Source organism: Miniopterus natalensis, chromosome X (genome assembly GCF_054644295.1).
Source record: "Miniopterus natalensis isolate mMinNat1 chromosome X, mMinNat1.hap1, whole genome shotgun sequence".
Lineage (NCBI taxonomy): Eukaryota > Metazoa > Chordata > Mammalia > Chiroptera > Miniopteridae > Miniopterus > Miniopterus natalensis.
The window spans coordinates 16506125-16625738 of NC_142103.1; the positions used below are offsets into that span (position 1 = coordinate 16506125).

At 42.6% G+C, this 119614-nt stretch overlaps 7 protein-coding genes, 1 long non-coding RNA gene, 1 other non-coding gene and 1 pseudogene across 12 annotated transcripts; 5 read left to right on the forward strand and 5 right to left on the reverse strand.

Annotated features, from left to right (window-relative positions):
• The first annotated feature begins 1352 nt into the window (after positions 1 to 1352).
• Positions 1353 to 17156, forward strand: NKAP (NFKB activating protein). The gene is made up of 9 exons (XM_087813541.1): positions 1353 to 1860; positions 4472 to 4552; positions 9445 to 9515; positions 9701 to 9841; positions 11767 to 11830; positions 12774 to 12883; positions 12982 to 13057; positions 14016 to 14165; positions 16828 to 17156. The coding sequence occupies exons 1-9, from the start codon at positions 1469 to 1471 to the stop codon at positions 17000 to 17002; spliced, it is 1260 nt and encodes a 419-aa protein (XP_087669667.1). The 5' UTR covers positions 1353 to 1468; the 3' UTR covers positions 17003 to 17156.
• A 3033-nt stretch (positions 17157 to 20189) lies between these two features.
• AKAP14 (A-kinase anchoring protein 14) lies at positions 20190 to 30822 on the reverse strand. Its single transcript, XM_087829453.1, has 5 exons — positions 30066 to 30822; positions 29881 to 29972; positions 24010 to 24189; positions 21060 to 21112; positions 20190 to 20303 (listed from the first exon to the last, which is right to left on the reverse strand). The coding sequence occupies exons 1-5, from the start codon at positions 30820 to 30822 to the stop codon at positions 20219 to 20221; spliced, it is 1167 nt and encodes a 388-aa protein (XP_087685579.1). The 3' UTR covers positions 20190 to 20218.
• Positions 30823 to 43943: 13121 nt separating this feature from the next.
• On the reverse strand, positions 43944 to 47287 carry NDUFA1 (NADH:ubiquinone oxidoreductase subunit A1). The gene is made up of 3 exons (XM_016222359.2): positions 47124 to 47287; positions 45958 to 46047; positions 43944 to 44078 (listed from the first exon to the last, which is right to left on the reverse strand). The coding sequence occupies exons 1-3, from the start codon at positions 47223 to 47225 to the stop codon at positions 44058 to 44060; spliced, it is 213 nt and encodes a 70-aa protein (XP_016077845.1). The 5' UTR covers positions 47226 to 47287; the 3' UTR covers positions 43944 to 44057.
• An 88-nt stretch (positions 47288 to 47375) lies between these two features.
• On the forward strand, positions 47376 to 57086 carry RNF113A (ring finger protein 113A). 2 transcript variants are annotated; one of them, XM_016222358.2, is made up of 3 exons: positions 47376 to 48507; positions 48629 to 48697; positions 56755 to 57086. In XM_016222358.2, the coding sequence occupies exons 1-2, from the start codon at positions 47508 to 47510 to the stop codon at positions 48685 to 48687; spliced, it is 1059 nt and encodes a 352-aa protein (XP_016077844.1). In that variant the 5' UTR covers positions 47376 to 47507; the 3' UTR covers positions 48688 to 48697; positions 56755 to 57086. The 2 variants fall into 2 exon arrangements, with proteins under 2 accessions (XP_016077844.1, XP_016077843.1); XM_016222357.2 differs by having other exon boundaries at positions 56766 to 57086.
• Positions 57087 to 62421: 5335 nt separating this feature from the next.
• Positions 62422 to 79269, forward strand: UPF3B (UPF3B regulator of nonsense mediated mRNA decay). Of its 2 annotated transcripts, XM_016222355.2 has the most exons (11): positions 62422 to 62577; positions 63482 to 63588; positions 63760 to 63866; positions 68479 to 68577; positions 69885 to 69995; positions 71013 to 71056; positions 71574 to 71756; positions 72160 to 72198; positions 73982 to 74142; positions 74737 to 75031; positions 78260 to 79269. In XM_016222355.2, the coding sequence occupies exons 1-11, from the start codon at positions 62422 to 62424 to the stop codon at positions 78407 to 78409; spliced, it is 1452 nt and encodes a 483-aa protein (XP_016077841.1). In that variant the 3' UTR covers positions 78410 to 79269. The 2 variants fall into 2 exon arrangements, with proteins under 2 accessions (XP_016077841.1, XP_016077842.1); XM_016222356.2 differs by lacking the exon at positions 72160 to 72198.
• On the reverse strand, positions 70793 to 90162 carry LOC107544461 (uncharacterized). Of its 2 annotated transcripts, none has more exons than XR_001603915.2 (4): positions 89998 to 90162; positions 87284 to 87324; positions 73105 to 73258; positions 70793 to 72181 (listed from the first exon to the last, which is right to left on the reverse strand). It is a non-coding gene; the product is annotated as an uncharacterized LOC107544461 (long non-coding RNA). The 2 variants fall into 2 exon arrangements; XR_001603916.2 differs by lacking the exon at positions 89998 to 90162 and adding an exon at positions 89665 to 89815.
• RPL39 (ribosomal protein L39) lies at positions 90160 to 93279 on the forward strand. The gene is made up of 3 exons (XM_087829399.1): positions 90160 to 90268; positions 91263 to 91366; positions 93041 to 93279. Exons 1-3 carry the CDS (start codon positions 90266 to 90268, stop codon positions 93087 to 93089), a joined length of 156 nt encoding a protein of 51 aa, XP_087685525.1. The 5' UTR covers positions 90160 to 90265; the 3' UTR covers positions 93090 to 93279.
• On the forward strand, positions 92411 to 92544 carry LOC148090419 (small nucleolar RNA SNORA69). The gene has a single exon (XR_015713736.1). It is a non-coding gene; the product is annotated as a small nucleolar RNA SNORA69 (small nucleolar RNA).
• Positions 93280 to 102739: 9460 nt separating the features above from the next.
• On the reverse strand, positions 102740 to 102834 carry LOC148090420 (U6 spliceosomal RNA; annotated as a pseudogene).
• Positions 102835 to 113048: 10214 nt separating this feature from the next.
• On the reverse strand, positions 113049 to 114085 carry SOWAHD (sosondowah ankyrin repeat domain family member D). The gene has a single exon (XM_016222352.2). The coding sequence runs from the start codon at positions 114083 to 114085 to the stop codon at positions 113138 to 113140; it is 948 nt and encodes a 315-aa protein (XP_016077838.2). The 3' UTR covers positions 113049 to 113137.
• Between the last annotated feature and the right edge of the window lie 5529 nt (positions 114086 to 119614).

Genomic DNA, 119614 nt, shown 5'->3' on the forward strand with positions numbered 1-119614 from the left:
AATCAAATGCTTCATTAATTAAAGCACTTCATTAATTAGTGGCATAACCATACAGAGAGAAACAGTTTCATGTCTGTTTAAGATAGTAATTTCATCAAGCATCCCTAGTAGGGGTATGCCCTAGGGATAAAAAATCTTCAACTCTTTTCAGTAATTCTTTCGTTGGTGGTAATGTTGGCATTTTTACACTGACACTGCTATATGTGTATTGTGGGATAAAATAAATCAGTAATTATACTGGGGACATTGAGAGATGGAATTTTTATTCAGGAAAAAAAAGGAAATACAGATATAAGATTATTGAGGTTAAATAAAATCTCTGTGGTCCTGAATGGAAGTACAAATGTGAATAATTCATGGTGTATTTTATCTTCAAATAAGATATTACCTCTATTCACCGATTGGGGGGAAAAAGATATCCAATAGCATGGTCAACTTTTCCATTTAGCATTATGTCATAGACCTTTAAATTCCAAAAAAGGAGGTTTCCAATAATTAATGGCGTTAGTTTTCAAGGTCTGATAAGTTACTTCTTAGAAGCAAAGGCCCAGAGGCCATCTAGCTACTAATAGAATGGATCCAGAATTTCCACAGAAAACTCACTGTGTATTCAAAAATTAAAGTCTGTAGAATTAGTGTTTCAATGCTCTTTCATTTTAAAAACAGTGTAAAATGAATAAAAATAATGATCATTAACCATGTGTTGCTAAGCTAGTATATGATGGGACTATTTTAAGGGCCCAGACAAGGAGAGGGGTTACAAATTCCTTTTGCTGGAGTACATTGGTGGAGATGGATGGGCGGGGGGGGGGGGAGGGGGAAGAATGTGCAAATTTTCTGTAGGCTGCAAATTTAATTGGAGTGTATGAGGCTCAAGTCATTAATATAGAATGTGTGCCCTCTAAGCTAATTGGGAAATATGGGGCTTAGGAATCATTGCTGACCGCCAATTAAGATAAACGTTACTTATTTTGCTTGGAATTGGAAAGAAAATTTTGCGTGTGTGTGTGTGTGTGTGTATTCGTGTATGTGCACGCGCATGTGTACACACATGTACACAAACATGTATGTTAAATTACATGCGCTTGTTGTTCATACGGCCGCTCAGTAAAAAGTGGCCTGTGGCCTGTCGTCCCGTCCTTCCCTTCAGCTATTTCAATTCGAGGATGAAGAAAGGACAAGGTCCCCAGTCCAGTTTAGACTTGAGCAACCTCGCTCGGAACCGGAAAGATGCACCGGCCCGGTTGCCCCACCGGCTTCGTTATGCGGATACACACATCGCCTCCCGTCGGCAGGACTAGCTAAGTCCGGGGAAGGTATTTGCCAACGTACCCGGAACTGTTTCCAAGGTTTTCTCAGGTTCAGGTTGTCGCGCGGTGACAGTTTCTGGGTGCCAAGGCTGCCGATATCTTCCCAGGTTAACTAGATCGCCCCCTTCCCCTCCGGCTTCGGGGACCCAGCGGCAGCGATGGCTCCGGTGTCTGGTTCGCGCAGTCCGGAGAGGGAGGCCTCGGGCTCCAGGGCGAAGTACCGCAGTTCGTCGAAGAGCCCTAAACCCAGCAAATCCGCCCGCTCCCCGCGGCGCCGCCGCTCGCGCTCGCGCTCGCGCTCTTGCTCTCGGTCTGGGGATCGGAATGGCCTCAGCCATCAGTCGAGTGGCCTCAGCCAAGGCTCCCGAAATCAGCCCTACCGCTCCCGCTCGCGGTCACGCTCTCGAGAGCGGCCCTCTGCGACGCGGGGCACCCCCTTCGCTTCTGCCTCCGCGTCCGCCTATTATGGCGGCTACTCACGCCCCTACGGGAGCGACAAGCCATGGCCTAGCCTCCTGGACAAGGAGAGGGAGGAAAGCCTGCGGCAGAAGTGAGTGAGATGGACGCAACCTCTCCTGCGCCCACCTGCCTTCCGAGTCGATTTATAGTTCATCCCTACTGACTATTCGCATTTCGCTCTTTCTGTGTGCTTTGCGCCCATTTTCATCCCTTCAGCCCACGCACAACGCCTTTTTCGCTCTTTCCTTTCTTTAGGTTTTCACTCATCCTCAGGCCCATTTTTACAGTGCCCTGGTCTCCCGCTACCCGCTTCTGCCTCCTAGCTTGTAGCGGGCATGGCCAAGAGCCTCAGACCTACCGGAATTATATAGCATTTTCTTGATTGCATGGTTATCATTCATGAGCATGTTTTTATTCCCCACTAGACTGGTCTCATAGAAAGGAGGAGCCCTATTTTATTGATTACAAAATTCACAGTACTTTGTAGGAACTCAACCATTGCTTGTTGAATGATCAGACAGGTTTGAGATGGTAACAGGATGTGTAAGTGGAAGAAAATGTTCTAAAGCGAACTGGAAAGGGTTGAAATGAAGGGTTTAAATTGGAGAGGAGAAAAACCTCTGAGACAAGATAATTGAATGAATGTAGGAAAAGTGGGCTGCTAAACTGTAGATTAGGCTACACTGAGAAAGGTTGTTAAGTGTTCTCAATCTTACCATGAAAAGTAAGGTCAGGGTGAGATCAGGTATGTAATTAGAGTATTGGAGTAGGAAAATGGATAGTTTAAAAAGTAGAAAGGAAAAGGGTTATTATAATTATTGCTAAGTCTTAATATCGAATGCTTATTGAGTGTTAAATTATGTCAGGCACTGTACTAAGTGCTTTACATGCACTGGGTGTTAAAAAAGTATTACAGGCATTAAGGTTATGGTTATAACATCTGGGAGAAGTCCCCATGAATTGTTTTCTTCCAGGAGTGGGAAGTCCATAAAGCACAGTGATGAAAAGGACAGGCTCCAGAATCAGACTTGCCTGAATTTGAAGCACTGCTTTGCTACTTAATAGCTGTGTGACCTTGGCAAGTTACTTAACCTCTATGAGCTTCATTTCTTCACTGTTTAAAAGGGGATAAAATTAACGATTGCTTTTAGAGTTGTAATGATTTAGTGCTTAGAACATAAATAGTCCTTAAGTGTTAGCTATTAGGTTTTCCCACATGGGAAAAGAAACAGTTAAGTTGGAGACCTCCTCTCCAATTAAGTTTTTCAGAAAGTTATCCTAAGACTGTGTCAATCAAAAAGCACCCAGCTTCTTACTAGACAGTCCTCACTAAAAGATGTTGGAACTTCTTGGATGAAATTTGCATTTGTACATTTAGAAGATAAATAATTTATCTTAAGAGGGCAGGTGGCAGCAGGGATGAGAATTTAACTGCTTGCCTTGCTCTTTACAGCCTGTCAGGCATTTTTCCCCCTGTGTGCATAATATTCCAAGTTCAGTTGGAATATTAGTATGTCCCTTTTTATTTTATTTTTATTTTTTTTAATATGTCTTGATTTCAGAGAGAGGAAGGGAGAGGGAGAAGGAAGGAGAGAAACATCAATGATGAGAGTCATTGATCCGCTGCTTCCTGCTTGCCCCTCACTGGGGATTGAACCTCAGTCTCCAGGATCATAGGTCAGTGCTCAACCGCTGAGCCATGCCGGCCGTGCAGTATGTCCCTTTTTGAGACTATTTCTTCAAGTGGGGAACCCGACTCTAACTCCATGATTATAATACCTTTTCCCCTGAATAAAGAAGTAAAAAATAATTTATTCAAACAATCTAACCAATTATATTTATTTTGTAAGATTAAAAAAAAAAAAAAAAATGGAATCACAAGCAGCTAAACTTTGAGGAATTGAGCCTTAGGTTTTTTGTATTTTGTTTGTTTATGAGTAATAACAAAAATTAAGAGAAGACATCACAAACATAAAACAAGAAAAAAATTTTGTGTCTCCAAGAGTAGATAGAGATGTACTCCTTTTCTAAAGAACTAAAGAGAAAACTGAAAGAAAACAGACCCTGTATTTCATTGAGTACAGTTTTTGTCAAATAAAACTTTTGCTTTCAGAGCTTCCTTTATTTTTTATTTCTTTATTTTTTATTTATCTTTATTGTTGAAAGTATGACAGATGTCCCCCCTTGACCCCTTCTATCCCATTCCCACACACCCTCCGCCCCCCCCCAGCTTCCTTTATTTTCTACTTCCAATGCTTCGTTTTTATTTTCTTCATTAATTCTTGAGTTTCAGCAAATGGAAAGTTTGACCAAACAAAAGTAATGACTTCTCTTTATTTTCATAAATGTGTGTAAACAAAAGAAGTATTCCCAAATGTAAAACTGTTTCTGTCACATATTGCAGAAGATGAAATGAGCAGCTGGGAGCTATGTCATGTATGCAGCAGAAAGCATGCACTTGAAATGCACCAGGCTGCATTTCTGGCCCAGCCTCTCAGGCTGTCTATAGTCTGTACTATTTGATAGTACTATCAAAACATCAGATCATAATTGTTGAGTTTACACTTAAGCCAAGTTTTTATTAATTTAAAGTTTAAAATGTAAAGTGAAAATAGGACTTAACTGGACTCCTTTGAGTTTGGTTACATATTTAGGAAACAATTTATTTATGGAGTTATAATTTATATGCCTGTATCTTCTAGGAGATTAAGTGAGAGAGAGAGGATTGGAGAACTGGGAGCTCCTGAAGTATGGGGACTTTCTCCAAAGAATCCAGAACCAGAGTAAGTGATTTAAAAATATTTTTCAAAATTTAACATTTGTTTAAACCCACAGTCTTGTCAAATGTTTTGTTAAGTGAAGAACTTTAAGTACAGCTCACATTTTTCTCTTTTCTTGTCATTTATGCTATTCTACCCCTTAAGTTTTAAAAAGAGTGAACATACCTAAAGTTTAAAACATGTTGCTAGTAGATTTTAGCATGCTAATAGTTTTCTTAAATTGTTATTCACGGGGTGCTAATTTCCTATTCATAGGAGGGTACAATGTTTAAACAAATACATTCATATTATTTCTAATTATTTTTTCTCAATCAAATAGCAGATTCCATGTCAGATGTTAGCATTACAGAGGGACATTTTGAGATATAATTGACATACAACATTATATTACTTTCAGGTGTACAACATAATGATTTGATGTGTGTATACAGGGGTGGGCAAAAGTAAGTTTACAGGAAAAGAGTATAATAGTTAATAAGTAATAATACAAGAATAAACTCTGGCCCAGCCGCGTGTGGCTCAGGGGTTGAGCATCGACCTAGGATCCAGGAGATCGAGGTTCGATTCCCGGTCAGGGCACAGGCCCGGATTGCGGGCTCTATCCCCATTGGGGGCGTGCAGGAGGCAGCCGATCAATGACTCTCTCTCATCATTGATGTTTCTATCACTCTCTCTCCCTCTCCCTTTCTCTCTCTGAAATCAATAAAGATACATGTTTTTAAAAAAAGAAAATAAACTTCATTTTTTAAAAAAAGAATAAACTCTTGTTTCCCATACTCACAATTGTAAACCTACTTTTGCCCCACCCTGTGTATTCTTGGCTCCTTTGTTGTAAATTAATTGACCATATATGTGTAGGTTTATTTCTGGGCTCTCTATTCTGTTCCCAAATGAATTTTTTTTACAATGAATATACTGACATGGTTTTGTTTTGTTTTCCTGTGTCAGATAGTATCTGACGGCTTAATTCTTTTTCATTTTTCTTATTTTTTCTCTCTGATTCTGTTCATAAGTTTCTTCTTCCCTCTCCTCTGTTTCTGTGTCTACTGTAGGTTGAGTTGAAACCATGGGCTTGACAGATAAACTTGTCATTTGTGAAAGGATGATAAAGCATTGTTCTTACAAATACTTTTGGAAAATGCTTGAAGAATCTGACCTCAAAGAATTAAAGTTGGAAAGATAAATAATTTGGGGGGCTGTACCTAAATTATTCTAGATGTGATTTTCAAAGAAAAGATATGATATAGGAATTCCTTTTCTAAACTATTATGGAATTTTTATAATACTCATTTTCAGAATTCTCTAACAGAATAAAACATATTTATACTGTAGTGCGTGATATTCTTCTTGCTCTGGGGAGACAGAACGGTTGCTGCTCTGCCATGTGTCCTTTACACACGTAGAATAAAACTATGACGTCTTCCTTCAGCCTTCCTATTTCCACTTTCTTTCATCTTTCCTTACAGCTCCCATTTCCTTACTTTTGCCCTGTGGTTTCTTCTGAAATTTAAATCTTACACACTTATTTCAATTTGAACATCCCTTTGTAAACTAAAACATTATGCAAGTGTCAGTGATTATTATATTATTATGAAGGTGGTAAATCCTTAAACTGTACTCTTAGCAAAGTAGTCATGCTTGCTTTTAATGGTTATTGGAAATTGTTTGTTACTGAAAATTTTTAACTCCATATTTTTATATTCTGTGGTCCATATTTCATCACTTTTCTGATTGTTTTATTTTTTTTTCATTTACAGTCAACATACAATATTATATTAGTTTCAGGTGTACAACCTCATGATTAGACATTTATATGACTTACTAGATAAATCTAGTACCCATCTGGCACCATATACAGTTATTACAATATTATTGAGTATATTTCCTATGCCTTACTTTATATCCCCCTGAATATTCTGTAGCTACCAATATGTACTTCTTAATCCCTTCACCTCTTTCACCCATCCCCTCAACCCCTCTCCTATCTGGCAACCATCAAAATGTTCTCTGTATCTACGAGTCTGTTTCTGTTCTGCTTATTTGTTTTTTAGATTCCACATATAAGTGAAATCACCTGGCTTTTTTTTTTTATCTAACTTATTTCACTTAGCATAATACTCTCTAGGTGCATCCATGTTGTTGCAGAGGGCAAGGTTTCATTAATTTTTATAGCTGAGTAATATTCCATTGTATATATACACCACTTCTTTATCCAGTCATCTGTTGATGGACACTTAAGTTGCTTCCATATCTTGGCTGTTGTAAATAATGCTGCAATGAACATATGGATGTACATGTCTTTCTTTTTTGTAAATTTTTATTTATTGATTTTAGAGAGAGAAAGAGAGACATCAGTTTTTGTTGTTCTGCTCATTTATGCATTCATTGGTTGCTTCTTGTACGTGCCCTGACCGGGGATTGAACCTGCAACCTTGAGGTATTGGGACGATGCTCTAACCAACTGAGCTACCTAACCAGGGCTATATGTCCTTTCGATTTAGTGTTTTGAGTTTCTTTGGATAAATACCCAGAAGTGGAGTTGCTGGGTTCTTCTTTGTCTCTTGTTAGAGCCTTTGCTTTAAAGTCTATTTTGTCTGGTATAAGTATTGCTACCCCAGCTTTTTGTTTTGTTTTGGTTCCATTTTCATAAAATATCTTTTTCCATCCCTTTATTTTCAGTCTGTGTGTGTCTTTCAATCTGAAGTGAGTCTCTTGTAGACAGCATATGTAAGGGTCTCGTTTTCTTATCCATTCAGTTACTGCATACCTTTTTTTTTTTAAATCCTCACCCAAGGATATGTGTTTATTGATTTGAGAGAGAGAGAGAGAAACATGGATCAGTTGCTTCTTGTAGATTGCTTGTCTCCATTTTATTTAGTTCTTTTTCTGGAGTTTTGTTCTGTCTTTCATTTGGGACATGTTTCTTTGTCTCCTCATTTTGGCAGCCTCCCTGTGTTTGTTTTTATGTATTAAGTAGAGCTACTACATCCCCCAGTCTTGGTAGAGTGGCCTTATGTAATAGGTGTCCTGTAGGGCCAGTGGCACAGCATTCCTGGTCACCTGAGCTGGGCAATCCAGGTGCTCCCCTGTGTGGGCTGTGTGCACTGTCCTGTTGCAGTTGAGCCTTGATTGCTGTTGGCAGGGCACTGCTCCCCCTCAGGCAATCGGCTGCAAAGACCAGCTGCAACTACAGCAGAGAAGCTGCTGTTCAGGGGCCAACCCCACAGAACAGGACTCGATTCAGTGGGGCTTTGATGCCCACTGAATCCATCCTTTGAGTTTGTCGCTTGTGGAGGTGGTTGGGTTGTAATCCGGCGTGGTCTGAATCTGCCCACCAGAGGTGTGCTGGCTCTGGGGCCTCCTGGGAGGTGCAAGGTCAGCCACTGCCTGGGTCTACCCGGCATGAACTACTGCAGATGGCTGCTACCTCTGCTGGGCTTGGAGGTGCCTGGGAGAGGCCAAGCTGCAAACCAACTCCGGCTGCCATTAGATCCAGGCCTGGAGCCACTTAGCAAGAGGTACAGGGTACACAGAGGCCATATACTGCTTGTTTGGGAGATTTTAGCAAAATCCAAAGCATGAGGCAAGAGAGATCCTTTGTATGCAAAAGCCACTGGAAACGCCTTGGGTATGCCCGCAAGTTGGGTGGGGCAGGGTCTCAGGGAATCACCAGGGCCAGGCCGACAGTGTTAGCCACCTTCACGGAGACTCAGATATGGCACCCACCTGCTGGATCTCTGTGGGGAGGGCTCAGCAAAGGAACAGTGGCCTCTGCCAGCACTTCTGTCTGGGAGAAAGCTGCCCCTCCAGCTCTCACTCTGAGGCCAATCAGTTCCTTCATGCACTGATGCCTTTTGAGCTGCTGCCCCAGTGCTGGAGCTCAGAGTGACTGAGTCTAAATGAGTCCATGCGGAGGCCCTTTATGAGGAACACCTGGGACTCGAGCAGCCCTCTGCCTTCTCAACCACAATCCCCGCTGGCTTAGCCAGAAGTTATGGTGCCTTCTCTCCCTGGCACTGGAACCCTGGGCTGGGGGTTCTGATGGACTGGGACCCCTCAGTCCTCAGAGGGGACCTCTGCAGCTGAGGTATCCCTCCTGATTTTTTTTTAATCCTCACCAGAGGATATTTTTTCCATTGCTTTTCAGGGAGAGTGGAAAGGGGAGGGGGGGAGAGAGGGAGAGGCAGGGAGGGGGGGGAGAGGGAGAGGGAGGGAGAGAGAGAGAGAGAGAGGGAGGGAGAGAGGGAGAGGGAGGGAGAGAGAGAGAAAGAGAGAGAGAGAAAGAAAGAGAAAGAAGAAAGAAAGAAAGAAAGAAAGAAAGAAAGAAAGAGAGAGAGAGAGAGAGAGAGAGAGAGAGAGAGAGAGAGAGAGAAAGAAAGAAAGAAAGAAAGAAAGAAAGAAAGAAAGAAAGAAAGAAAGAAAGAAAGAAAGAAAGAAAGAAAGAAAGAAAGAAAAAGAGAAACATGGATGTGGGAAAGACACATCAATTGGTTGCCTCCCACACACACCCCTACTGGGGCCAGGGATCAGGCCTGCAACTGAGGTATGTGCCCTTGGCCAGAATCAAATCCGGGCCCCTTCAGTCCCAGGGCTGATGCTCTAAGCACTGAGCCAAACCAGCTAGGGCTCCTTCCTGATTTTTAACTGCCATATGTGGGTGTGTAACTAGCCCGTTGCTGTCTCTGCGCCTCCTCAGTGTGGCTTCTTCTGTAATTTTTAGTTGTAGGGCTTCTGTTCAGCTAGATTTCAGGTGATTTTGAATGTTGGTTGTTCTGTAGTTTAGTTGTAATTTTGGTGTGGTGGTGGGAGGTTCCAAGTACCGCACTTACCTACGCCATTATCCTGACTGGCCCCCCCATTTTTCTGATTCTTATAACCATGTTCTTTCATTTCAGCTCTGATGAACACACACCAGTAGAGGATGAAGAGCCAAAGAAAAGCACCACTTCAGCTTCCACTTCAGAAGGTATTATTTTAAACACAGAACTTTCTATTTAGAAGTTTAAAACTCAGTTTATAAATAGTTGAATATTAGGCTCTGCGCTTTTGTTCAAATTGTCTATCCCATTCCTTTTCAATATTTCAAATACAGTAAAATTGATACTCAGAAATACTTCTTTACAAGTTAGTTTTTCTTTCTATTTTATGTAGAAGAAAAGAAGAAGAAGAAGAAGTCCAGTCATTCAAAAGAAAGGTCCAAGAAGAGGAGAAAGAAAAAATCATCTAAAAGAAAACACAAGAAGTATTCTGACGATAGCGACAGTGACTCTGATTCTGAATCAGACTCCAGTGGTAAGAAAGCCAGCATCATTCTGCCAGCCTCACTTCAAAACTGCTTTACTTCCTAAAGTTTATTTCAGAAGTAGATTCTTAAAAACAATAATAATAGTCACGAGTTTTTGAACACTTACTGACTTTGTCCGGAGCACCCTGCTAAGTGCTTGCTATTTAATCCACACAGTAACTATAGGTAACATCTTAGAGGTGGGGAAAGGGAGGCACAGAGCAGCTTGAAGTACCACCCTCAAGGTCACACCTTTGGGATTCAAACCTAAGCAGTGTGACTCTAGATTGTTTGCTTGTAGTTGTACAAGGCCTGTGGCACTGAACCAAGGCAGGGTTGGGCTGCGAGGTGTGTGGTGCCAAACCAAGCCATACAGGGCTGTATCAGCCCAGTGGAGCAGCTCTTTTGTGTAATTCTCACAGTCAGTGGGCACCTTTGTGCAGTTTTCAAAAAGGCACACCATAAAGGACCCCCTTCAGGCTGGCAGCTGATTTAAGGAAGGCAAACACCCCCTGTGGGGTGGTACATCAAACACTTTTTTTGTGCTCAGTCCTGGCTGATGATTGACAGAGGGTGCCTCCTCTGGGGACCTTACACAAAGATGTCCCTTCCTCTTGTGTCACCTGGGTTTCCAGACCCCCATTGTCACTTTTCTTCCTCGTTGCTGGAAGACTGGACTTTTTTGTTTTTTTAATCCTCACCGGAGAGTTTTTTCCATTGCTTCTCAGAGAAAGTAGAAGGGAGGCAGGGAGGGAGGGAGGGAGGGAGGGGAAAGAGAAAGAAAGAAACCGATATGAGAGAGACACATCATTTGGTTGCCCTCCGCACGCACCCCGACCGGGGCCCGGGAACGAGCCTGCAACCGAGGTACATTCCCTTGGCCACAGTTGAACCCAGGACCCTTCAGGCTGTGGGCTGATGGTCTAAGCACTGAACAAAATCGGTCAGGGCAAGACTGGACTTTCTTAAAACCCAAATCTGAGCATGTCAGCCACCTACTTAAAATCCTTCAGTAGCTCCCCACAGCCTTCAGGGTAAAGTTCAGACCCTGATCGATCTGCTCTAATCACATATATCCTCTCACTTTCTCTTGTAGCATCCTCTGTAGCCTGAGAACTACTTTCTGTCTCCTCAATATTTCATGTTCTTTCTCTTAATTTTGTCACTTGATACAGAGAGTTCGCCTGCCTGCAATGCCAGTCTCCCCCTCCTGCGGCTTGGCTTACTCACTTCAACAGTGGGTGTGCATTACTTTTGTAATAAAACTGATTTTAAAAGAAGTAGGTTAAGAGTCACCTTTGCCTAGTCGGCCATTCCTCAGCCACCCTCTCCAGATCAGCCTGATTTTGAGACTCCTCTATAGGCCTGGAGCGCCTCAGGCTTCCCCCTATCACTCTGGATTCTACTTCTCTCTCTACTCCTGTCTCCTCTGTTAGACTGAGCTCCTGGAAAGCATCCCCCCCAAGCACACCTATAGGGCTTTCTCTCTTTCCATCATGAAAATACCCAAACATTCAGAAAAGTAAAGAGAATAGTATAATACCATATACATATCACCTAGATTTTAACAGTTGTTGGTATTTTGAAATATTTGCTTCAAGTGTTTTTGGGTGTGTTTTTTTCTGATAGTCAATGTAAATTACACATATCACACTGCCACCCCAAGGATTTCTTTTATGACATTTTCCTATTTAATCACAATACTAATATTTCATGTAATAAAATTAGTGATAATACCCCATATCACCAAATACTTCGTGGGACTTTAATTTCTGTGTCCCCAGGGCCTAGCACACTTCCTGACAAGTAGCAATAAATGAATGAATGAATTTCTGAGTAACAACAAATAGAACAGCAATGGAATATTCACTCAAAAGTATTGGGGGTTTAGAGTTAAATTTGTAAAAAATTTCTAATGTGCTTTAATTTGCAGATGAAGACACAAAAAGGAGATCAAAGAAAGCCAAGAAAAAGGAAAAGAAGAAGAAACACAGATCGTCAGTTCTTTTCTTTAATTTTTATTATGGAAAAGTTCAAATATATATAAAATTACATAAAACAGTGAAATGATCCCCCATGTAACCATCGCCCAGCTTGCACAATTACCAACTCACAGGCAGCCTCCACTGCCCCCCCCCCATTATTTTGAAACCAGTCCCAGATATCATTTCATCCATAAACCAGCATGTTTCTCTAAAAGATAGGCATTCTTTAAAAAAAAAAAAAACACATCATAACTACAGTACTGTTATCACACCTAAAATATTTAGCAGTAGTTTCTCAGTTCTTGGCAGTTTTTGTGCAGTCTCTTCAAATCAGGATCCAAGTAATTCCATAAATTGCCATTAACTGGTATTGTCTCTCACATCTCTAAATCCTCTTTTTGTTTTTGCAAATTGTTGAAGAAGCCAAATCGTTTGTTTGTCCTGTAGAGTTTCCTGCAGTAGGGATTTTGTTGACTGTATTCTTATTGTTCCTTTTAACGTGTTCTGTTCTCTGTATTTATAAGAGAAACCTACCCTCACCAACCATTTGGTTACCTCAAAGTACAGTTTGTATAGGAAGGGCAGGATAATTGCTTACTTTTTTTGTTTTATGAGTTTTCAAAATACTCATACATGTTTAATGTTTTTTAATCCATTACACTTAAAATTATTGATGCTCAAATTGGTAAGAGCTGTTTTTTAAACTGCTTTATTTCTATTATCTTTCTGCAACATGAGAATTTTATTTCATCGGTTCCCTTTAGGGATCTTTTTTTTTATAGTGAAACGTGATTTGGTTAAATAAGTTAGAAGCTTTTTAAATTAAAATTCTCTAAGAAGTTTGAATAAGCTGAGAGTTCACATCATTTTAATCAGTCTTTTCATTGCCTTGAAAAAATAATATGCCCTTTAACATGGGAATATTAAGTCAGTTTGTATCAAATTATAATTACAGGAAGAAATACAAGAAAAAGAAGTCTAAGAAGAGCAGAAAAGATTCCAGTGATTCAAGCTCTAAAGATTCCCAAGAAGAGTTTCTGGAGAACCCCTGGAAGGATCGATCAAGTAGGTTCTTCTGATACACTTTGACTCAGAACAGATAAAACATTAAATTAACCAATTAGTCAAAATGTGAATTATTTTCCTGAACATTTTTCATGCAGAGCCTGAAGAACCCTCAGATTTAATTGGCCCAGAGGCTCCAAAAACACTTGCCTCTCAAGATGATAAACCTCTGAAGTAAGTTAACAGTGCATTTACAATATCTAAAGTACCTTCCCAAAAGTGGGGCCCTAACTTACCTTTCCAAGCTTCTTGCCCTCTGCTCCCCCATTTATACCCCAGGTGCCAGCTGAACTGAACTAAATTTCCCTGTTTACTGTGCACTTTCCCACACTGTGCCCTGTTTCCCTTATTTCTTCCCCCAACATGCTTTCCCTTTTCCCAGCCCTGTTTCCTTCACTACCTCCAATTTCTTCCTGTTAAAATCCATACCATCCTTCAAAGCCCTTTTCAAAAGGAGAGGCGTGTGCTGATTCCCAGTACCTTCCCTCCACAAATAGGTGTGATTCCTACCCTGCCCCTCTTTCATCCTCAAACCCTCATAGCATTTTCTATTTCTTTTGTGAAATGTATTATATATTCTACATTATATTCAGTTATATCCTTACTAATATGCAAATTCCACAAGATCAGAGTTTATTTTTGTTTAATAGGTATTTAAGAAGCATTCAATGCATTAAATGAAGGGATGATAGTTTGCAAAGTCCCCTTGAATGAAAGGTAATAGATAATTGTTACTGTGCATGTTATTACTGGTTATAAGGCTAAACAATATGTTAAATTTGAGATATATATATATATTTTAAAGGAAAAGGGGAAAAGGAATTTGCTGAAAGCAGCAGCAGGAAAGGCAACACCTGTAGGGATAAATTGATCCATAATTGTAAAACATGAATCTGTGCATACTAACACCAATTCTTTTGTTCTTCCAAAGTATCTCCCCACTTCTGGATTAGTTACATAGGTTACAGTGCATTGTTTACTAATTAAAGTAATTCATTTTGGGCTTCCTAGCATGCTGCCACTCAGCAAATGTTATTCCTGCTATTTGCTGAGAGTAAATGAATTTTTGTGCTCTCTCTAGATGAGGAGATTTTTATAATGAACCTTTCCTGAATTCTGAATTTCTTTGTAGCTATGGCCATGCTCTGTTACCTGGTGAAGGTGCAGCTATGGCTGAATATGTAAAAGCTGGAAAACGTATCCCACGAAGAGGTGAAATTGGTTTGACAAGTGAAGAAATTGCATCATTTGAATGTTCGGGTTATGTAATGAGTGGTAGCAGGTATGTTCTTGGCATCGAAGTCAGTTTCTGTGATTAGATCATTTCCTTCTTTCTCACTACCAGAATTATATTTGGTGATTGATTTTCATTAAGTGACCATTCCTAATGAAAAGTAAAGTATAAGTACTGTTTTAATATTGGTTTTATTGGTATAAATGTAGTTGCCTAAAATTCTAAGTACGTATGCAGCTGAGCCTCATACTCAGCTATGTCAAAGAATCTTTCTTTCCAGTGTCCTTTCTTGTTTCATATTTTGTATAGATAGTTTATCCCCTGGAGGATATAGTTAAATTCAGCTATTTTTTTCTACCCCATGAGGAAAGCATTTTCATAAGACAATGTTTCCTGGTTTCTGAGTTTGCCTCTAGTTCTCTGTGGACTCTGAGAATGAAGAGCAGAAAAGGATTATGACAGACAGGTTCATCATGGGGAAATGAATATAAAATTAGGAAAGAGAAAGCAAAGTACCAGGAAGAACAAGGAGAGTAAATAGGGCATCTGTACCAAGATCAAACAAGTTTGGATTTTTAAAAACTATAAACTTTTAAAAGTAGTTAAATATTTTAAAATAAAACTGTAGGCAGATATCTGCAGTACCTCTGAAGCACCTCCAGAATCTTAGAATTCTGAGGACCAACATTTGAAAACATTATATCTGATGATCAGCACAATAAGATAAGAAAAAGAAAATACAGGCATAAGGACTGGAAAGAAGGATATAACACTGTCATTTTTTGGCAATGATATGGATTGTTTATATAGAAAATCCTAAAGAATCTATAGATAAATTATAAATAATAGGAGGGTTTAACAAATGGTTGGATATAAGGTTAATACACAAAAATCAGTTGCATCTCTATGCACCAGCACAACTAGAAAATGTAATTAAATAAAAAGAAAACAACATTTATAACAGTATCAGAGAACATGAAGGAGTTAGAAATTAATCTTAATAAAAAATGTCCAGGACCTCTACATGGAAAACTATGAAACATTATTAAGAAACATTAAAAAAGACAGAAATAAATGGAGAAATACCATGTTCATATACAGAAAGGCAATATTGTAAAGTTGTCAGTTCTTCCCAAATTGATCTGTAGATTCAGTGCAGTTTCAATCAAAATCACAACAACAAAATCACAACAGAGTTTTTCATGAAGCTTAATAAGTTGGTTTTAAATTTTATACGTTAGCCTGGTCAGCATGGCTCAGCGGTTGAGCATTGACCTATGATCCAGGAGATCACAGTTCGATTCCCGGTCAGGGCACATGCCCGGGCTGCGGGCTCGATCCCCAGCAGGGGGCCTGCAGGAGGCAGCCGATCAATGACTCTCATCATTGATGTTTCTCTCTCTCTCTCCCCTTCTCCCTTCCTTCCTCTCTCTGAAATCAATAAAAGATATATTTTTAAAAAAAGAAAAAAAAAGAATACCTATAAATGACCCGAAATAAAAGTAGGAAAATGACACAAAGAAGCATTTGTCAGGAGAAGAAATATGTATGGCTTATACATACATAAAAAAGTGTTCATTATCATTGGAAATGGAAATTAAGAATGTACTGGAATACCATTTTGCATGCATTTGATAAACAAAATTTCATAGTTATAACAATACCAAGCATTTGAGAGGATGTGGATCTACAGGATCTCTTAAATATTATTAGTGATGGTGTAAATTGGCACAACCGCTTTGGAAAACAGTCTGACATTATTTTGGAAAGTTGAGCGTTCATATACTTTTATGACCCAGCAACTGCATACCTAGATACCCAAGAGAAGCTCTTTCCCATGTACTAGGAGACACATAGAGGTTTATTACAGCATTGTTCACATAGCACTTCCTATTCCAGATAATCTACTATCTCTACCCTCAGCAATCTAAATACATTGTCATCTCCTTGACTCTCCATCCTGCCACTCCCCCACTGTCATACTAACCTAAAGTGATTCTCCCTTTTACTCACTCAGTTTTCTCTATTTTTTTTAAGACAGCTCAAGCTTCATCTTGAACTGATTGTATAGGATTGGGTATATGCATGTAAAAAGGCAGGTTTTCACGAAGTTTTCCTTCTAAATAAGTGACCTAAAAAAAATTTTGAAGATGATGTAATAGTTTCCCTCTGCCCCTGCCCCTATACTTTCCTGATTTGTATCTTGTGCTAAATCCCTTCTTTGTTTTCTTTGAGCTGCTACTAGAGTCTAAGTTAAATTCAATTGTAGATTTAGGCTTGGTTCTTTTGGTTGTATGATAAATTTGAACCTTGAAGAAGTTCCACCTAATTGATGACAGCGTAAATCTTTCACCTATCCTGTTATTAATTCCACAAAAGCAAATTCCATGTATTACCTAGCAAGTTTAATAGTTTGCCCTTTCTGGTTGTTTTACTGGAAACAGCAGAACCAGATGTATGCCCTTAGCATTTGAAATTAATAACATTCATGATGTTGACAGGACATCAGAGATCATTATTTAAATACTAAAAATAAATCAAAGGACACGTTGGCAGATAAAATGGTCTTTTGAAAATATTACCCATTACAGAAACAGTTTCTATTTGTCAGTTTTTTTAAGTAAACCACTCTGTATTAAGAAAGGATTAGTGAGAAAGTACTATGAGAATAATTACTGAGAAATTAAGCCAAAAATAAAATTATCTCCAGGCATCGCCGAATGGAGGCCGTGCGACTACGAAAAGAGAACCAGATCTATAGTGCTGATGAGAAGAGAGCACTTGCATCGTTTAACCAAGAAGAAAGACGAAAGAGAGAAAACAAGATTCTGGCCAGTTTTCGAGAGATGGTATACAGAAAAACTAAAGGGAAAGATGACAAATAAGGATTTTCAGATTGTGCAGCAGACATTTTCAACAGAAAGTCTAAGTTTCGTATATCAATACAAAAAGATTGTTGTGATCGGAAAAGCTTTACAGTGCTACTGTGCCTTCTATTTAATTCTTTCAGTCCTTCAATAAAAAGCTGCTCATTGATAACACGTTAGCAAGTTCTTTGGGATATTTTGGATTGACCATAAAACTTTCTGGTTGAAAAATCCAAATTATGAATGAAATCCTACTGTATTGGGGGAGGTGACATTGAGAGAAGATGTCAGTGAGATGAGAAACTTAACTCTTACGCCATGGGATGGCCACTCTTAGCTCTACATGATGCTTGCCCCCCGAACTGAACTTGTGGGAAATTATTATTTCTCTGTGTTGAATGTGTTATAAATGGACTTGATAGAAACATACAAGAGGCCAGTTTTGTTAACAAAATGAAGGCAGTGCTGAAAAAAAGCAAATCTGGAATTTGAAGATTGACTTTTATTGTACAATATATAGTCTGCCTTGGAAATCCTGTATTTCTTTGGTTTTAGTCCCTACCCTCACCCCCAAACCCACAAACCAACCAAAAAGCAAACTAACCCACACACTTGTTGATTTGAAAATGTGAACATTAGTTTTAAAGATTCTTAACAGGTTACTTAAAAATGTTTTGTATTTTTTCCAAATGTAAAATATTGGGAAGTCTACTGCTGTGCCAGTGTAAGTCCATTATTTCCATCTAAGCTGTACTTGGATCATAATTTAAATACTAGACATGAATGGGAGTCAACTGTGGTCAGGAGTTTAATAGGGAAAGTTATAATGAATTATTATTTTAACTTAGTTGTTTTATAAGGATGAAGCTAAAATTGTATTAAACATTTTTGTCTGTCCTTCATGTAATAGGCAGATTTCATTTTAAACATAAACCTTTCAGTTTATTTTTTACCTCATGCAGTTTATTTTTATATAGAACCCCCTCAATTTATCACTTTTTTATGGCTCCTATTGACTTTTAAGTGTGGGAGAAATGGAAATTTCTGGGACTATGAGATTACAGTATTTTTCTTCTCTATTTCGTTCAGTTTTAGTCCTTAGGTCACAAGAGTGAAGGGGGAGGGGACAGTGGGAGTTCGGGTTCTTTTGTTAAGGTTGTTTTGAGCTATGTTATTATTATGGGCCTAGGATAAATTTAAGTTACCTGGGTGATAAGAAAATTCTGACCCTGCTGTTATAAAATGCCCTCTCCTCTCCTCAGAATAGTTTAAAGTCGTTTTTTCAAAGTTTTCAAATACGGCAATCATATTTCAAAGCATAGATCAGAAGTTTTACTGTTTAGCATATGTCCTAGGAAAATGTCTACCTTTAATCCACAACTGGTGAACTGAACAGCCACTTGGCTTGTAGCAACATTTATGACCCCTGAATTTGAAGTTATTTCTATTTATCATCACTGCTGCCTAGCCTAAGAAATCTATTTTTTCCAAAAGTTAAAAGGAAACTAACTAGGTCACAAATTTGTTAGTCCTAATCCATCTACTTCCCTGTATAATAAAACCTAAACTTTAAATGCCCATCTAAATATTTTGTTCTCTAAGAACATTATTTTTTGTCACTGACTTCTAGAGACTGAATGAGTTTTGTTCTCTTATTTTCAGTAGGCAAGATAGTTCAAGTGCAACAATTTTGTGATATATGAATACTGTGGATTTTCATTGTATTCTCCTGTCTCCTCCACAGAGTAGATACTCAACAAATGCTTGTTGAGTAAATGGAAGAAAATATATTCATTTATTTCAGAACTTTACCATTTCTTTCATCAGGGTTTGTTCAGGAAAGATGTACCAAGAACAGCTTCGGTAGCATATTTTTGGAGAAGGGAGGAAAGAATAAAAGGACTAAGAGTATTTTATTTTCAGCTCATAAGAGTTACTGCTTCAAACTATGTTTAGTCACCTGAGCCATATGTCTAATAAGAAGGCTATTGTATTTGAAATACTGTATTTTTTGTATTTTTTGTTTTCCAAGGAGACTTATCTAGTTTCCTACCTCCTTACCTTTTGCTCTAAGATTGTTCCCTCCTTTTTTATTTATTGTACAAATATAACAGTTAAAAATATTTTAAAAATTACCCACAGCCTTTCTACAGCAATTGTGTTTAGGGGTCTGTGTTTACTTCCAGTGCTTGTCTCTGTAAATATGTATTCTAATGTACCTATAAGTAATCACTCCTAATGTAGTTTGTCTTTGGTGTTTTAAAATTTTGCAACCAGGCAAGACAACCTCACAGGGATGGTAGGAACAAGTGATAATCTGGCTTGAGGATGGGAAGAAGACATGAAATAAATAAGGGTGGAGACTGAGCCTTCCATGTTTCACTGCCCCCAGTCCTGAAGCCACCCTGCTGCCATCATGATTGTGATGCTGTGTTGTGGCAGGCAGCATGCCCAGCTTCAGAGTTTCAGAATGTATTTAATATGAGGCTTAACTCATAATAAATGAAGGGGTCTGTGAGTAGAGAAACCCTTCAGACTGGTTATAGTATGAGCTGTAGAACTGTTGCCATTTTTTCTGTTCCGCAGTTGTGCCCATAAAGAGGTGTGTCTGGCCCTGGCTGGTGTGGCACAGGAGTTAGAGTGTCGGCCTGCACACCCAAGGGTCATGGGTTCAATCCCCAGCCCCACTAGGGTGCATACGGGAGGCAACCAATTGATGTGTCTCTCTCACATGGATGTTTCTCTATCTATCTCTTTATCTCTATGTCTCTCTCTCTCCCTCCCCTCCCTCTCTTCCTCTCTCTCTCTCTAAAAATCAATGGAAAAAATATCCTCAGATGAGGATTAACAACAACAAAAAAAGAGGTGTGTCTGGGCTGGACACTTAGCTCAAATGGGGAAATAGGCAGTCAAGTATCAATCTCAGTTGGTCTGATAGGTGAATTTTAGCAACTCTCTAAACTCAGCTTCTATACCTGTATGACTCTGAATGATGCAGAGAATCATGGGAAAACCCTTTTAGGAAATAGAAAACAACGTACCAGTTACTCTGTTAGCATGATGGAAGTTGCCAAATGGAAAATGAATGAATGCAAACAAAATACAGCTGATTATGTGCCACGAGTTTATTGTTCAATAAATATTATGTGGTTTGATGTGCAGTATGGTGTTTTTAATACATTCTGATTAGAAATCAAATCAAAAAACATTCTGTAAGAATCGGACACAATTGAATTAGAAGGGAAATGACTTCATTAAAATATGTTTGGCCTCAACCATGTCCCTCACCCAATTTTCTCGAAAACGAGTCGTTCCTGGTCTGCAGAGGAAGAAAAGCAAATACACCAAAAACTTTTAAAAATAAAACATTGAGACAAAGATTGATTCCCTGTTTACTCTGTTTCATTCCTGGTGAGCAAAAAGCCTTTGGGGGGGGAGGGGCGATCACTGTCTCTATTCCTTAGGCCCAATCAATAAAAGAATTAATGAGCTTATATGTAAAGATTCTTTAAGAGAGCTGCTATACAAATAAAAGGGAATATTATACATGAGTTAATTCCATGTAATTGTGAAGTTTGCCATAGAAACAATAGACATGACCCACTTTACCACCACCCTACTCCAGCAACTAATCCTCAAGTTTCTAATCACTAAAAAACAAGACATTAAAAAGCAAACAAAAACAGCCTGGCCAGTGTTGCTCAGTGGTTGAGCATCAACCCATGAACCTGGAGGTCACGATTCAGTTCCCAGTCAGGGCACATGCCTGGGTCGTGGGCTCAATCCCCAGTCAGGGGTGTACAGGAGGCAGCTGATAATGGCTCTCATTAATGTTTCTATCTATCTCTTCCTCTCCCTCTCTGAAATCAATAAAAAAATATTTTTAAAAAGCAAAAGCACAATTTCTAGAACAATGGCAGTGTCTTACTTTCAGTCCATCCTAATGGGGTAGGTGGTCCAAATGGGAAAGGTGACCATTACATGAATTATCTGTGGCTGTGGGCCTGCTGGGTTCCTAGGGTGTGATGACCTTTATCTGCCACCCATTTAAAATAAGTCTCCAAATGTTCATTACCTGTGAAGTAGTGACTGGCCTTCAAAGGTATAAGAGACTTCAATGGGTGCATCCTAAGAGAGAAAAAGACAGTTGTCAGCCTAGACCAATCATACCAAGTCATGATTCCTTCCATCTCTATACTTGTCCATACATACACTCCTAAATCTCTAGACTTCATCTCCCTTGTGAATTGGGAGTCTGTAGGCAGTAGTTTTTTGTCACGTCAAACCTCGGTTCTCCAAAAGATCTTTTGGGCAACAGATACCTTAAACATCGCCACAATCTTGGAAACAAATCAGGAGAGGCTTATGCTCATTGATAGGAGCTTGAGTAAGTCATTTACCTTCTTTACATGTTCCAGTTTATTCAACTGACAGTAGCTACTTTACCTCTTAGGAATGGCACTAGAATAAAATAATATAGATGAACAAAGTTTGAAAACATGTTTAAAGCAGCATAAAAACGTAGGTTGTAATATTGTCTCCGTGGTCCCCACCGATTCTCCCCTCCAAAATTATACTCGGAATTCTGAGCAAGGGCCCTTCTCCCAAGCCCTCTCTCTGTGGTTTATGGTCCTGTTTACTTCCACCAGCATTACTTTCTGATCTCTAAACTTGCCACTTAGCAAGACTGCTGATGGTAGGATATATGACTAGGAAAAGCAAGAGCTCCACATATTTTACCTCTTTCAATTCAGGTTCCAAACTCTCTGACTAGATAAGTTTGTACTAGGATAGGATGAATATAGGATATAATTAGCTCACTATGCAGTCACATATAAAGCCTTAGAGTCAGACAAGGATTCAAATAACTTTTGTGAAAGGATGGAAAGCAAAGGGGCTATAACATTTTAATGTCTGCTCTGTTCCAAGCATTATGCTTGGTATCAACCCTGCTCCTCTAAGAACCCTATGCCTGGATTCATGTTATTTTTACTCTTTTCACACCAGCTATCAACATATCTCAGATTCATGGTCTACCTAATGGCTACAATCAGTCATTCTTTCAAGTATTTATTGTCTATGATTTGCCAGGCCTTGTTTTACAGGAAGACAAAAATCTCTGCCTTCATGGAACTTACATTCTGGCAGTAGGAGCCGACAAAAACAAGATAAATTATATAGAATATCAGAAGGTGGTAAAAGTGTTATGGATAAAAAGCAAAAGCTTTGGCAGGTGGGGGACTGCGAGTAGAAAGTGCAGTAGAAAAGGTGACAGAGCAGGCCATGCAGTGCCTAGGGGAGAGTGTTCCCGTCAGTAGGAACAGCAAGTGCAAAGGCCCTGAGGCAGGACTATATTATCAAAGAGTAGCAAGATCAGAGTGGCTGGAGAGAGTGAGGGAGAAGGAATAGTGGGAAAGCAGAAATAACAGGGACCAGATAATGCAAGGCCTTGTAGGCCCTTACTACTCAAAGCATAGTCTGTGGACCTGCAGTATCAGCCTTGCCTAGGAGCTTCTAAGTAATGCAGAATCTCAAGCCCCACCTCAGACCTCCTGAATCAGAATCTTCCTTTTAACAAGATTCCCAAATAATCTGCATGCACTTTGAAGTTTGAGAAACACCTTGCAATGTGTTTAAACAGAGGAGTGACATAAATTCATTTTATAAGGGTCACTCTGGCGGACTGCTAAATTGAAAAGAGACATGATGAGGGCAAGGGTGGAGGCAGAGGTATCAGTTAAAAGGCTATTGAGCCCGGCCGGGTGTGGCTCAGCAGTTGAGCATCGACCTAGGATCCAGACGATCGGGGTTCGATTCCTGGTCAGGGCACATGCCCAGGTTGTGGGCTCGATCCCCAGTTGGGGGGCATGTAGGAGGCGGCTGATCAATGACTCTCTCATCATTGATGTTTCTATCTCTCTCTCTCCCTCTCCTTTCCTCTCTCTGAAATCAATAACGATATATTAAAAAATAAAATAAAATAAATAAATAATAAAATAAAATAAAATAAATAAAAAATAAAATAAAATAAAATAAAATAAAATAAAATAAAATAAAATAAAATAAAATAAAATAAAATAAAATAAAAAAATAAAAGGCTATTGAGCCTGGCCGAATATGGCTCAGCAGTTGAGCATCGACCTAAGGTCCAGGAGATCGTAGTCCGATTCCCAGTCAGGGCACCTGCCTGGGTTGTGGACTCGATCCCCAGTCAGGGGCGTGCAAGAGGCAGCGGATCCATGACTCTCTCATTGTTGATGTTTCCATCTCTCTCCCTCTCCCTTCCTCTCTGAAATCAATAGATATATTTAAAAAGAAAAAAGGCTATTGAAATCATCTTGATGAGAGGTGATGATTTCTTGGACCAGGGTGGTAGAAGTGGAATGGAAAGGAATTGTTGGATTCAGCACCTATTTTTGAAGGTAGGGCCAACAGAATTTCCTAATGGATTGAATGAGGGAGCTGAGGTTGTCAAGGATGATGCCAAGGATTTTGGCCATCATCTGAGATGAGGAAAACTGCAGGTAAGGTTTGGAAGGGAAAATTGGAAGTTCAATTCTGGTTACAATAAGTGAGATGTTTCTTAAACATCCAACTGGTCGAAGTCTGGGCTGGAGATATAAATTTGGGAATCATAAGCTAGAGGTGGCCCATTTAAAGCCAGGAGACTGGGTATGATCATCAAGGCAGTGAGTATAGAGAAGAGGTCCAAGGCCTAAGCTTTGGGACTTTTCAATATGAAGAGGTTGGTGGGAGGAGGAGAAACTGGTAGAGACGGAGAAGGAATGATCAGTGAGGCAGGAGGAAAACCAGGGAGTATGTTGGTCTAGGAGCCAAGTGTAATGTTCCATGAAGGAGGGAGGGATCAGCTGTGGCAAGTGCTGCAGATGGGCCAAACAGTATGAGGACAGAAGTACAACTATTAAGTTTTACAAAGAAGAGGTCGTCAATGACCTTGACAAGAGAAGTCTCCATTTGCATTGAAGTCTCATCAAAGGAAACAGGGCAGAAAAGGAAGAGCTTACCGGAGGTTTGTTTTTGTTGAACTTGATGGTGAAGAAGGCAAAGGCAGAGCCGAAGGCTGTGGGTGTCTGAGAAGTTGGGACACTCCAGCGTACAGAGTAGATGTAGTGGAAGCTGTGAACCAGGTCTCTCGTCTCTATCAACTTTGTGTAGTGCACCCAGCGGTCTTGATACTCCCAAGTCTGTTTCATAGAAAAAAAAAAAGAGCACACAGAGAAGACAAGCAGACTTCTGTCCAAGGCCTCTAGATAAAGGCAGAGCACAACAGTAGGGGTTATGGCCCTGTTTCTGGAGTCCTCTAACGTTTTTTATTGGGATTCAAACTAGTCAACTCCCCATTATCTCCACAAGTGGAGGAGAGAAAAGGTCGAGCTGAAATGAAATGAGTGACTAATGCAAAGATCACTTGACATTGGGCTTTGGACTGTAGATTCACATGCTCAGATGTGGGTGTGTACATACACACCACACATATGTACACACTCATTTTCTTCCAGACCCTTTCTCGGGCAGCAAGTTTGGTTAATTGGAAAATAATTAGAAAGTGACTAGAATATGTGGTCTGCTCACTTTCCTCAGGGAGACCTAAAGGTGTGACTAGAAAGTAACGAGGCTGATTTTGCAGTTTTTGAAAATCAGACTCACTTCATTGCAGTCATAGGTAGTATATAAAATAAAGTCAGAAAAGGAATGAGTTGGGGAATAGGATCTTCCAGATCCCTCAGATCCCTGTCTACACCCTTGGAAGAGCCTCCCTTCCAAAGCACAAATCTTACCAGCACCTAGAGTCCACAGAAGTCATAACACAGCCCTGATTCTTATCACAGGGCCTTGAATGCTATAGGTACTTAACAAGTTCAAGTCAACCGAACCCCCTTGGGCTGGCTATCAGGGCACAGGAAACTTCCAAATCAAAAAAGATCCTGAATTAAGATGAAGGTCCACAGCTTGGCCAGCGTGGCTCAGTAGGTTGAGCATCGTCTCCCACATACCAGGAAGTCACTGGTTCGATTCCGGGTCAAGGCACATTTCTGGATTGCAGGCTCGATCTCCGGTAGGGGGTGTTCAGGAGGCAGCCAATTGATGTTTCTCTCTCATCAGTGTTTCTACCTCTCTCTCCCTCTCCCTTCCTCTCTGAAATCATTAAAAACATATTTTTTTTAAAAAAGATGAAGGTCCACAGAAGGAAGGAAGTGGGACAATCCCAATGATGTGTGGAAGGAATGTGGTAGGAAATGGTAAAATGATTCCAGGCTCTCCTATTAAAAAAAAAAAAAAAAAAAAAAAAAAAAGCAGTAGGCTGAACTTCTGCCTCCGCATACTTTATTTCAAGTTTCTACCAAACTGACTATATCAGTCAGCCAGAGAGGAGCACCAGACTCCAAATTCCTTTAGATTAGGGACTGTCTTCCTTCAGAGATCATTCCTCTTAATGAAGTTCAACAGTCAACCCCTTGAAGCCCATAGAAGCGTGCCCCTTTTTTAATCTTTCTATAGTATTTTATATATTTTTTTAATTTATCTTTACTGTTGAAAGTATTACAGATGTCTCTTTTTCCCTCCATTGAGCCCCTCCACCCCACATCCACCCTCCCCCACAAGACCTTCTCCACACTATTTTTCAGCCCTAATGTTTGATCTGTCACATAATCATGCACTTTGTAGCATTGGAATGGTCCTTAGAGATCATCTAATGAAGCCCCTTACTTTACAGATGAGGATACTGGGGCCTAGAAATGGGGAAGGACAGTCCAACACAACAGCTGGGATGGGGACACAGGGCTCCTAAGCACCCACTCCAGTTCTCTCTCTACCCCACCAGATGCCTCAGTTCTAAGATTTTCTTCCTCTCAACTTGGTGTGTTAGTGTGTTTTTTCCCCTTTTGGGAACTAAGGCAGCTTTGGCACATTGAACACAACTATCTCCATCAGGCCAATCTCTTCCCATTTTTATCACTGTGCAGGCAGCTGGCTTTCATGTAGCTCCAATGAGTGTGTGTTATCCTTGTGTTTTGTAATTTTTACATGACCTTGCTTCATATACTCACTTCCAGGAAACAGTATCTCATTGTGCTATTCTACCATGGGTGGCTTAGCCCATTACATATTACTGGACACTCAAAATCAACAGGCACTGAAAGTATATGCACAAAACTGTTACCAATGGTAAGTGACCTTTGAGCGAGTAGAACTGGGTATTGTGGGGGTAAAGGAGTAACTTTCGTTTTCTACTTTGTGCCTTTTTGCTCACTGGTGATTTTTATAATGATGCTTTATTTTTATTATAAGAATAATTTAAACTGCGTGTTAGGCATTGGAGGTTTTCCAGTTTTTCTCCTACAAAGAACTTGTGTCTGTTCTTGTTGCCAGATTACATTTCTGAAGAGAATAAACCAATTATTGGGCCCATTGTCAATGTAGAAGTGTACGTATCCCCGCCTAACAAGCACATAAGCCTTCTGACACCAGCTTTAATCATTCTTATTCACACTACAATACCTTAAAATCTTTTGAATATGCATTTTTCATTGATAGTAAAACTCTGCATGTTTTTTTGTCATCAAAAAGTCCATTTCCACCCAGCCAGCATGGCTCAGTGGTTGAGCATTGACCTATGATCCAGGAGATCATGATTTGATTCCCAGTCAAGGCACATGCCCAGATTTTGGGCTTGAACCCCAGTGGGGGGCGTGCAGGAGGCAGCCAATTGATGATTCTCTCTCATCATTGATGTTTCTCTCTCTCTCCCTCTCCATTCCTCTCTCTGAAATCAATAGAAATACATATACATTTTTTTTTTTATTATTATTATTTTTTAAATATATCTTTATTGATTTCAGAGAGAAGAAAAGAGAGGGAGAGAGAGAGAGAGAAACATCAATGACGAGAGAGTCATTGATAGGCTGCAGCCCGCAACCCGGGCATGTGCCCTGACCGGGAATCGAACCCCGATCGACTGGATCCTAGGTTGACGCTCAACCGCTGAGCCCGGCTGGGCTATATATTTTTTTTAATGTTGTTTCCTACTATGGTGAAAAAAGTACATCAGACAGACCTATGATCAAAACTTCATTTTTCTGCTTAAACATAAAGACTTTGGGCCTATTGCCCAACTTCTCTGAGCCTCAAGATTCCTCATTGGTCAAATGGGTACGCTGATGTACCTGCATTCAGGTTTGTTCTGAAGATTAAATGAAATAATGCACATGAAGTGTTTAGCAGGCTTGGCACACAGCAACGCTCAGTAAATGGTGACTCCTTATTTGCCATCCCCTGATGTATGGTAGACTCTGGGAAATCTGCACTAAGCTAGAGAAAGCTCTCCATCAGAAACGCCTGGCACTCAGATGATAGACTTCACTTCTAGGGCTCGCTGCATCAGTGGGGCTGGGAACAGGGTGATCTGATGTCGTGAGTTATATAGAGCTTTTAGCTTTAGAGTCACCTTCTACTTTCTAAGTGTCTCTATCTGCACAACAGCCCTACAAAGTGGGTAAGCCCTTCATCTGTGAAGAAATAATGGTAGAGAGAGAATAAACCTGTTCGTGTATTTAACACTTATTTATAGAGCACCTACGTGTACCTGACATGTCTAGGGGCTGGGAACAGAGAAATGAACAAAAGTCTCTGCCCTCATAGACCATATGATCTGGTGGTGGAAGGAAAGCAATAGGGTAAATAAGTAAAATCTAATAAGTAGATCTAAGTGCTAAAGAAAAAATAAATCAGAGAAGGAGAGTTGTAATTTTCAATGAGATGGCTAGGAAAGGCCTCAATGAGCAAGTGGCATCTTAACAAAGATCTGAAGAGAGGTAAGGCATGAACCATGAGAATAGATCTCAGGAGAGAGTGCTCCAGAGAGAGGGAACAGCAAGCGCAAAGGCCCTGATGTGGGGACATTCCTGGCACTTGAATAGCAAAGAAGCAGGTGTAACTGGAGTAAGGAAGGTGAAAAGGGAGAGGGTAGTAGATGATGGAGTCTGAGCAGTAAATTGAGGGGGAGGAGGGGACTCGGATCATGTTGAACCCTGTAGACCATTGTCAGGACTTACTTTTGCCTTTTATTCAGAATAACCAGTGAGACTTGCAGGGGAAATTTTTCTTGCTTGTTTTGTGTCCCATTCCAGTCTGATTCACAAACCTTTGATACAGCAGGTAGACTTTTGTCCAACCCCAAATGGAGGTGTACTTCAGAACAAGAAGGCCCAAGGAAAATTAGCATTCTGCACCATTCATCTTCACGATGCCCTAGATCCATGCACACCCCCTCTGTTAATATGAGCATTCTAAAGTTGGTGTTGGAGCCCTGGCCAGTGTGCTCAGTGGTTAGAGTGTCGGCTCATGCACTGAAGGGTCACAGGTTTGACCCCTTCTAATGGGAATGGTGAGTTGTGCCCACTGGAGTATAAACAAAAGGTATGGAGCCAGAAATACGACCTTTCTTCATTCTCACCTGACCAGAGCTGCACAGGGCTTAGGAACACAGAAAAAGAGACAACAGGGCTGGGAGTTTCGCCTCAACCAATTTCAACTGGTCTCTTTTCCGAGGAAATACAGTGAGTGGGGATTTCAAGTGATTCTTCTTTATCCAGCGGCCAGTTTTGCAAAGCAACCCAGGGCCTTTTCACCAGAGCTGCCAGGTTAAGCCACACGAATGGGTTAGAGCCAGGCACAGGAGGAAAAGAAAAAGGAATTCACAGGCCCATGCATCTGAGTGCGTGGATAATATGTTCCAAGGGTCCAGCAAAGGGACTTTTGATCCACGTCCATCCCCTCTGTTAATCTGAGCATTCTAAAGTTGGTGTTGGCGCCCTGGCTGGTGTGGTTCAGTGGTTAGAGCATCGGCCCACACACTGAAGGGTAGCAGGTTTGATTCCTGGTCAAGGGCACATACTTGGGTTGCAGGTTCTACCCCCACCCCGGTTGGGAGCACCTACAGGAGGCAACCAATCAATGTGTCTCTCTCACATCAATGTTTCTCTCCCTCTCTCTCTCCCCGTCACCCTCCCTCCCTTCCACTCTCTTTAAAAATCAATGAAAAGCCTGGCCGAGCATGGCTCAGCGGTTGAGCGTTAACCTAGGATCCAGGCGATCAGGGTTCGATTCCTGGTCAGGGCACATGCCTGGGTTGCAGGCTTAATTCCCAGTCGGGGGCGTGCAGGAGGCAGCCGATCAATGACTCTCTCATCATTGATGTTTCTATCTCTCTCTCTCCCTCTCCTTTCCTCCCTCTGAAATCAATATTTTTTTTTAATCAATGGAAAAAATATCCTCATGTGAGGATTAAATCAATCAATCAATAAAATAAAGTTGGTGTTGGAGAAATCTTGTTTGAGAGAAGCAACTTCCTCCTTAGGCCAATAGGACCCCATTTAGAGCACCAGGTGGAAAAATTGCTTAACTGGGAATATTAGATTTTCCTAGGAAAATGTGAGGTTAGGATGATACAAGCACAGGGAAATACGATTGTGCTTTTCACCTTCAAAGACTATCACGTCTTGATTTTGGAATCCACATGAAGACATTTAGTTGCCTTTGATATCATCTAGGGATTCTGGACTTTGAAGTTTTCATCAAAGAAGAGCCTTTTTGCCCGGCGGGCGTGGCTCAGTGGTTGAGCATTGACCCATGAACCAGGAGGTCACTGTTCGATTCCCGGTTGGGGCACATGTCCGGGTTTCAGGCTCGATCCCCAGTAGGAGGTGTACATGGGCCAGCGGATCAATGACTCATCATTGATGTTTCTATCTCTCTCTCCCTCTCCTTTCCTCTCTCTGAAACCAATTTTTAAAAAGTAAAAAAAGAAGAAGAAGAAGAGCCTTTTTATTGTTCTTTACCCTTGTACACCAAGCTGGAGTGGTCAACTAACTTACCAAAACAAACTCCTCAATTTGTTCACGACCCTTTTCTGGTGTGAATTCACCGTGTGTGAGCCAGTCGATGTTTTGGATGGTGTATTCATCATCTTCTGCAAAAAAGATGTGAATTTGTTAGTTGCCTGGTAGTGTGACATTATATAACAAGACAGTCCTTTAGGAACCCAAACAGGATTACTTACCTTCCACAGTATTAACAGCAGCGGTGATGGCACTCTTAGCTAAAGCTAGCGCTAGTTCGGTCACACTGCTGTCTTCTGTATCCTTTGCTGGTTCAGTCACATTGATCTCTCTATCTACTGCTGATTCAGACACATTGCTGTCTAGATCCATTGCTGTTGGTTCAGTCACACTGCTGGTTGTATCCATGGCTGCTGGTTCAGTCACATTGCTGTCTGTATCCATTGCTGGTTCAGTCACCTCACTGTCTTCTTTATCCTCTGCTGGGTCTGTCACCTCGCTGTCTTCTTTATCCACTGCTGGGTCTGTCACCTCGCTGTCTTCTTTATCCATTGCTGGTTCAGTCACTTCACTGTCTTCTTTATCCACTGCTGGGTCTGTCACCTCGCTGTCTTCTTTATCCACTGCTGGTTCAGTCACCTCGCTGTCTTCTTTATCCACTGCTGGATCTGTTACCCTGCTGTCTTCTTTATCCACTGCTAGTTCTGTCACCTCACTGTCTTCTTTATCTGTTGCTGGCTTAGTCACCCTGCTGTCTTCTTTATCCACTGCTGGTTCTGTCACCCTGCTTTCTTTATCCACTGCTGGTTCTGTCACCCTGCTGTCTTCTTTATCCACTGCTGGTTCTGTCACCCTGCTGTCTTCTTTATCCACTGCTGGCTCAGTCACATTGCTATCTTCTTTATCAATCAATTGGATGGGAGGATTTTTATATACATCTACTATATCCTTAAATCTGACAGATTTAGTCTTCTTCATTTTCTTTTGGCTAGAAAAAGAAACTCAAGAAGTTACCGTGCGTGTATGTGTGTGTGTGTGCATGTGCGTGTGCATGTCCGTGTGTGTATATGCACACTCGCACACACATACACATGCGTACACACTGGTAGAAGTACAGACTATCTCTTGAAGAATCACAAGAGACCAGGAACCGTTGTTTCCTCTAGGGAGAGGATTAGGGGTTGGGGTAGGAGTGAGGCCTCACTGTTTACTCTTTGTGCCTGGCCACTGAGATCTGCTTTTCCTAAAAACCAAGGATTTTCAGATTCACATAACCATGAAGGCTTAAAATGTAGTAGAATGATTCCTAACTTCTTTGGAGTTCTAACAATATTGATTTCTAGCTGAGTCTTTAATACAGCCTCAAACCCTGCTTTAGGCATCTAAGAGCCCATGACTCTTTAAAGATAAAGTGAATTTAAATGATTGGAGGAAAGACAGTATAGGAGGAGTTGGTGTTTCAGGTTTTTCTCTAGGATTTTCCAGATATACAATTATGTCATCTGCCAGAAACTATCATTTTTTACCATCTCTTTTCCTGAAATATATAAGTAGTAACATTGGTTAATACTTCTAGAAAAAATGTTAAGTGAAAGTAGAGATAAAGAGCATCCTTCCTTTGTGTCTGATTTTAATGGGCATGCTTTCTGGCATTACACCATTAAGGGCCATGCTGGTTTATGGCTTGAGATTCATCACATCAAGAAAATATTTGGCCCTGGCCAGTCTTACTCAGTGGTTAGAGCATTGGCCCATGGACTGAAGGGTCCCGGGTTTGATTCCAGCCAAGGGTACATACCTCCGTTGCAGGCTCGATCCCGCACACCGGCACCTGTGGGAGGCAACCAATCTATGTGGCTCTTTCACATTTCTCTCTCTCTCCCTCTCCCTTCCCCTCTCTCTGAAAAACCAATGGGAAAAATATCCTTGGGTGAGGATTTTTAAAAAAAGAAAAGAAAATATTTGCCTGCTCATTTTAGTAAGGTGTTCATCGTAAATGGTAGCTAATATTTCCAAATTCCTTTTACATCTATTGAGATTGTGAAAATTAGAGTTATCAGGGCTGTGAAGGGTTCATCACAGAGCTAGGAGTCTTTGTACCTTTTCCATCTTTTTTTCCATCTTTTCTCTTGAGTCATAGAATCTTTGTCTGCTATACTTAACTCTCTTCACTTTGGAGAAGTCACTTACTTCTAGCACAGTTTTAAATTCCTTGCAGGCAGTCCTTGCATTTGGGGGTGCTGCAAGAAAATGGGTATTTCTCTCCAAAGGAAGCTATTTATTTGTCTATAAATAGCAACTCCCAGTTTTCGGTGTTTAATGGCCCTGTGATATTGTGCACTGGCTGCCTTTCACTGGCCCTTCCAGATCCACTCTCCCTCATCTCCCCTGCTCTCTCCCCTGGAAGGCTGATCTGGCTCTCCCTGGCCCTCTATCTTCCAGGAGGTTCCACACAATGGGGAGACCAGGCTGAACAGAGGAGAGTGAGTTGAGGTATATATTCCCCAGGGGGCTGTCCCCCTGCAGGATCACCTAGGCTGGCTGTATGGAGAAGGTAGGTCCTCACTTCTTCCAGGGCAGTTTTCTCACAACTTCCCAGTCTGGTAAGGGTAACCATTCTCTCCCTTCAGCCCTATGACCCCACTGTGACTAGCCCTGGGGAGCCGTGCTTGCCCTTGATTCCCCACTGTCAGCCCATGCTTTGTAAAGATCCCCTTAACCCTTCCCTACCTATCCTACTTTTAGTATGCCAATTTTTCTTACCACGTTCATGAAATGAGGAAGCGAAGCTCACACCCAGACTGTCCAGCTCCACCGCAGCCTGTGCTCTTAACTACACTGCTTTCCTCCCTCCAAGATTCACAAAGAGTCGTGGGGACCTGTTCTCATATTTCCACCTGGAAATGTCCAGTGTTCTGATTCTCTTTGTGTGAGCCTCTTTCAAAACGGCTCACCCTTTGTTCCCTTTCTGGACATCATCATTGGTCCCAGGGTGTGGTGGGTACTGAACAGCCTTTAAACATTCTGGTAACAAATGCTGACTCGTGTTCATTTGGGTCTTCATATGAGCATTTGAAGCTCAATTTGCCTCTGCCTCAGTTCCCTATTGCTGCAGCTGGGTGGTGACCAGGGCCACCTGCTAGGGGGAAATGGAATCTTCCCAGGCTACCCATTCCAGAACTGGGAGTGAGGGAGTCTAAAGGCCCTTAACCTTGGAGAAGTGACTTTCCCCAGCCCGATTTGGCCAAAGCAATTTGCTGGAAACTCCGTAGTTAAAGGACAATAGAGTGTTTTTGGTAAACTGGTAAATTCGGTGTGCTTTGGTGAGTCCATACAATAACCCGCTCCTTCAGAAAATGGCCCATTAGGTGACTTGGTCAGTCAGTGACTTGGCTTTCAGCAAATTACTTGTTGATGAATTGACTGGAAGCCAAATGTATGACTTTCAACACCAAGCAAATGAGGAGGGAGCTTTATCCACAGAAGCACCTCCTTAAGACCTTCCCCCAGGGTAGCCCTGTGCTACAACAGGAGAAGGAAAGTGGGGAGCAGGGCTCAGGAAGCAGTTCTGATCTTATCCTCACACATCTGTGGGCACAAACCACTCTTAAATGTCCCTGTGCCTGGCCTCTCCTAATTCTTTTTCTCCCCTTCCTTTCCTAAGAGGTGGGCAGAATGGGTGTGAAGGGTCAGGGGTGTGGTCAAGTTTGGGGTCTGGGTGATGAATAGGGAGAACCACTGCAGGTCCTTTCTGTGGAGCCACTCCCACCCTTCACAACCCCTAATACCTGAGTGAGCAGATCCTTGTATGGAAAAGTGGTAGCCAGGGAAGCCTCAGGAGTCTCTCAGCAGCTTTTCCCCAAGATTCCCAGAAGGAATGTTTACAAGCGCTGCCAGGGCAACACCCGTTTCAACCAATGGGAAACAAAGTCCAAAGGAGAACTCCCACTACTTTTGTTAGTAAAGGAGGGGGCTAGTCAGTCACAGCAACAATCTGACTTCCAAAGCAGGACGGAGCTGTAGTGTCCATGCCCAGCTTCTCCCAAGCAGGAGATGAGCTGGCAGGGCTGTGCCAGGGGGGAGAGCAACAATGAGTCTCACAGTTGCTAGGTACCAGGGTCCTCATTGTGTGCCAGCCACTGTGTGAGGTCATTTCCTCCTCACAGCAGCCCTGTGAGGTAAGTATTAGTATTTTCATTACAAGTGAACAAACTGAGGCACAGTATTAAAGTTGCCAAAAACTCAAACCCAGAGCTGTCCAATTTCTTGACTGAGCTTTTTACTTATTTATTCCCAAATTTTGAGGTTAGAACCTCCCCTGTGTGCTTATTTTCAAAGATGTCTTTTTTTCATTGATTCACATTTAAAAAAATAATTTATTGAGGTAAAATTGACATTACATAAAATTAACCATTTTAAAGCAAACAACTCAGTGGCACTTAGCACATTCACAGTGTTTTTTCCACCACATTTTAACATCTCTGAAATGGGGATTCATCATTCAATCAATGATATATTATGGTTTAATTGATAGTGTTTTTAAAAATTCTTCATAGTGGAATATAAATGAAGGTGCACTTTTCAGATGATGGTGTCTTAAATTAGTTGAAATATGGTATTTGGTGGTCTTCTTGGGTTTTTGAGGGAACATACATCATATTTGGTGCACCCCACTCATTTACTGAATATCTTATGTGAATCCAGGATGAGCTTATACTATAACAGTTATCAGTATAGACCCAGGAATAATTCACTTAACATTTCTAAGTTTCTTATGAGGATCAGAAAATTAATGTAAAGACTGAGAACAGTGCCTGATACATCATAAAGTCTCTCTATAATGGTTAGATATTATTTCCAGTATTATTATTAATAGCTGTAGTACTATAAAGTGTTATTTTAAATGGTGAAATCAAAAGTTGTTGGCCTTGTGTTAAGACTCAGTTTTATTTTGTGAATTTTATTAATCCATGAAGTCTTCAGGGCTGGGAGCCCTGCCCTTAACCACTGTGCTCTGCACATGGAGTGGTGGGCTTCTCACCCTAAAACAATTGGTCTCAAGCCCAACAAAGAAAGGAAAGTGTTTTGCTTAGTGTCCTCTTTAGCAGGAAGAAATGCTGGGTCTGCTGCCTGAAGACACCACATACATCAAGGTCCCATACACAGGGAGCCTGTTGCTGAGATGGTGTAGTTGATACCATTGTAATTAGATAATTATTAATAACAGGAAAGGAACAAAAGGAAGGCCGGACATTACAGGCATGTTCCCTGCAAAACATGGGGGGAAGGGGGCTGGACAAAAGGAAGATAAATGCATGCCCAGTAAAGTTGGGATGACTAGGGAAGATGTTTGTTGTCAGTTACACCAAGGAACAAAGGTCATTGGTCAGAATGGCTGTGGCAACTGCAAGTTCAAGGAAATCTGGAATATATAATCCCCTGGCATTCTCCTGTGTGGCCCACGGCCAGGCAGACCCTCACACACAATGGACTAATGGACTGCAACTAGCCTGATGCTGTACTGGACCTGTCTCCAACATGGAAAGGAAACTCTGGACACTGGCTTTGCTTCTAGTTTTACTGAAACATGGCTATACATCTTCTATGACTGGACTAAAGGAAATGGGACTTTAGAAACACAGGGATTTAATTCCACGCAAATAAAAATCACTTGTTCTCTTGCGCAAGTCTGAGAAAATTCTTTTTCTTAGGATATGGTAAGAACTCCACTCCCCAGCAGCACCCAGTGGGAAGAGGACCCCACCACTTCATCCAAAATCACAGTGAGGTCGGGGACTGGGATTGGGAGAGAAGAAGGGTGGAAGTGAGTGTGGCTTAGTTGGAGGAACTCAATCTCTGATCCCAGAGGGTTTTGTAGGGGTCCAGAACAAGTCTCCCCAGAGTGTGCCCCCCTGGCATGCAGATTATTTTGAGCTGAAAGTAAAACTCAACAAACTCACGAAGAGTTGTTTTTTTATTTTTACTTCCTCCTTACCTGCTTGAGGGAATTCATAAAGAAAGACTACTTCAGGAAGAGAGCCTCTGCATAGCCACCTTAACATAAATGAACTAAGTGTGGCAGACAGGGAGGAACCTGCAATGTCCGTCAGATGTCAGACTCCCCTCTGTGCCCCACTGTTCCTGGATGGCTCAGCAAGAATGTTTAGCCAAATCAACTGCTAGGAACCTTCTAGTGCCACAGCGTGCCTTGATCCACAGCCCTGACCCTCCCCTGGGTTCCTTGGGGTAGTGCGGGGAAGCTGGAAACACTAGACCCAACAGTAACTTCCTTCCAAAAAGGCAGAGCTCTAGCTTCTTTTGTGTCAAGCTTTTGTGGGCAAGGGCAGTAAGATCTCTCCGAAAAAGACCTGAGGCCACTGGTAAGAGGCCCAGGGTAAGGACATGGCCTGGGAGGGCTGGCAGTGGAATTCTTAATTGCCCAGGGGATAGAGAGATGCAGGTGAGGGATGAGAAACTCCTTGTGGGCAAACTGCTTTCATGCGGGAGCCAGGAGAGATTTCCCAGCCGATTAGAGAGGCTCCTCTTTGAAGTAGGAGCTTAAACTCCCCTGGATCAGAACTTGACCACCCAGCCAAAGCCCTCACTGAAGCGAGGAATTCTGGCCTCGGGCGCTCCAGATTAGAGGCCTTTTGAACTCTCCGGCAGCACCGAGGACAGGTTCTTCCAAACCTCGCCCTGCTCTTCCGGGTGCAGGTAAGTGTGGAGACGTGACTTGGAAGACCCCAAGAAGGAGGGGAGAGATGCGACGCGCAGGTGGGGCCAGGGAGGAGGAACTGGCCAGAGGCTCGCCCAGCCCAGCCTCTTATTCCTCAGGAAGGAACAGACTGCAGGCTGGCAAGCCCCAAGCCCCAGTCCCCATCTTGATGCCCCTGCCCGGCCCTGAGCCTCCCCTATCCTTGGGGACCCCTGCCTCCCCCCTGCGCCCGCCGTCCACCGGACAGAACGGAGAGAACGTGGAGCCTGTGCACGAATATGTGCCACTGCCGAACGCCGCGGGCCTTCCAGACAATGCTCAGGGACAGTCCCCTTCTAGACCGCAGGCCGTCCAGGTGAGTGTCCTGGTCCTGGGAGACGGAGGGCTGGGCCTGCCCGCAGGGGCCGAGGCTGCCCCGAGGAACAGCCCCGGAGGGTGGGGGGATGGGGGAGGAGGGGGCTGGGCCTTACTTGCCCCACCTGCTGGGGGATGGGGGCAATTTTGTAGGATGGATTTGGTGCTCACTAGAAAGAATTGTTTTGGAGACCTTTTCTGGTCTCCACGCTGTTGCCTTCTTCCTGAATTGAGGACAATTGGGGAAGAGGCGTCTAAGCACGGGTGGCTGACATCAGAGCCCGGGAATTGGGGTTCATCTCCTCAGGACTCCACACCCTGGGCCTTGATTATATTCTTTCCCACCCACGTCCCTTCAGTCATGTTCATTCCCTCTCAGTTTCTGCCCTCTCCGCCTTTATACCCTCAACTCACCCCACCATCCCCTTCCCTTCTCTTCCTATCCCTTTCCCTCTGCTTGCTCTTCCTCCTCCCTGCCTATGTCTGGCAAGGGTGTCAGCTCTTGGGGATGAAGCTCTGGCTAAATGCGGACATTCTCTTGTCAGGTGAACCCAGTTAGTCAGCACATATCTTTTTGGGTGTTTTTTTTTTTTTTATGTTTTTATTGATTTCAGAGAGAGGAAGGGAGAGAGAGAGAGAGAGAGAAACATTGATGAGAGTCATTGATCGCTGCCTCCTGCACGCCCCCTGCTGGGGATGGAGCCCGCAACCCCGGGCATGTGCCCTGAGGGGGAATTGAACTGGGTCTCCTGGATCCTAGGTCGATGCTCAACCGCTGAGCCACACTGGCCCGGCAGCACATATCTTTTAACCTGCAAAGTGCAGGGCTGGCAGGCACTGTGGGGAAGTGAAGTCCAATAAGACAAGATTCCTACTCTCAATGCACTTCCAGTCAGTGGGGAAGATAGGCGCGCTCACGTGAAAAGGTAACCAGCAAGTCAGATATAGCAAGCCATCCTGGATTTGGGCAGGTTCTAAGTAATTGTGGCTGAGTGACCTTGCTTCAAATCTAAAGGGCTACCAGACTGTACCAGGGAGGGGAGGGAAGTGGTAGGAGCCCAGGGCCTTTCTTAAAGCTGAGGCCCACCTCCAACAGTAAAAGCCACAGACCCTAAATACAGTACTAGTCAGTCCCAGATGGGCAGACCCCTGAGAGTTGTGATGTCACAAAGACCTCTCAGAACATTCCAGCCATCCTTGAGCATGCGGAGCTGCCACAGGGTGAGCGCATCACTGAACAGTGCCTTGCTTAGAATACAAGCACTATGACAGAGCTGTTCCTGGATGCCTGGACTTCTGATGGTGATGCCCTGTTGTTCTGATCCACAGTCATAACTACAGTGGGCTGCTCTTACAGGCACTGGCTGAAAACTCCAGGGTTGCCCCGGAGACCTAACCTACCCTACCCCTTATCTCGTAAAGATAGAGAGGCTCTTAGAGATAAGAAAGCAGAGCAGGCTTCTGCGGGCTGTGCTGTTTTCTGGCCTGTAGAAACAAAGGGTATTAGGCTTAAAAGGAAAACTCTTATCTGCTGAATAAAACTGACACTCCCCAGCTGTGTGGTAGGTGGCACACAGGCGGACAGGTGAGGTACACCAAAGAAAATCTTAAACACATGGGAAAGATTTTTGTCTTGTTGGGGCATTATGCTCAGCGTTTCCACTGTCTTTCCTACATTTCTTCTACTGTTTTGGGAATTACAGTTCTTCGGGGTCATAATTGAAATCGCATGCTTGTTTGTAGATTTTATCACCTGACCACTCTCTAGCCCATATGTAATCATTGGTTTCTCCATGTTTTCTGGAACTGAGGAAGATACCTTCCAAGAACCAAAACAGCAGATTTTAAAGTGTGTTCAAATTAATAAAGCAGCTAATAAAGCAGCAGTTATATGGGTTTACACAGGGAAGAATCGGCTAGGCCATTTTCTGAGTGATGCCTTGAAAAGAACAATTAGGTCTCTAACCCTAAATCAAATTGTGTGGAAATCCCAAAAGCAGTGATTTGGCTCTTCATTGCAAAAGAGCCTCTGGGGTGTAAGGAAGGTCTATTACAGCCACGGCAGCAGACACAGAGCATACGCAGATATGCCAAAGAAACCCTTGACAAGTAGAGATTATGCAAACGGAGCTCTGGATTTTATTATTATTATTATTATTATTATTATTAATATATATCTTTATTGATTTCAGAGAGAGGAAGGGAAAGGGAGAGAGAGTGATAGAAACATCAATGATGAAAGAGTCACTGATCGGCTGTCCTGCACACCCCCAATGGGGATCGAGCCCACAACCTGGGCATGTGCCCTAACCGGGAATCGAACCACAATCTCCTGGATCCTAGGTCGATGCTCAACCGCTGAGCCACACCAGCCGGGCTGGATTTATTCTTTACAGACATTTCCTTCACTTGCCTTTTATCAACAATGCACCAAAATATGTAGGTTGTAAGAATAGTCTCAACCCTAGTCAGTGTGCTGTAGGGTTTGCTCCAGCTTTGTCTGGAAAGCAAGGAAGAGCACATCCCAAAAGAATATTCCAGAGTGTACACACCTCAGGTGAAATATTTGGTTAGGGGGTATGGATGAGGTGGGGGAGGACGGGAGCATTATACAAGCACGCAGACCCAAACCAGGAAGCTGAGTGGCAGTCTTTTTTTTTTTTAATCCTCACCCGAGGATATTTTTCCCATTGCTCTTCAGAGAGTGGAAGGGGGGAGAGAGAGGGGAGGGGGAGAGAGGGAAAGAGGGAGGAGGAACATGGATGTGAGAGACACAACGATTGGTTGCCTCCTGCACTCACCCTGACTGGGGCCAGGGATTGATCCTGCAACCAAGGTACGTGCCCTTGACCAGAATCAAACCTGAGACCCTTCAGTTCATGGGCCAATGCTCTAACCAGTGAGCCAAACCGGCTAGGGCACCAGTCTCTTCAGTTTTTTAAAATCTGCATCGATACTTGGCAAAGGAAAAAACTTTAATTTTTCCATGTGTCTTGTGTCTCACAAGAGTATAGTAGGTTAATTTGAGTTCTCAGGTCACAGAAGAATCAGAGTGATATGAAATCTTAAAAACCAAGTGATGTTTAACTCTCACCCCACTCCCCACCCTTATCCAGAAGCTTCCTGTTGAGTATGGTGGCGGGCTTCAATCCCATCTATTCACCACCTTCCCTTAAAACAAGTGGTCACTGCTGAGAAGGGTAACCAGGCACTCGGTTCTCACGGTGGCATTAGGCAGGCTTTTCCTTTCTGTTTTCGGAAAATACCTTCAGAGCAATTGAGGTTAGTGTTGTCTGCTGTCTTTGTTTGCAGTGCTCTGGGAATGCAGTACTTTAATTGTGATCACTTATTCTAGGTGGGAACCCAAGACAGCTTAACTATGCACTGGGCCCAAGCATCCCCCTGACATCACATTTGGATAAGTGCTTTTGGGGGGCTTGGGGGTGGACTGGACAGCTGTTTATGGGGTGCTTACAACACCAGCCATGATCCCTTCCACATGCACAGGGCTGTACAGTTATAAACTATTTCATATATGTGACTTCATGACAGTCTCGGATGCCCAGGGAAGTATGGAGAGAACATACTATCTTCACTTGAGAGATGGGAGACCTGAGGCTCAGAGCAGTGAAGTGACTTGCCTAAGGTCACACAGCTGACAGGTGGTGGAGCCTCCTGATGTGATGGTCCTCCCAACCCTCCCAACATTGCACATCAACTCCTCAGAAAGGAAAAGGTTTCTTCTTTGCTTTCTCAGCCTGAGGCACATCACTGCATTGAGTTTGGGATACATCCTTGGGGAAACAAATGCCTCCAGGTAAGAGGCAAAGTTCAGATTTACAGAGGAGCCAAGGGAGAACCTGGGGTCTGAACTTTAATTAAAAAAAGAACTAGGAGTGGGAGGAAGAAAGGGGATTGCTCCCCTAGATTCCTGAATAAGTAAGAATTTTAAAAACCACTTCCTAGTTTCTTCCTTGATGGAGGCCCTGCTACTGTTTTCAGGGTTTCTGTCTCAGTACTATTGGCACTTTGGGCTACCTAAAACTGTCCTGGGGAAGGGCTGCCCTTTGCATTGTAGGACGTTTAGCATTACTGGCCTCTAACCACTAGATGTCAGGAATGCCTCACCCAACTCCCCATGTTGTGACAATGAAAAAATAAGTCTCCAAACTTTCCAAATGTGTCTTAGGGGACAAACTCACCCTGTTTTAAAACCACAGCTTCAGTCCATCCCCTTTAAAGCAGCTGGACAGATGGAGGCAAGTCACTACCATCTCAACCCTCCTGCTTCCTCTGCAGAGGCTGCCAATCTCTCCAGTCCCTTGTCCCTCTACTTCCTGCCTCACAATCTCTGCTCTAGCTCTGCACAGCTGTTTGTAGATCGTTCCCACAGCCATGCTAGTTTGTCCCCACCCATGCTGTTTTCTCTGTGTGATGTCTTCCTGTCAGTTGTTTATCTCGTAAATTCTACCCAACCTTCAAGATTTGGCTTGGTATGGGTGTCACATGGAAACCTATCCTAAGCCCTTTCCCTCCCCCAACTGGAAGACTGAGTCAAGCTCCACTTCTGCTCCCAGAGCAACTTCTGGAAATCTCTGTCCTGGCACTCATCACCCAGTCCTGTAATTGTCTTTCACTCTGTGAGCTCCTGAAGGGCAAGGCTGCGTCGTATTAAAATCTGCAGCACAGTGCCTGGCATGTAGCCTTTACTCAGCCGTGTTTATTGAGGTGAATGACAAAGAACAGTTGAAAGCACACTAGGTTATGTCAAAACACTAGGATTCTAGTCCCAGTTCTGCCACTAGCTAAGTGATCGCTTCCCACCCCTGAACTTCTGTTTCCTCATCTGAGGCATCAGAATTTGGACTGTCAAAGGGTCTTTATAAGTTGGAATTGCTGATAGTAAAATGTTCCCTTTTTTTCATAAATGTTTCACTTAAAAATGTTTCCCAAAGGGCAGGGCCATCTTCTTCCTCCCCCTTCTGAATGCACAAAGCCTCCTCTAACCTTTTTCAAAGTCTTTTCCTATTGACTATTTCACTTGGTCCTAGAAATAATTATGGCAGCCTGGTAAATGTAATTTCAAACAGGACCGTTCTGCATTATGGAAAACTAAAGAATATGAGTATTTACACATGCATAAAGAGACCTTTCCCTGGTGGTGTGACAATTGGGCAGGTGCTGGGTAGGGGATTGGAGCAAGTCTTTTCACTGAGTATCTTATTGTTAGACTTTTGAACTATGTGAATTTGGTATCGATTTAAAAATAGTGAGCCCCACTGGGCATGGCTCAGTGGTTGAGCATTGACCTAGAATCCAGGAGATCGCAGTTTGATTCCTGGTCAGGTCAGGGCACATGCCTGGGTTGTGACTTCGATCCCCGGTCAGGGGCATGCAGGAGGCAGCCGATCAATGACTCTCATCATTGCTGTTTCTATCCTCTCCCTCTCCCTTCCTCTCTCTCAAATCAACAGATATGTATTTTTTAAAAATAGTGAATACAGCCAAATGAATGGCATTGTTTCCCATTTCAACTGGCCTTAAGAGCAGGTGGCTGATGGGCCGAGGTCAGTGGCTGGATGACATCTGTCAGAGTTGCTGTATGAAAACCCTTCTGGCTAATCGCCCTTGCAAACAATCAAGAGTAATGCAGGCTACAAACACCACGGTAATCTAGCTTCAAAGTGCTTTAATCTAGTTCATTCCTGGGCAGTCGAGTGTAAAAATAAGGCTACATTTCATAGCAGGTGCCACAAAAGGGATGTGAAGAACTCAGACCCTAATGTTGAACTTGACCAACCAACTTCTGTCATTTTGTAGCCCTTCACTATACAGCCCTGACACCCACCTAAGGAGATAAACAGTGGATGGTCTCTGCCTAGAGGAACAGTAGAGAGACAGACCTAAAACTCAGTAGATTGAATGACAAATGTAGTAATGTTGTCAATAAGTCTCCTGTATCTCTGTCTGTACTACCTGCCCTCTTTCTTCCTTTCCAGATAGTTCTCATAACTATCAACTAAGTGAGGCCTGTGCAGCACTAAATGTAGACCAGAGGTTATATTAACTTTGTAGTCATGACCATGCTTTCCTTGAAGACTTTCATCATCACAGGATAGCACAGTATAGAGTGTGAATGTGAATGCCGCCTCCTTGCTCCTTACTGGCTTGCCCAGTAAGATGAGGTCGATGAAAACCACACAGTGCAGGTGTTTAAGGTCATCAGCAGAACAAACGTCCAAGTAGATAAAGAATGGAGATGAAAAACAATTTCCTTTTCTCACTTAGACGTCCCGATGGTCACCTGGGGTGTTGATCTATACACATTGAGTATGGCTATGTTTACAGTACTTTTGCCTTTTCAGATCTTCATATTGTGTGGTTACTTTTAGCAGTGAACATGCAATGCTTTATTTCAAGCACTCAGTATATTTGCTTTAATAAACATGAGTGCTGCTGCTCTACCACTAAAACAAAAATCAACACTTAAGCGAATACTATGTGTTAGATACAGAATGCATGAAAGCTGAAGGTGCAGTCTGTTTTAAAAGCATCCTACCTGGAATTTTTAAAAAATATATCTTTACAGATTTCAGAGAGAGAGGAAGAGAGAGACAGAAACATCAATGATGAGAGAGTCATTGATCGACTGCCTCCTGCATGCCCCTGAACGCGGATCGAGGTCACAACCTGGGCATGTGCCCTGACCAGGAATCGAACCACGATCCCCTAGATCCTAGGTCGATGCTCAATCACTGAGCCACGCCAAGCCAGGCCTAACTGGAATTTTAAACACTATTTGATTCACCCAGAAAAGGAACGAGGAAAAAAAATTTTTAAATATCTATTACAATAGCAACAACTACCATTCATGACCCATTAGGCACTGGGCACAGTGACAGTTGCTTGTATACATTATATCTATAATTTTACAAGGCTCAGCTACCTTCTAGTTTTTTTTTTTAAAGTGATAAAGCTACCTTAGGTAGACTGCTTGATCTTGTGTAGGTATATTTTAAAAAATAAAGTCTTTAATTTTACTTTTTAATTTTTATTACGTATTACATAATACACTGCATAACCTTCTAGGAGGGATAGATGAGCACAACTGAGTTATTTTTTCATCAATCAGGAAAATGCTTCCTTAGTCAATGTTCTCCAAACCCTGAAAGATAATTTGAAAAGGAAAATGTGAGAGTTCTGTTCCCGTCAAATATGTACATGTGCTCTTATTTCTAGTGTCACCAAACGGCATTCTCTGTTGGCAAGTACTTTCACATCCCACATTTCTCTAGCTAAAACAATTGGACTGAATTCTATAATCACTAAAGTAAGAAAGAATAACTTATAATGACTTATAATTTTCATTTTCTGACAGCAGCAAACATACCACTTTATATAAAAAGACACACCCCCCCCCCCCCAAATCAGAACTAAAGTCAAACAACTATTTACTATCTGGATCCTTCTATAAAGCACCCTCAGAGAATGAAAGAACACTAAGGTAAAACTGATTTTATATAATAACAGCCAACACGAGAAGATCCTATTAGCCTCATTCCACATTTTTTTACAGATGAAAACAGAAGGCTTGGCCAGGTTAAAAGTCACTTAAGTCAGTAAGGAAGTAGCAGAGCCAGAACTCAAGTTCAAGACCCCCTAACTCCAGAACTCTTGCCCTGTATAAGGACAGCATGACACCAGTTATTCAGAAGACCTACTCTTTCTAAATCTGTTCACAACCAAATACTTCTGAAATTATAAAGTAGAAGATTCATCAGTGATGAGATTTCTTCCAGGTGTTAAAATAACACAATCCAGGTACTTTGTTTACTATTGCAGGAAGAATCACCTTGAAAGAAATTAAATTTGCATAATCCTAGAAGCCACCTTATAGAAATCCAAATTTGTCTAGTCTAGCCAGGGGCCTAGGAATCTGCATTTTATTTCATATGCCAGATGATGAAGGTTAATTTTTGGACCATACTTTAAGAAATACTGCTCTAGATAAGTAGATACCTATCATCATGTTCTTTAGACGAGATTCTCAAATAGCACTACATGAGACAGATCACCTGTTGAGTCCTCATACTGTTAGTTAACTAGTGAGCCTGTGTTCTCTATAAAATGCAATTAATATTTACCTAGATTCAATGTGAGGAATAAATGAGCAAAGAGAAAATATACAAATGTAACTAAAATTTTTTAAAAGAATAATAAAGATGAACTCCTACAAGACATTAGGACATACTATTAGGTTGAACCATATGAAGATGCTACTTGGCCATTTTTGACCTACATAAACAGCAATTTCATATGATTCACTCAAATATAAAATTATAGTGACTCTCTACATATGTATGGTATTGGTGCAGGAATTGGCGAATCAATAGAGTTTAGAAGAGCACATTTGTGAAACAGGTCCATGTGTACATGGAAATTTAGTTTATTAGAGTGGTATTTCAAATAAAAATGCACTGTTCTATAAATGGATAATTATGAAAACTGCATATCTCTTAGGAAAAAAGGAAAGTTAAATCCCGGCTCCACATTATATCCCAAAATGACCAGTAGATGGGTCAAAGCACTAAATGTAAAAAAAAGAAAAGAAAAAAATTGTAACAGTATTTGTACAAATTGGAAGAATATATTTTATAATCTTGAATAGGAAGCTCATTTGTAAGCAAAACATAAAACCCAACATTAAGAATGATAAAATACAAACTGAACATCAAAATTAAAAACTACTATCATAAAGTGATAAAGACAAGCAGAAGATTGGGGAAAATATCTGTACATATAGAAAAGACAAGATTAGCATCCATAATATACAAAGAAACCCTATAAATAAAAGAGAGAGAGAACAGAGCAAGTATATAGGCAAATAATCCACAGAACAAGAAATACAATCATTAAATGTTTGAAAGGCTGCTCAACCTTACTAGTAGACAAGAAACTGCAAATTCAATTAGCACTGTAAGACCTTTGGCAAAACATTATCCACCTCCCCCGACAGATGCCTAGTAGGATCAGAGCCATCTTACCTTTGACACATAGTAACGATTAACTCCAGAGATGCGCCTATCTCTTTCCATCAAAGTCCACGGATATGAATAATAGGCAACCCTTTTTTCCTACAATTAAAATAAATCATTACTGCAGTTTTAAGATGAGTGACCCAACAAAGGAATATCAGAACTTTAGTAAGTGACATTCTATAATAACGGAATCATCACTGAAATAAAAACCAAATTAACAATGTAAGACCAGAATCCTAAGTAAAATCGGAACACTGCCCTGGCCGATGTGGCTCACTGGTTAGAGCGTAGCCCGAGCAGCAACAAAGGGTCCCAGGTTCGACCCTGGCTTGCAGGTTCCATCCCCCACCGGGATTGGGGTGCGCTGGGGAGGCAACCAATCGACGCTAGCCCTCGCTCCCTCCCCCCCCAAAAAAAAAAAAATCGGACCACCAAACTTCAGATGGTAACTTACACTTCCTCTTTTAACCTGCATCATTTTTTTCTTTCCTCCCTGTCCCTACGCCCTTTTAAAGACATGACTACTCGTTTCTTTTTGGGACCTAAGGGAAAGAAAACAGCGGTTTTGTGAAGGGCAATCACAAAACCAAAAAGCAAATACATTTACACCCTGTACTCTAGAGATGATGTAAAGGACTAGGAAGAGGAGGAAATGACAATATGGAAAAACAGGGTCTTGCGGTACATTCTTAAAGGCTTGCAAGAGAAAATGGGGAATAAAAAAATGTCAAGGTAAAACCCTAATTAAGGTTGGGGAAGATGTAAAGAATGAGAAGCTACCAACATGTGAATACGAGGAGTTAAAATCAAAATCGAGCACGAAAGATAAGTGGGAAGGAGTGGGGGCAAGCCTGACACCTCCCTCCTCTGCCGAGGAGCTTGGACCTAACCGCTGCTCCTCTGCTTTCCCATGGCCCGAATCTCTACTCGGCACTCTGACCCACTCTTCTCCACCCAGCAACCAGCTGGTTTTTGCTAGAGTAGAATGTTGTTTCCGTCGGGCTTCATGCCGCAAACCTCCACGTTTAGGCAATACGAAAAAAAAAAGGGGGGGCGACCTTGGAATTCCTTGTCTCGGACAGAGGGTCGCGATGCTAACGGCCTCGCTGACCCGCCGCCCGTGACGTAACGTCGGTGGCGGAGTGGGCCGCCGGGCGGAGGGGCCGCCTTACCTTGCCCCCGTTACTGAACCTATGGATGCGCGCAGTGGCGACTCCGGGGATGAGTATGCACGTGCCCATGATGGCGAGCCCGGGGAGAATCTCGAACCACATCGCGGCAAGGTGACCAAGGCCAAACAACACCTTCCAAGTCCTTAAAAGTGACCGGCAGCAATCCCTTCCCACAAAGCCCCGCGGCGGGGCGGGGACACGTACGCGGCGGAAGAAACGACGGTGGCCCGCAGGGCTCTAGGGTGGTGCCTTCGCGCCCGGGTGCTCCAGCTTCCGCAGCGCGCTTTGCTCCGGGTGCTCCGTGGAGCCCGCGGCGCGCAGTAAGGTGAAGCTGCCCCACGAGATCCCGAACGCCGCAGCCGTTTTGGAGCTCGGGACTGGAAAATGGCAGAGCAACTTTCTCCAGGAAAGGCGACAGACCAGGTGTGCACCTTCCTGTTCAAAAAGCCTGGGCGAAAGGGGGCTGTAGGCCGCAGGAAGCGTCCGGTCTGCGAGCAAGAGCACGGAGACAGCAGCTGCAGCAGCAGCGACGAAGGCAGCACTGTGGTTCGCCGCGAAAAGAAGCGGGCGACCCACAATCCGATGATCCAGAAGACCCGTGGCAGTGGTAAACAGAAGGTGGTTTACTGCGACTTGAGTAGCGAGGAGGAGGAGGAGGAGGGGAACGTGAACGGGAATGAGCCCGAGACTCTCCGTGTGGTCTACAAGTCCACCCGCTCGGCGAAACCCGTGGGGCCAGAGGATATGGGGGCGACTGCTGTCTATGAGCTAGACACAGAAAAGGAGCGTGACGCACAAGCCATCTTTGAGCGCAGCCAGAAGATTCAGGAGGAGCTGAGAGGCAAGGAAGATGACAAGATCTATCGGGGAATCAATAACTATCAGAAGTACATGAAGCCCAAGGATACATCTATGGGCAATGCTTCCTCCGGAATGGTGCGGAAAGGCCCCATCCGAGCTCCCGAGCATCTGCGTGCCACCGTGCGCTGGGATTACCAGCCGGACATTTGTAAGGACTACAAGGAGACTGGCTTTTGCGGCTTCGGAGACAGCTGCAAATTCCTCCATGACCGATCAGATTACAAGCATGGGTGGCAGATCGAACGTGAGCTTGATGAGGGTCGCTATGGTGTCTATGAAGATGAAAACTATGAAGTGGGAAGTGATAGTGAGGAAATACCATTCAAGTGTTTCATCTGTCGCCAGTCCTTCCAAAACCCAGTTGTCACCAAGTGCAGGCATTATTTCTGCGAGAGCTGTGCCCTGCAGCATTTCCGCACCACCCCGCGCTGCTATGTGTGTGACCAGCAGACCAATGGCGTCTTCAATCCAGCGAAGGAATTGATTGCTAAACTGGATAAGCATCAGGCTGCAGAAGAGGATGGTACTTATGATTTTCCGGAAAACCCTGATGAGGGTCCAAGTCTCATTACTTAGTTTTCCCATTATATTCCAATTTCAAAATAAATATTTTGGAAATCTTAATTTGTGTCCTTCCTTTCTAGGGAAAGTGACAGAGGAAAAGGCAGGTGGTGAAGTAGGTTCCTGGATAGATGGCTTGTGAAAGCAGCAAGGTAGGTATAATCTGTATTTTTACCTGGTATAAAATGCTGCCTGTGTGCAACTTTTCAGAGCTCTTTGGCATAAATTACAAGGATGGGAGAAGTTTGGAAAAGAGCTAGAATTTGCTTGAAAAAACCAAAGCTGTGATGAAAGGAAGAACCGAACCTATTTATTATATCACATTTCTGTATCACTTAATGGTTTACAGAAGTACTTCCATGCATTATCTCTATTGGGAGCCTGTGCTACTTCATAATACACCCTAGCCAAGGTGTGTGTGGGGGGAAACAGGTGAGTGGGAGAAGTGGGTTGGGGACTGGTGGCTAGCACCACAGAATGCATGTATGGGAAATGGTCCTTGCTGTCTTTGAAGCACCTACACTAACCCTCCTTCCATGGATGATTGAAATAATCTATGCTATGCGGTCCAATATGATAGCTGCTGGCTTCGTGTGGCTGTTGAACACTTGAAATGTGGCTGGTGGCCACTATATTAGACATTGCAGTCCTCGACTGAACTTGGGAACCTGCAGAGGGCAAAAACCTAATATTTTATAATGCACTGTCTGAAACTGTGTCCTGACAGACCCTGTAACATAGCTGATCACGCCCTATTAAAGTTAATCTAGGTACCGGTCTTCCTAACCAATTTGTCAACTGTGACTAGCCCAGTGCTTGACGCCCTTAATAAGGCCAGAGAGGTTTCAAAAGGGGGATTGGGGCCAAAGCCTTGAGTCCAAGTCAAGAAGTTTGACTATATTCTGTAGGTTATGGGGAGATAGCAGAGTTTTGGGGAAGGGAACACAATCAGACTTTTTAAAAATTTTGTGGTTGCAGGCTATCAGATTGCAGGGAGATGGATGACAAGAGATAAGGAGGCCAGTTAGGCCAAATGATTAGTAAATTTTTATTGATCTGGCTAGAATTTGGACTGATGCCAGGAAAGAAATGTGGGTTAGGTTTGTTTTTTTAAATTCATATGATGAATCCATTTAAAGATACTCTTTGAGCAGCTATTCTGTGTCAGGCACTGTGCTTGGCATAAGGGATATTAGCAAACAATGGACATAGCCCCTGTACTCATGGAACTAGACATCAAACAATGACAGGCGTGATGAGTACAAGAAAAAAAAAAAGTCCACTGGGTTGATCTCAGGATAAACCTAATCCCAGCTTTGGAGGAGTTCAGAATCATAAACTCACAATGTGAAACTTTTGTTTATTCTTGTTTACTTGCAATCCCATAAAAATTTAGATTCATCATGTCAACTACTGCAAAAACATGCTGGAATTTTGATTGGGATAGCATTGAAATTATAAATTTGGAGTAAACAGATCTCTTCTACACATATAACTGCATTCTATTAGGAAAATCACATTGGTACAATACTATTAACTAATTTACAGACCTTATTCAAATTTCATCAATTGGTCTACTAATGTCCTCTTTCTGGACCACATTGCTATCCAGGATCACACATTGCAGTTAGTTGTAATGTCTCCTTAGTCCCTCTTATTCTGGAAGAACTCTTAGCCTTTCTCTGTCATTCATGCCCTTGACACATCTGAAGAGTACTGGCCAGTTATTTTGTAGCTACCTCCCAGTTTTGGTTTGTGTGATGTTTCCTTATGATTAAATTCAGGTTATTCATTTTTAGAAGGAAAACCATAGGAGAGATGCTGTACTCTTCTCAGTGTATTAAAGTGAAACATTCTATACCACAATGTATAAAGTACAGTGGGGATACCTGAAACACTTGAGAAGCCTACTGGGAGAGGGGCTTAAGAAAGCATCACATAGGAAACAGCATTTAAGGGATGAGACAGAGAGAGCCGAACAGAAAACCAGAAAAAAGATGTTGTAGAGGCAGATGGAGAAACAGGAGCATACACTGCCATGGAAGGCAAAAGAAGAGAGTGTTCTTAAAAAGTATGGAGAGGTGGGGGAGGTGGGAGAGCGTAAAGGGGAGATAAATAGTGATGGAACGAGACTTGGGTGGTAAACACACAATACAATATACAGATGATGTATTGTAGAATTGTATACCAAAACCTATATATAATTTTATTAACCAATGTCACCCCAGTAAGTTCGATTTTTTAAAAAGTATCATGGAAAGAAATATGGCAATGAGTAACAAAATAATCATCAAACTGGTTCATTAAAAAAAATATTCCTGAGAATTTATACTAAAAAAGTTATTCAAAAGTAGAATAAAGTTTTATGGAAAAAAATATATATATATACAATGAATAGAAAAATATATAAAGTAATAGTCATCTAATGGGAACATTGATTATTTTTGAGTCTAGGGAATTGGTTACTGTAATCTTTGGACTTTTCTGTCTTGCTTGAATTTTTTTTTTTAGATGTTTACACTATGTTTAAATAGTAAAGTTATATTTCTGGGGGGAAAATTAAAAGATATACATTGAATTGTTATATGTTACATAAGCTGAGAGAAAGGGTTCAGGAGAAAACAAGATGAAAGGAAGAGAATGCTGCTGATGACTAAATTCTAGGAGGTAGCTAGAACTGAGAAGGGATGGAATTAAAAGCTTATGTCAAGAAGTTAGTCTTGCCCAAGGGTATAATTAGGACTTCTCTATTAAGTCCTTGGTCTTAAGTATATCACATAAAAGGACATTACTAGAAATGTAAGAAAGTTTTACATTTAGAAGTTAAAAAAAAAAAAAAAGTTAGTCTTGCCCTAGCCGATTTGGCTCAGTGTTTAAAGCGTCGGCCCTTGAACTGAAGGGTCTTGGGTTCAATTCTGGTCCAGGGCCCATGCCTCTGTTGCAGGCTCAATCCCTGGCCCCGGGTGGGAGGCAACCAATCGATGTGTCTCCCTCACATCGATGTTTCTCTCTCTCCCTTCCACTCTCTCAAAAGCAATGGAAAAAATATCCTCAGGTGAGGATTTTTAAAAAAAAAGTTCTTTTTTTTTTTTTTTTTTTTCCAAATTATAAGAGGAAGTTTATTTAGAAAGTTACAAAGGTGGTAGAAGTGAGCCAGCTGGGCTACGTAGGCTCAGGAAACAAGCTACAGAAGCAAAAGAGGGACCATTAAAGCTTAGGAGAGGGAAAGGCAAAGGTAACTGCTTGAGGGGAAGGAGAGGGATGGGAAAGGCCCTGTCATGCTCCCCAGCACAAGAAGTTAGTCTTAAAGAGCTGACAGAAGAGAAAGATAGCATATGTCTACTACTACACGTTTTTTAATACCTGTCTGAATCTTAGAATATACAGCCCGGCCAAGTGTGGCTCAGCGGTTGAGCGTCGACCTAAGATCCAGGCAATCGGGGTTCGATTCCTGGTCAAGGCACACGCCCGGGGTTGTGGGCTCCATCCCCAGCAGGGGGCCTGCAGGAGGCAGCCGATCGATGACTCTCATCATTGATGTTTCTCTCTCTCTCTCTCCCTCTCCCTTCCTCTCTCTGGAATCAATAAAGATATGTGTGTGTTTTTTAAAAAAGAATATACAAAATATATGCAAATGATCATTATTCTTAGGATCCAGAGCATTCAGCAGATTCTTAAAGGGATCATGAATCCACAAAAGGGCATAAATCAATGGTGTACTCAAAGTATTTTTCATGTTTACAAGTTTATGATTACATATTTTAAAAGTCAGAACCATTTATCACCTTTAATCAAATAGTACTTCTTCATAGGTGAAAACAAAATAGTTGTTCTTACAAATAAAGTTTTTTTTTTTAATTTGAAAAAAAAAAAAAGTATGCCAGCAGAGATGAGATTGCAGCTGGACTCTGAAGGAGCAAACCTAGTCTGAGGTCAGAGGAGTCTCCCCTAGGAAATGACCCTGGTGGGAATGAGAATATCCCAGGCAGAGAGTTAAGTATATACCAAGGACCTGAAGTGAGAGACTGGTTTCAGCTCAGAACTCAAAGCAGTCCAGGATGGCTGGAGGAAAAACACAAGGTGGCCAGGTAGTCAGGTCCAAAAAACAGACACCTTGAAAATCATGTTAAGGACTTTGGACTTTATATGAAGGGCACAAGGATACCTTCAAAGAGTTTTAAGAAAGAAAGTGAGCCCTAGCTGGTTTGGCTCAGTGGTTAGAGCGTCAGCCTACAGACTGAAGGGTCCCAGGTTCAATTCTGGCCAAAGGCATGTACCTCATTTGCAGGCTTGATCCCCAGCCCTGGTAGGGACTCATGCAGGAGGACCAATCGATGTGTCTCTCCCACATCGATGTTTCTCTCTCTGTCTCTCCCACTCTCTCTGAAAAGCAATGGAAAAAATGTCATCGAGCAAGGATTAAAAAAAAAAAAAGTGAAATGATCAGACTTGAATTTTATAAAGATAATTCTGCAGTGTGGGAAATGGATTGAAGGAACCAGACATGAGACAGGGAGATGGGTTAGGCTAGTGCGCTAGTCCAGGAGACATGATGGTAAACAAGACTGGAAGCTGTGGATAATCATTTAATAAATAGTTTTGAACACCCACTGTATGGTTAAGTATTGATTGATTTAAGCACTGGAGATAGAGCCATGACAAAAGCACTCAAGTTCCTCCTCTCATAGAACTTACATGAGAGACAGTAACAGATTTATATGTACAGATACATAAGATCAGATTGAGATAAGTACTATGAAGAATAATAAAGCAGTGTAAGGGGTAAGAGTGCAGTGGTATGGGAATGCTATTTTATATAGGGTGGTGAGGGAGGGCCTCTTCTGATAAGGTGACATTTCAGCAGAAACCTAAACAAAACAGGTATCCGGCAGAAGAGCATTCCAAAAAAACACCCCTGTGCAAAGGCCCTGAGGCAGGAAAGTACCAGGCATGTCCTAGAAACAGTGAGGAAGAAATATAATTGGAGTGGACTCAAGAAAGAGGAAAGATCCCCCCCACACACACACACACCCTGCCCTGCATTGGTCAAGCCGGTCAGCCTCTGCTCCTCTCACTCCTCCCTCTGCCCTAGCTCACTTCTCGAAGCTCCTCCCCTCTTCCTCTCCCAGGACTGGTCTGTCATGTTTCATCTGTTCAAGAGGACACTGAAGCAAAACAAATTGAGAACAACAACAACAAAAAGTTGTATGGCAGTTTTTACTTTTTATCACTCGTTTTAACTTTATAAATTAATAATGACAAAACCTCAAAAAAATATTAAGAAAGAGGAAAGACCTCCTACGGTTCTGTAACAGAACTAATAGAGGGAGGGGGCAGACTGTTTACAGTCTTATTCTCAGTGAGATGGAGCCGTCAGGAGGTGCTGAGCAGAGGAATGACATGATCTGATACTGACTTTATAAAAGGATCCTTCTGGAACCTTTAGGGGATAGATGAAATGTTTTCTATCTTAATTAGGGTATCTGTTACACAGGTGTCTACATTTGTCCAAACTCATTGGAATTTACACTAATTTGTGTTTCATCGTATGTGATTATATGTCATTAAGAAATATTTTCAAGTTAAAGGAGGGGGGGGAATCTTGTTGCTAGAGAGAAAATAAACTGAGCCAGAAGGGTCAAAGGATGAAGAGGACAGATTAGTCAGAAGGCTGCTGCCTCTCAAGGTGAGAGCTGTTAGTAGCTCAAACCAAATGGTGGTGAGAAAGGGTGCAGGGAAAACCGACAGGCACTCCTGGTGAGTTAGATATGGGGTACAAGATAAAGAGAAAAGTCAGGGTGACTTCAAGATTTTTCACCTGAGCAACCAGGTGGAAGGTGGTACCACTTACTGAGATGAAAAGATGCACATCCAGAAAAGTGTGTAAAGCACAACTTTGCCGTATAACAATAATTATATAGGAACACCTGCAATAACCACCACCCAGGTCAAGAAACACAAACTGTCCCAGAGAAGAAAAAGCTAAAGGAGTTCATCACCACCAAACCAGTAGCACAAGAAATGGTAAAGGGACTTCTTTAAGAAGAAGAAAGAAAGGATAAAAATATGAATAATATAATGGCAATAACTACATACCTATCAATAGTTACTTTAAATGTAAATGGATTAAATGCTCTAATCAAAAGACAGGGTGGTTGAGTGGAGAAGAAAATAAGACCCATACATATGCTGCCTACAAGAGGACCAGTTCAGATCAAAAGATATACACAGACTGAAAATAAAAGGATAGAAGAAGATATTTCTGGCAAATGGAAATGAAAAAAAAAGTTGGGGTAGCAATACTTATATCAGACAAAATAGACTTTAAAACAAAGTCTGTAACAACAGATAAAGATGTAGAAGCAACCTAAGTGTCCATTGATAGATGACAGAATATGCAATGGAATATTACTCAGCCATAAAAAGAGTGGAATCTTGAAATTTGCAATAAGATGGATGGACCTAGAAGGTGTTACGCTAAGTGAAATAATTTAGAGAAAGACAAATACCATATGATCTCACTTATATTTGGAATCTAAAAAACAATAAATGAACAGTCAAAACAGAAACAGACTCATAGATACAGAGAATATTTTGATGGTTGCCAGATGAGAGTGGGGTTAAGGGGCTGGGCGAAAAAGGTGAAGGGATTAAGATGTACAAATCGGCACTTACAAAGTAATCACGGGGATGTAGAGTACAGCATAAGGAATATAGTCAATAATATTGTAATAACCGTATGGGATGGGGGGTGGGTACTAGATTTATCAGGCTGGTCACTGTAAGTTAAATAAATGTCTAACCACTATGCTGTACACCTGAAACTAATATAATATTGCCTATCAACCATAATTTAGACAAAATTTTTTTTTAAAGACAAAAACACATAGTATTGAGTGAGGTAATGAGCAAAACAAAAGATGTATCATACCCAGGTTCTACTTTTAGCTTAATATAAAAAATAAAATCACAAACATGGCCTATTATATGTTAACCTAATAAAAGTCCTTTCCCAATTAGACAAAAAGTTGATGGATTTTGCTCGGCCGGTGTGGCTCAGTGGTTGAGCATCAACCCATGAACCTGGAGGTCACGGTTTGATTCACAGCGCTTCACATTGCAATTTAACATACCTAATAAGCCTAATCGGTTTAATATCTATTTTATAAAGAGAGAGAACCAAAAAATTTTGAGATTTTCCAGGGGCCCCCTGGCAAACCTCAAAGTTACTTCCAGGTCAAGAAAAAGACTATATAAAATTTGAATTTGGGGAAGTTTGTCAAAGTATCAGAAGGTTCTAAAATACTTGACTAAATAGGACCATAGGTCATTATGAAACAATACTTATTCATTTAACCAGTGACAATAAAAGAGTTCAAAAACACACAAAAGGTTACATAATTGTTAGCAAAACTTTGTTCTTATTATTGAGATGATTCAGTTTTCTTAAGTAGTCAAGAACGTGATTAAGCAACATAAAGCACAGAATATGATATTGATATAAAATAGAGTCTGTTTTCTTGGCAGAAAACTTTTCACAGTACTGTATCTTAGCAAGAGCAGACCAATAATCCATAAAAACTTCCTCCAAACTCTAATTTTGCATCAGCTTACTTTTAATATTTAAATTCATTCCAGTCTTACTTGACCACACATAAAATTTCCTTTCTTGAGAATCCTTTTCACAAACCTTATACAACTTTCTTTGTCCCATCTAATTTGTCTCTTGTTCTCTTACCTGTTCAGAAATAATCAACTTATTTTAGGACAAACTTATTTTCTTATAATTTCCCTCAAAAAATGTATCTCTACACCTTATATCTTCCACACATATCCTATTTTCCTTGCATTCTAAGTTGATTCACTTATTATTCCTAGTAGTTTCAATTATATATATTTGACTTTTTAACCTCTAAAAACCTCAATTTCTAATAAAAACTAAGTAACTGTGAACTGTTGAAACTGACAGCAAATCATAACAGAATGAGTATACTAGAATTTAGCTCCTAGCTGAAATTATTAACTCTTTTTAAGTGGAATGTTGTCATGTCCTGGGACCTGGAGGCCTGCATGTAAGGCAAGTTTCAGGAAGAATATAAAAGTATACTTTGCTTAAGATAATAGAAGAATGTCACCTGTTAAGCATAGGATGTATAGCTCTGCTTATTTTCCTGCTCTTAAGATAACATCACTGACTCACAATCCCAAGGTGTCTTGCAGAAATCTGTACGCAGAAAAGACCACCTGGCGTCACGAAGATCCTGGACAGGATGCCACCAAGAACTAAAATGAGAGTAAGAAAATTGCTGAAGCTTGCACGAGAACTGACCAACACAGCCAGAGATCCTGAACTCCTTACTCATGCTTACTTGTGATATTTTGCCTTTAAACCCCCCCAATTGTAAGCCATCGGTGATTTGGGTTTTTAAGTGATAGCTTCCAGTTCTCCTTGTGTGGTGCCCTGCAATAAAGCTACCCTAATTCCTCCACTGCGATTCTTGGTGTTCAGTGTTTGAATTTGCTGTGTGCCAGGTGAATGAACTCTCTTATTTATAGCTTCCATTAAGATTTATTCAACAAGTTTTGGTTTTACAGTACTGGGTAGGGGAAATGTTCCCCAGCTAGATATAATATTGATTCCTATTTAAATATTCAGGTAAGGTTGACATAACTTCTTTACATAATACCTGCTTAAACAATCCAACTTTCATAATCTTATTAACCATACATTTTTACGTTCTCTCAATCTAATTGTAGTCTGAGTCAGGGTATCTGATCTCTGGAAGATCACAGTTTACTGGAGAAGACAGAAAAATCACGTGAGAGTCAAGCATTAATTGAGGCATGTACAGGATGCTTCAGGGTCACCAAGGGACAACTGGCTAACTCTACCTGGGGACATGGGGGCTTCACAAAGGTGAAGACAGTTGGGTCAGGTCTTGAAGGATGAGTAAGAGTTTTCCAGGCAGACTAGGAGGAGGAAGGGCCTTCCAAGCAGAGGGAGTAGCATGGGCAAAGGTACAGAGATGTGAGGGAGCACTGTAGGATTTTTAGCTGAGAGAGTAAAATAATCAGATTGATTCATTCTCTGACCCAACATATGAGTGCTATGCACTACCCTGGGTGGTGGGGATGACAGCAGTGAAAAAACCAAATCCCTTAACTCATGGAGCTTACATTCTAGTTGGAGGATCACAAAGAGCCAAGGGATAAAAATCAAGCAGGGGAAGATAACAGAGAGGGAGCAGAGGGTGGTTTTAGACAAGGGTGGTCAGAGAAGGCCCTCCTGACCAAGTGACATTTGAGCAGGACTTAATGAAGCGAGGGAGCAGGCCTGGCTAGTGAGTGGGGAAAGGTAACACCAGGCAGAGGGAACTGCAGGTGCAAAGGCCCTGGGGTGGGAACATGTTTGGTGTGATCGAAGAACAAGCAGGTGGGATTGGGGAGTACTGGAGCAGCATGAGGGGTTTGGGGTGGGGGATGAAGTTGGTAAGAGATGGGATTAGTGAGGCAGAGAAGGACCCGATCATGTAGGGGTATGTGGGCCACAGTGAGGGGTGGACATCTCATTCTAAATGGGGTGGGAAGTGTTTGCTGAGACTGCATGTTATGGTATGAGAGGAAAGTGAGGTGTCAAGATAATGCAAGGGCTTTCACCCAAGCAACTGGAAGGATGGAGATACTGTTAAGTGAGGCAAAGGACACTGGAAGGAAGCTCAGGAGGACTTCAGTTTGGACGTGCTACGTTTGAGAGGAGGAGATCCCCATTAGATCTCCAAGGGGAGCTGTCAAAGAGGCATCTGGATCTGTCTGTATGAAACCTGAGCAGGGGGTCAGGTGCACAGGGGGCATTTAAAGGTCTGAGACGGGATGTGAGTACACAGACAGAAGTGGTCCAAGGCCCAAGCCCTGTGGCTCTCCAACCTCCAGACTCTAGGAGACAAAGAGAGTAGGAATCAGCAGAAGGCACTGACTGACTGGTTAGGGAGATCAAAGGGAAGCCAATGGAGTTTGGTGTCCCAGAATCCAAGGGAAGGAAGAGGTTCAGGGAAAACAAGGTAATTGACTATGTCAAATGCTCCCGAGAGGCCCAGTAAGGTAAGGGCTCACCACTGGATTTGATAGCAGGAAGGGAGGGCATAGAAAATTAGATATCCACATGCAAAAAAAGAGAAAGAAATTGGACCCTTATCATGCACTATATAAAAAAATTAACTCAAAATAAATGAAAAACTCAAACATAAGACTTGAAAGTATAAAACTTCTAGAAGAAAGGTAAGGGAAAATTTTCATAACTTTGGTCTTGACATTGATTTCATGGAAATGACACAAAAAGCACAAGTAAACAAGTGGAACTACATCAAACTAAAAGGCTTCTGTATAGCAAAGGAAACAATCAACAGAGTAAAAAGGCAATATATGGGACAGGAGACAATGTTTACAAAATATACATCAGATAAGGGATTAGTCTCCAAAATATATAAAGAATTCCTATAACTCAACAGTAAAAAAAAAAAAAAGTAATAACCCAGTTAAAAAAATGATCTAAAGATTTGATTAGACATTTCCCAGACATATACAAGTGGCCAACATATATATGAAAAGATACTCAATGTCACTAATCATTGGGTAACTGTAAATCAAAACCACGATATCACCTCAAACCTGTTAGGATGGCTATTAACAACAGCAACAATAACAACAACAAAAGATGACAAGCAGTGAGGATGTGGAGAAATTGGAACCCCTGTATACTGCTGGTGCAGCTAAGGAAAACAGTATAGAGGTTCTTTTAAAAAAATAAAAATAGCCCGGCCGGGCATGGCTCAGCGGTTGAGCGTCAACCTAGGATCCAGGCGATTGGGGTTCGATTCCCGGTCAGGGCACATGCCCGGGTTGTGGGCTCGATCAATGACTCTCTCATCATTGATGTTTCTATCTCTCTCTCTCCCTCTCCTTTCCTCTCTCTGAAATCAATAAAAATATATTTAAAAAATAAAATAAAATTACATATGGTCTAGCAATCTGGCTGTTTAGCCAAGAGAATTGAAATCTGGCTCTGCAACAGATATTAGCACTCCTATGTTCACTGTAGCATTATTCACAACAGCCAAGATGTGAAAACAACCTAAATGTCCATCCACAGATGAATAGATAAAGAAAGTGTGGTATATAAAGACAATGCAATATTATTCAATCTTTAAAAACAAGGAAATTCTGCCATATGTGCCAGCATGGGTTAACCTTCAGGACATTATGGTAGGTGAAATAAGCCAGTCACAGAAGGACAAATACTGTATGATTCCACTTAGATGAGGTATCTAAAATAGTCAGACTCATAGAAACACAGAATAGAATGATGGTTGTTAAGGGGCTGGAGGCAGGGGGAAATGAGGAGTTGCTAATCAATGGGTATAAAGTTTCAATAATGCAAAATGAATAGAAATCTGTTGCACAGTAGAAATCTGTGTCTACAGTAGATAATACTGAATTGTACACTTGAAAATCAATGCTGTAATGCACACTTTAAAAAATTTTGTTAAGAAGGTAGGTCTCATGTTAAGTGTTCTTTTTTTTTTTTTTTTTAATATATATTGATTTCAGAGAGAGGAAAGGAGAGGGAGAGAGAGGGAAATAGAAACATCAATGGTGACTCATTGATCAGCTGCCTCCTGTACCCCCGCCCCCCCACTGGGGATCAAGCCTGAAACCGGGGCATGTGCCCTGACCGGGAATCGAACCTTGATCTCCTGGACCCTAGGTCCATGCTCCACCACTGAGCCACACCCAGCTGGGCAAGTCTTACTGTTTTAAATAAACACACTCTTCAAGATTACAGTACATACAAAATGTTGGTAATTATTGAAACTGAGCAACTGCTTAATGGGAGTTCATTATACTATTCTCTCTACTTTTAGGCATACTTGAACATTTCCATAATAAAAAGGTTTTAAATTTTTTTCCCAATTATTTCCCCATCTAAAATGCCAGGAAAAAGTACCAATATTTTTTACCAGGAAAACAAGATTTTGTAGGATCAGGCCGATTTCTCTGGCTTCATATTTTAAGCCCTCTCACCCCAGCCCCTCTTGCATTCTATACTGTAGGATTTCTCAGACTCAATACTATTGTGATTTTGGTTCCAATAATTCCTTGGGGCAGGAGATTTTTAGCAGCATCTGTCTTCTACCCACTAGATGCCAGTAGCACTCATCTGGTTGTGACAACCAAAATAATTCTCCAGACTTTGTCAACTGTTCCCTAGGGGGCAAAGTTGCCCCTGGTTGAGACAACTGGTCTAAGTATACCAGATGGTCCACAGTTCCTAACATGATATGCTGTTTAATATCTCTGATAATTTGTACAAACTATTCCCTTTGCTTAATATGTTTTTCCCCTCCTCTTCCTGACAAGTTTTGTTAATAGTTCAAATACCTGCTTAGAGCAACACTTCTTGGGTGAAGTCTTTGTTTCCTGTGTTCATTTCATTTTTGTAACCATCCCTAACACAATCCCTAGCATAAAATAGGTGCTAAATAAATGTTTGCTGAAAAGATTAATCATAATTATTGAGATTTTTATTGAGGTCCTTGTCAGCACTGTATTTTATGAAAGGTATAAAGCAAGATTCTCACTCTAGAATGGTTTACAAATTAATGGGTGTGATAAAATATTGTTAATTATCACCTATTACCCTTTCTCTCCTTTGTCTTGAATAAAAGAAGCTCTGATGGCTGTCTAGCAAAAAATACTTCCCAGCCTCCCTACAGACTAAGTCCTAGCCACGTGATGTAAGTGGAAGTGTATCCTTTAAAAGGGGTGGCATGCTCTTCCTGACTTCCTCCTTCCTATTGGCTGGAATGCTGATTAAATGGCTGGAGCTCAAGCAGCTATTTTGGACTAGGAGGCAAAGCCTCATGCTAAGAATGGCAGAAGAGTCCTGGCTGGGTAGCTCAGTGGGTTAGAGCATCTTCCCCATACACCAAGGTTGCAGGTTTGATCTCCGGTCAAGGTACATACAAGAATCAGCCAATGTCTGCAGGGATAAGTGGAACAACAAATCAGTCTCTCTCTCTCTCTTTCCCTCCCTCCCCCCAAAAATGAAATTTTTTTAAATTGCAAAAGAACAATGGAGAACAAGTCTGTGGCCCTGATGAGCGTGAAGCCACCATGCTCACCTTGGACTTCATGCCTTCTGATTTTATTTATACCAGAAAGAAATAAACTTTTATCTTGTTTAAAACATGGTTAGCCTGGCCAGCGTGGCTCAGTGGTTGAGCACTGACCCATGATCCAGGCGATCCCAGGATCCATTCCTGGTCAGGGCACATGCCCAGGTTGCGGGCTGGATCCCCAGTGGGGGCGTGCAGGAGGCAGCTGACCAATGACTCTCCTCATTGATGTTTCGATCTCTCTCCCTTCCTCTCTTTGCAATCAATAAAGACATAAAAAGGAAAAAATTAATTTAAAAAAAAATACGGACCCTGAAGTACCTGTGTATGTTCTAGAACGCCCGGCCAGAAGCGGCTAACTGCTTTGCATGCTGGGATTTGTAGTCCGCCAAAGAGTCGTTCTAGTCAAGATGGCGAATCTGCTAATGACGTGTAGAGAGCGGCCCGCCCCAGGGGAGTCTGGACCGAGAAGGGACTGGGTGGCAGTTGGAACCTAAGACAAGGTGTTAAAACCTCTTCACCCAAGGAAGTGGGGCGCCTCGAAGTCTCGCGAGATGCTGACGGGGCCCAACGGAACGCGGGGCTGTCACATCACTAAGGGCGCTTGTTGGGGGCGGAGCCGTGACGGCAGTGGGCCGGGAGTCGTAGGTGCCCGGTAGGGGCATTTGGGCCGAGCTTCGACTGTGAGAAGCAAAGCCGTGGCCATGAAGGAAGAGAAGGAGCACAGGCCGAAGGAGAAGCGAGTAACCCTCTTGACTCCCCCGGGGGCCACAGGCAGTGGCGCTGGGGCTTCCGGGGACAGCACCAAAGGGGAAGATAAGCAGGATCGGAACAAGGAGAAGAAAGAGGCGCTGAGCAAGGTGCCTGGCGGGCCGTTGGCCCGTGAGAGGGCGGGACGCGTCCGCCACCCATGGAGGATGGGTGGGAATGGGGCTGCCCTCTCCCTCTCCCAGTCTCCCCTTCTGTTTCTTCACCTGAGTGAAAATCGCATCATTGGGTCACCCACTGGACCGAAATGGGGGGGAGTCGCTCCCGGCTGAGCCCTGGGGTGAAAGTGAGGGAAAGAGGGGGGAGGTTCCTAGACGAGAAGGGTTTAGATCAGAGCTGTGAAGTGATAATGCGAGGGGGGGGGGGCAGTGATGATAAAGAGAATGAGGGCTTAAAATGTTAATTGGGGGAATTATTAAACAGGGAAGGGGCTATCAAGCGTGGGAGTAGTTTGCGATGGAAGTATTAATGGAGGCGAGTTGAGGGAGTGTTAGGATTAATGGTCTTGGGGCACCTCAGGTTCATCCTGTTGGGGGAACAATGAGGGAATTTTTGGTATTCCTCAGAGGTTTGAATTCTTTATGCTGAATGAGAAAGGGTTTTGTTTTAGGATATGTTGGATGTGGTAGGGAAATATCAGTAACTCAAGAGTTCGTGGCACCCACAAAAGACCAGGGTTGGCCTACTAATTTCTTACCACTACGTCTATCAAAAAATGGGTGATGGAAAATGGTACGCAAATCTAGTAAATTGCGGGGCTTCGGATTAACAGAACCTGAGATTTTCCTTGCTGCAGACAGTTATTTCTAAGAGATTTTTTAAAACCTCGTTACTATTATGTTCGATTACTTCTAAACATTAGGGGACTTTTTCTCCTGGGTTTTTATAAGTGATCTCCTCTTTTAAAGCCCAGCTTTCTTCAGGGATGGTGGTTCTTTCAGGTGTGACAGAAAATTGATTTGTACTAATTTTATTTTTACTTATTCATTTCTGAAGGTGGTAATTCGGAGATTACCTCCCACTTTGACCAAGGAGCAGCTTCAGGAACATCTTCAGCCTATGCCTGACCATGATTATTTTGAGTTTTTTTCTAATGATACTAGGTAAAATAAATAAAAGGAGGGAGGGGGTAAATGAAAAATGTTTCTTCCGTTCCATTTTACGCTACCAATGTTTTCTATTTGATTTTTGAGCCTGTCTCTTTAATATATGCATTCTTATAATTCAGCCAGACACCTGCAAGCACATTTACATAATTGCTTTCCTCTCTGCAGTCTGTATCCTCATATGTATGCCAGAGCATACATCAACTTTAAAAACCAAGAGGACATTATTTTGTTCAGGGATCGCTTTGATGGTTATGTATTCCTTGACAATAAAGGTGAGTCCTAGTAACAAGAGGTTTCTTTGTCATTTGTCTAGGACAATGTGTGTATCACAGTGCTTTCTGAATGCCTTGATAGTTTTTCTAAAATCCTGGGTGATAAAATGTGCACCATTTAAAGAGTTTCACACATTTGATAAGCCTATTTACAATCTTATAGATATGTGACTTTTCTCAGCCTCGGGTATTTTTGTTAACCTGTTATATCTGTAGTTTGATCAACTGAATGAAATTGCTTGTTTTATCCTGTGACAATTTTTTTGCCCTAGATTAGAATATCTGATATTTTGACGACTAGTTTCAGCAGTAATATGGATAAATAACTCTTTAAACTTGTATGACAAGCTTTAAACATTTACTTCTCATCTTGCTTCAAGGACCAACGTTTATTTATTCAGATCCTTTAAGCCAATAGTTATTTGTTGCAATACTGTTTAACATTTTAAGTTGTATGTAATTAAAACATTGAACTTGGTGATTTCCTACTTTGTATCCAGAAGTCTATAGGGAAGAACAACTTCTACCTTAACTCTCTTTTTATTTTCTCCTGCTTGCAACAGTTAGCCAGACAATGTCCCAGCTGCCATTTGCCACTTTCCTTTCGCTTTGCAATCATAGTGAACGATGTGTTTTTTGTTGAGCTTTGTTTTTTCAGCATTACTTCAAAGTTAGTGAAAATGTAATCTTTGTCAAGGAATATACCTGTAAAAGTAGAAGGATTGCCACTGTTTGTCCAACTTTATTAATCCCCACAAACTAGTGACTTTTCCACTTCAATTATTCCAGGAAGTAGCAATGATTTCCTAGTCACTTGGCCTGAAAATCTGAGTTGTGTTTAACCTTTTACTCTCTTGTTTTATACCTTACATATAAACAAGTGATGAATCATTTTTTAAAAATTTGATTTGATTTTAGAGAGAGGAAGGGAGAGAGGAACATCAAGTGATGATTTTTTTAAAAAAATATGTCTTTATTGATTTCAGAAAGAGGAAGGGAGAGGGAGAGATAGAAACATCAATGATGAAAGAGTCATTGTTCGGCTGCCTCCTGCACGCCCCCTGCTGGGGATCGAGCCCGAAACCCGGGCATGTGCCCTGACCGGGAATTGAACCTCAGTCTCCTGGATCCTAGGTCGATGCTCAGCTGCTGAGCCGCCCCAGCCGGGCAAGTGATGAATCTTTTAAATTTGTTTTTTAACATCGTGCCTGTCCTTACTAATACTTTCATACTTTATGCTCTTGCCATCTAATTCTTTTTTTAATCCTCGCCCAAGGAGTGAGGATATTTTTTCCATTGATTTCAGAGAAAGTGGAAGGGAGGGGAGTAGGGGAGACAGAGAGAGAAACATCGATGTGACAGAAACACATCAACTGGTTGCCTCCCACATGCACCCTGGCTGAGGGCAGGGGATCGGACCTGAAACCCAGGTATGTACCCTTGACCAGGAATCAAACCTGTGACCCTCCGGTGCGCAGGCCGACACTCTAACCACAGAGCCACACCAGCCAGGGCAGTCACCTAATTCTTAGACAACCACTGTCTCTGAACTTATAGGGTTTTTCATTTTTTTCTATTTCTGTATAATTCAGTCTGTTATATTGCCATGAAATTAATCTTTTTGAAAATAGTGATTTAAGAGAACAGTTATGAAAAAGTCCAAACTCCTTAGCCTCATAGTCAAAGCCCTCCATAGTCTGGCCTCACTTCTGTTTTTTCAGCCTATCTTCCACAATTTCCTTCTGCTTCAGTCTATCTATTCCTTTTCAGATATATCAGTTTTTAAGTTAATCTGACTCTGCATTCACCAGGATTTCCAAAATCATGTTTCCTCCATGACTGCTTTGTGATACCTTCTGGTCAATTCTAGTTATTTTATTCTGACTTATGTCTACATGTCAGTGATTTTTATACTTTGTCTGACATTATTCTGTAGCAGGGACCTGGTATTTTTTTTTTTTCCAGTAGTCACTTGTTTTCTTTAAAAAATATGTTTCACTGATTTTTTTTTTTTTTTAAGAGAGAGTAAGGGAGAGGGAGAGAGAGAGAAACATCGATGTGAGAAAACATCAATCAGTTGCCTCCTGTACACACCCCGACTGGTGACCAACTGAGCCACACTGGCCAGGGCACTTGTTTTTTATTAAATTGAGTTATAACTCACATACCATAAAATTCAGTATTTTTAGTATATTCACAAAGTTATGCAATCATCACCACTATGTAAGTACAGAATGTTTTTATCACTCCAAAAAGTATCCTGTATCCTATTAGCAGTCATTTCCCATTCTCCCATTCTCCCTTCCTGTCCTGGAAACCACTAATCTAACAATGGATTTCCCTATTTTAGACATTTCATATAAACACAATCATACAATATGTGGCCTTTTGTGACTGGCTTCTTTTACTTAGCATGTTTTCAAGGTTCATCCATGTTACAGCATGTATCATTACCTCATTCCTTTATTTTTGTTTGCATTTTTTTAATTGTGGTAAAATACACAATAAAATTTGCTGTCTTAACCGTTTTTAAGTGTACAGTTCAGTTGTGTTGACATTATACATTCACATTGTTGTGCAACCAATCTTTAGAACTTTTTCATCTTTTAAGACTGAAACTCTATACTGATTAAACATCTACTCCCCATTTCCCCCTTCCCCAGCCCCTGACAAATACCATTCTATCTCTATGAAGTTGACCATTCTAGGTACCTCCAATAAGTGGAATCATATGGTATTTAACTTCTTATGATTGGCTTATTTCACTTAGCATAATGTCCTCAAGGTTTATCCATGTTGTCGCATATGTCAGAATTTCCCTTTTAAGGCAGAGTAATATTCCATTGTATGTATATATTACATTTTGTTTATCCATTCCTCTATCAAGGGACATTTGGGTTGCTTATATGAACTCTTAACTACTATAAATAGTGCTTCTATGAATGTGGGTGTAAAAATAATCTGTTCAAGTCTCTGCTTTCATTTCTTTTGAATATATATCCCAAAGTGGAATGGTTAGGTCATAAATTTTTTTGGAGGAGCCACCATATTGTTTTCCATAGAAGCTACACCATTTTACATTCCCACCAGTAAAGCACAAGCGTTCTAATTTTTCCATGTCCTCACCAACACTTACTATTTTCTGTGGTTTTTAAAAAAATGTATCTTTATTGATTTCAGAGAGAGGGAGAGAGAGAAGAGAGAGAGAGAGAGAGAGAGAGAAACATCAATGATGAGTCATTGATCCACTGCCTCCTGCACACCCCCTACTGGGGATCGAGCCTGCAACCTGGGCATGTGCCCTGACCGGGAATCAAACCACAATCTCATGGATCATAGGTTGATGCTCAACCTCTGAGCCACGCGAGCCGGGCTATTTTCTGTGTTTTTTTTCCCTTTAATAGTAACCATTCTAACTGGTGTGAGGTGATAGCTCACTGTGGTTTGCATTTCCCTAATGATTAGTGAGATAATATTTTAACATTTTCATATGCTTGAGCATATGGGCATCTTTTCATATGCTTTTTGGCCTTTTTTATATCACCTTTGAATAAGTGTATTCAAGTCCTTTGAACTTTTAAAAATTGGGTTGTGGGGTTTTTGTTGTCGAGTTGTAGGAGTTCTTTATATGTTCTGTATATTGATTCCTTATCAGATGTATGATTTGCAAATATTTTCTCCTATTTTATAGGTTGCTTTTCCACTATGTTGATTGTGTTATTAAATGCACAGAAGTTTTTAATTTTGATGTCCAATTTATTGATTTTTACTTTTGTTGCCTTGCTTTTGATGCCCTGGTATATTTTTTAAATAACAGCTTTATGCGATATAATTCACATACCACAAAATTCACCCTTTAAAAATGTTTTTTAGTGCCGGGTATCTCAGTTGGTTAGAGCATCAACCCGATATGCCAAGGTTGCGGGTTCGGTCCCTTGTCAGGGCACACACAAGAATCAACCAATGAATGCATAAATGAGTGGAACAACCAATCAATGTTTCTCTCTCTCTCAATAAAAAAATTAAAGTTTATTTTAAAAATGTTTTTAGTGTATTCACAAAGTTGTGCAGCTATCACCGCAATCTAATTTTAAGACATGTTCATCACTCTAAAGAGAAACCCCATACCCATTATCTCCCACTCCCTGTTCTCCCCATCACTCCCCCAGCTCTAGACAATCACTAATCTTATTTTTCTCTATAGATTTGCTTATTCTAGAGATTTCTGATTTTTTTTAAATAAAAGTTAGCTTATTACTTGCCACATATCAAAACATCACACTTTAAAAGTGAAATTTAAATGAATGTTTTATTCATTTCATTTTTTCCATTAGGGGCTCCTTTGATAGCATGTTGATTTTAGTTGTGGCAGTGTGATTGATGCCTGTTTTAAGACACTTCTCAGATGACTGCCATCAAAGGAAGCCTAGGCAAAGGGGGGAAAAGGGGGAGCACCTGCAATAATGTCAACATTAGAATTTTTTAATTAAAAAAAAAAATACAGACAAAGCCAAAAAGAAAAAAACAATGCCTAGAGAGCAGTGGGTTGACTCTCTTGTATCCACTTGACATTTTCTTTGTTATAACAAGTGTGATATTTTTTTCAAAACAGGTCAGGAATATCCTGCAATAGTAGAATTTGCTCCTTTTCAAAAAGCTGCAAAAAAGAAAACTAAGAAAAGGGATACCAAAGTTGGGACTATCGATGATGGTACAGTATAGCTCTAGTTATGTAATGCTATTGCCATGGGTTTTTTAAAAACATTACCTTTGTGAGAATTAATTGGACTCTAAGCTTTTAAATAAGAGAACATATGGGATAAAGTTCATACAAAATATAATTCATTGATGGAAGCTTTGCTTAACTGTTAAAATGGAGGTAGGTTTCCTATAGAGTTTTCACTCTTTGGCTAGTGGCATTTCATTCCTCCTCCATTAAGCAATACATTGTTGACTCCTGAGTATAAAACTACTTGAGGCTTTTTACCATTGTTATGATTATTTATTTAACTTTTGGGTTTCCATTTTTATAAAGAGAGAGACTTATCATTGAGAGCTATATTGGAAAAATTATGTATTCAAGTAACTTAATATCAAGTAACTGAAGTGGCCAGTCCTATTTTCTAGGCTTTGAAATGTGAAGTTAACCATACACATAGTAATTACATTGAACCAAAAGACAGGAAGTAAAAAACTGGAATAATTGCCACTTAAGGTAAACTGGATCCAGGTTTTGAGATCTCTATAACTTATGTTGGATAAGGGCTCAGCTGCAATATTTTCTATCAGATTGATATTTTAGAATCATCCAGTTTGATTTCCATTATTTATTACTATAGTGGGTATTTTATAAAGAACACAGAAAAGAGTCAACATGCAACTGCTTATTGATTATATCAGATTCAGACCTGGAAGACTAGATCAAGGGACATGTTCCACACTGCATAGAAACTCCAAATACAAGGAGTATAATGACTCAGATGTGTTTCCCAGTCTGATGTCAGAGGCATCTAGGAAAGAACTCCTGGAATTACCATCACCTCCAGTGCCCCATCTAGGACATCCCCCTGATGTATCTTTTTGGATCATCTCATTTTCATATGTTGAGTTTACTTAAAGTGAGGTATACCCATACAGGAATTGCTTACACTCTGTATATGTAATAAACATATACTCTTACTATATACGTAACTATATACACAACAGTTCTCTCACAAATGTGACTCTGCATTAGTAGGAGCAGTGACTTTCAAAAGCAAACTATCATCCCTAGAGGTTCTGTTATAATGTGTGCTATCTCATTTTCCCTGACCCCATGTTACACCAGACTCCCTTTGTGGGTATCTCTAATAGGAGTTCTGAGAGTAACAAATAAAGCCCTAAAGTCTATCTTGTGGGTATAGGTTTATTTTTTATCTTCCATAAAGTAGGAAATTACCTTTGATAAATATCCTAGATAATGATTTCCTGTTTGTTTAAACTCTACTACATTTTCTGTTTACTTAAACAATTATTCAGATCCAGAATATAGAAAATTTTTGGAAAGTTATGCTGCTGATAATGAGAAAATGACATCTACTCCAGAGACTCTGCTAGAGGAAATAGAAGCTAAAAATAGAGAACTAATAGGTAAGTTGACAAAAGGAATTAAGGGCAACAGCTTTTTCATCAGAAGACCTGTCTGACTCCCACTTCTGTCACTTGATAGCTGTGTGATCATGGGGAAAGCACTAACTTCTCTGAGACTCTGATTCTTCTACTGTAGTAAGCAGATGATAATAATACCTGTGTCAGAGGATTATGAGAATGCATTGATTAGATGGGGAAAATTCTCTATGACCTATTTAGTGCCACAGAAATAAGTATAAAACGTTTGAAGGCTCATGGCACCTTTAGATGTTGGTAAGCATTTGAAGATCAGTTGATGTTTTCTAGTAATAAGAAGCTAATATTCCTAAAAAAAAATTTGACCTGAAATATCAAAAAATGGATTTAGTTACTGCAAAACTGAAAACCTCTTGAGAAATTCTAGCTTGGCTATTGGTTCTAGTAGTAAGCTGTCACTGCTGTATCAGCTCTAAACATAAGCGTAGCCTCTGACTCAGGATGTCCACTCCAAGGAATTTATCCAAAGGAAGTATATTTTCAAAAGCTAGCTACGTGGCTAGATAGCATTGTTCAGAATACTGAAAAATGAATTAAATATTCTTCTAAAAGTTGTTTTTTGTTAACGGATGCATAGCATAAGCCCATCTCTGACAATTTCCTTAGAATAAATTCCCAGAAGTGAAATGATGGGGTCAAAAGGACACTGTTAGCCCCTTCCCTGTTTCTTCCCAGTTGGACAAATTTGTGCTCCTGTCTGTAGAACCAGAGAATGTCCTTTGCACTTAATTCTCACTGACAGTAGAAATGACACTTTTTAAAAAGTTTATTGTTTTATTTTGTATTTCTTCAATTTTTAAAAGGTATTTTAAATGCGCAGAATTGGAATACTGTAAAGACTTCTTTCCGATAATACAGTTATGAGCTCTGTTTAAGGGGCGTAGTTCTTCCGACCTTGGGCGGTTGGCAGGGAATGTCAGAAAATGGAATCCTTTCTAGGGGTTGATAAGTATTATTAATAATCTGTTTACATTTATGTAGCTAAAAAGACAACCCCACTATTGAGCTTCCTGAAAAACAAGCAGGTAAACCTTTGTTTTTATAGTTTTCTCAATACTTTTATTTCATTGGTTCACATTCTGTTAAACGTTTTAAGAGCATTGGGATCCCATAGGAGAAACAGCTGCTTCTTCTTACCATTATTCTTTTTTTTAAATACTTTGTTAAATTTATTGGGGTGACAATGGTTAATATGAACATATAGGTTTCAGGTACCATTATTCTCTAAAGATTTGGCTTGTTGGCCCTCTCCTTTTCTCTGGTTGTTGGGACAAGGAATCATTCTGCAAACCCAGAGAGTCCTCTTGATTTTTCTGAAAGTCTCTGGAAACAGAGCAAGGCAGCAGTGGGAGACTCTGATACTAGCAAGCCCTGGTCTTCATTCGCTCATATTCTGAGTGGGGTGGGGAGGGGATTAAGGAACTAGAAAGTTGGAAGGAAAGATGATCCCGTTTAGTGGGTGCCCACCATGCCTTTGGGATTGGTTGAAGTTTTTGGTGATGACTTTAGTGTTTGAAGGTGTATGTTGATGTTTCTCTCTAGAGGATGAGAGAAGAAAAAAGAGAAGAAAGAAGGCGGCGAGAAATAGAAAGAAAAAGACAAAGAGAAGAAGAGAGGAGAAAATGGAAAGAAGAGGAGAAACGAAAAAGGAAAGATATAGAAAAGCTAAAGAAGATAGAAAGAGTTCCAGAAAGGGACAAGTTAAAGGAAGAACCAAAGATTAAGGTATGAAAATAACTAAAACTGGCTGCATGTTGCTGAAAATTGCATGTATCTACTTCTTTATAAACATGCATGCAAACTGTGTGGTGTAAATATAGTTTTTCAGTTTTGTTTTTGTCCTTTTTGGTTGGGGGGGGCAAGTGAACCAGTTGAAATCTTTCTATAATACTAATAGTATGATTTTAAAATTTTAAGATAATTTAAAAGAACTAAGTAGTTTACATGATATTTATTCAGTGCAAATCTGTGTTATTTTTATCATTGACAATGTTCAATTTTTGGATGATTATTCTGTCAATTCTTCATAAAATAGGGCTGGCTGGCATGAATTACGGTTTTTATTCAGCTTTTCCTTCATATTTGATACATGAAGTCGCCTCATCTGTTTGTTTTCCACTGTCTTCAGGTACACAGGTTTCTGTTACAAGCTGTGAATCAGAAAAATGTAAGGACTAAGTACATGATACCGAACACCTAGTATCATGTCACACACACAGGTCTTAGTTAATAAATCCTTTTGGTGGTGGTGGTAGTGATACCTGTAGAAAACCCCTTCAGACTGACCAGTCTTCTTAAAAGCAAGCTATTTTAAATTCCTACTTTAAAAGGAAGCCCAGATGACTTCCTGATGCTCTGCTATGTCCCCAGAAGCTTCAACAATATACAGCCAAAGGACTACCCTGCCTAAATAGCTCTTTCTCTTTTTTAGCTGCTTTTCATAACTGTCTTGTGCAAGTACTAGAGATAATATCGTGCACTACGAGCTTTCCCCTCTCACATGATTCCCACATTACCTTCTTGCATCTCCCTGGGAGTCTGTGAGCAGCAGATTCTGTTGAACACATAGCATATAGGAAAAGGAAAATCTATAGAAAGATCCCCGGCCTTTCTGCTTCCCTTCTGAGGGCATGGCTTGGGCAGCCCTTGCTCCAACAAACTTCTTGGGGAAGTACTAGTACTTCAGAGAAAGTAAGAGAAAATCTCAGAGATAGTAGCAGGGTCTCCTTTTACCTCCTCAAAATTCAGTAGTTTGTGTGGTTCCCCTAGGCTCTCCAGGGCTCATTATTGTTGATAAGGGGCCTGGCCACAGGGTGGGAAAGTTCCTGTCTTAATTCTTTCCAGCAATGTCTGCCATGGCACAAGTGACTTGACTTGCTATTCCTAACTATCAGCAAGGCAGAAGGTAGAGCCATCCATGCTGGAGACATCCATTAATGTTCTTAGTAGAGTAATGAACATCTTGGCTTCTAACAGAGATGTTCATCTGAGAAATAAGAACACTTCCAATGAAACCTGTACATGGCATCCTCACTTTACATGGGTACCTTCTTAGTGTCCAGTTTGGACTCACCATTTGTAGTGGCTGTCCGTGCGCTGAAATACTTCGCTTAAATCTTTTGGTGCTTGGCCTTTGCTTGGTGACCTGTATGATGCCTTTACCCTGAGACTGGAATTCTTCTATTTTGCCTCAGAATCTCTCTGAATGTCCAACACTTGAGGGTATTCTAGAGAGATTTGTAGCAGTGGTATGAAAAAGAAACTTGTTAGAAATTTGGACTTTATAAACCACTTTTTAGAATTGCATTCTGTCATGTACATGACATTGTGCAGAGTTCCTACTCAGTAGAGATGGAACTTCATTGTTCTGTTGTATGAGGTATTTGGATTTTTAAACCCAATGCCAAATGATTTTACTATTCATCTCTAATGATAATATGATTGTACCATCATATATGTATGTTACTCTCAGGCTCAAGGCAAAATTATTCTCACAATAGATCACTCCTTTGGTGACCAAGGTATTTGTCATTCCAAGTACTACATAGAAACACTCCAATAGTAATGATCTACCTCGCATTTTAAATTTGTGGTATATTTTCCCATCAAGTTGTATTGACATGCTGGTTTGCTACAAAAGGCATACTTGGAAGTGTGCATTGGTTCACTTAAAGGTTGACCCATTTAAAGCCAAAGGAGTCTTGATCCTATTGCCACAAGTGATTAAACCACTTCATTTGAGTGGATAACACTTTCACATTAATAGCAATTTACCTTTTAGTAAATTACTGCTCTTGTGCACTAGTTGTTCATGCGAAAGTTTGCGTACCTGCAGAAAAGGGGGCCTTCTGTAGTCAGAATTTTAAATATTTAGTATATTGTTTTCTTTGATAGGCTTAGAAGACAGTGTCCCATCCTTCAAAATAAAAATAAATTTGTTTTCTTTAAAGCTGCTCAAGAAACCAGAAAAAGGAGATGAAAAAGAATTGGACAAAAGAGAAAAAGCCAAGAAATTGGACAAAGAGAATCTGAATGATGAAAGAGCCAGTGGGCAAAGTTGTACATTACCCAAACGTGATGGTGAACTTCTTAAAGATGAAAAGCCTAAGAGGTCAGTAGGCAAGGGCTCTTGGTACACTTGTTTTCAATGTATTTCTAGATGCCAGTTTTACTGCTATTTCCTGGACTTATACCTGAATTAAATAAGCTGTTTGACCAGGGGCAGGGGGATGAGTAGGAAAGGTTTCAAATATTCTAATATCTTAATCTAGGTGGATGACTTTTGTTTTGTTTTGTTACTGTTTTTCAAAAAATTAGTTTGTTTTTTTTAAATCCTCACCAGAGGATTTTTCATTGTTTTTCAGAGGGAGTGGAAGGGTTAGAGAGAGAAAGAGAGACAGAGACAGAGAGAGAGAGAGAAACATTAATGTGAAAGAGACACATCCATTGGTTGCCTCCCTACTGGGGCCAGGCATCCAGCCTACAACCGAGGTACGTGCCCTTGACCAGAATCAAACCTGAGACCCTTAAGCCCAGAGGCCGATGCTCTAACCACTGAGTAAACAGGCTAGGGCACCACTAGTATTTTTTCACTCTGTTCCAAAAGTGCAGCCTCATTGCCGTGGCCAAGTCAGAATCAGAGTGTTCCTGCATTTGCAATGAGAAGATCTTTGAGGGTACATTCTCAGATTTGTTTTTCATGCAGACCTGAAGATGAGAGTGGCAGAGACTACCGGGAGAGGGAGCGGGATTATGAACGAGATCAAGAGCGCATACTCCGGGAAAGAGAGAGACTGAAGCGTCAAGAAGAAGAGCGCCGGAGGCAGAGGGAGCGCTATGAGAAAGAGAAGGCTTATAAAAGGAAGGAAGAAGAAATTAAAAAAGAGAAAGAAGCACTTCGGGATAAAGGAAAGAAGACTGAAAGTACAGAATCACTAGGCAGCTCAGAAAAAACTGAAAAGAAAGAGGAAGTGGTTAAGAGAGATCGCATTAGAAACAAGGTGCTGCTTTTTGTTACACTTGTTTATTTTCATGGGGATTTTTTTTTCTTTTCCTATAAGTGTAAAGGAAAGGGCTAGCTCATTGTTTATTATAGAATTTTTAAAGACATTCTATTATAGAAAATTTTATTGTAGGAACTTTAACTCTGCAACTTTTTTCAGTCTTGTTTAGGTCCTTTTATTAACTTATTGTAGACATTTCAAACACACAGAAGTAGAACACAATACCATGTACCCATCACTCAGGTTCAGTAATTATCAACTGGTAGCCAACCTTCTTTCTACTCTACCCCATCCCTACCCACTAATGGATGATTTTCAAGCAAGTCCTAGACATATAATTTCTTCTTAAAATACATCAATATTAGGGATCAAGCCTTTTTCTTAATAAATATAACCCAAATAGCATTTTCACATTAAAAAACACAATAATTCCTTAACATCCTACCTACTCACTATTCAGATTTTCCCAACTGTCTCATTTATATCTTTTTTATAGGCTCCAAACAAGGTCCACAAATTGTATTTGCTTGATTTCTCTCCTTAAATTTCTTCTAAACAATCCCCTTCTTTTTGTTTTCCTACATTTATTGCAGAAACCAAGTTCTGTAGAGCTTCTACCAGTCCATATTGGCTAATTACATTCCTGTGGTATCATTTAACATGTTCCTTAATCTTTGTTTCCTTGAAAACTCATGGTTATATCTAGGGCAGCGGTCAGCACATTTTTTCTGTAAAGGGCCAGATGGTAAGTAAATATTTTAAGCTTTGTGGGCGATATGGTCTCTATCACCACCACTAAGCTCTGTAGGCATAGACATATATAAAATGAGCGTGGCCGGGTGCCAATCATATTTTACTCACAAAAACAGGCAGCCCCTCACCTAGAGACCTGAATATATTCAGGCTCAGTTTTTGGTAAGAATACTTCAGACAGCGTTGTGCACTTCCTATGCATCATGTTAGGAAGCATATAATGTCTGGGTGTCCTTTTAGTGTGATGCTATGATTGATCAATAGTTGTATTGTGTTTGTGTAAAAGGATGTCCTTGTCCTTAGGATATACACTCTTAAATATTTAGGGATTGAAGGGTCATGATGTCCTATAACTTACTCTCGAGTGGTTCTGCAAAAATAATAATGTGTATATATATGCGTGCATTCACATACTAGACACAGAAGCAGCACATGTGACAAAATGTTAAAATTGTGACTCTAGATGAAAGGTATCAGGTATTCATTGTTTAAGTTTTACAACATTTCTATAGATATAAAACTTCAAGATAAAAAGTTGAAAAAACACCTAATCAATAATTTAAGGTATTATAAGCCTGATCCGTTATAAAATTTTTTATCAGCCTTTTTCCTCACAATTTTGTTTAGCTTAATTATTTCATAGGGAAGGGGGGAGGTGGTAGTAGAAAATGGTGATATGTGAATTCCGCCTTTCCTGTTGTATTTATTATCTGATGTTCTTCTATAAAGAGGAATTTCCCTCATCAGCTGTTTAGTTAGCTTGAAATTCCGTTTACACAGGAAAGGCAAGATAATTTGATTCTTTCCTGTTATTTACCAGTATTAGGAGTAATGAGTTGGTGTTCTGGGCAACTTCTAGGGGTTATCATTGACTTTAGTTTTTAAGAACTCGTGGATTTAGAAATACTTGGTGTATTCCAACTTGTTGTCATCAGTTACTATCCTTGTTGATGTTTAAATTGTTCCATCTTCGCACAGTGGGAGCCCCTTTGTCCATTCTTTAAATACCATACAGGAGTCTCATCTGTTTTTTTAAAATATGTTTTTATTGATTTTTTAGAGAGAGGGGAAGGGAGAGGGAGAGAGACAGAAACATCAATGAAAGAGAAACATCAATTGGCTGCCTCTTACATGCCCCCCCACTGGGGATAGAGCGGGAAATATGAGCATGTGCCCTAACTGGGAATCGAACCCATGACCTCCCTCTTGGTGCATGGGACGACACTCAATCCACTGAGCCACACAAGCCAGGCTCATCTGTTTTAACATTTCATCTTGTGAAAATAGTGAAATATTTTGCTGAAATTATTCAATTGAGAGTAATGCTTTAAGGCTAACTTTCATACATCAGGGAGAAAGGACAAGGAAGGCTCATGTAATTTTTTGTGAATTCTAAAGGCCTACACAATTAAGTTTTCCAGGATCATACTGTCATTAAACCAAACACATTACTTGAACTGAGAGCTACATGATGACTTTATTGAGGCTTATTTAAGAATCTGAGATCTAAAGTGCCACCTAGTTTCAAGCTGGGGTATTAAATTGTTAGACCTGAATTAAGAAATAATCATGTTGCCCAGCTGGTGTGGCTCAGTGGTTGAGCATGGACCTTAGAACCAAGAGGTCACAGTTTGATTCCTAGTCAGGGCACATGCCTGGGTTGTGGACTCGATCCCCGGTGGTGTTTCTCTCTCATTGATGTTTCTATCTCTCCTTCTCCCTTCCCCTCTCTCTATAAATCAATTGGGGGGGAAAAAGAATCATGTTGTGCCAAGTTACATGGGGTCTGAGTTCACAGGTTCAGAGAGGTCTTCACTTAAGACTGCATTCTTTCTTTTTTAAATATGTTTTATTGATTTCAGAGAGAGGAAAGGAGAGAGAGAGAAACATCAGTGATAAGAGAGAATCATCAATTGGCTGCCTCCTGCACGCCCCTTACTGGGGATGGAGCCCGCAACCCGGCACGTGCCTTGATTGATAATTGAACCACGATCCACCTGGATCATAGGTCCACGCTCAACTGCTGAGCCACGCAGTCTGGGCAAGACTGCATTCTTTGTTATTGTTGTTTTTACTTCTAATATTTTCTTATATGGTGGTGCACTTAAAAGTCAATTTACTGATAGGGAGGAGAAATAGGCAATGGCTGAGGTTTTTCTAAGTAAAAAAACAAAAAACTAATTCAGTTTCTCTTGAGATCGTTAAGAAAATTAGTAGCTTTGTTGAAAATTTACCCTAGGCATATAAAATAATAATTATGAAATGGTTGCTTTTGTTTGGAGATAGGGGAAAGGAAGCAGGCTGTTAGAAGCAAATTAACCATCAACACCTACTATCATGTACTGTGCCCTCACATTTTTGGTCTTGTATGAGTTGGTTTTGGTATACATTAATATATAACTTATGACTCTGAAAATCTCCTGTAAACACTGAGCAGCAATGTTTTAACATTAACATTTCATTTTACTTTAGGATCGCCCAGCAATGCAGCTTTACCAACCAGGAGCTCGAAGCCGAAATCGACTCTGTCCCCCTGATGACAGCACCAAGTCTGGAGATTCAGCGATAGAAAAAAAGCAGGAAAGTGGTATTAGCCATAGAAAAGAAGGAGGAGAGGAGTGATAAGTCCAAATGGCCGTAGGTGTCCTCCTGACTGTGTAGGCAGCCAAAGAGCATGTATTAAGCAATCCAGAAGTGCCTCAGGGCAAAGGAATAGAGAGAGAAAGGGGGTCGCTGTGCTGGTGGGGTACACTGCAGAGGAGTATGTTTTGCATCAAAGCAGGAACCTGATGGTGGGTGCAGATTGGAAGTACAATTTCATTTTTTTGCAGTTCCTACAATTAACTTTAAAGTGTCAGACAAAGATCAGAGAGAGGACATGCATTGCATTTTGCAGGTGGGAAATGTCAAGTGGGGACTTAATTAGCTATGACATGAGAAGAAGAAAAGAGAGCCGGCTCTAAAATCAAAAGGTTTTGTTAATCCTGGGTTGAATTTTCTTAATTTAGTGGAGCAGAGTCACTTTGAAGTCTTGTTCAGATCTAGTTATATTCATTGTTGGTGATAACTGTTGACTTTGTGTAGCATAGAAACAACAAGCATGTAATTATAGTACAAGTACAGTAAAGGATATAACAAGTGTTCGCTTATGCAAAATTGGAATAGTCATGCCATGTCTGTATCCTGTGTCCTAAAATTTTAGGATTAGTTTCATATTTTTGTTTGCTTATGTGAGCTTAGGGTAAAGAATATTTTTAAACATCTCCTTTGGCCTATAGCAATTTTTAATTAATATGTAAAATTTAACCCTTGTTTGGTTCTTGACAATCCAGTCTTTGTTTTACCTTAGGTCTCATGATCTGAGTGCATGACCTGTCCTGGAAGGAAACTGCACCAATATTTGTTCCTGTTGAAATAGCAACTTTCAGTCTTAGCTTGTTTTGTATTGGTGTCAATAAATATCAACATCATTCAAGTATGAAGCTAAATGTGTTTATTAACTTTTTTTTAAAAAAAATGTCTTTATTGATTTCAGAGAGAGGCAGGGAGAGAGAGAGAGAGAGAGAAACATCAATGATGAGAGAGTCAATGATCACCTGCTTCCTGCACTCCCCCCACCGGGGACTGAACCACGATCTCCTGGATCATAGGTCAATGCTCAGCTGCTGAGCCATGCCAGCCGGGCTTAACTTTACTAAACAGCTACTAGTTTTTAAAAATTAAATTTGAGCCCTAGCCATTTTGGCTCAGTGGTTAAAGCATCAGCCTGCAGACTGAAGGGTCCTGGGTTCGATTCCAGCCAAGGGCACATACCTCGGTTGCAGGTTCGATCCCTGTAGGGTGCATGCAGGAGGCAACCAATCCATGTGTCTCTCTCACATTGATGTTATCTCTTTCTCCCTTCTACTGTCTCTGAAAAGCAATGGAAAAAATATCAAGTGAAGATTTGTAAAAAATTAAAAAATTAAATTTGATACTGAATTAACCTCTTGGGAATTTTGAGACGGGAGGAATGATATTCGTTCTGCCTTCACTAGTGTCTGCCTTTATTTTGCCCACCAAGAAGATCAAATCATGGTTCCCTACTCTTGTTCCATAACAATCAAAATGTTGGGACAACATCCTTGAGCTGTTGCTTAACTTTCATCCTGCCAGCTCCTCCTAACGTGAACATGGTGTCAATTGCCTTTACTTAATAAGTCACTGCTTTGTGTTTTCCTCAGCTTTTAGAAACCAGTATCCCAAGAGGCAGGGAAAGAAGAGCCATCAAAGATGACTGAAAGAAAATGGTCCTCAAATGGGGGAGAAAGCACTAAAAGAAGGGATTGATTTTAGAAAGAGAGAGGAAGGGATGGGGGGAGAGACAGACACATCAAGAAGGGAAGGGAGAATTTTAAGGAGAATGGCTGGCAGTGTCCCATGCCACAGAGAGGTTAAGGAAGATAAGAAATCCGAAGTGGCCATTGCATTTGAAAGTATTGAGGTCATTGGTGAAATGCAGACCCCCTTAGCGCAGAGGTTAGAGTTGGTCTTAGGAGAAGCGATGCTCTGGGACCTGTCATTTGTGAGTTGGCATCACTTGCCTGCTTACCCAGTCTACGGCCTGTTGCCATCCCCCTTAAGGCTGTTTTCATGTCAGCACCTCCCTCTTTTGTTCTACTTGCCTTGCCTGTCCAACTCAGTAAACCACACTTCCCCACGCCCCTTAAATTTCTTCTCGTTTATTTACTCATTTAGCAAACATTTACTAATCACTGACAGTGCCAGACCCTGGGGGGTCAAGGATGCAAACAAGTCCTTGTCCTTGAACCATGGCCCAGTGGTGGCAGGAGACAGCTAGAAATAACCAGAGAACAGCGCACCATGTGAGAAGGGCAGTGGTGGCATGGCCTGGTGCGGGAGTCCTGCCCGAGCTGCCAAGTGTTGCTGGAGAAAACCCCTAAACCAGATCAACTGGTGAGACTACAGGAGGGCCCTCCCTCCTGCTAAATAGTTTTTGAAGTCCATCTTGCCTTCCTTTTCCACAGTGCCGCTTTCCTTTGTCTAGCTTGCTTTCTTGTGTCGGGGGAGTAGGGTGAGGACCACTGCCTCATAACACATAATTTCATGTTCTTAATAAAAAACTATGCGGTAAACAACAGAAAAGTTAGCATTCATTTCATTTTTGCTCACTTTTCTTCAGACACAGGTTTTGATTTCTCTGTAAATAAAGACAGGATGGGGACAGCTCAGACCTGGATACCTAAACATTCATTGAGCACCTCCTATGTGTTGGCACAAAGACTGTGGTCGTGAACACAGCCTTGCCCCCATGATTCTCACAGCCATGGGGAGTTTGATGTTCTGGTCAAAGAAGTGATGCTAAGGGATAAGCAGGAAAAATTCAAGAGGCAAACTATGACCTAACTTTCTATGGTAGTCACAGATGTTATCTTTAACTCATTAGGAGAAAGGTTAGAGGAGTTTTATAGCCTTTTGTTGGTATATAGAGGCTCTATATGTTATATGTTTTTATGCCCACAATTTTCTTTACTGTCTCCAGGGTTGTCCTATACACCACAAAAATTTATTATGATCATTTATATCATTAAAGAAGGTAAGGTAGCAAAGATAGGCTCATACTTGGTGAATTCTTGGAAAATATATACGGATAGCTACATACATAGGATTAGCCATCCTTAGAAATCTCACAGAGCTCATTTATTCATTCACAAATATTTATTAAGCTCCTACTGTGAAAAGTGTGTGAAAAGGCCCTGGGATTCGGAGTGTGCCTGGCCTGTTCAGGAATGGCAAAGAAGTCATTATGGCTGGAGTAGTGAGCAAGGGGGATAGTAGTCTAAAGGGATGGAATAAAGTCATAGAGCTAATGGGCAAGATCCAACAAGTCACAGTTAAGACTTGGGCTTTTTATTCCAAATGATGTAGGAACCACTGCAAAGTTTTGAGCAGAGGTACGATATAATCTGACATTATTTTAAAATAAAAGGATCACTCTGGCTGCTGTATTGAAAACAGACCAAAGCAGGAAAGGACTGTGAGAAGTTAAGCAACACTAGTGTTTATAGTACTTACTACTGCCAAAAAGTGGAAGCAACCCTAGTGTCCATCAACTGATAAATGGATAAACAAAACATGTCCACACAGTGGAACATCAGTCAGGAAAAGGAATGAAGTACTGGCACATGCTACGACATGAAGAGACCCTGAAAAGATTATGCTCTGTGATAAAGCCAGACACAAATGACATAATGTATGACTCCATTTATATGAAATGCCCAGAATATGCAAACCCATAGACAGAAATATTGGTTGCTTAGGCTGGTGGGAGGAGAATAGAGAGGGACTGCTGATGGATACAGGTTTCTTTCTGAGGTGATAAAAGAGTTCTGGAATTAGATACAGTATGTTCACATACTAAAAACCACTGAATTGCATTATTTTTTTAATCCTCACCCGAGGATATTTTTTCCATTGCTTTTCAGAGAGTGGAATGGGGGGGAGGGGCGAGAGGGAGAGAGAGGGAGGGAAAGAGAGCGAAACATCGATGTGAGAGACATAGCAATTGGTTGACTCCTGCATGCGCCCCTACTGGGGGCCGGGGATCCAACCTGCAACCAAGATACATGCCCTTGGCTGGAATCAAACCCGGGACCCATCAACCCACAGGCTGATGCTCCAACCACTGAACCAAACCGGCTAGGGCTGAATTGCATACTTTGAAATGATGGCTTTTATGGTATGTGAATTATATCTCAAAAGAAGAATGGGATGAGAGAAATTGGAAACAGTAAATACAGACAGGTCTTTCAGAGTTTTGTTGTAAAGGGAAGGAGGGAAAGGAGCAGTAGTTGCAAAGGGAGCTGGGGTAAAGAGCAGAGTTTTAAGATGGGAGAGATGATCAGCTATTTATTTGTATGTTGATGGGAACAACCCAGTGAAAAGCAGGACAGAGCATGGTTCCTGAATAGGAGACAGGTTAGGATGGAGGGCACAAGCAAGTAAGAAGGCTGGCTGTAGCCCATGCACTTCATCTGTAGGAACAGGAGGAAGGTAGGAGATTTGAGTGCAAGGTGCTGGTTAGCTGGAATATGGTAGGTAAGTTATGGAAATTCTGTGACGGCTTAAATTTTCTCAGTGACTAGAAAGCAAGGCCACTGAGAGTGAGAATGGAGGAGGAAGGGTTGCAAGTGTGAGGAGAGAGGAGAGGTTTGGAAACCGGAGCAAACCCAGCCGCTGCCTATTTGTGTACAGCCTGCAAGCTGAGGATGGTTTCTGTATTTTTAATGATTGAAAAAAATCAAAAGAATATTCTGTGACATGAAAATTCTGTGGAATTAAAAATTTTAGTATCTGTAACTAAAATTGTATTGGAACCCAGCCATACCCATTCATTTCTGTATTGTCTAGCTGCACAGGCAGTTGAACAGTTGCAACAGACACCATATGTTGCCTGCAAAGTCTGAAATATTTACTATCAGGTAAAGGTTTTCGGCCTCTGGACCAGGCCCTTGCTACTCAGTGTGGGTCCACGTTCCAGTCAGCACCAGGCACATACCTGGGAAGTTACGCAGAATCGGTATTCTAACAAGATCCCCAGATAAGTTGTATGCACATTAAGGCTTGAGAAGCACTGCTCTAGAATGGGAGAGGGGCTGGACTCAAGAAATGTAGGGTTTTGAGGCAGCATTGAGCGCCTACTTGAAATCAATGGTCATGAACATGAAGTGAGGCCAGTCGGTTTCCTCCCACCTCACTCAGCTGCCAGAGGGGCAGGTTGGTGAGTAGGTGAAGAACTGGATTTACCAGGGTTATGGTTTCACCGGGCGAGTACAAGAAAGGGCAAGATGTGTACGAGTGAGCAGTTGATACAATTTAAGCTAAGGAAGGAAGAGGAGATATGGAGGGATGATGGAGAGAAGGGAAAAGGTGATAGGTTCAATGGGTTGATGGTCCTGGTGAGGTGGAAGGGTCCTGAGCAGCAAGGAAGCAGAGTGGGATAATGCCAAGGTTGAAGGTATGGCAGGGGAGAGTGTGGGTGCAGTGTGATGCTACTCAAAGGATCTTTCTAAAATACTTATATAATTGCCATTTACACTTCAAATGCTTTCAATGGCTCCCATTAGCCTTCATCTGTCACTCTGAAACTATACTGAGGAACCCTCTTGGCTGGGCAGAAGCACTTCAGCGCTTTCTCAAACAAGAAGTGTTCAGGCCAGCGGGGTGGAGGGGATCAATGAGGAAAAAAGGGGGGGATATCTGTAATACTTCCAACAATAAAATTTAAAAAAAAAAAGAAGTGTTCAGGCCAAACAGTGAAGATGGAAACTGCCCTGTTCTACTTTGTCTGTTTGATATATTAGAGTTCATTCATTCACTCATCAAATATTTATTGAGCACTGGCCCTAGCCGAGTAGCTCAGTTGGTTTAGAGCGACATCCCAATATGCCAACTAATGAATGCATAAATAAGTGGAACAGCAGGCCGGTGTGGTTCAGTGGTTGAGTGTCGACCCATTAACCAAGAGGTCACAGTTCAATTCTGGGTCAGGGAACATGCCCAGGTTGTGGGGTTGATCCCCAATGGGGGGCATGCAGGAGGCAGATGGATGTTTCTCTTTCATCAATGTTTCTATCTCTCCCTCTCCCTTCCTCTCTCTCTCTAAAAAATCAATAAAAACATTTAAAAAACAAGTGGAACAAATTGATGTTTCCTCCTCTCGCTCTCTCAAAATCAATATATATTTTTTTAATCTTTAAAAGCACTTATTGAGCACCTACTATGTGTGAGGCACTATTCCGGGCTCAGGGAATACAGCAGTAAACAAAACACACAATTCAGGCCCTCATGGGGTTTACATTGTAGGGAGGGAGTCAGACAATAAAGAAAAAATAATAAGTCAGATAAGTTCTTTGGAGAAAAGTAAAGCAGGAGTGTGGTTAGGGAATGCTGAGAGGAAGGCAGAGGTTGCAATATTATTTATTTGATTTTTAGAAAGAGAGGAAGGGAGAGGGAAAGGACCATCAATGTGAGAGCAAAACATGGATGTGAGAGCAGAACATCGGTCAGCTGCCTCCTGCATGCCCCCTACTGGGGATCGAGCCTGACACCTGGGCACATGCCCTGACCAGTAATCGAACCAGCAACATTCTGGTACAAGAGACAATGCCCAACCAGCTGAGCCAGAGGTTGCAATTTTAGATAGATAAGGTGATCAGAGAAAGCCTCACTGAGAAGGTGACATATAAATAAAGACCTAAAGAGACTGATGGAAGAAGCCTCCAGATAGAGGGAACAAGTGCAAAGGCCCTGAATGAGAATGTAACTGGCCAGCGTGACCGACTGAAGCTGAGTGAACTGAATATGAAAGCAGCTGGAGATGAGGTCACAGAGGCGGGGGTGGGGGGGGTGGGGGGTGGGGGGTGGGGGGGTGGGGGGTGGGGGGGGGGGGGGTGGGGGGTGGGGGGGTGGGGGTGGGGGTGTGTGTGTGTGTGTAAGAGTCTGATGGTGTTTGCACTTCGTAGGTCACTGTAGGGACTCGGATAATGATCAAGCAAGTGACACAATTGGACTGGTTTTAACAGGATCATTCTGGCTGCTGTGTTTAGAAGAGACTGTGTGGGGAAAGTCAAAAGAAGGGAGAAGAGTTAGGAGGTTTTGTAATAATCTAAGAGACAGATGGTGGAGTCTTGAGGCAGGGTGGGGGCAATGAGGAGCATTTGGAATCTAGTTATATTTTGAAGAGAGTGCAACAGGATTTGCTCTAGGGCAGTGATTCTCAACCGGTGAACCGCAAGAATTTTTAAAACACGCAACACCTGACTATTTAGTCAGGGGCACTGACCCCTTTTCCCTTAGATTGTCAAATAAAAAAAAATGGCAACAACCAACACAACAATAACCATCTGGTGTGAATGAATCAAAATTATACCTATTTTTTGTCAGATCAGCAAAAAAAAATTTTTTTGGTGTGCTGCAGAATTTTAGTAATTAGTTTATGTGTGCCATGAGATGAAAAAGGCTGAAAATCGTTGCTACAGGGTATAAGATTGAAATAGGCGTGTAAGAGAAAAAGAGTCAAGGGTGGGTATCTAAGATGGCTTTAAAATAAAAAATTGTTCTGCTGAAGAAGTTTCCAATTGTTCGCTTCCAGGATAAAGTTCAGACTCCTGGGCCTACTCTGGGAGGCCGTGGATACGTGCTCTCGGCCTCAACACTTTTGCAAACATAGTTCCCTCTTCCCGGAAAGCCACCTCTCACTCTCCTTCTCTGCTTTCTCCTATTCCTCTGTCAAGATTTCCCCCAAGCAGCCCCTTCTCTGAGGACCTCCCCCCCCAACCATCTACCGCTCAATCTATCCCAATACTGCGCATAGTAAGGGTACTCACCTTCTCAAGTGAATGCACATATCTATCCCAATCCTTTCCTCTTTCTCCAAATGCCTTTATTCTCTGCAGAAGGCTTCTCAGCCTCCTCAAAAGTTCTCTTCCATATATAACACACTACTTCTGTTGTAGGAAGGGGGGCTATTCTAACAAATATATGAAGATTTTAAATTAAATGAAAATGAAAAGATTTAGATATTTTCCAAAAAGAAACAACGGAAGGAGAAATCAGCGACTAATAAAAATTATCTATGGGGAAAAATAGCCTATGAGGGAGGGAGAGCAGGGGCAGAGACTGGGATAGCAGCAAGATCTCTGTAAATGTTTCATCTCTGGTTTTGTATGTAGACCCATATAAATGTGTTTTTAACTTTATACTGAAATATAACACCCATACAGAAAAGTGCACAAACCTGAAGTGAGCAATTAGATGCATTTTCACAAAGGGAGTCCACTCATTGACCCAGCACCCAGGTCAAGAAACAGAATATGACCAGAGCCTGCTCCCCACAAGGATAACGACTATCCTGACTTCTAATGGCACAGATTCGTTTTGCCTGGTTTTAGTCTTTACGTAAATAGACTCATACAGTATGCATTCTTTTGTGTCTGGCTTCCTTTGTGCCACATTTTTGTGAATGTCTATGAGGTCCATCTATGCCATTGTGGGCAGTTATAATTTGTTCATTTTCATTGCTGTATAGTAGTTTGCAAACATTTTATTCTTAAGACCCCTTTAAACTTCAAAATTATTGAGGACCTCAAAGGGCCTTTGTTTGTGTGGATTACATCTATTGAAATGTATGGTATTAGAAATTAAAACCGAGAAATATTTAAAACCCAAGAATGCACAAGCACACATTCTATTGTCTGTCAGAGCAACAATCATTACAAGCCTTTTGAGAACTCCACAGTATACCCATGAGAGGATGAAAGTGAAAGAAGCAAATTGATCCAGCCAGAGTTCCCTGGATCACACTTTGAGAACTGCTGCTGTGTATCAGCCCTTGGTAAACATACCACAATTTATCCATTCACCTGGTGATAGATTAGGACAGTTTCCAGTTTGGGGCTATTAGAGATAATTCTGCTACAGCAATTCAGTACATACCTTTGGATGCACATTCGTTCACCTTTTTGTTGGGGAAACACCTAGGAGAGGAAATGCAGGGTCATATAGGATGTAAATGGACCATGTAAAATATTTACATAATTAAAACAACAAAATTAAATTCACATGAAAAAAGTCTCTCTTCATCCCTTCTCCTTCCCCTCCCAGTGAGGGAAGTGACTGTTCTCCTTTTCAAGGCAAACTCCTCTCCTGATGCTCTTCAGCCACCTCCCCCCTGTCCTCCAAGACCCCCACACTATCCATTATATCAAGGTTATCTTACATCTTCATTCTCTCTTCTGCCCGTCTTCTCCTGACCTACCAAAAACTACCAACTCTTCAGCTCACCACCCTCTGTCATTGCTCTCCTTTTGTCTCCTTCCCTTCACACCCAAACGTCCTAAAAACATCCTCCTTCAAGCCCTGCCCCACCTCACCACTCACTATTTCTCCTTCTTGCCACTTTCCCCACCTCCCACATATACTGCCCAACTTTTCTGGGCACCAAGAAGCACCTTATGTCAAATCCTGGACCCTCTTCACAGCCCTTATCCTTTCTGACCCGGTGAGACCCAGGTCTGTTGAATTCCAGTTGCTGAAACTGGCCTGCCTTGGAGCCAGCCAATTAGAATGTACTGCACATAGACTCTTGTGATCAGTAGCAGGCTGTTCCTTTTAGCTAGAATACCCTTCCTTTAATCTCCCCACCTGTATTAGTCTGCTAGAGCTGCCATAACACCACAGACTGGGGGGTACACAGTTTCTGTTCTTACACACAGAAACTTCTCACAGTTCTGGAAGCTGGAAGCCCAAGATCAAAGGATCTGCAGGTTTGGTTTCTCCTAAGGCCTCTCTCCTTCACTTGCAGATGGCTGACCACCTTCTCCTCGTGTCCTCACATGGTTTTTCCACATTTACATGCATCCCTGGTATCTGCTTGTATGTCCTAATCTCTTCTGATAAGGACCCCAGTCAGATTCAAGTAGGGCCCACACTAACAAGCCTCAACTTAATCACCTCAGTAAACACACTACCTCCAAAATAAGGGCACATTCTGAGGTACTGGGGGTTGGGGCTTCAACATATGAATTTTAGGGAAACACAATTCAGCCTGTAACACCACCACTCACCTTATAAGGCTGAATTCAAATATTACCTCCTCCCCTTAACTGTCAATCATCACCCCTTCAACATTCTTGTAATAGTTTATTTGCACCTTTTTTTAATGGGTCCTTGCACTATCTGCCCTGCTATAATACAAGGAATGAAAAGAAGGCTGAGGTTTACTGAGCTTGGTGGCGGGTATATATTAACTCATGGCTTACCAGTGACTGAATCCTCACCACAGCACTATGAGTTAAGAACAAAAATTAATTTAATTTATAGATTTTGAAAGAAACATCGATTTGTTGTTCCATTTATTTATGTATTCTTTGGTTTATTCACATATGTGCCCTGACCAGGGATGGACCAGGCAACCTTGCCATATCGGGATAATACTCGAAGCAACTGAGCTGGCCAGAACTAGGGCTAGACTTTCTTTAGTTTTTATTTTATTTTTTTAATCCTCACCCAAAGATATTTTTTTCATTGCTTTTCAGAGAGAGTGGAAGGGAGAGACAGAAACACGATGTGAGAGACACATCAATTGGTTGCCTCCCTCACGAGCACAGACCAGGGTCACGATTGAGCCTGCAACTGAGGTAGGTGCGCTTGACCAGTCTAACCAGGTCCCTTTAGTCCACAGGCTCAGGGTCTAATCACTGAGCCAAACCAGCTAGGGCTAGACTTCTTTGTTTTTCAATGGGAAGAAAAAGATGACAATGAAAACATTAACATCCAAAACGTTGCCATTAATTCCTCTACATTTTGCCAAAGGTAGACTACAAAGTAAGTCTGGGCTTCCTAGCAGCCAAGGGAAAGGTTCTATACAGAACTTCCTCAGCTTAAAACCTTGATTAACAACCTGTTAGACAGCTCTAGGGCTGTTGGTAGGCTTACAGAGCACACCTGGTCCCGCCCCTGCCAGCTGTCCTGCTTCCTCCAATAGCACTGTTCCTTCCAGTCCCACACAGCCGAGCCAGCAGATTGCTACGGTCGACCAACAACACGGGGGTGGGGCAGTGTTAGGCCGACCCCAACGCAGTCAAATATCCACGTATAACTTTTGACTCCCCAGTCAGTCCTCCTTTGGTATCCGCCAGGGGATTGGTTCTAGGACCCCTGGCCCCATACCAAAACCCACAGATGCTCAAGTCCCTTATATAAAATGGCGTAGAACAATGCATCCAGTCCCAGACCAATGCATACGGCTGGCCCTCCACATCCGCACCCCACGATTCCAAACCGCGGACCGAAAATACTGTGTCAGTTGAACCTACGGAAGTGGAACCTGGGATACAGAGGGCCGGCTGTATGTTGTTTGAAGAAAAAAAAACAACCCGCGTGTAAGTGAGCACACGCAGCTCCAAACCCTATTGTTCCACGGTCAAACCATACTTCAAGCTGCGCAGAAAAGGCGTTCCCGGCGCACGCGCACGCGCACGCGCACGCGCACGCGCACGCGCAAATCCTTCGCGCACGCGCAAATCCTTCGCGCTCACACGACGTCCCTCCCCCTCCACTTGGAGTTAGACCCGCCCACTGCGCTCCCTCCGCTTCCTCCCTCCACCTCCGGAAGGGCTTCTGGCGTTTATAATGGCGGTCGTCCTCACCCACGAAGCAGGTGCCCCTGGCACACTGACGGGCTCCAAGGAATCCACCTACAGAAGATGCGCAAAGCGAATTCCATTTCTCAGGAACGAGCCCGGATTCCCACAGCTCCATGGGAGCGCGTGAGGGGTGGAGCCTGGGGGAGGACGCGGTGAGTGCTTCGCGTCAGTCCCCAAAGCCACACCCCGGCAGCGCCACTAAATACGTCCTTCCGCTTCCTCCTCTCTCTTTCTCCGACATCGTGGTGCTGGCGTTTGGCTGAGCTGTGCCATGGTAAGTCCATCCTTTGCCATCCGCACGGGGGTGGCTTCCCGAGGTCAGAGATTTCCCGCGGGTTGGCCTGCGCCGCGGGCTGGGCCGAGATGCGGGGCCCCTTTTGCAGGCTTTTTGCAGGGAAGGTCGAGTTTGGTCGCTGCGCCAGTCGGCGGGCCTGGCGGGAAGCTAGTGAGCGATCAAGCACCTGGGAAGGGGCGGGCTGCGCTGGCGCTACGAGGTCTGCCAGGATGCTCTGTGCTCGAGGCCTCCCTCCAGGTGCTCAGGGGTCCGATTTCCTCCTCCCAGAGCGAGCTGTGATTCTGGGGCAGAGAGAGAAGTCGGGGGGGGGGCAGTCGTGGCCCAACTGCTAGCTGCCTGCGACACATATGTGGCATCGAGAACGGAATGTGGGCTGCTGGTTTTTGTAAAGTTTTTTTAACTTGGCGGCCAGGAGCCTATCACGTTATGAGATTACAGGAATTTTTTAGCTCTTTCAGGGATTTGAGCACCCCATGAAAGCTCCTGGAACAAGGAATACTGTGATGTGAACCTATTTGCCATTTGGGCGTTCCTGCAGAAGTCACTGCCGTGGGTTTTTCCTGTGACCAAGTTGTAGCTGTGTCCTTTACTGAAAACAGTCCCCCCGGCTCTCGGCCCCCCCCCCCCCCCATGTGGTCCTACTAGGGAAGGTGGGAAGGTGCCCTAGATCCCGGAGCATCGAGGATCATCAGGATTTGAATCCCAGCTCTGCACATTAGTATGCTTCCTTTGGGAGCAGGTTGCATACCTCCCTGACTCTGTTTTTTTATATGAACAATGTGAATTACGGTATCTGCCTCCAGAGAAGTTGGCAAGGAACAAAACAAGGGCGTGTGAGGGGTTTGGAGTTTAGAGGGTTGTTTTTGGTATTAGTAAGCATTCAGGTGTTTGTTGGATCGAGGGAGTTCTTAACTTTTAATCTTGTGAGCAAGTTCTGATATTACTGTCTAAATTGATTGCATATCCTTCCCAGTCTTCCCACAAGACTTTCAGAATCAAGAGGTTCCTGGCCAAGAAACAAAAGCAGAATCGGCCCATTCCACAATGGATTCGGATGAAAACTGGTAATAAAATCAGGTAAGGATACCACTTTCCTGTTGTTTTTCAATTTAAGATTGCTTTGGGGGCATAAATATACAATTAAAAGTTATACTTAATTCAATTTATCCTGTACCACCACTCTGATTTTTTTTCTTAATGTGTTTCCTCTGGATTTCTGGACAGTACCCAGCCCGCAGCTGGGCTTAGATATTCCTCCAGTATTTGTTAATTTTCTGGTTGTCTTCCTTCTGGGCCAGAATGTAAGATGAAAGTATGTCTCATTACACATCCCAGCAGGGAAGACCATGATGCTCACCCAATCCATCTTGAGTGTTTTTACCTTGTTAAAGATAAGAATAGTGCCCTCCACTGCAGAAGTAGTTGAATTGATGGCTTTGGAAGAAAGACATTAGAATTGCTACAAAGTACCTCCAATCCAAGGTCATCTAGGCCAACTCCATGCCTTTCATCCCACTGCTCTTAGGAGACCAGGTGGACCTTGATATAAGTCTTGAAGGGAGGGAAAGTAAGCATGGAAAATGTGTGAAATTTGCCCAAAGGCTCACAGCCAGTGACAACCCTGGTGTGTTTAACAGCAAGCAACATGTGACAATCACTGCCCACTATAGCTTTATATGCCACTTGTTTTCCACTTTTGGTTTATTGGGTACTAAACACTAGTCTTTTTTATTTATGCATATTAATGTGTATGGGGAATGTCTCATTGTTACAGGTGCAACTAGAATTTAAAGCACATGGTGTTGCCATCATACAGTACTGAGAAAAGAGCATTGAGTCACTTGGTGAAATGGTTTGTTTGGCAGCTCAGCCCTTCTACAAGTTTGATGGATTTCTGTTGAGAACATCAGGCATCCATAGTAAAGCCACCACCACCACCCCTTTTTTTTTTTTTTTTTTTTTTAATATAGCGACATGAATATCAGTTTCTCTGGTGATGGTGGGACCTGCCTTTGGGTTGTTCTAAGGAATGAAAGAAATGTATGTGAAGCTTGGTGCCTGCAATTATCAATATTAGCCTTTCTATCAACTCAGCAGTCGTCCAGCTTTTGAAATGTATTAAAAGCAGGTTGCAATTACAGTGCTTCATTTTGTGGAAGTACTGCCATTATCCTGCTGAAAGAAAATCTTGTGTCAGTCATATTTGATTTTTGCCTTTATGAGGGTAAAATCATGACAGATTGACATGCACAATTCAGAGATGACCTTAGCTCTGCAAATCACTTGTTTGATATTAAAGTGAGTGCAAGTGTTAATGTATTATAAAAATTATGCAGGAACTGTGTGTGTGTGTGTGTGTGTGTGTCCCATTATTATGTAGGAATGGCTGTTTTTGATGTAGTTCAAAATAGATATGTCTCTAGGTCTGCCCTAAGTCTGTTGAATCAAAGTTAGGTGAGTATACACTTGGGGAGGGAAGAGACCTTCGCCACCGCTCCAGTACCAGTTAAGAACCAGTGTTTTCCTACCCTGGAATCATTTTGAGAGGTAAAAATTTGATTTGACTAGTTCTTAAACATCTAGCAAATCATTTTTTACTCTCCAAAAAGAGCTCCAAACATGAACGGAAAGAAGCCGGACCCTTTGCCTTTCAAGGATATTGTGGTACTTAAAAGGCAAAGTTTGTGGTGAATGAGAGCAGCTGAATTGAGGTCAGGCTGTCTTTGTAACTTGCATTTTCCTTCTGTGTAGGTACAACTCCAAGAGGAGACATTGGAGAAGAACCAAACTGGGTCTGTAAGGAATCACACATGAGAAATGGCTCACATTTATGCTGTATCCAGGTTGCCTGCATCTTTAAATGACTGAAAAGATCACTACTGTCTGGACAGTTGAGCATCTTGTGGAATTATTGGAAGAATGATTTCTCTTTTTTTTTTTTCCTCCTGTAATAGCTTGGTTCAGTAATAAATGTGAGACCTTTGAAACTGCTTTGTATTCTGGTTTGTGAGTATTCAATGATACAAATGTTCTCTAGCTAGTAAGTACTTAAGTATAGCTAGTGTGAGTAAGGAACTGATTTTTTAATTTTTAAGAGAGAAACATCAATCAGTTGCTTCTCATACACACCCTGACCAAGAATCGAACTCGTGATTGAACCAGAGATTGACAAACTGGTCTGCCTGTTTTCGTATGGTCTATGAACTAAGTTTCTGCTATTTTATAAAATACGTTTATTGATTTCAGAGAGAGGAGGGGAGAGAGAAGCAATGATAGTCATTGATCAGCTGCCTCCTGTACACCCCCTGCTGGGGATCCAGCCCGAAACCAGTTTGTGCCCTGACATCCTGGTTCATGGGTCAACACTCAACCACTGAGCTACACCGGCTGTGCTCTGCAATTTTAAATGGTTGAAAAAATCAAAAGAATATTTTGACAATTAAAATTTACTGGATATTTATGTGGTAGGCACTATTCTAAGTACTTTGGATTAATCAGTCAGTATACAAATACGTCGTATGTTAGGCTAATAATAGGCCATTATACAAATCTCATCAAATGTCTGGAAAAGGTGTTAAGTAACAAGTGTCCTTATTACCTGTGGAATTACGATAAAACTGAAGCAAGGGAAGGAGTTCTAAAGGTCTGAATCTCAGCTGGGAGAAGGGCTCGTTCACTTTTCCCTCCGGTCCAGAGGTAGTAACTGCTTTCAATGATACTATTAAGTTTTTCTTGTTTAAATTACTGGCATGTGGTTTCTCCTAATTTGAATTTGACTTACATGGCATGAAATGATACCAGTTTTAGGGCTATGTGACATCACAGCAAACTGCAAGAGAATTTAGTTGTCTACTATTACACCAGATATTAGAGATTGCAAAAAAACATAGAACACATCTCATTAAAAATAAAAATACTAGTTTCAGGTATACAACATAGTGATTACACATTTATATAGTACCAAGTATTCACTTTGATAAGTCCAGTACCCATCTGACCTCACACGTAGTTATTACAATGTTATTGACTGTTTTTTAGAGAAGCACTGATTTGTTCCATTTATTTTTGCATTCATTGGTTGATTCTTGTATGTGCCCTGACCAGGTATCAAACCTGCAACCTTGGTGTGTTGGGACAATGCTCTTTTATCAGAGTCATATTCCATTGTATATAGACACCATTTTATCCATTTATCTGTTGATGAACACTTAGGTTGCTTCCATGTCTTGGCTATTTTAAATAATGCTGCAATGAATATATGAATATATACATCTTTTCAAATTATTTTGTGTTTCTTCAGGTAAATACCCAGAAGTGGAATTGCTGGGTCCTTTGTGTCTTGTTACAGCCTTTGTTTTTTATGTTATTAATCCTCAACCAGATGGTACTTTTTCCATTGATTTCTTTTTCTTTTTTTTTAAATATATCTTTATTGATTTCATGGAGAGGAAAGGAGAGGGATAGAGAGAAACATCAATGATGAGTGGAGCTGGGACCCCTTGCTCCTCACCAGGCACCTCTGAAGCTGATAAAATACCTGATTTTAAATGCCACACATGGGTGTGGGACCAGCCCGATCTGCATCTCCACCCCTCCTACCAGTCTCCATGTGGCTTCTGTATATCCTTAGTTATAGGACTTCGGTTAGACTTCAGGCAGTTTTCGATGATGATTCTGTAGTTGTAATTTTGATGTCATGGGAGGAGGCAAGTACAGCGCTTCGCCATCTTGACTAGAAACCTATTTACATTTACTGTTTTAAAGTCAAACGTTTAAACAAAAGATACCTCAACGTCACTATTCAGAGTAGGTTGGGATGTCTACTGGGCCTAGGGAGTTTGTAACAAGGTCAAGGTCACTAATGCCAAAAGTGACATGGGCACCAATGTTTGTTGGTTTCTTTTGAGCCTGGCAGCCAGACACAGGTTCTGGTTCCAGTGGCCCCTCACTAGGTTGTACAATTACTAGTAGTTTTCCTCATCTGAAGGACTAGATCTGTGCTTCCTAAAGAGCGGAATGGGAACAGGATTTATGTTTACCCACAAGAAGTACAGTCTAAGATGTCAGCTTTTGCAAGATAACGCAGTTAACTGGTGATTCCCTTGATGGCCTACTGAGAAGCAGGCAGCAGCAGAGCAGTGGTCAGGAGTTAAGATTCAAATCTTGTTATTCACCATCTGTAAGCCTCAGTGTTATCTGCAGCCTGAGGCCAGTGGGACCTCCCACAGAGGGCTGTGAGGATAGAGTGTAATAATGCACTAAAGCACTTGGTTCAGTGCCTGGCTAGGAAAAGCGGAATGGGGAGTGAGCAGGAGGAAAGTTTTGATGTGGATCCCTCCCCAGCATACATGTGCTATATGCTGGAGGAAGCTAAAATAAGACAGCGGGCCTGGCCGGGCGTGGCTCAGCGGTTGAGCATCGACCTAGGATCCAGGAGATTGCGGTTCGATTCTGGGTCAGGGCACATGCCCGGGTTGCGGGCTCCATCCCCAGTCGGGGGTGTGCAGGAGGCAGCCGATCAGTGACTCTCATCATTGATGTTTCTGAAATATATAAAGATATATAAGGAAAAAGACAACGGGATGGGGCAGCTCCTCATGGGAGAAGTCAGGCAGAGATGGTGCTCACGGACAGGCTACTTGGGGTGCTTGTCCGAATCTTGATGGGACTGTGGCAGGAGCAGCAGGACAGGATGTAGTCTCAGCCTGACCCTAAGTGAAACTTCTCTTGATCAACTTGAAGAATTTAGATTCCACAAGAGCTGATAATTCAGATGTTTTGGAGATGTTTCATAAAGATATGCATATAATAGTAAGGGGCCCTGGCCGATGTGGCTCAGTAGTTAGAGCGTCGGCCTGCCCACCCAAGGGCTGCTGCAGTTCAAATTCCTGGTCAACGGCATGTACCTGGGTTGCAGGTTTGATTCCCAGCCCCAAGCCTGTTTGGGATGTGCAGAAGGCAACCAATCGAAGTGTCTCTCACATTGATGTCTCTCCTTCCACCCCCTCTTCCACTCTAAAAATCAATGAAAAAAATATCATTGGGTAAGGATTAACAACAACAAAAATAGTAAGGGAAATGATACCAAAACACCGAAAAAGCAAACACCAGCCACATAGGCCAGGCCAGAGTAATTTTTTAGAAAAAGCAAAGGAAAAGGGAAAGTTAAAAAGTTAACATGCTTTTGTAATTAGAAACCTCAGTACTATCAATACTAGAATTATAAGCTGTTTTTTTAAGTTCTTTTGAATTATAGCATACATAAAGAAAAGTGTACTTATAATTGTATTGCCCTGGCCGGTTTGGCTCAGTGGTTAGAGTGTTGGCCTGTGGGTTGAAGGGTCCTGGGTTCGATTTCAGACAAGAGTGCGTACCTCGATTGCAGGCTCAATCACCCCGCCCTGATGGGAGGCAACCAATGGATGTGTCTCTGTCACATCGATGTTTCTATCTCCCCCTTCCACACTCTCTGAAAAGCAATGGAAAAAATGTCCTTGGCTGAGCATTAAAAAAAAGTGTATAGCATGATAAGTTTTCACAGGGTAAATCCAGTCATGTCATTACCACCCAGATCAGGAGACAGGACATGATTAGTATCCCAGAAGCCCTTCCTTGGGCCCCCTTACAGTCACCATCATCCCCAAGTGTAACCACTGTCCTAACATCTAACAGCATAGATTAGCCTTGCCTCCTTTTGCATTGTATATAAATGGAATAATAAGCTGCACTTTTGTTTCTTGCTTTTGCTCACTCACCATCACGTCATATTGACCCGAGTTATTGTGTGCAGTTGTTCATTGTTTTCATTGCTGCATAGTGTTCCGGTGTGTGCGTGCACTACAATTTACTTCCCCATTTTCCTGTTGATGGGCATTTATATAGTTTCCAGTTTGGGGCTTTACCACTAGTGCTGCTGTGAACATCTTTGTACATATCCTTTGTCAAACATATGCATCTCATTACAGGTGATTTAGTCTTCGTTTTTATATTTCTTAGGTTGTATAGATACAACAAAAATGCTTTTATAATGAAAATAAAAAGTAATTAAAATTTCTACAATGAATGCTTTATAATCTGAAAAAATGTTTTTTAAAGAACAGGAAAATTAAGCATAACTTTCAGGGTTAGAATAGAGCCACTCAAATATGTTGCTTTTTTTTAAGGCAGAAGAAGGGAATCTAATACAAGCCTTCAAAGATGTCTCATATGGAACCCAGGGCAGGGGACAGCCAGGCTTCAAAAAGAACCAGAATGAGGGATTTGAAGGCATTGAAAAGCCAGGCAGCCTGCTCTCCCTCTTAGGACCCTTCTTACAGCTTCTTTCTGCGTGATTGCTTTACTCTTGTCCCTCTGGGCAGATCTGCTTCCTCTGCTTCTCTTAGCACAAGGCCAAACATGGCCTTCTCTCTGTCTCAGGTTAGGGGGCCCGAGGAAGCGGGTGAGAATCGCTGAATCCCAATAGCATGATCTTGACAGGGCGAGCCTGAGTGGCCCAGCCAAGAGTCAGTCAGCTGTGGGTGAGGGGCCAGGGTCCTGTATAACCATGACTGCCCTGTGGTGGGCTGTGTGGCCCCCAGAGAGAGCAGTATGTGCTGAGCAGACACCCCCAAGAGCATTTACTCCAGGGAGCTCCGAGCTGGAAATAAGGCCTGTGTTAGTCCTGGTGTTGCCTCAAGAAATCCCTTCCATCTCTGGGTCTTTATCCACTTCTGTCTGCTAGCGTTCACCCAGTGCTTTCTCCAGGCCTTTCTGTTGGTTTTTGTTTAAGTTTGCTTTTCTGTGGGTATTTTCAGAGACTTCCAAGAACACTAAGACGTGGGAAAGATAACATGTCAAATAAACAAGAGAGAATCCTGAAACAAATCAAACAGGCTTATGAGCTGTGGGATTTGAAAAAGACATACCCTTTTGACCCTTTAAGAATTTAAAACTAAATTGCATACCCTTTAAGAATTTAAAACTAAATTCTTAGATTTAGACTGCAAAGACAGGAGTCCAAGCTAGAATCAGATGTTCTCTCCAGAGACTCAGGGACAAGTCCCATGTTCTTACCTGGAGCCACTCCTTCTGGAGGGAGCCCTTGTAAGCCTTACACACTATGGCCCAGCACCTGTCTCTCTGAGTGTTCTCTGAGACGTGTATTTTGTTGAGTTCCAAATAGCTCAAGGTAGAGGTAACTTACTGTACTGTTTACAATTCATTATTGTGGTTGTGATTGAAAGCATTTAAAAAATAAAGTTACCATAGGGGAAACTGAGTACAGGGTATATAGGAACTCTCTGTAATGTTCATGCAACTTTTCTGTAAATCTAAAACAAAGTGTTTACTTAAAAATAAAACAAAATAACCAACCAAACATCTAGCCTAAGGGTGAAATTGATTACATATACGTTTTTTTTTTTTTATTTAAAATTTGTGCCCTGGCGGATGTGGCTTGGTTGGTTGGGTGTCATCCCATGCACTGAGAGGTTGCCTGTTTGATCCCTGGTCAATGGCAGGTGCCTGGGTTGCAGGCTCCATCCCTCGTACGGGGTGTGCAGGAGGCAGCAGATCAATGTTATGTTCTCACATCTCACATCGATGTTTCTCTCTTCCTCTCTCTAAAAATCAATAAAAAATCTTAAATTGTTTTCCAATTACAGTTGACATTCAATATTATTTTCAGGTGTACAGTATAGTGGTTAGACATTTGTATCACTTAACAAAGTGATCCCACCCAGTAAGTATAGTACTTACCTGACACCATATATAGTTATAGTGCCCACCGAGCACCATACACAGTTATTACAATATTGTTCACTATATTCCCTATGCTGTATTTTACATCCCTGTGACTATTTTGTAACTACTAATTTGTACTTCTTAATGCCTTTACTTTTTTCACCCAGACCCACCCCCCTTTCATCTGGCAACCATCAGTTTGTTCTCTCTATCTATGAGTTTGTTTCTGTTTTGTTTGTTCATTTTTTTCTTTCTGGTTGTACATATAAGTGAAATTATATGGCATTTGTCTTTTTGTCTGGCCTATTTCACTCAGCATAATACCCTCTAGGTCCATCCATGTTGTTGCAAATTGTAAGATTTCATTCTTTTTTTTTTAAATCCTCACCTGAGGATATGTTTGGAGAGAGGAGGGGAGGGATGTAGGAAGGGGAGAGAGAGAGAGAGAGAGAGAGAGAGAAACATCGATCTCCCCGACTGGGGATCAAAAAACCTGCAGCCCAGGTATGTGCCCCGACTAGGAATCGAACCAGCAACCTTTCGGTGCACAGGACCATGCTCAACCAACTGAGCCACTCTGGCCTGGCAGATTTCATTCATTTTTATGGCTGAATAATATTCCATTTTATATATGTACCACCTTTTTTTATCCAGTTGTCTACTGATGGACACTTAGGTTGCATCCATATCTTGACTATCATAATGTTGCAATGAACATAGGGATGCATGTATCATTTCAAATTAGTGTTTTTGTTTTCTTCAGATAAGTACCCAGAGGTGGGATTGCTGGGTCATATGGTAGTTGTATTTTTAATTTTTTGAGGAGTCTCCATACTGTTTTCCACAGTGGCTGCACCAATCTGAATTCCCACCAACAGTGCATGAGGGTTCCTTTTTCTCCACATCCTGGCCAACACTTATTTGTTGATTTATTGATGGTAGCCATTCTGACCCGTGTGAGATGATATCTCATTGTGGTTTTAATTTGCATTTCTCTGATGATTAGTGATATTGAGTATCTTTCATATGTCTGTTGGCCATCTGTGTGTCCTCTTTGGAGAAATGTTTACTCATTTGGAGAAATGTTCTGCCCATTTTTTAATTGGATTCGGCTTTGTTTTTTGTGGGGTTTGTGTGTGTGTATGTGTGTGTGTGTTAAGTTGTATGAGTTCTGTATATATTTTGGGTATTAACCCCTTACCAGATGTATAATTGGCAAATATGTTCTCCCATTCAGTAGGTTGTCTTTTCATTTTGTTGGTGGTTTCCTTTGCTGAGTAAACATTATTTAATTTGATGTAGTCCCATTTGTTTATTTTTTTCTTTTGTTTCCCTTGCGCAAAGAGACATATCCAAAAAATATAACTAAGGGCAATGTCAAAGAGTTTACTGCCTATGTTTTCTTCTAGGAGTTTTATGGTTTTGAGTCTTACATTTAAGTCTTTATTTCATTTTGAGTTTATTTTTGTATATGGTGTAAGAAAGTGATCTAAGTTTCATTTTTTTGCATGTATCTGTCCAATTTTCCCAACACCATTTATTGAATAGACTGTCTTTACCCTATTGTATATTCTTGTCTCCTTTGTCATAGATTAATTGACCATATAGTTGTGGGTTTATTTCTGGGCTCTCTCTTCTGTTCCATGGATCTATATGTCTGTTTTTATAGCAGTACCATGCTGTTTTGATTACTATGGCCTTGTAGTATAGTTTGATATCAGGTAGCATAATACCTCCAACTTTGTTTATCTTTCTCAGTATTGCTTTGGCTATTTGGGGTCTTCTGCAGTTCCATATAAATTTTAGGATTATTTGTTCTAGTTCTATGGAAAATACTATTAGTATTTTGATAGGGATTGCATTGAATCTGTAGATTGCTTTGGATAGTATGGACATTTTTTTTTTAAAGAATGTTTTTTTTTTGTCTTTTTAAAATATATCTCTATTGATTTCAGAGAGTGGAAGGGAGAGGGAGAGATAGAAACATCAATGATGAGAGAGTCATTGATTGGCTGCCTCCTGCACGCCCCCCACTGGGGGCCTTGACTGGGAATCGAACTGCGATCTCCTGGATCATAGGTCGATGCTCAGCCACTGAGCCATGCTGGCTGGGCAGTATGGACGTTTTAATGATGTTAATTCTGCCTATCCATGAGTATGGTATATGCTTCCATTTATTTGTATCTTCAATTTTTTTCTTCAGTATCTTTTAATTATCCAAGTCCAGGTCTTTTACCTCCATGGTTAAATTTATTCCTAGGTATTTTATTTTTTTTAATGCTTGTAAATGAGATTGTTTTCTTAATTTCTATTTCTGATAGTTTGTTGTTGTATAAAATGCAACTGATTTCTGCCCGGCCAGGTGTGGCTCAGCGGTTGAGCATCGACCTAGGATCCAGGCGATCAGGGTTCGAGTCCCGGTCAGGGCACATGCCCGGGTTGTGGGCTCGATCAATGATTCTCTGATCATTGATGTTTCTCTCTCTCCCTCTCCTTTCCTCTCTCTGAAATCAATAGAGATATATTTAAAAATAAATAAATAAAATAAAATGCAACTGATTTCTGAATATTAATTTTGTGTCCTGCTTCTTTACTGAATTTATTTATTCTAATAGTTCTTTGGTGGAATCTTTAGGCTTCTCTGTGTATAATATCAACATATGCATTTTTAAGTGTGGCACTCATGGAGGCATGCTCATGGTAGAGCGAGTTCCTGGTATGTTTACAAATCACCAAAAGCTGTTGAGCTCTACCTATGACGTCTATATCATAAACACCAATCTTAAGGTGTGTCTACATAGGTTGGTTCCTCATAGGTTGACAGAGAAAATGTACTATTTCTATGTTGTCTGGTCTTAGCACAACCCTCTGTAGGCTACTTTGGTAACTGCATGGGGGCAGCAGAGTGACATGGACATCACATTCCCTTCACTTACTAGCTGGGTGACTTTAGGGGAGTTACTTAACCTCCTTGAGTATTTGTGAAATGGGGGGGGAATAATATTTTGCTACAGACTGGCTGTGACAATTAAATAATACAGTGTGTCAAAAGTGCTTGGTCTTTTATCAGGACTTAGTAACTGACATTTTGAAGAACACTAGAGATGGCATATGTTTCCATCATCTATTGCTGGGTAGCAAACTATCCCAGAACTTAGTGGCCTAAAACAAACATTTTGTTTCCATCAAATTGTTGTGGGTTAAGAACTTGGGCAGGCCTTGGCTGGGTGGTAGGGACCAGAGGACCCACTCCCAAGACGGCTTCTTCACTCACTTTGGTGCTCCTTGTCCTCTCTCCACATGGTACCTCATCTTTCAGGGCATCTCCATGTGGCTTGGGCTTCTCACAGTGTGGTGATCTCAGGATAGTTGAGTGCTTACTTGGTAGCTGGCTTGACTGATGTTTCTAAGAGACAGGAACTGAAAGCTGCCAGTCTCTTAAAACCTGGGCCCTGAAACTGGCACCAGGACCAGTTTCATGGGCGTGCAACTTGTGCAGTCACACCGGGCCCTGAGCTTGGTTTGATGCCCTGATTTTGCCATCTTGACATTAAAAATTTTTTATTAACAGTATAGTTGGTATAATGTATAGTTTCAGGTGTACAACATGGTAATATATATCTTATGATGTGATCACCGCACTAAGTCTAGTAATCATCTGTCATCATACAAATTATTACAATATTATGGTCTATATTCCCTGTGCTGTAAACTACATCTCCACGGCTTAAAAATATGGAACACTTCATGAATTTGTACATCATCCTTGCGCCATGCTAATCTTCTCTGTATCATTTCTTGTTGTTGTTTAATGTTTTTATTGATTTCAGAGAGAGGAAGGGAGAGGGAGTGAGAGAGAAACATCAATGATTAAAAAGAATAATTTATCTGTATTGTTTCTTCTCGTTGTCACTGTTTAATGTTTTTATTGATTTCAAAGAGAGGAAGGGAGAGGGAGAGAGATAGAAACATCAATGATGAGAGAGAATCATCGATCAGCTGCCTCCTGCATGCCCCCTGCTGGGGATTGAGCCTGCAACCCAGACATGTGCCCTGACCGGGAATCAAATCATAACCTACAGGTTCATGGGTCGATCCGCAACCACTGAGCAAAACTGGCTGAACTGTATTGTTTTAATTTTAGTACATAGGCTGCCAAATACATATCTTTCGCTGTATTTTATTGATCCAAAAAGTTACAGAACCCACCAACATTCAAGGGAAGGGGATATAGATCCCACAGTCATTGGGAAAAGTGTCAAAGAACTTGTGGTCATCTTTAATCTGTCACAGCATGGTATAAAAGAGGGGAAAGATTACTGGAATCAAGAAATCCGAGGCTAAGTCCCAGTTTTACACATAGACACACAAACCATTATCATACAGTATTATAAGCACAATGAGAGAAGTATTCATAGGGCCCAATGGGAAGTATTCTGAATTCACAAATTTCTAGATACAGTGAGCCTGCTACTAACAAACCACTTCAGCTTTTGGGACTTCAGTTTTCTTCCATTTGAAATGAGGAAGTTGCTTCTAAAATCATGAACCTCTAATGCCCCATTTATAATTCTCTAAATGTATGTCTGATATGGTATTCATTAGAAAAAGTGATTCACAGGGCTCGCCAACGGGAGGACACAGGAACAGGAGGTGAATGAGCTACAGAACAGCAGTGATTAGTTTAATCAGAGAGCCTGGCCTGTGGATATAAATTCAAGGTCAGCTGCCTCCATCTCCTACTTGTTCATGCCGGAAACACCCATTCCAGACTGCTGGGCAGACACACGGTGCGGAGTGCTGGGCTGCAGCACTGAGCCACGTCAGGAGGCCCTCATCTTCACCTCTCACAGTCTACAGTGGGCAGGTGAGCATGCAGACAGTTGCACCCCCAGGATTGAGAGCTCTGGTAAAGAAGCCATAGGTCCTTGGGAAGCTGCCCTGAACATGCAAGGGCAGGGGGTGGGAGCTGAGGAAGAGCGAGCTGAGCTCTGAAGGCTGAAGAGGAGTTTGGTCTGGGGGTGTTGGGGGTGGAGCATGGCATATATCATGTCCTATCCAGGGGTGAGGAACCTTTTTTCTGCCAAGGCCTACTTGGATATTTATAACATTTGCGGGCCATACAAAATTATCAGCTTAAAAATTAGCTACGAAAAAAGCTAGATTCATTGAATTTTCAGTCCCGCCTGTGGTTGCCTTGGCAGGGCCAGACGAAATGATTTCCCGGGCCATATATGGCCCACGGGCCAGAAGTTCCCCACCCCTGTGACCTATATAGAGGAAACTGCCTGCAAAAAATCCCAGTCAAGAGAAAGCTGAGAGACTTAGGGAACTGAAAGTCACTCTGTGAGCTGGCAGTGTAGAAAGGGAACATGTGGGGCGGGGGGGTGGAGAATATGCCTACAGGAAACTAGTGATGAGGGTGGAGAGGATGAGGCTGGAGGGATAAGCTGGGGCCAGATCCTGGGGAGCCTCCAAGCCTTGAAAGGGAGCTTTTCTACCCTGAGACCCAGGGAAACATTGAAAGGCTCAGAATTGGACATTGGCCTTTCCAGTTTGGGTGTAAGAAATCACTGAGGTTAGCAGTGGACTGCTGAGATGGGGCTGGTTGGGGGCGGGGCGTGGTAGGCTGGAAGTAGAGACTAGTAAGAGGCTGTGGTTTGTAGTCCGAGTGAGAAATGATGGTGACCAGAACTAGGGCAGAGGTAGTGGAGATGGAGTGTAATAGTCAGATAAGAGATTTAGTAGAATCAACAAGACTTATGATTGACTGAGTAGGGGAGGAGAAAGAGGGAGTCTGCAAAGATGATGCCCAAGTTTCTGACTTGAGCGACAGTGTGGATAGTGGTGTCATTTAGTGAGAGGGAAAGACTGTGAGATAAATAGTTTTCTGGTGGGAGGGCACAGGGATCAAGGTTTCGGTTTGGGATGTGTGATTGACCATTGAACATCATGGGTTTGAACTGTGGGGGTCCATTTGTTTTCAGATTCTTTTTTTTTAAAATATATCTTTATTGATTTCAGAGAGAGGAAAGGAGAGGGAGAGAGAGATAGAAACATCAATGATGAGAGAGTCATTGATCGAGCCCACAACCCGGGCATGTGCCCTGACCAGGAACCGAACCCCGATCGCCTGGATCCCAGGTCGATGCTCAACCGCTGAGCCACGCTCGGCCGGGCTATTTTCAGATTCTTAAAAAAAATACTGTAGATGTTTTTTCTCTTCCTTATAATTTTCTTAACATATTCTTTTCTCCAGCTTAGTTCATTGTAAGAATACAATATGTAATGCATACAATATTCAAATATGTATTAATCGACTTTATGTTATTGGTAAGGCTTCCAGTCAACAGCAGGCTATTAGTAGTTAAGTTTTGGGGGAGTCAAAAATTATATGTGGATTTTCAGCTATGCTGGGGTAGGTCCCCCTAACCCCCTGTTGTTCAAGGATCAGTTGTATTTAGTTTGAAATGGCTGTGAGACTTCCTTCCAGGTGAAGATATCCAGTACACAGTTGGGTTGTGGATATGCAAGTCAAGAGAGAGCTGGAGGTAGCTGTGGGTTGAGGGAGGGGTTTTATTTTCACCTGGGAGTGACAGATTGTTTGTATAATGACTTGAAGTACAGAGAAGAGAGGGACAGGTAGGAAGACAGACACATTCAAATAGTCAGTGGATCAGAGGTCCCTAGGGCTGGGAAGGCATGAGTCAGAACATGACCAGGGATTTGTCTTATAGAGAAGAGCAAAGGAGTTAAGGCTCTGGAGTCAGACTATCTGAGACAGGACGCTTGATTCCATCACCTTCCAGCTGTGAGATCTTAGGCAAGTCACTTACTTTCCGTCACTCTCAGTTTTTTTTTACTATAAAATGGGGAAACTATGCCCTGGCTGGGTAGCTCAGTTGGTTAGAGCATTGTCCCGAACACCAGGTTGCGTGTTCAATCCCTAGTCAGGGCACATACAAGAATCAACCAATGAATGCATAAATAAAAAAGGAAACAACAAATGGATGTTTCTTTTTCTCTCTTCCCCTCTCTCTCCCCTCCTCTCTCTCCCTTACTCTCTCTAAAATCAATCAATCAGCCCAACTTTCCTTATGGTATGTCTCAGACTTTCCTTATGGTTTTTGTTGTTGTTGTCGTTTGTTTGTTTTTTACTGATTTTTAGAGAGGAAGCAAGAGGAAAAGAGAAATAGAAATATCCATGATGGGAGAGTCATTGATTGGCTGCCTCCTGCACGCCCCCTGCTGGGGGTTGAGCTCACAACCCAGGCATGTGCCCTGACTGGGAGTCAAACCAGCAATCTTTTGGTGCACAGGTTGATGCCCAACCAACTAAGCCACACCAGACAGGGCAAGGTTATAAGTTTTAGGGAGGGAGATCACAGAGGGAAAGTGCCATTCTTCTATCATATCAAGGGTACATATGATCAACATGATTTATTACCATTGACACTGGCCTTGCTCACCTGGCTTTGGTAGGTTGGTCAGGTTTCTCCACTGTAAAGTTACTCCCTTCCCACTGTACTTTTTGTAGCTGTCTCTCTTTTTTTTTTTTAATTTATTGAATTTATTGGGGTGACTTTGGTTAATAAAGCTATATAGGTTTCAGGTATACAATTCTAGAATACATCATCTGTATATTGTATTGTGTGTTCACCACCCCAAGTCATGTAGCTTTCTCTTTAATGGAGGAGTAGCTCCATAAATTATTTGGAATTTTTTTGCTTGGAGGATTTGTCTCTTCTTCTCTATTTATTTATTTGTTTATCCTGTCATTTCTTTATATGAAAATGGACTTATGGATATTTATTTTATACTTCCTGTTCTAATTCAATACTTCCTTGGCCCTAGAATCAGCCACTTCTCCAAGGAGCCAAGGAACCTTGGTTTCTTTTATTGGGGAATCGTATTAGGAACCAAGATCTGGGCACTAGGTGTGTTCCATCTGAATAAACTTTAATCTGATCACAAACTTATCATCTTGGAGTAATATAGTTGCTTTTTGTATGAGTCAGGGTTCAGTCAGAGAGGCAGGGCCAGTAGGAGATATATATTAAGTGATTTATTGCAAGGAATTGGCTTCTGCAATGGTGAGGCCAGACTAGGCAAATTGGGAATTCATAGGGTGGGCTTTCAGGAGGGGCATACTGGACCCCACAGGCGTGGGCAGTCCACAGGTGTGACTAACCCAGCCAAGCTGACATATCTTTTATTTATGTGCTTTTGAGGTCAAATCTGTGATTCCTTTGCCAATCAGTACCTATTTATTGAGCACCTCTCATCTACCAGGAACTAAGGATACTGTGGTGAACAGAACAGACGTGTTTCCTGTCCTCATTTTAAGTCTAGTGGGGGCAGGGGAGATACGAATCTAATAACTGCTTGAATAATTTCTCAAGTGTGTTAAAGACTATGAAGAGCAGAATGGATGAGGTGCTAGCCTAGCCTGGGGGGCAGGGAAGACTTCCCCAAGGAGGTGACACTTAAACTGACATCTGAAGGATAAGTGGGAGTGAGCCAGGTGAAGGGGGGGGGGGCAAGGAATAGAGGGAACAGTGTTTCTAGAGGGGGAACAGCATGTAGGAATCCCAGAGTTCAGAAGAACATGGCTCTTTAGAGGAACAGCAAGGAGGACTGTGTGGCTGGAGCAGAGTGAGGAAGGGTGAGTAGGGAAGGGATAAAATGACTTAGGGAGAGAATATAGAGTGAAGAGAAAAGTTTCTGGGACTTCAGCTTGATAAACACCAGGAATTAAAGCCGTTGGAGGTCATGGAAGACTAGAGAAGAGGGTTTCAGGGAAGAAGAAGTAGCCAACATTGGCCAGTGAAGCCAAGAAGTGAACTAAGATAAGGACTTGCATTTGGCAGATGGGAGTTCATCATGGGAGACCTTCAAGGAAGCAATTGTGCTGGGATGGTGGAGGCAGAAACCAGAATGCATAGAGTTGAGGAGTGATTAAGAGGTGAGGAAAGCCCTAGCCAGGTAGCTCAGTTGGTTAGCGTATTGTCCCGATAAGCCAAGGTTGCGGGTTCAATCCCTGGTCAGAGCACATATAAGGAACAATCAATGAATGCATAAATAAGTGGAACGACAAATCGAGGTTTCTCTCTCCCTTCCTCTTTCTTTCACTCTCTCTCTCTCAAATAAATCAATAAAAATGGATTAGAAAAAAAGACGTGAGGCCCTAGCCAGTTGCTCAGTGGTTAGAGCGCATGTACTGAATGGTCTTGGGTTCGATTCTGGTCAAGGGCACGTACCTCAGTTACAGGCTCAATCCCTGCCCCAGTTGGGGGGTGTGCGGGAGGCAACTAACTGATGTGTCTCTCTCACATGGATGTTTCTCTGTCTCCCTGTCCCTGTCCCTGTCCCTCTCCCCTCTTTCTCTCTCTTGCACTCTCTCTAAAAAAGCAATGGAAAAAAATATCCTTGGGTTGAAGATTAAAAAAAAGAAGAAGAAAAAAAAAAAAAATAGGTGAGGAAAGAGGGGAGGAGACCTCTTCGAGAGGCTTGGCTGTGAAGAGAAGTCACAAGATTGAGCCAGAAGGCTGGGGGAGACTTAAGCCTGTTTGCCACCCAAAGAGCCTGGCTTCTAGCAGGCTCCCAATAAATGTTATTACACGGGACTGAACTGAGGGTGAGCTTGAAGATACAGGAAAGGGATTGAGGGAGTAAGGCCCTTGGAGGGGACAGGGCTGACAGCATGAGTTACGGCTTGAAAGTAGCCAGGCGTGCTCCTTCGCTAAAATAAGCGGAAATCGGGAAGACATGGAGGCTGGGTGTGGAATGTAGGGTATGATGGCTGGAATGGGAGGAAGGCCTTCCCACAGATAACAGGGTCAGGAGATAAGGGACGAGAATGCTTTTATTCCCTTCAGAGGATTTCAGGTTTAGCTCTGACTCCAGTTTATGATTTCATCTGGAAAGTGTAGCTAACCTATTTAATATTTGATGGGCACTAATTAAGCTGCTGCTTTTACTTCTGTGGGCCAAGAACAAGGTAAGGCAGCTGGTTACAATTATGTCTAAAGTAAAAGAATGTAGGTCATGAAGAACGTCAGCAAAGGAACCCGTATCTCCTTTGAGGAACAGCCACTCAACTGGCACAGAGAGAAAATAACTTGTAATCCAAGCAGATACGTTTTACAGATGGGATAATACAGGTGACCACAAGATTCCTCCTGGACTAGGCCAACAGGTAAAATAGTCTCACCATGCCCAGCTGGTATTGTCCAGTGGTTGAGCATCGACCCACGAACCTGAAGGTCATGGTTTAGGGCACGTGCCCGGGTTTCAGGGTGTGCAGGAGGCAGCCGATCAATGACTCTCTCTCATCATTGATGTTTCTCTCTCTTGCCCTCTCCCTTCCTCTCTCGGAAATCAATAAAAACATATTAAAAATAAGAATAAAATAGTTTCACCACAAGAGCCCGCCTGCTGTGCACCTTTCAATTCTTCCAAACAACAGCTATCATCTCCTATTTCCTGTGTGTCCTGCAACACTAGGCGTTACACTTATCTCCAATCCTCAGAACAAACCTCAAGGGAGATTGTATTGTTCCCATTTTGCTGATAAGAAAATTGCAACTCAGAGAAGTGAGTGATTTGCTCAAGGCCACTAGTCAGCAGTCAGGATGGAACCCAGGTTAAGCTGAGAGCTTTCCGCTCACCAGTGGTTTTGAATTTTGCTCCAGGCACCCTCTGTGAGACTATTCAAGACAGAGGCCCTGGGGTGGGGAGCTCAGAACCTAGCCTCAATTTGAGCAGCATTGCATTTGTCAGTTTGACACAGGGGGCTTCGAAGTAAGCTTCATTAGATCAAAGGCCATGGAGAAGAAAAAAATGTTTGAAAGCCACTGAGCTCCATAGGGGTCATTGAACTTCTCAGCTGAAGCATGACTTTTCTTGAAGGCTTTCTCCAAAAACACTGCTTGTGTGATGCCTTTTCCCCAAGTTGTCTCCCCTGGCACATCCATCCTCAATGTGACTGGCAGAGGAATTTTTCTAAAACCTCATGTTACTCCTCTGCTTGGAAACCTTCTATGGCTCCCAGCTACCTTTAGGTGAAGATCGATGTTTCTCTTTTAGCATGACCTATGAGACCCTCAGTGATCTGGACCCCCACCCACTTCTCCAGCTTTGCCATTAATTACTCTCTAGCTCCCATCTTCCTGCCAAACAGGCTGACTTACATTTCCCGGTACTCGCTGTACTGGCCCATACACACTCCAGTGCCTCGGCCAGAAGGCCCCTCCCCCTTCACTGACCATCTCCCACTCACCCAGACCTCAGATCAGGAATTACCTTCCTCCCTGAAAGCCTCTCCAGCACCTTTCAGCCTGCACCAGGCCTGGCCCTCCAAGCAGTACCCCTCCCCCAATGTTTATACCTCACAGCCCTGCTTCCGTCTCCTTTTCTTGTCTGCAAGCCCCACTAGAATGCAGATCTGCATCATCTGCTTAACTCCGTTTTGCTCTCCCGGAAAGAAGTTTCTCAGGGAATCTGTTTTCTCTTGGGGTAAGCATACCAGTCTTGCCTCGAAAAGCATACCAGGAATGCCAATGGCTTGATGTTAGGCATGGAGAGTTTTCAGAATGGGAGTATGTCCCCTGCAGCCAAACCTCAATTTTACATGGAGGAGGTAGGCTAGGCAATATCACATGATGAGAAAAATCTGCGGGGAAGAATAGCTGACTACAGGAAAAATGATAGAAAGCCGCTTTCAAATCTTCTAGCTGACTTGGTTTTCATTTTGGAAAGAGCAAGGCGTAAGCTGGTCTCAGGTCCCCAAATTTGCTAACAGTTAACACACTTAGGTTCAAACTTAGCCTATGAAGAGGGGACCACTGTCATAAGTGTCCTTTGAATGTTGAGCAAAGACACATGCCAATGTTCCCTCCGAGCCAGGAACCCACAGACTCAGCCATGTGGCAGGAAGAACCCTGCCCTGGCAGCCTTCGCCAAGTCTAACCCACCTTGGCAGCTGTCAAGGGGGAGGTTGTGGAGCAGAAACCACAATCTTGCATCAATTAGTCAATTTGCATCTATAAAATGGGCAAAAAAGGTACAGGGAGGTTATGCCAGCTGCTAATGCCAAATGCCAGAAGCCAGGAACTGTTCACCGCCTCTGCTTAAAACATTATAGTTAATTAAGAAGAAAAAAGGTGCAGCCAGAGTGGCTCAGTTGGTTGAGTGTGGTCCCATGAACTCAAAGGGCACCGGTTCGATCCCTAGTAGTGGGAGGTGGCCAGTTGATGTTTCTCTCTCTCCTTCTCCCTTCCTCTTTCTCTAAAATCAGTACAAATGTTTGAAAAATAAATATTTAAAACAAAGAAGGAAAGAAAGGAAATGCTGTTACACTGTATAAGGATGTTTAAGGTGCAGATCCTAGAGACATGGAACAGGCTGAAAACATCAATAGGAAGGGGTTGGATCATTTCATGGATGAAAGCAGTCTAATGGGTTACTAAGGGAAGGTGGGGTTGTGTGGGGACACAGAGTGGGTAATAAATAGGCCCACTAGGCAGAGATGGAAATCTGGATGGATGGGCTCAAGGGTGGGTAGTATTTCTGTATTCTGTGATGACTCACTTTCAAGGACTGAGATGGGAGGGCTGGGGACACAACAGTCCATTGCAAGGGCTACCCAAGCCTCCAGAGATAGTGCATTATTTTTAAAAATACACTGTCCTCTAAGACAGCATGTACATTTGGAAGCCCTTCCCTTTTACCACCCTCCTTCCCCTACACATTAACTCTAGCCTCCAAATGCTTTCCCCTCCTTTCAGTTCGAGTTAGCCATTCTGTGTTCTGCTCAGTTCATACTACTTCTAAATGGGAATGGTTATCCAAACTGCAATTTATATATTAAGTGTAATTTTTTTAAAAAGCAAATGATGTCCTGGCTGGTGTGGCTCAGTGGTTAGAGGGTCAGCCCTCGCACCAAAGGGTCTCAGGTTCGATTCCCAGTCAGGGCACACACCTGGGTTGTAGGTTCCATCCCTGGCCCTGGTTGGGGAGTGTCGGGGAGGCAACCAATGGATGTGTCTCTCTCACATCGATGTTTCTCTCTCTCTTTCTCTCTCCCCCTCCATCCCTCCTTTCCACTCTCTCTAAAAAAATCAATGGAAAAAATATCCTCGGGTGAGGATTCAAAAAGAAAAAAAGCACATGATGATGATTAAAGCCCTATCTCAGAAAAAAAGTGCCAGTGGGTGTGTCTCTCTGGAAGGCAGAAGTCCAGGTAAATGACATGACTCACCACAAAATATCAGAAATGTCCATCTGGGGGCTTTTCCCTTTTACCACCCTTCTTCCCCCTACACACAACTCCTCTAGGAGGAGACTGGACCAGAGCCCAGACCTAGATGCTCAAGAGCCCAATCAACAGGTAGAGTCTGGGTTTCTACTCAGAGTCAAGGTGAAAGTAGCTCTTTCAGTGCAGGGCTCCGCCGTTTGCTCTGAGAATGAGGTCCAGAGCCTGCCCTGCGTCACTGGCTCCTGGCCATGGGTGGGTGACCTCTTCCCTGCAAATGTAGGAAGCTCCCCCTCGGTGGTTAATGGGGGGAAAAAATAACTCGAAGGACAGCTTTGTCATGTGAAGGGAAAACAATTCCGCTTTAATATGCTTAAGAAGTCATCCGTGATACATTTGAAAAGGGACCAGTAAGGCCTGGTTGTCTCAGGAACAGGTAGCCAGGGGCTGAGTCTGGCGGCACAAACTGACCCTTTAACAGCCCAGTCAAGCCTGCAGTTAGGCGCTTACTCTGCATCAGTGGTTTACAGTCTTAACTCATTCTCCTGGCAATACACCAGAACTTCTGCCACATCAGAAATGTCTACTGAAGCTTAACTTGCCCTCTCCCAAGCAGGACCACGCTCCTGCTCCTAACTCCAATTCCTGGGATTCGGCCCCAGGACAGCTTGGTCTTTGCTCTCTCGGTTGGGGGTGGGGATGGGGGCGCCCGGTCCCCGAGTCCCCTGGCCGGTGGCTGCAGGAGACTTGTGACAGGTACCGGAGAAAGACCCGAGGTGGTCTGCTCCTCGCAGGCCCAGCACACTCGACAACCCAGGACCGAGGCCTGGCCACAGCGGTGCGGTCCCTCCGCGCTCTCACCTACGTGACCCTCAACGGTCCTGGAAGAAGGGGAATATCTGGCGGAAAAAGCCTTGAATTTGCGCCACCCGGCTGCCCGTGGAGTCCTTCTCCTTGCGGGGCACCCTCGCCGCTCTCGTCGTCTCGGAGGCCGTCGCACCCAACGCGCTCAGAGTCCTTCGCAGCGTCCACGCGGAGGCGCCGCCGCTGCTGTTGTTGTTGGCGTTGTTCCGCTCAGAGCCGCTCGGCGTCTCCCACTCCTCAGCCCCCGACAGCTCCCGCAGGCTCCAGGGCGCGTCGGGCCGCAGGTAGAAACAAGGCCGGTGGCCGCTGTGGTCACGGCGCGTGGGGTCGGCTCCCAAGGCGCCCACCAGCACCTTGATGACCAGGTAATGGCCCTGCAGGGCCGCCAGGTGAAGGGGCGTGAAGCCGCCGCTCCCCGGGGCGCTGACGTCCAGCGGCAGCCCCCGGCGCTGGGCGAAGTCGTGCACCAGGATGAGCTCCTCGTGGCGCCCGTGCTTGGCCAGCCAGTGCAGCACCGAGTAGCCGGTGATCGGGTCGCCCCGTAGGAGCAGCCCCGGCTCGACTTCCAGCAGCTCCCGCAGCACCTCAAAGCGGCCCTCGGCGGCCGCCAGCATCCACGCGTGCTCGCGGGGCTCCATGCACATCCTGCTGCCGCCCGGCCCGCCGGGGGACTGTTCCTCGGCGCGCTCCTCCGACTGCCACCCGGCGGGAGCTGCCCCCTGCAGTCCCAACAGCTCCCGCAGCACTCCCCGCCGGCGCCACGAGCCCGCTCCGGAGAGCATCAGCGAGCCGTGCAAGGAGGCCTCCCGGGAGGCGGCGGCTCTGCCCCGGTACCTGCCGAGGCTGCAGGCGTCCACTCTCGAGAGGCGGGGCTGCGGGACGTTCCGCAGGCTGAGCGCGCCCCGAGCCGGCGAGGCTCTGGGCGCCTGGGTCGCGGCTTCTCCGGGCTCGGCCATGGTCCCGTAGCTCCGCCGCCGCCGTCCGGGCTTCTAGCGTTCGCAGCCCTTCCCGGGCCCCACTAGGAGAGGAACTGGCGCTGGGGAAGGAAGCGGCTTGAGCAATGGGCTCAGAGGGAGGGAGGGAGGGAGCAAATGAGGGGAGAGGAGAGGGGGAGAGAGGCAGAGAGCTAATGAACCGAGGGAGGGCCCCCGCGCGGACGTGGGGGCGCCGAGCGGTGTCCCGGCACACCGGGTACCGCCGCCACCTCCGCAGCCCGGATCCGGGCGGCCCCGCCCCAAATGGCCAGGTGAGCCGGGCAGCCCCGCCTCCCGGCCCGGGCTGGCAGCGGTCGGAGGGGGGCGGGGGGTAGTGCACCCGGGAGGGCTGCAAGCGGCCCCCAGCGTCGCCCCCAGCAGCCCAGCTGCCCCTTCAGCCGTTCTTGGCATCCCAGCAGCTGCTGAGATGAAGATGTTCGAGGGCGCCCCCTCCCTGGCTGGCTGAGCTCGGCTGCCAGCCAAGGCTCCTGGGCCCTCGCTCCCCGCCCCCTTCCTTGGACAGTCCTTCTTATCTCCTCAAGAGTCTCCTTGTACTTTGTCCCCGAGCCGCCTTTGTCCCGCGCCCAGCATTCACGGAGGCGGCCTGGCCGCCCCATGTGACGCGGGCTCGCCTGCTCTGCCCTTTGTGCGGACTAGACCCTTCCCGCAGCGCCCCGAAATATGCGAGATTCCTGCAGAGAAACCCGAGAGGGGCCCAGGCAAAGCCTTTCGGGAGAACGGACGAGGGGTATTCCGCTGTCCCGCACCCCACCCCCAGTGTCTACCCTCTCCTCACCTCTCTTTAACCGCTGCCTCCCGGGTTGGCCTGAAGACGCAGGTGCGGGTGAATCTCAGGCAGCGGCCAGGGAAACGCCCTGCCCTCTTCAGAGATGTGTCCCGCTCTCTTCCTCAGGGGCCTGCTGATTTGTGCGAATTCAGAGCTTAAGGGCTTTTAAAAAAGGAGGATATTTTACCTTTTTACTCCTAACACTGGCCTCCTTTTTGCTCTTTCCTTCCCTCAATAAACGGTAGCTCTGGCCTCCTGTCCTCCCCACCCCATGTTCAGTAAGTGAGCAACTGGGAGCCACAGAAGGTTCTTAAGCCAGAGAGGGACACAGCTATGATTAAGGTGGCATTTAGAAAAATGATTATGGGAGAAGTAGAGGCAGGAAGGCAGGAGGCTGTTCCAACACTGTAGGCCAGAGGGGATGGGGGCTCACTCCACTGAGCCCCACAGTGATGGAAGGTATCAGAGGCTTTTCCTCCTTGACCCTCACATATTTGGGATCAGCCCTAAATATCTTGAGCTTTCCTTCATGACAGCCTGTGCATTTGTAACCCATTTTTGAACATTTACTATGTACCAGACAGTGTGCTAGATGCAACACTATTAATCTTCTCAGGGACCTCAGGAGCTAAGCATCCTTGTTACCCTCAGTTTGCAGAGACGTTAGGCCACTTGCCCAAGGTCACCCAGCAGGAAGTGGCAGAGCAGGTCTGCATGACACCATAGCCTTTGTTCTAGCACAGACCTACTGGTATTCAAGCCAGGCTTATTGGCTGCAAACCACTCCCACAAGCCCCAAGTTTCAGTCAAAGGGATGAACTTGTCCTAATCTGAGTACATCTTGAACTTGTCTCCTTTACTTAGGATGTCCTCCCTAACAGCTTTTGTCTAGTGAAGTTCTCCTCCCTGTCCTTCAAGGTTGGCCTCAGTTTCCACCTCCTCCAGTCAGCTGCCTCCGATTACCCCTGCCCAGAGTGATCCCTCTCCCTCCCCCAATCGCCTGTTTGTATTACTGCGTTGGCACTCGGCACAGACTGTCCTATATTGTATTTCTCTCCCCTTGTTCTCACATGCCAATTAAACTAAACTCTTTGGCCCTGGCGAGGAAGCTCAGTTGGTTAGAGCATCATCCCGATATGCCAAGGTTGTGGGTTTGATCTCTGGTCAGGGCACATATAAGAATCAACCAGTGGCCCTGGCCAGTTTGGCTCAGAGGTTAGAACATCAACCTGTGGATTGAAGGGTCCCGGGTTCGATCCCAGCCAAGGGCACGTACCTCGGTTGCAGGCTCATCCCCTGCCCTGGTCGGGGTGCGTGCAGGAGGCAACCAACTGATATCTCTCTCTCTCTCTCTTCCCCTTCCACTCTCTCTGAAAAGCAATGGAAAAAATATCCTCAAGTGAGGATTAAAAAAAAAAAAAAGAACCAACCAGTGAATGCATCAATAAGTAAAACAACAATCTATGTTTCCTCCTCTGTCTCTCCTCTATAAATCTATTTTAAAATTTTAAAAAAGAAACCTTTAAAAAAAAAACAACCTCGCCCAGTGGAGCGTGGCTCAGATGTTGAGCATCGACCTAGGATCCAGGAGATCGAGGTTCGATTCCTGGTCAGGGCACATGCCAGAGTTGCGGGCTCGATCCCCAGCAGGGGGCGTGCAGGAGGCAGCCGATCAATGACTCATCATTGATGTTTCTCTCTTTCTCTCCCTCTCCCTTCCTCTCTCTGAAATCAATGAAGATATTAAAAAAACAAACAAAAAACAACCTCTAAACTCTTTGATGACTATGTCATACTATCCTTGTGCACCTAGTAGGTGTGCCAGAAATATTTGTTACCTTTTTCTGGTTTGGCAGCCTGGGAAAATGTGATTGTGTGTGTGTGGTGGGGGACATTGTATGTGTGTGTGTTGGTAGGGTGCGTCTGCAGCCAGAACCTTGACCTCCCACTCCCACATTCCTGCCTTGGACTGAATCTGCAGGACCCCAAAAGCAACTCAGATTCCGTCAATTCATTAATAAAGTCATAGTGATCAGTGGTTCATTCGCTGAGCCCACCAGCCAAAGCCACCTCCTGACCTTTGCTGACTCCCCAGAGACCAGGCCCAGGCCCAGAGTGGGCCCCAAGCTTTCAGGCTTTCATTTTCAAAATGAACCCTGACTGACAAGCAGTTACTTCCGTTGCTCTGGAAACTCCCCTCCACAACCCCAAATCTGTAAACACCAAACCACACACATGCACACACACTTCCAGAATATGCAAACAGCAGCTGCAGCAATATTTTTTTTAAATCAAAAATGCCAGCATGGAGAATGCAGGATGGAAGAATGCTTGGACTATTAATTTTCCTCACCACTAAGCAGGCATTTCCCTTCACTATCAGCACTAATAATATCTCCGGTTCAAAGACTGCAAGGCAGTTGCCTGACCAGCACCACAGACCCATGACGCACGTGCCCTTGCTAAACTCTCCTGCCAGAGACCGAAGCCACAGTGCCTCCCTAGCAACTCATTTCATCTTTCCCTAGCAAGTGCTTCCTACTCAGGGTCACCAGCTACACACAAGGTCCCCCAGAATCCCCGCACTCATCTCGATTTCAGCACAGAGGGCCTCTGGAATTTGATACCTGGGAGTGGGATAGAGGGAGCAAAAAGCAGAAGGAATCGTTCTAACCCTCCTAAAACAAAGATGCCAGTCACCTGAGGCTGCTGTTCCCCTCCAAGGGAGTGGGGTGAAAACCCCTCAAGCCCTGGGAAGCAGGCTCCCCAAAAGTTAGATGTAGGGTATTTTGCTTTTGAAATGGAGATACCTGGCATCTTTTCCAAATAGCAGACTCTCTCATGTATTTACAGGTTTGATTACGGACCCCGGACTATTTGAACTAGAAGAAATTTTTGTTTGTTTGGTTTTAATTTATTGATTTGAGAGAGAGAGGAAGAGAGAGAAACATCAGTTTTTGTTGTTCCACTTATTTATGCATTCACTGGTTGCTTCTTGTATGTGCCCTGACTGGGGATCGAACCCGCAACCTTGGCAAAACAGGACGACACTAACCAACTGAGCTACCCGGCCAGGGCTTAGAAGAGATCATAATGCTTCATTGGTCGGTTCTTCATTTTCCAGATGAGGTTTAAGAAACTGTCAGAGAGGCTGGCAGGAGGCAGAGGAACTTAAAACTGGAGTGTTGGGAGTACATTGAAAATCAATCTCTATGAAGAGGGAGCAGCTCAGGATTCTTACTGTAATTCCGTGATGAATCATAATTTTCCTGTAAAAAATTAATTTACTTTACACACAGCTTTTCAGGAACATGCTCCTGGGTTGGGGGGGATGCCAAAAGGCACATGTGTCTTTGGCTTTCAGTGGAGTTTGCCAGTGGGCCTTACAGATCCAGAAAATTCCAGGAATGCAAACAGATAAGGGGGAGGGGGAATATGGGAAGAAAAGTCCCTCAGGCTTCCATAACCCTTGCTGATGGAAGGAACATTTCTTGAGGTTCCAGATGTAAAATAGAAATTTTCCTTCTTCCAAAACCTGCTCTGATAGCATGACATGATTCTCAGTGAGAGAGCTCCTTTCCCACCGAGCAAGTGTTTGGCTGTGAGAGTGTGTAAATGTGTGTGAGAGAGTGTATGTCTGAGTGTGTGTGTATGCGCCAGATGACACTGCCAGATGTCACTGACTCTGGTTGTCATTTTCGCCTTTCCAAGTGCCAGGGCTTTACACGAGAAGAGCCCTGTGAAAGGGTTACCATTCTGAATACCTTTCATGTTTAGTAAACACTTAAAAAAATTACTTCCTAATACTTTGGAATTACTTTTTCTCCAAGCCCTTCAGTAAAGCGTGATGTACTTTTTAGAAAAAAAGTTATGATCTTACTTTGGGAACTGGGTAAGCTTGGAATAATAGCGGTGGCAGGAACAAGTGGGCATCTGTGAACCACAAGACGAAGGTTTCTCAAAACGACTAAGGAGAAAGGGGTGTGCATGGAGCAGAAAAAAATCTTCAGGCCTGAGTGCAAGCAGGAAACCTGCCAAAAGCTCGAGATGCAATGGCTTAACTGGAGTCCGAGTGTCAAGCATGGGCCCTGAAGTGTGACAAGAACAAAAATTTCCATTACACTTTTTATTGATACTGTGATGAAAAGAATGTCACGTCCTGGAAAAGACCTCAAGTATTACCATGCGGAGACACACGAGGGCGCTCCAAACAACTAGAGAATGAGAAAACCAGAAGGCATACAGATTTCAAGGTGGGAGGAAAGCCATTGCAGACCCTTTGTTGGTATGAATTCAGGTTTTTAGCCAAGATGGAGCTGCTCACCCTTGGTCCATAAGTAGATGCAAGGAAGGAGGTACTAGCATCAGGGGCTGCGGTGATAAGGCCAAGGTGTCATTTCTTTTTTTCTTTTTTTTAATCTATCTTTATTGATTTCAGAGAGAGGAAGGGAGAGGGAGAGAGATAGAAACATCAATGAGGATGAGTCATTGATCGGCTGCCTCCTGCATGTCCCACGCTGGAGATGGAGCCCACAACCCGGGCATGTGCCCTGACCGGGAATCGAACCCCGATTTCCTGGATCCTAGGTCGATGCTCAACTGCTGAGCCACGCTGGCCATCCAGGGTGTCATCTTGAAGAGAATGCGGGCAATCTGGAGAGAGAAGGAGGATGGTGAGCAGAACGTGTTTCCTTACTTTAGTCAAGAGGAGTTGGAGTCTGTAA

Coding starts and splice junctions, on each gene's coding strand:
- NKAP (XM_087813541.1), top strand. CDS start 1,469: ATGGCTCCGGTGTCTGGTTCGCGCAGTCCGGAGAGGGAGGCCTCGGGC. Junction 4,553..9,444: donor CCAAAGAATCCAGAACCAGA/GTAAGTGATTTA, acceptor CTTTCATTTCAG/CTCTGATGAACACACACCAG. Junction 9,842..11,766: donor TTCTGAATCAGACTCCAGTG/GTAAGAAAGCCA, acceptor TTTAATTTGCAG/ATGAAGACACAAAAAGGAGA.
- AKAP14 (XM_087829453.1), bottom strand. CDS start 30,822: ATGAAGAAGACTAAATCTGTCAGATTTAAGGATATAGTAGATGTATAT. Junction 21,113..24,009: donor TCAACAAAAACAAACCTCCG/GTAAGCTCTTCC, acceptor TTTCTCTCTTAG/GATGCACCCATTGAAGTCTC. Junction 20,304..21,059: donor GGCCAGTCACTACTTCACAG/GTAATGAACATT, acceptor CTTCCTCTGCAG/ACCAGGAACGACTCGTTTTC.
- NDUFA1 (XM_016222359.2), bottom strand. CDS start 47,225: ATGTGGTTCGAGATTCTCCCCGGGCTCGCCATCATGGGCACGTGCATA. Junction 46,048..47,123: donor GGTTCAGTAACGGGGGCAAG/GTAAGGCGGCCC, acceptor TTTTAATTGTAG/GAAAAAAGGGTTGCCTATTA. Junction 44,079..45,957: donor ATCGTTACTATGTGTCAAAG/GTAAGATGGCTC, acceptor ATTATCTTTCAG/GGTTTGGAGAACATTGACTA.
- RNF113A (XM_016222358.2), top strand. CDS start 47,508: ATGGCAGAGCAACTTTCTCCAGGAAAGGCGACAGACCAGGTGTGCACC. Junction 48,508..48,628: donor TCAGGCTGCAGAAGAGGATG/GTACTTATGATT, acceptor CTTCCTTTCTAG/GGAAAGTGACAGAGGAAAAG.
- UPF3B (XM_016222355.2), top strand. CDS start 62,422: ATGAAGGAAGAGAAGGAGCACAGGCCGAAGGAGAAGCGAGTAACCCTC. Junction 68,578..69,884: donor AGTTGGGACTATCGATGATG/GTACAGTATAGC, acceptor ACAATTATTCAG/ATCCAGAATATAGAAAATTT. Junction 71,757..72,159: donor AGGAAGAACCAAAGATTAAG/GTATGAAAATAA, acceptor CACTGTCTTCAG/GTACACAGGTTTCTGTTACA.
- RPL39 (XM_087829399.1), top strand. Junction 91,367..93,040: donor AAAACTGGTAATAAAATCAG/GTAAGGATACCA, acceptor CCTTCTGTGTAG/GTACAACTCCAAGAGGAGAC.
- SOWAHD (XM_016222352.2), bottom strand. CDS start 114,085: ATGGCCGAGCCCGGAGAAGCCGCGACCCAGGCGCCCAGAGCCTCGCCG.